This window comes from Lissotriton helveticus, chromosome 6 (assembly GCF_964261635.1).
Source record: "Lissotriton helveticus chromosome 6, aLisHel1.1, whole genome shotgun sequence".
Taxonomy (NCBI): domain Eukaryota; kingdom Metazoa; phylum Chordata; class Amphibia; order Caudata; family Salamandridae; genus Lissotriton; species Lissotriton helveticus.
Window position 1 is genome coordinate 1,887,639,589 of NC_136067.1, and position 144,179 is coordinate 1,887,783,767.

Here is a 144,179-nt window from a genome sequence, read left to right on the forward strand (position 1 = left end):
CAGAGTGAGTGTGAGAGTGACTGAGTGCAGAGTGAGTGCCAGAGTGACAGTGAGTGCAGAGTGAGTGCCAGAGTGACAGTGAGTGCAGAGTGACAGTGAGTGCAGAGTGAGTGCAGAGTGACAGTGAGTGCAGAGTGACAGTGAGTGCAGAGTGAGTGCAGAGTGACAGTAAGTGCAGAGTGAGTGCGAGAGTGACAGTGAGTGCAGAGTGAGTGCGAGAGTGACTGTGAGTGCAGAGTGAGTGCAGAGTGAGTGCGAGAGTGACTGTGAGTGCAGAGTGAGTGCAGAGTGAGAGCGAGAGTGACTGTGAGTGCAGAGTGAGTGCGAGAGTGACTGAGTGCAGAGTGAGTGCGAGAGTGACTGAGTGCAGAGTGAGTGCGAGAGTGACTGAGTGCAGAGTGAGTGCGAGAGTGACTGAGTGCAGAGTGAGTGCGAGAGTGACAGTGATTGCAGAGTGAGTGCGAGAGTGACAGTGAGTGCAGAGTAAGTGTGAGAGTGACTGTGAGTGCAGAGTGAGTGCAGAGTGAGTGTGAGAGTGACTGAGTGCAGGTTGAGTGCCAGAGTGACAGTGAGTGCAGAGTGAGTGCCAGAGTGACAGTGAGTGCCTAGTGACAGTGAGTGCAGAGTGACTGTGAGTGCAGAGTGAGAGCAGAGTGAGTGCCAGAGTGACTGAGTGCAGAGTGAGTGCAGAGTGACTGTGACTGTGAGTGCAGAGTGAGTGCAGAGTGACTGTGAGTGCAGAGTGAGTGCCAGAGTGACCGTGAGTGCAGAGTGAGTGCAGAGTGAGTGCGAGAGTGACTGTGAGTGCAGAGTGAGTACAGAGTGAGTGCGAGAGTGACTGTGAGAGCAGTGAGTGAGAGAGTGACAGTGAGTGCAGAGTGAGTGTGAGAGTGACAGTGAGTGCAGAGTGAGTGCGAGAGTGACAGTGAGTGCAGAGTGAAAATGAGTGCAGAGTGAGTGCAGTGACAGTGAGTGCAGAGTGAGTGCAGAGTGACAGTGAATGCAGAGTGAGTGTGAGAGTGACTGTGAGTGCAGAGTGAGTGTGAGAGTGACTGAGTGCAGAGTGAGTGCAGAGTGAATGCGAGAGTGACAAGGAATGCAGAGTGAGTGCGAGAGTGACAGTGAGTGCAGAGTGAGTGCGAGAGTGACTGTGAGTGCAGAGTGAGGGCAGAGTGAGTGCAGAGTGAGTGTGAGAGTGACTGAGTGCAGAGTGAGTGCCAGAGTGACAGTGAGTGCAGAGTGAGTGCCAGAGTGACAGTGAGTGCAGAATGACAGTGAGTGCAGAGTGAGTGTGAAGTGACAGTGAGTGCAGAGTGAGTGCAGAGTGACAGTGAGTGCAGAGTGAGTACAAGAGTGACAGTGAGTGCAGAGTGAGTGCGAGAGTGACTGTGAGTGCAGAGTGAGTGCAGAGTGAGTGCGAGAGTGACTGTAAGTGCAGAGTGAGTGCAGAGTGAGTGCGAGAGTGAGTGCAGAGTGAGTGCGAGAGTGGCAGTGAGTGTGAGAGTGACTGAGTGCAGAGTGAGTGCAGAGTGAGTGCGAGAGTGGCAGTGAGTGTGAGAGTGACAGTGAGTGCAGAGTGAGTGTGAGAGTGACTGTGAGTGCAGAGTGAGTGCAGTGTGAGTGTGAGAGTGACTGAGTACAGAGTGAGTGCCAGAGTGACAGTGAGTGCAGAATGAGTGCCAGAGTGACAGTGAGTGCAGAGTGACAGTGAGTGCCGAGTGAGTGCAGAGTGACAGTGAGTGTAAAGTGAGTGCAGAGTGGCAGTAAGTGCAGAGTGAGTGCGAGAGTGACTGTGAGTGCTGAGTGAGAGTAGAATGAGTGCCAGAGTGACTGTAAATGCAGAATGAGTGCAGAGTGACTGTGAGTGCAGAGTGAGTGCAGAGTGACTGTGAGTGCAGAGTGAGTGCCAGAGTGACTGTGAGTGCAGAGTGAGTGCAGAGTGAGTGCAAGAGTGACTGTGAGTGCAGAGTGAGTGCGAGAGTGACAGTGAGTGCATAGTGAGTGCGAGAGTGACAGTGAGAGTGCAGAGTGACAGTGAGTGCAGAGTGAGTGCAGAGTGACAGTGAGTGCAGAGTGAGTGCAGAGTGACAGTGAGTGCAGAGTGAGTGCAGAGTGACAGTGAGTGCAGAGTGAGTGCAGAGTGAGTGCGAGAGTGACAGTGAGTGCAGAGTGAGTGCGAGAGTGACTTTGAGTGCAGAGTGAGTGTAGAGTGAGTGCGAGAGTGACAGTGAGTGCAGAGTGAGTGCGAGAGTGACAGTGAGTGCAGAGTGAGTGCGAGAGTGACAGTGAGTGCAGAGTGAGTGCAGAGTGAGTGTGAGAGTGACTGAGTGCAGAGGGAGTGCCAGAGTGACGGTGAGTGCAGAATGAGTGCAGAGTGACAGTGAGTGCAGAGTGAGTGCGAGAGTGACAGTGAGTGCAGAGTGAGTGTGAGAGTGACTGTGAGTGCAGGAGGAGTGCAGAGTGAGTGCGAGAGTGTTAGACGGGGACCTGGAGGGTCGGCCGAGCACAGTGATCGCACAGACAGGTAACTTCCCCCCCACAGATGGACACCACACAAAGATTAGGGTAACACCTTTTATAGGCACTTCGGGTAGTAGTGTGGCACGATACAAGGCGATCAGGACACGATGATCCTCTCAATTCTAGTCTCTAGTAAGGGAAGGGGGTAGCGGGACAGTCTTGGTACTCACGGGTACGGGTGTGTAACGGTGATAGCTCACAATCCTCGAGCTCGGTGTTCGGAGGGGTCAGACCGCGGCAGCGCCGGCAGGTCCCGAAGAGGTCGTAGGTGGCAACGGGCCGCGGCAGCGCCAGCAGGTCCCAACGAGGATGAAGGTTACAACGGGCCGCGGCAGCGCCAGCAGGTCCCACGAGAATGCAGGTTGCAACGGGCCGCGGCAGCGCCAGCAGGTCCCAACGAGGATGAAGGTTACAACGGGCCGCGGCAGCGCCAGCAGGTCCCACGAGGATGCAGGTTGCAACGGGCCGCGGCAGCGCCAGCAGGTCCCACGAGGATGCAGGTTGCAACGGGCCGCGGCAGCGCCAGCAGGTCCCACGAGGATGAAGGTTACAGAGGGCCGCGGCAGCGCCAGCAGGCAGGACAATAGTTCACAAGGCAGGGCTGTGGCAGCGCCAACAGTCCGTCAAGGATGAGTTCGTCGCGGTGTCTCTCGACTCCAGGATACAACTGCCTTCCTGTCCTGGGGCTGCCTCAGTTATAGGTCTGGCGCCCTTTGATGTCCAGACCCTCGCTCTTGGAGGTCGGGAGGTCTGGGATGAGGGAGTCCAGACACCCAGCAGGGGGGCGGAGCCAGCGCCCAAGGAGGCTGGGGGTGCTCGGCACCTGGCGGGGGAGAGCCATCGACACTTCATACTCCCATTGACCTGCCAAGTGGGCCGTTCACCTCCTGGGTGGAGGGTGGTGCCGGGATGTCGGGGCCTGGCCAGGCCCAGGGTTGGGGTCGGGCTGAGGCCGCGCGACCGCGTGGTGCCGTGTCCAAGATGGCGGCTGGGCCGGGCAATGGTGCTGACGGTGGCCCGGGCCCTGTCCTGCGGGGAGGGAGCGAGCCCTTCATGTGGCCTGTCCAACATGCGTCCCCCCCAGCTGAAGGCGGGGAGAGTCACCCATCTTCTTGGGGACTTTCCTCGTCGAGGCGGAAAAAGCGGGACAGGCCATCCGCGTTGGCGTGGTCTTGGCCAGGGCGATGTTCCACAGTGAAGTCCATCCCCTGCAGGGAGATGGACCATCGCAATAGTTTGGGGTTCTCCCCCCGCATCTGCATGAGCCATTGCAGGGGCCGATGGTCCGTCTGTACCCGGAAATGGGTTCCGAAGAGGTACGGCCGGAGCTTCTTGAGGGCCCATACCACCGCGAAGGCCTCTCGCTCAATGGTGCTCCAGCGCTGTTCTCGGGGCAGTAGGCGTCTGCTGATGAAGGCCACTGGTTGGTCCATTCCTTCGGGGTTCAGTTGGGAGAGGACGGCCCCAATACCATGGTCGGAGGCATCGGTCTGCACAATGAACTCGCGGCTGTAGTCGGGGGCCTGGAGCACAGGAGCGGTGCACATGGCGGCCTTCAGCGTCTCGAAGGCTGCTTGACAGTCGGGAGTCCAGTTGACTCTTTTTGGGTGGTTCTTAGACGTGAGCTCCGTGAGGGGCCCCACAATGCTGGGGGGTTGCCAGGACCGAATGGCAGCTACCTTGAGTTGGAGGGGGGCCACCAGACCGCTCCCCACTTGGTGTCCGAGGTAGGTCACGGACCCCTGGCCGATTTGGCACTTGCTGGCCTTTATGGTGAGGCCGGCCTGTTGGAGGGCCTGCAGGACCTCTCTGAGGTGGTGGAGGTGATCCGCCCAGTGGCGGCTGTATACCGCGATGTCGTCCAGGTAGGCGGCGCTGAATTCTTCGAGGCCCGCCAATACCTGGTTCACCAGTCTTTGAAAAGTGGCTGGAGCGTTTTTCATGCCGAAGGGCATCACTCTGAAATGGTAGTGCCCATCCGGGGTGGAGAAAGCGGAACGTTCTTGGGCTCTGGGGGTGAGGCCGATCTGCCAGTAGCCCGCTGTCAGGTCGAAGATGCTTAGGTAGCGGGCTGCCCCCATGCGGTCGACTAGTTCATCTGCTCGGGGGATAGGGTGAGCGTCGGTTCGGGTGACCGCGTTCAGACCCCGATAGTCAATGCAGAACCGGAGTTCAGGGGTGGTGCCCGGGGCCGCGGCCTTGGGGACCAGGACGACCGGGCTGGCCCAGGGACTGTCCGAAGGTTCGATGACTCCGAGGGCGAGCATCTTGGAGACTTCTTCTTGGATGCATGTACGTACCCGATCCGGTACTCGGTACGCCCGGTGTCGAACAGGAGGACTGTCCCCCGTGTCCACGTCGTTCAGGCACCAGGAGGTGACTCCGGGTGCGAGAGAGAACATGTTTGCGAACGGCAGCAGGAGGGCCCGGCAATCTTGACGCTGCTCTGGGGTCAGGGCCTCAGAGAGTCGGACCCCGTCCACCGAACCATCTCTTTCCCGGGTCCTCAGTAGGTCAGGGAGGGGCTCGGAGTCTCCTTCTGCGCCACTGTCGGTAGCCATCAGCAGGCTGAGCTCTGAGCGCACGAAGTGGGATTTGAGTCGGTTGGCGTGGAGGACCCGGAGGGGGTTCCGGGGGGACTCCAGGTCGATGAGATAGGTGACGGGGCTCCTGCGCTCGATCACCTTGAAGGGCCCCGTCCATTTGTCCTGCAAGGCACATGGTTCGATGGGGGACATCACCCATACCTGCTGACCCGGTTCAAACTCGATGGAGGAGGCATGTTGGTCGTACCACTTCTTCATGTCCTCTTGACTGGCCTCCAGATTGGCTTTAGCGATCTCCCTGAATTTCCGGGTCTGATTACGGAGGGTCAGGAGGTATTTGTAGACGTCCGGAGGAGTCTTTAGGGGGGCCATTTCCCATTCCTCCTTCACTAGGCTGAGAGGCCCGCGAACGGGGTGTCCGTACAGGAGTTCGAAGGGGCTGAAGCCGAGGGACTTCTGGGGGACTTCTCGGTAGGCGAAGAGGAGGCACGGTAGTAGCACGTCCCACTGGCGGCGTAGGGGTTCTTCCAGCCCCATGATCATCCCCTTGAGGGTGCGGTTGAACCGCTCGACCAGTCCGTTCCCCTGGGGGTGATAGGGGGTGGTGAATCGGTAAGTGACTCCGCACTGCTGCCAGAGGGATTTCATATACTTTGAAATAAAGTTCGTGCCCCTGTCGCTGACGACTTCCCGGGGGAAGCCCACTCGAGAGAAGATCCCCATCAAGGCTCGACCCACTACTGGGGCTGTTATCGTACGAAGGGGGACCGCCTCAGGATAGCGGGTAGCGTGATCCACCAGGACCAGGATGAAGCGATGTCCCTGTGCTGTTTGGGGGTCCAGGGGCCCCACAATGTCTATTCCCACCCTTTCGAACGGGGTGGTCACCACGGGGAATGGTTGTAGGGGTGCCTTGAGTTTGCGGCCGCTCTTCCCACTGGCCTGGCAGGTCGGGCAGGACCGGCAATGCTTGGATACGTCATTTCTCATTTTGGGCCAAAAAAAGTGAGTCACCAGGCGGTGGTAGGTCTTGTCTTGGCCCAGGTGCCCGGCCAGGGGGACATCATGGGCTAGGTTCAACAGGAAGTCTCTGAAGTGGAGGGGCACCACCAGCACTCGCCCGGCCCCCAGTTCTGCGATTTTCTGTTCGCTGTACAAGAGATCATTGTCCCAATAAACCCAGTGGGCCCCGGTGGTGTCTCCTTGGCTCTGGGCGAGCGCTTGCTGTCGCAATCCCTCGAGGGAGGGGCAGGTCTTTTGCTCCTGCCGGAATTGTTCCTGGGTGGGCCCCCCTTCTTGACGCCACTGAGCCAGGTCGGGAAGCTCGGGGGGCTGTGTGGACCCCTCTGGGGTGGGGTCCGGGTGGTCGGTCTGGAGGAAGTCTTCTTCTGGAGTGATCGAGGGCGGAGGTGCTGCCCATTCTCGTTCTTCTGGTCTAGGGATGGTGCGGGTGGCCATGGACCGGGTGGTTACGCACGCCCAGTCCGGGAGACCCAACATCCCCAGATGCTCTCTTCTTTCCACAGCGGCCCACGGGGAGCTCTCGAGATCGTTCCCCAGGAGGCAGTCTACGGGGGCATCGTCACGGACAGTTACTTTCAGCAAGCCGGACACTCCTCCCCATTCGAAGGGGACGCAGGCCATCCGACACAGGCTCTCTGAGTTATCTGCCGATCGGACGGGGCAAAGTACGTTTGGTAGGATTTGTTCCGGGGTTACCATGTGACAGCGGACGGCCGTCACACTGGCCCCGGTGTCACGCAGGGCCTCGGCCTTGCGGCCATTGATGCTCACCCATTGGCTGTACTTCCGAGTGTTGGCTGGCAGGGGAGTCCGCGGGACCATGTCTCTTCCTCCTAGGCATGCCAGGGTCATGGCGGCGGGTTCCCACTCGAACTGCTCCGACTCATAGGTCTCCGTGTCTTCGGAGACTTGTTCTTCTCCCAGGGCGGCGGCCCGGGGGCCTGGTTCTTCGGGCAGGTCGGGTCACTGGCATAGTGGCCGACTCGCTGGCATCGATGACACGTCACGTTAGCTCGGAACCCCGGGCGCATCGGGGGGTTTCCCCGGCCTGCTGGGGCCGGGGTGGCGTTAGTGGGTGCGGCTGGGGCGGCGTCCCTGCCCCGGCCCGGGCCTCCTCCTCCTCCTCGGGGACGATGGTGACCTTGGTTGGTTCTGTTCTGCTCATTCGGCCCACTCCGGGCCACTCAGGTGCTCTCCCACCGGTCAGCCTCGGTGGCGAGCTGCCGGGGTTCAGTCAATTTACTGTCGAGGAGGTGCTGCCTGAGCTCGACAAAGCAGTTGTTGGAGAGGTGCTCCCACACAATGAGATTGAAGAGTTGTTCGTAAGTGGTTACGTTGTTACCCTTGATCCACCCCTCGAAGGCTCGGCTGAAATAGTTCACGTATTCCAACCACGTCGTACCTGGGATCCGGGTGCAGTTGCGGAACCTCTGGCGGTACATTTCGGGTGTAAGTCCATATCGACTGAGGAGGGCGGCCTTCATGTGGTCATAGGACGTCCTCCCTCCTGCCGCCATTGTGCCAGGTCAGGGACGTCCCGAAGCTGGTCGGGTCCTTCTTCGGTTTGGGTCAATGGACTGGCTCCTGGGGCGGCCTCCTCTGGGATGAGCGCGGGAGGAGGTTCTGGCCACTCGGGCTCTTCTGGGCTGGGGACCGCGCGGGCGGTCATGGACCGGGTCGTGACGCAGACCCATTCGGGGAGGCCAAGCATCCCCAGGTGCTCCCTCCGTTCGACAGCTGCCCATGGAGAGCTTTCAAGGTCGTTTCCTAGGAGGCAGTCCACGGGGGCATCATCGCGGACAGTTACTTTTAACATCCCTGTTACTCCTCCCCACTCGAAGGGGACGCAGGCCATGTGGCATAGGCTTTCGGAGTTGTCGGCTGATCGGACAGGGCAAAGAATGTTCGGCAAGATTTGGTCGGGAGTGACGAGGTGGCGTCGGACCGCCGTTACACTGGCCCCGGTGTCGCGGAGGGCTTCCGCCCGGCGGCCATTAATGTTGACCCATTGACCGTACTTCTGGGTGTTGGCGGGAAGGGGGGCCCGCGGAATCATGTCTCTCTCCCCTAAGCAGACCAGTGCCATGGCGGCGGGCGCCCATTCAGAGGGATCGGTCTCGTACTCTTCTTGGTCTTCCGGGATTAGTTCTTCCCCTAGGGCCGCCGCTGCAACTTGGCGGGGGGTAGTGTTCGGATTCTTTGGGCAGTTGGGATCACTGGCGTAGTGGCCGGGTCGCTGGCACCTGTGGCACGTAATGTTGGCCCGGAAACCGGCCCGGACGGCAGGGCTTCCTCGGCCAACCGGGGTCGAGGGGTTTCTGGGGGGTGACGAGGGGCCGGGGTCTCTCCCCCGACCCTGACTCCCTCCTCCCCCTCGGGGGCGATACGGTCTGGATAATTCGCTGGGTGCGTTCCGGCCAACTCGGGTGCTTTCCCACCGGTCGGCTTCGACGGCGAGTTGTCGAGGGTCGGTTAGCTTACTGTCCAGGAGGTGTTGCCGGAGCTCCACGAAGCAGTTGTTCGACAGGTGTTCCCATACGATAAGGTCAAAGAGTTGTTCGTAGGTGGTTACTTTGTTGCCCTTGATCCACCCCTCGAAGGCTCGGCTAAAAAAGTTCACGTACTCCACCCAAGTTGTACCCGGAATCCGTTTGCAGTCGCGGAACCGTTGGCGGTACATCTCAGGTGTGAGCCCGTATCGAGTGAGGAGGGCGGCCTTCATGTGGTCGTAGGAGGTCATCAGCTGGTCCGGGAGTTGCAGCAGGGCGTCCCGCCCTTCGTTGACAAACCTCCCCCATAATCCGGCTCCCCAATCGCTTCGGGGAATCCGGTGGGAGGTCATTGCCACCTCATAGGCTTTAAACCACTGCTGTATATCATCGTTCTTGTGGTATTCCCGGATGACATCTTTGGGGATGTGAACCTTGGGTTCGGTCGAGGCAGACGGGGTCGGTCGTTCGGGGAGCCCGAGGTCTTTATTCTGTTTCTGGATCTCCAGTGCTTTGAGATCGCGCTCATGTTCGTACTCTAGTTTCTTTTCCTCTAGCTCTCTCTGTCTTTGCTTGTCTTCTCGCTCTTCCTTGAGCCGTAAGTGTTCCAGGGTTATTTTTTGTTCGGCCAGCTTGAGTTCTCCATCCAAGCGAAGTCGGGCTAGTTCTAATTCGTGGAGTCTGGTTTTTTCTCTTTCTCGGATCTCTTCCAGGGAGAGACCCGCTCTTTCTTTAGTTGGTGCGGGGCTCGTTTCGGTCGTTTGTGTTCGGGGTACGGCCGTACCGGTTTCCGCCCAGGCTTCTAGGGCTCGTTTGAAGTCTTCCTTCGTACTCAGACCCGTGGTTGGGAGACCAAGTTCCATGCAATATTGCTTCAGTTCTCGGTGGTTGTAGTCTTCCAATTTTTCCATCTGGAATTTCTCCGTTGTTCCGCTCTCTGTTGTCATGGTGGTCGTGTGTCGTGGGTCGGGTGACTTTCTGTACGATTATGCGTAGGTTCGGATCCCGTCGCTGGCCACCAATGTTAGACGGGGACCCTGAGGGTCGGCCGGATACTGAGGGAGAGATCCCCGAGGGGGACCGTCTCCGGTGATCGTACAGACAAGTTACCTCCCTCCCCACAAACAGGCACCACACCAAGTCGAGTTCAATGCTTTATATAAGGTCCTTAAGGCAAGGATATCAGCGATACAGGATATCTCGGACCCGGGGGTCCTCTCACTTCTAGTCTCTGTAGGGAAAGGGGGTAGCGGGACAGTCTTGGTACCGGATCGGTACAGGTAGTGGTAAGGGGCGAGCTCACAATCCTCGAGCTGGAGGGTCTGTGGATCGGGCCGCGGCAGCGCCAGCAGGCCAAGATGGGTTCACGAGGCAGAGGGCCGCGGCAGCGCCAGCAGGCCAGTCACGGATGAGTTCTTCTCGGGTCTCTCGACTCCAGGATACAACTCCCTTCCTGGTCTGGCACTGCCCCAGTTATAGGTCTGGTCCCCTTTGATGTCCGGACCCTCGCGCCTGGGGGCCGGGAGGTCCGGGATGAGGGAGTCCAGACACCCAGCAGGGGGGTGGAGCCAGCACCCAGGGCGGCCGGGGGTGATCGACACCTGGCGGAGGGGAGCCGTTGACGATTCCTTCTCCCATTGATTTGCCAAGTGGTCACTCTGCCTCCTGGGGGGAGGTTGGTGCCCCGATGTCGGGGCCGGCCGGGCCCAGGGTTAGGGTCGAGTTGAGGCCACGCGGCCTCGTGCTGCAGTGCCCCAAGATGGCGGCCGGTTCGATGTCGTGGTGTGGATGGTGACCCGGGCCAGCTGGGTCCGGGGCTGGTGTCTTGTAGTGGAGGGATTGCAGGGTACTTCGGGTGGTCGTTTAGGGACTCTGGCTGGGGATGCAGGGAGAGCCAGGGTCCAGGTCCTACTGCGGGGAGGGGGGGCAGCCCGACCATGCGGCCTGTCCAACATGCGTCCCCCCCAGCTGAAGGCGGGGAGAGTCAGCCATCTTCCTGGGGACTCTCCTCGCTGAGGCGGAAAAAGCGTGACAGGCCGTCGGCGTTGGCGTGGTCCTGGCCTAGACGATGTTCCACCGTGAAGTCCATCCCCTGCAGGGAGATGGACCAGCGCAACAGCTTCGGGTTTTCCCCCCGCATTTGCATCAGCCATTGCAGGGGTCGGTGGTCTGTTTGCACCCGGAAGTGGGTGCCGAAGAGGTATGGCCGGAGCTTCTTGAGTGCCCAGACTACGGCGAAGGCCTCTCTCTCAATGGTGCTCCAGCGCTGTTCTCGGGGCAAGAGGCGTCTGCTGATGAAGACCACCGGATGGTCGACCCCTTCGGCGTTGAGTTGGGAGAGGACGGCCCCCACACCATGATCGGAGGCGTCCGTCTGCACAATGAATTCCCGGCTGTAGTCGGGAGCCTGGAGCACGGGGGCCGTGCACATGGCGGTCTTTAGTTTCTCGAAGGCCGATTGGCAGTCCAGGGTCCAGTTGACGGTTTTGGGGCCCTTTTTGGAGGTGAGCTCTGTGAGGGGCCCCACGATGCTGCCATAGTCCTTCACGAACCGCCGGTAGTATCCGGTGAGCCCCAGGAAGGCCCGGACCTCCGTTTGGGTCGTAGGGGGTTGCCAGGCCTGGATGGCAGCAATCTTGAGTTGGAGAGGAGCCACTAGCCCGCTTCCCACTTGGTGTCCCAGGTAGGTCACGGACCCTTGGCCAACCTGGCACTTGCTGGCCTTGATGGTGAGCCCGGCTTGCTGGAGGGCGTGTAGAACCTCCCGCAGGTGGCGGAGGTGGTCGGTCCACTGGTGGCTGTACACAGCAATGTCGTCCAGGTAGGCGGCGCTGAAGTCTTCCAGGCCCGCCAGTACCTGGTTTACCAGCCGTTGGAACGTGGCCGGGGCGTTTTTCATGCCGAAGGGCATGACTTTAAAGTGGTAGTGCCCGTCTGGGGTAGAGAAGGCGGATCGTTCTTGGGCCCGAGGGGTGAGGCCGATCTGCCAGTAGCCCGCTGTTAGGTCGAAGATGCTCAGGTAGCGGGCGGCCCCCATCCGGTCAATTAGCTCGTCGGCCCGGGGGATGGGATGAGCGTCGGTCCTGGTAACTGCATTCAGCCCCCGATAGTCCACGCAGAACCGGAGCTCAGGGGCAACGCCCGGGGCGGCCGCCTTGGGAACCAGGACGACTGGGCTTGCCCAGGGGCTGTCTGAGGGTTCGATCACTCCCAGGGTCAGCATTTTGGACACCTCGGTCTGGATGCAGGCTCGTACCCGGTCTGGTACGCGGTATGCCCGGTGTCGGATAGGAGGGCTGTCCCCGGTGTCCACATCGTGGAGGCACCAGGGGGTGACTCCGGGGGTGAGGGAGAACAGGGAGGCGAACCGCCTCAGGAGTGTTTGGCAGTCTTGGCGTTGCTCCGGGGACAGGGCCTCGGAGAGCTGGACCCCTTCCACTGAGCCATCCTGCTCGAAGGCCCTCAGTAAGTCCGGAAGGGGTTCGGAGTCTTCTTCTGTCCCATTATCGGTAGCCATCAGGAGGCTGAGCTCGGATCGCACAAAATGGGGTTTTAGCCTGTTGGCATGGAGGACCCGTAGGGGGTTCCGGGCAGTCTCCATGTCGATTAAATAGGTGACGGGCCCTTTGCGTTCGATTACCTTGAAGGGCCCGGACCATCGGTCTTGGAGTGCACAGGGTTCAACCGGGGACATCACCCAGACCTGTTGTCCCGGTTCGAACTCAATGGAGGACGCGTGCTGATCGTACCACCTCTTCATGTCCTCCTGACTGGCCTCGAGATTGGCTTTGGCGGTGTCTCGGAACTGCCGGGTCTGGTTGCGGAGAGCCAGGAGGTACCTGTAGATGTCTGGGGGAGTTTTCTGGGGAGGCTGCTCCCAACCTTCCTTGACTAGGCTGAGGGGGCCCCGGACGGGGTGCCCGTACAGGAGTTCAAATGGGCTGAAGCCGAGGGACTTCTGCGGGACCTCCCGATAGGCAAACAGGAGGCAGGGAAGTAGCACGTCCCACTGGCGTCGAAGGGGTTCTTCTAGGCCCATAATCATCCCCTTGAGGGTGCGGTTGAACCTCTCGACCAGTCCGTTTCCTTGCGGGTGATAGGGGGTCGTGAATTTGTAGGTGACCCCGCATTGTTGCCAAAGAGACTTCATATATCTGGAGATAAAGTTCGTGCCCCTGTCACTGACGACCTCCCGGGGGAACCCCACCCGGGAGAAGATCCCCATCAGGGCCCGGCCCACCACGGGGGCCGTCACCGTCCGAAGAGGGATGGCCTCGGGATAGCGAGTGGCGTGGTCTACGAGGACCAGGATGAACCGGTGTCCTTGGGCTGTTCGAGGGTCGAGGGGCCCCACAATGTCTATTCCCACTCGTTCAAACGGGGTGGTGACGACAGGAAAGGGTTGCAATGGTGCTTTGATTTTTCGGCCACTTTTTCCGCTGGCCTGGCAGGTGGGGCAGGCCTTGCAGTGGTTGGTGACATCCTTTCGCATGTGGGGCCAGAAAAAATGGGTCACCAGGCGGTCGTAGGTTTTATCCTGCCCCAGGTGTCCGGCAAGGGGGACATCGTGGGCTAAGTTCAGGAGGAAGTCTCGGAAGCGAAGGGGCACCACCAGCACCCGACTGGCCCCTAGTTCCGCCACTTTCTGCTCGCTGTAGAGCAGGTCTTGGTCCCAGTAGATCCAGTGGGCCCCCGAGGTATCCCCGGTGCTCTGGGCCAGGCTTTGCTGCCGGAGTCCTTCGAGAGAGGGACAGGTTTTCTGTTCGGCCCGGAATTGTTCCTGCGTGGGGCCTCCCTCCTGCCGCCATTGTGCCAGGTCAGGGACGTCCCGAAGCTGGTCGGGTCCTTCTTCGGTTTGGGTCAATGGACTGGCTCCTGGGGCGGCCTCCTCTGGGATGAGCGCGGGAGGAGGTTCTGGCCACTCGGGCTCTTCTGGGCTGGGGACCGCGCGGGCGGTCATGGACCGGGTCGTGACGCAGACCCATTCGGGGAGGCCAAGCATCCCCAGGTGCTCCCTCCATTCGACAGCTGCCCATGGAGAGCTTTCAAGGTCGTTTCCTAGGAGGCAGTCCACGGGGGCATCATCGCGGACAGTTACTTTTAACATCCCTGTTACTCCTCCCCACTCGAAGGGGACGCAGGCCATGTGGCATAGGCTTTCGGAGTTGTCGGCTGATCGGACAGGGCAAAGAATGTTCGGCAAGATTTGGTCGGGAGTGACGAGGTGGCGTCGGACCGCCGTTACACTGGCCCCGGTGTCGCGGAGGGCTTCCGCCCGGCGGCCATTAATGTTGACCCATTGACCGTACTTCTGGGTGTTGGCGGGAAGGGGGGCCCGCGGAATCATGTCTCTCTCCCCTAAGCAGACCAGTGCCATGGCGGCGGGCGCCCATTCAGAGGGATCGGTCTCGTACTCTTCTTGGTCTTCCGGGATTAGTTCTTCCCCTAGGGCCGCCGCTGCAACTTGGCGGGGGGTAGTGTTCGGATTCTTTGGGCAGTTGGGATCACTGGCGTAGTGGCCGGGTCGCTGGCACCTGTGGCACGTAATGTTGGCCCGGAAACCGGCCCGGACGGCAGGGCTTCCTCGGCCAACCGGGGTCGAGGGGTTTCTGGGGGGTGACGAGGGGCCGGGGTCTCTCCCCCGACCCTGACTCCCTCCTCCCCCTCGGGGGTGATACGGTCTGGATAATTCGCTGGGTGCGTTCCGGCCAACTCGGGTGCTTTCCCACCGGTCGGCTTCGACGGCGAGTTGTCGAGGGTCGGTTAGCTTACTGTCCAGGAGGTGTTGCCGGAGCTCCACGAAGCAGTTGTTCGACAGGTGTTCCCATACGATAAGGTCAAAGAGTTGTTCGTAGGTGGTTACTTTGTTGCCCTTGATCCACCCCTCGAAGGCTCGGCTAAAAAAGTTCACGTACTCCACCCAAGTTGTACCCGGAATCCGTTTGCAGTCGCGGAACCGTTGGCGGTACATCTCAGGTGTGAGCCCGTATCGAGTGAGGAGGGCGGCCTTCATGTGGTCGTAGGAGGTCATCAGCTGGTCCGGGAGTTGCAGCAGGGCGTCCCGCCCTTCGTTGACAAACCTCCCCCATAATCCGGCTCCCCAATCGCTTCGGGGAATCCGGTGGGAGGTCATTGCCACCTCATAGGCTTTAAACCACTGCTGTATATCATCGTTCTTGTGGTATTCCCGGATGACATCTTTGGGGATGTGAACCTTGGGTTCGGTCGAGGCAGACGGGGTCGGTCGTTCGGGGAGCCCGAGGTCTTTATTCTGTTTCTGGATCTCCAGTGCTTTGAGATCGCGCTCATGTTCGTACTCTAGTTTCTTTTCCTCTAGCTCTCTCTGTCTTTGCTTGTCTTCTCGCTCTTCCTTGAGCCGTAAGTGTTCCAGGGTTATTTTTTGTTCGGCCAGCTTGAGTTCTCCATCCAAGCGAAGTCGGGCTAGTTCTAATTCGTGGAGTCTGGTTTTTTCTCTTTCTCGGATCTCTTCCAGGGAGAGACCCGCTCTTTCTTTAGTTGGTGCGGGGCTCGTTTCGGTCGTTTGTGTTCGGGGTACGGCCGTACCCGTTTCCGCCCAGGCTTCTAGGGCTCGTTTGAAGTCTTCCTTCGTACTCAGACCCGTGGTTGGGAGACCAAGTTCCATGCAATATTGCTTCAGTTCTCGGTGGTTGTAGTCTTCCAATTTTTCCATCTGGAATTTCTCCGTTGTTCCGCTCTCTGTTGTCATGGTGGTCGTGTGTCGTGGGTCGGGTGACTTTCTGTACGATTATGCGTAGGTTCGGATCCCGTCGCTGGCCACCAATGTTAGACGGGGACCCTGAGGGTCGGCCGGATACTGAGGGAGAGATCCCCGAGGGGGACCGTCTCCGGTGATCGTACAGACAAGTTACCTCCCTCCCCACAAACAGGCACCACACCAAGTCGAGTTCAATGCTTTATATAAGGTCCTTAAGGCAAGGATATCAGCGATACAGGATATCTCGGACCCGGGGGTCCTCTCACTTCTAGTCTCTGTAGGGAAAGGGGGTAGCGGGACAGTCTTGGTACCGGATCGGTACAGGTAGTGGTAAGGGGCGAGCTCACAATCCTCGAGCTGGAGGGTCTGTGGATCGGGCCGCGGCAGCGCCAGCAGGCCAAGATGGGTTCACGAGGCAGAGGGCCGCGGCAGCGCCAGCAGGCCAGTCACGGATGAGTTCTTCTCGGGTCTCTCGACTCCAGGATACAACTCCCTTCCTGGTCTGGCACTGCCCCAGTTATAGGTCTGGTCCCCTTTGATGTCCGGACCCTCGCGCCTGGGGGCCGGGAGGTCCGGGATGAGGGAGTCCAGACACCCAGCAGGGGGGTGGAGCCAGCGCCCAGGGCGGCCGGGGGTGATCGACACCTGGCGGAGGGGAGCCGTTGACGATTCCTTCTCCCATTGATTTGCCAAGTGGTCACTCTGCCTCCTGGGGGGAGGTTGGTGCCCCGATGTCGGGGCCGGCCGGGCCCAGGGTTAGGGTCGAGTTGAGGCCACGCGGCCTCGTGCTGCAGTGCCCCAAGATGGCGGCCGGTTCGATGTCGTGGTGTGGATGGTGACCCGGGCCAGCTGGGTCCGGGGCTGGTGTCTTGTAGTGGAGGGATTGCAGGGTACTTCGGGTGGTCGTTTAGGGACTCTGGCTGGGGATGCAGGGAGAGCCAGGGTCCAGGTCCTACTGCGGGGAGGGGGGGCAGCCCGACCATGCGGCCTGTCCAACATGCGTCCCCCCCAGCTGAAGGCGGGGAGAGTCAGCCATCTTCCTGGGGACTCTCCTCGCTGAGGCGGAAAAAGCGTGACAGGCCGTCGGCGTTGGCGTGGTCCTGGCCTGGACGATGTTCCACCGTGAAGTCCATCCCCTGCAGGGAGATGGACCAGCGCAACAGCTTCGGGTTTTCCCCCGCATTTGCATCAGCCATTGCAGGGGTCGGTGGTCTGTTTGCACCCGGAAGTGGGTGCCGAAGAGGTATGGCCGGAGCTTCTTGAGTGCCCAGACTACGGCGAAGGCCTCTCTCTCAATGGTGCTCCAGTGCTGTTCTCGGGGCAAGAGGCGTCTGCTGATGAAGACCACCGGATGGTCGACCCCTTCGGCGTTGAGTTGGGAGAGGACGGCCCCCACACCATGATCGGAGGCGTCCGTCTGCACAATGAATTCCCGGCTGTAGTCGGGAGCCTGGAGCACGGGGGCCGTGCACATGGCGGTCTTTAGTTTCTCGAAGGCCGATTGGCAGTCCAGGGTCCAGTTGACGGTTTTGGGGCCCTTTTTGGAGGTGAGCTCTGTGAGGGGCCCCACGATGCTGCCATAGTCCTTCACGAACCGCCGGTAGTATCCGGTGAGCCCCAGGAAGGCCCGGACCTCCGTTTGGGTCGTAGGGGGTTGCCAGGCCTGGATGGCAGCAATCTTGAGTTGGAGAGGAGCCACTAGCCCGCTTCCCACTTGGTGTCCCAGGTAGGTCACGGACCCTTGGCCAACCTGGCACTTGCTGGCCTTGATGGTGAGCCCGGCTTGCTGGAGGGCGTGTAGAACCTCCCGCAGGTGGCGGAGGTGGTCGGTCCACTGGTGGCTGTACACAGCAATGTCGTCCAGGTAGGCGGCGCTGAAGTCTTCCAGGCCCGCCAGTACCTGGTTTACCAGCCGTTGGAACGTGGCCGGGGCATTTTTCATGCCGAAGGGCATGACTTTAAAGTGGTAGTGCCCGTCTGGGGTAGAGAAGGCGGATCGTTCTTGGGCCCGAGGGGTGAGGCCGATCTGCCAGTAGCCCGCTGTTAGGTCGAAGATGCTCAGGTAGCGGGCGGCCCCCATCCGGTCAATTAGCTCGTCGGCCCGGGGGATGGGATGAGCGTCGGTCCTGGTAACTGCATTCAGCCCCCGATAGTCCACGCAGAACCGGAGCTCAGGGGCAACGCCCGGGGCGGCCGCCTTGGGAACCAGGACGACTGGGCTTGCCCAGGGGCTGTCTGAGGGTTCGATCACTCCCAGGGTCAGCATTTTGGACACCTCGGTCTGGATGCAGGCTCGTACCCGGTCTGGTACGCGGTATGCCCGGTGTCGGATAGGAGGGCTGTCCCCGGTGTCCACATCGTGGAGGCACCAGGGGGTGACTCCGGGGGTGAGGGAGAACAGGGAGGCGAACCGCCTCAGGAGCGTTTGGCAGTCTTGGCGTTGCTCCGGGGACAGGGCCTCGGAGAGCTGGACCCCTTCCACTGAGCCATCCTGCTCGAAGGCCCTCAGTAAGTCCGGAAGGGGTTCGGAGTCTTCTTCTGTCCCATTATCGGTAGCCATCAGGAGGCTGAGCTCGGATCGCACAAAATGGGGTTTTAGCCTGTTGGCATGGAGGACCCGTAGGGGGTTCCGGGCAGTCTCCATGTCGATTAAATAGGTGACGGGCCCTTTGCGTTCGATTACCTTGAAGGGCCCGGACCATCGGTCTTGGAGTGCACAGGGTTCAACCGGGGACATCACCCAGACCTGTTGTCCCGGTTCGAACTCAATGGAGGACGCGTGCTGATCGTACCACCTCTTCATGTCCTCCTGACTGGCCTCGAGATTGGCTTTGGCGGTGTCTCGGAACTGCCGGGTCTGGTTGCGGAGAGCCAGGAGGTACCTGTAGATGTCCGGGGGAGTTTTCTGGGGAGGCTGCTCCCAACCTTCCTTGACTAGGCTGAGGGGGCCCCGGACGGGGTGCCCGTACAGGAGTTCAAATGGGCTGAAGCCGAGGGACTTCTGCGGGACCTCCCGATAGGCAAACAGGAGGCAGGGAAGTAGCACGTCCCACTGGCGTCGAAGGGGTTCTTCTAGGCCCATAATCATCCCCTTGAGGGTGCGGTTGAACCTCTCGACCAGTCCGTTTCCTTGCGGGTGATAGGGGGTCGTGAATTTGTAGGTGACCCCGCATTGTTGCCAAAGAGACTTCATATATCTGGAGATAAAGTTCGTGCCCCTGTCACTGACGACCTCCCGGGGGAACCCCACCCGGGAGAAGATCCCCATCAGGGCCCGGCCCACCACGGGGGCCGTCACCGTCCGAAGAGGGATGGCCTCGGGATAGCGAGTGGCGTGGTCTACGAGGACCAGGATGAACCGGTGTCCTTGGGCTGTTCGAGGGTCGAGGGGCCCCACAATGTCTATTCCCACTCGTTCAAACGGGGTGGTGACGACAGGAAAGGGTTGCAATGGTGCTTTGATTTTTCGGCCACTTTTTCCGCTGGCCTGGCAGGTGGGGCAGGCCTTGCAGTGGTTGGTGACATCCTTTCGCATGTGGGGCCAGAAAAGATGGGTCACCAGGCGGTCGTAGGTTTTATCCTGCCCCAGGTGTCCGGCAAGGGGGACATCGTGGGCTAAGTTCAGGAGGAAGTCTCGGAAGCGAAGGGGCACCACCAGCACCCGACTGGCCCCTAGTTCCGCCACTTTCTGCTCGCTGTAGAGCAGGTCTTGGTCCCAGTAGATCCAGTGGGCCCCCGAGGTATCCCCGGTGCTCTGGGCCAGGCTTTGCTGCCGGAGTCCTTCGAGAGAGGGACAGGTTTTCTGTTCGGCCCGGAATTGTTCCTGCGTGGGGCCTCCCTCCTGCCGCCATTGTGCCAGGTCAGGGACGTCCCGAAGCTGGTCGGGTCCTTCTTCGGTTTGGGTCAATGGACTGGCTCCTGGGGCGGCCTCCTCTGGGATGAGCGCGGGAGGAGGTTCTGGCCACTCGGGCTCTTCTGGGCTGGGGACCGCGCGGGCGGTCATGGACCGGGTCGTGACGCAGACCCATTCGGGGAGGCCAAGCATCCCCAGGTGCTCCCTCCGTTCGACAGCTGCCCATGGAGAGCTTTCAAGGTCGTTTCCTAGGAGGCAGTCCACGGGGGCATCATCGCGGACAGTTACTTTTAACATCCCTGTTACTCCTCCCCACTCGAAGGGGACGCAGGCCATGTGGCATAGGCTTTCGGAGTTGTCGGCTGATCGGACAGGGCAAAGAATGTTCGGCAAGATTTGGTCGGGAGTGACGAGGTGGCGTTGGACCGCCGTTACACTGGCCCCGGTGTCGCGGAGGGCTTCCGCCCGGCGGCCATTAATGTTGACCCATTGACCGTACTTCTGGGTGTTGGCGGGAAGGGGGGCCCGCGGAATCATGTCTCTCTCCCCTAAGCAGACCAGTGCCATGGCGGCGGGCGCCCATTCAGAGGGATCGGTCTCGTACTCTTCTTGGTCTTCCGGGATTAGTTCTTCCCCTAGGGCCGCCGCTGCAACTTGGCGGGGGGTAGTGTTCGGATTCTTTGGGCAGTTGGGATCACTGGCGTAGTGGCCGGGTCGCTGGCACCTGTGGCACGTAATGTTGGCCCGGAAACCGGCCCGGACGGCAGGGCTTCCTCGGCCAACCGGGGTCGAGGGGTTTCTGGGGGGTGACGAGGGGCCGGGGTCTCTCCCCCGACCCTGACTCCCTCCTCCCCCTCGGGGGCGATACGGTCTGGATAATTCGCTGGGTGCGTTCCGGCCAACTCGGGTGCTTTCCCACCGGTCGGCTTCGACGGCGAGTTGTCGAGGGTCGGTTAGCTTACTGTCCAGGAGGTGTTGCCGGAGCTCCACGAAGCAGTTGTTCGACAGGTGTTCCCATACGATAAGGTCAAAGAGTTGTTCGTAGGTGGTTACTTTGTTGCCCTTGATCCACCCCTCGAAGGCTCGGCTAAAAAAGTTCACGTACTCCACCCAAGTTGTACCCGGAATCCGTTTGCAGTCGCGGAACCGTTGGCGGTACATCTCAGGTGTGAGCCCGTATCGAGTGAGGAGGGCGGCCTTCATGTGGTCGTAGGAGGTCATCAGCTGGTCCGGGAGTTGCAGCAGGGCGTCCCGCCCTTCGTTGACAAACCTCCCCCATAATCCGGCTCCCCAATCGCTTCGGGGAATCCGGTGGGAGGTCATTGCCACCTCATAGGCTTTAAACCACTGCTGTATATCATCGTTCTTGTGGTATTCCCGGATGACATCTTTGGGGATGTGAACCTTGGGTTCGGTCGAGGCAGACGGGGTCGGTCGTTCGGGGAGCCCGAGGTCTTTATTCTGTTTCTGGATCTCCAGTGCTTTGAGATCGCGCTCATGTTTGTACTCTAGTTTCTTTTCCTCTAGCTCTCTCTGTCTTTGCTTGTCTTCTCGCTCTTCCTTGAGCCGTAAGTGTTCCAGGGTTATTTTTTGTTCGGCCAGCTTGAGTTCTCCATCCAAGCGAAGTCGGGCTAGTTCTAATTCGTGGAGTCGGGTTTTTTCTCTTTCTCGGATCTCTTCCAGGGAGAGACCCGCTCTTTCTTTAGTTGGTGCGGGGCTCGTTTCGGTCGTTTGTGTTCGGGGTACGGCCGTACCCGTTTCCGCCCAGGCTTCTAGGGCTCGTTTGAAGTCTTCCTTCGTACTCAGACCCGTGGTTGGGAGACCAAGTTCCATGCAATATTGCTTCAGTTCTCGGTGGTTGTAGTCTTCCAATTTTTCCATCTGGAATTTCTCCGTTGTTCCGCTCTCTGTTGTCATGGTGGTCGTGTGTCGTGGGTCGGGTGACTTTCTGTACGATTATGCGTAGGTTCGGATCCCACCGCTGCCACCAATGTTAGACGGGGACCCTGAGGGTCGGCCGGATACTGAGGGAGAGATCCCCGAGGGGGACCGTCTCCGGTGATCGTACAGACAAGTTACCTCCCTCCCCACAAACAGGCACCACACCAAGTCGAGTTCAATGCTTTATATAAGGTTCTTAAGGCAAGGATATCAGCGATACAGGATATCTCGGACCCGGGGGTCCTCTCACTTCTAGTCTCTGTAGGGAAAGGGGGTAGCGGGACAGTCTTGGTACCGGATCGGTACAGGTAGTGGTAAGGGGCGAGCTCACAATCCTCGAGCTGGAGGGTCTGTGGATCGGGCCGCGGCAGCGCCAGCAGGCCAAGATGGTAGTCTCACAAGGCAGAGGGCCGCGGCAGCGCCAGCAGGCCAAGTCGATGGTTTCACGAGGCAGAGGGCCGCGGCAGCGCCAGCAGGCCAAGATGGTAGTCTCACAAGGCAGAGGGCCGCGGCAGCGCCAGCAGGCCAAGTCGATGGTTTCACGAGGCAGAGGGCCGCGGCAGCGCCAGCAGGCCAAGATGGTTTCACTAGGCAGAGGGCCGCGGCAGCGCCAGCAGGCCAAGACGATGGTTTCACGAGGCAGAGGGCCGCGGCAGCGCCAGCAGGCCAAGATGGGTTCACGAGGCAGAGGGCCGCGGCAGCGCCAGCAGGCCAGTCACGGATGAGTTCTTCTCGGGTCTCTCGACTCCAGGATACAACTCCCTTCCTGGTCTGGCACTGCCCCAGTTATAGGTCTGGTCCCCTTTGATGTCCGGACCCTCGCGCCTGGGGGCCGGGAGGTCCGGGATGAGGGAGTCCAGACACCCAGCAGGGGGGTGGAGCCAGCGCCCAGGGCGGCCGGGGGTGATCGACACCTGGCGGAGGGGAGCCGTTGACGATTCCTTCTCCCATTGATTTGCCAAGTGGTCACTCTGCCTCCTGGGGGGAGGTTGGTGCCCCGATGTCGGGGCCGGCCGGGCCCAGGGTTAGGGTCGAGTTGAGGCCACGCGGCCTCGTGCTGCAGTGCCCCAAGATGGCGGCCGGTTCGATGTCGTGGTGTGGATGGTGACCCGGGCCAGCTGGGTCCGGGGCTGGTGTCTTGTAGTGGAGGGATTGCAGGGTACTTCGGGTGGTCGTTTAGGGACTCTGGCTGGGGATGCAGGGAGAGCCAGGGTCCAGGTCCTACTGCGGGGAGGGGGGGCAGCCCGACCATGCGGCCTGTCCAACAACGACCCTCGTTGACGAATCTCCCCCATAGACCGGCTCCCCAGTCACTTCGAGCGACCCGGTGGGCGGTCATGGCAATCTCATAGGCCTTGAACCACTGCTGTATGTCGTCGTTCCGGTGATATTCTCGGACCACATCCTTGGGGATGTGGACCTTCTGCTCGGTAGGACCCGGGGAGTGCGGTTGCTCGGGCACCCCTAGGTTTTTGTTCAGTTTGCGTATTTCTATCTCCGCTAGTTTGCACTCGTGCTCGTATGCCAGTCTTTTTTCTTCGAGGTCTCTCTGTCTCTGTTTTTCCTCTCGCTCTTCTCTGAGCCGTAAGTGTTCTAAGTTTATTTTTTGTTCCGCCAGTTTCAATTCTCCGTCTAATCTGAGTCGTGCCAAGTCTAACTCGTGTAATCTATTTTTTTCCCGCTCTTGGATCTCTTCATGGGAGGGGCCTGTTCTCCGTTCCTCCGTCCGGGTGGTGTTGACTTCCGGGGCTGCGGGGTCCCGGGGGGTTGCGGTATTTGTCTCTGTCCAGGCCTCTAGGGCGTTTTTGAAGTCTTCTTTTGTGCTTAGCCCGGTGGTAGCAATGCCTAAGTCCATGCAAAATTGTTTGAGCTCTCGGTGGTTGTATTCTTCCAGCTTTTCCATCTGGAACTTCTCCGCCGATCCGCTCTCTTTGGTCGTCATTGTGGTTTTAGTCGTAGGGTGAGTTACTGTCTGTACGGTACGCGTTGGTTCGGATCCCGCCGCTAGCCACCAATGTTAGACGGGGACCTGGAGGGTCGGCCGAGCACAGTGATCGCACAGACAGGTAACTTCCCCCCCACAGATGGACACCACACAAAGATTAGGGTAACACCTTTTATAGGCACTTCGGGTAGTAGTGTGGCACGATACAAGGCGATCAGGACACGATGATCCTCTCAATTCTAGTCTCTAGTAAGGGAAGGGGGTAGCGGGACAGTCTTGGTACCCACGGGTACGGGTGTGTAACGGTGATAGCTCACAATCCTCGAGCTCGGTGTTCGGAGGGGTCAGACCGCGGCAGCGCCGGCAGGTCCCGAAGAGGTCGTAGGTGGCAACGGGCCGCGGCAGCGCCAGCAGGTCCCAACGAGGATGAAGGTTACAACGGGCCGCGGCAGCGCCAGCAGGTCCCACGAGAATGCAGGTTGCAACGGGCCGCGGCAGCGCCAGCAGGTCCCAACGAGGATGAAGGTTACAACGGGCCGCGGCAGCGCCAGCAGGTCCCACGAGGATGCAGGTTGCAACGGGCCACGGCAGCGCCAGCAGGTCCCACGAGGATGCAGGTTGCAACGGGCCGCGGCAGCGCCAGCAGGTCCCACGAGGATGAAGGTTACAGAGGGCCGCGGCAGCGCCAGCAGGCAGGACAATAGTTCACAAGGCAGGGCTGTGGCAGCGCCAACAGTCCGTCAAGGATGAGTTCGTCGCGGTGTCTCTCGACTCCAGGATACAACTGCCTTCCTGTCCTGGGGCTGCCTCAGTTATAGGTCTGGCGCCCTTTGATGTCCGGACCCTCGCTCTTGGAGGTCGGGAGGTCTGGGATGAGGGAGTCCAGACACCCAGCAGGGGGGCGGAGCCAGCGCCCAAGGAGGCTGGGGGTGCTCGGCACCTGGCGGGGGAGAGCCATCGACACTTCGTACTCCCATTGACCTGCCAAGTGGGCCGTTCACCTCCTGGGTGGAGGGTGGTGCCGGGATGTCGGGGCCTGGCCAGGCCCAGGGTTGGGGTCGGGCTGAGGCCGCGCGGCCGCGTGGTGCCGTGTCCAAGATGGCGGCTGGGCCGGGCAATGGTGCTGACGGTGGCCCGGGCCCTGTCCTGCGGGGAGGGAGCGAGCCCTTCATGTGGCCTGTCCAACAGAGAGTGACTGTGAGAGCAGTGAGTGAGAGAGTGACAGTGAGTGCAGAGTGAGTGTGAGAGTGACAGTGAGTGCAGAGTGAGTGCGAGAGTGACAGTGAGTGCAGAGTGAGTGCAGAGTGAAAATGAGTGCAGAGTGAGTGCAGTGACAGTGAGTGCAGAGTGAGTGCAGAGTGACAGTGAATGCAGAGTGAGTGTGAGAGTGACTGTGAGTGCAGAGTGAGTGTGAGAGTGACTGTGAGTGCAGAGTGAGTGCAGAGTGAGTGCGAGAGTGACAAGGAATGCAGAGTGAGTGCGAGAGTGACAGTGAGTGCAGAGTGAGTGCGAGAGTGACTGTGAGTGCAGAGTGAGGGCAGAGTGAGTGCAGAGTGAGTGTGAGAGTGACTGAGTGACAGTGAGTGCAGACTGAGTGCCAGAGTGACAGTGAGTGCAGAATGACAGTGAGTGCAGAGTGAGTGTGAAGTGACAGTGAGTGCAGAGTGAGTGCAGAGTGACAGTGAGTGCAGAGTGAGTACAAGAGTGACAGTGAGTGCAGAGTGAGTGCGAGAGTGACTGTGAGTGCAGAGTGAGTGCAGAGTGAGTGCGAGAGTGACTGTAAGTGCAGAGTGAGTGCAGAGTGAGTGCGAGAGTGAGTGCAGAGTGAGTGCGAGAGTGGCAGTGAGTGTGAGAGTGACTGAGTGCAGAGTGAGTGCAGAGTGAGTGCGAGAGTGGCAGTGAGTGTGAGAGTGACAGTGAGTGCAGAGTGAGTGTGAGAGTGACTGTGAGTGCAGAGTGAGTGCAGTGTGAGTGTGAGAGTGACTGAGTACAGAGTGAGTGCCAGAGTGACAGTGAGTGCAGAATGAGTGCCAGAGTGACAGTGAGTGCAGAGTGACAGTGAGTGCCGAGTGAGTGCAGAGTGACAGTGTGTGTAAAGTGAGTGCAGAGTGGCAGTAAGTGCAGAGTGAGTGCGAGAGTGACTGTGAGTGCTGAGTGAGAGTAGAATGAGTGCCAGAGTGACTGTGAGTGCAGAATGAGTGCAGAGTGACTGTGAGTGCAGAGTGAGTGCAGAGTGACTGTGAGTGCAGAGTGAGTGCCAGAGTGACTGTGAGTGCAGAGTGAGTGCAGAGTGAGTGCAAGAGTGACTGTGAGTGCAGAGTGAGTGCGAGAGTGACAGTGAGTGCATAGTGAGTGCGAGAGTGACAGTGAGAGTGCAGAGTGACAGTGAGTGCAGAGTGAGTGCAGAGTGACAGTGAGTGCAGAGTGAGTGCAGAGTGACAGTGAGTGCAGAGTGAGTGCAGAGTGACAGTGAGTGCAGAGTGAGTGCAGAGTGAGTGCGAGAGTGACAGTGAGTGCAGAGTGAGTGCGAGAGTGACTGTGAGTGCAGAGTGAGTATAGAGTGGGTGCGAGAGTGACAGTGAGTGCAGAGTGAGTGCGAGAGTGACAGTGAGTGCAGAGTGAGTGCGAGAGTGACAGTGAGTGCAGAGTGAGTGCAGAGTGAGTGTGAGAGTGACTGAGTGCAGAGGGAGTGCCAGAGTGACGGTGAGTGCAGAATGAGTGCAGAGTGACAGTGAGTGCAGAGTGAGTGCGAGAGTGACAGTGAGTGCAGAGTGAGTGTGAGAGTGACTGTGAGTGCAGAGTGAGTGCAGAGTGAGTGCGAGAGTGACTGAGTGCAGAGGGAGTGCGAGAGTGACTGAGTGCAGAGTGAGTGCAGGGTGATTGCGAGAGTGACAGTGAGTGCAGAGTGAGTGAGAGAGTGACAGTGAGTGCAGAGTAAGTGCAAGAGTGACTGTGAGTGCAGAGTGAGTGCAGAGTGATTGTGAGAGTGACAGAGTGCAGAGTGAGTGCCGGAGTGACAGTGAGTGCAGAGTGAGTGCCAGAATGACAGTGAGTGCAGAGTGACAGTGAGTGCAGAGTGAGTGCAGAGTGACAGTGAGTGCGAGAGTGACTGTGAGTGCAGAGTGAGTGCCAGAGTGACTGTGAGTGCAGAGTGAGTGCCAGAGTGACTGTGAGTTTAGAGTGAGTGCCAGAGTGACTGTGAGTGCAGAGTGAGTGCAGAGTGAGTGCCAGAGTGACTGTGAGTGCAGTGAGTGCGAGAGTGACAGTGAGTGCAGAGTGAGTGCAAGAGTGACAGTGAGTGCAGAATGAGTGTGAGAGTGACAGTGAGAGTGCAGAGTGACAGTGAGTGCAGAGTGAGTGCAGAGTGACAGTGAGTGCAGAGTGAGTGCAGAGTGACAGTGAGTGCAGAGTGAGTGCAGTGACAGTGAATGCAGAGTGAGTGCGAGAGTGACAGTGAGTGCAGAGTGAGTGCGAGATTGACTGTTAGTGCAGAGTGAGTGCGAGAGTGACAAGGAGTGCAGAGTGAGTGCGAGAGTGACAGTGAGTGCAGAGTGAGTGCGAGAGTGACAGTGAGTGCAGAGTGAGTGCAGAGTGAGTGTGAGAGTGACTGTGAGTGCAGAGTGAGTGTGAGAGTGACTGAGTGCAGAGTGAGTGCCAGAGTGACAGTGAGTGCAGAGTGAGTGCCAGAGTGACAGTGAGTGCAGAGTGACAGTGAGTGCAGAGTGAGTGCAGAGTGACAGTGAGTGCACAGTGAGTGCAGAGTGAGTGCAAGAGTGACAGTGAGTGCAGAGTGAGTGCGAGAGTGACTGTGAGTGCAGAGTGAGTGCAGAGTGAGTGCGAGAGTGACTGTGAGTGCAGAGTGAGTGCAGAGTGAGTGCGAGAGTGACTGTGAGTGCAGAGTGAGTGCGAGAGTGACTGAGTGCAGAGTGAGTGCGAGAGTGACTGAGTGCAGAGTGAGTGCGAGAGTGACTGAGTGCAGAGTGAGTGCAGAGTGAGTGTGAGAGTGACAGTGAGTGCAGAGTGAGTGTGAGAGTGACAGTGAGTGCAGAGTAAGTTCGAGAGTGACTGTGAGTGCAGAGTGAGTGCAGAGTGAGTATGAGAGTGACAGTGAGTGCAGAGTGAGTGCGAGAGTGACAGTGAGTGCATAGTGAGCGCCAGAGTGACAGTGAGTGCAGAGTGAGTGCCAGAGTGACAGTGAGTGCAGAGTGACAGTGAGTGCAGAGTGACAGTGAGTGCAGAGGGAGTGCGAGAGTGACTGTGAGTGCAGAGTTAGAGCAGAGTGAGTACCAGAGTGACTGAGTGCAGAGTGAGTGCAGAGTGACTGTGACTGTGAGTGCAGAGTGAGTGCAGAGTGACTGTGAGTACAGAGTGAGTGTGTTGGACCCGGCCTCGTGGCGTGGTCCTACCCCTCCGCATGGTGGGCCCGGGACGACATCGGCCCTCCATCTACCCGCTGTCGCCTCCCCTGGCACTACTCTCCACGAACTCTCGACAAGAGCAACCATCCTGACAACCCGCGGCTCTCCCCCCTGGAACCCGGCGAACCCTACTCGTCCCCAACTCTGCAGTTCCGGCTACCACCCGGGACCACCCTTTCAGGCCCGACTCCATCTTCGGCCCATCACGTCCCGAGCACGTGGCCTTGGCCCGACACCGGCCACGGCCTTAGCGGAGCCCGACATCGAGGCACCAAGATCCACCCAGGTGGTAAAGTGGCCACTCGACAGATCTAGGAGGAGGGGAGTTTCGATGGCCCTCCAGCCGTCCCCGGACGCCTGGTATCGATCGCCCTCCGGCCTCCCTGGGCGCTGGCTCCACCCCCCTGCTGGGTGTCTGGACACACTCCTCCCGGCCCCTCTGACCCCCAGGCGCGAGGGTCCGGACATCAAAGGACTCCAGTCCTATATCTGGGCAAGGCCTGGATTGGGACAGCAGTTGTATCCTGGAGTTGACGCCCTGCTGACCTCGTCGCGGCTGATCCTAATAAGAACTCTCGTCCTTGGAACCTGGAACCTCGGAGCCCTGCTGAAGCTGTCACGGCCCGACATCGCTGAACCATCCTCGGAGCCCTGCTGACGCTGTCGCGGCCCGACATCGCTGAACCATCCTCGGAGCCCTGCTGACGCTGTCGCGGCCCGACATCGCTGAACCATCCTCAGAGCCCTGCTGACGCTGTCGCGGCCCGACATCGCTGAACCATCTTCGGAGCCCTGCTGACGCTGTCGCAGCTCCTTGTACCCCCCAGCTCGAGGATTGAGAGCTGTGCGCCGGGTATCCTAGTACCAGTTGGTACCCAGACTGTCCCGCTACCCCTTTTCCCCTGATACAGAGACTTTAAGGATCCCTCGATCCCTTTGTACGTATTGCTGCGAGAACTTGCCTTTATTCTTATATAAAGACTCTTAAGTATCTACTCTCGTGTGGTGTCCCTTTGTAGTGGTGTGTTTGCTCGTCAGGTACGATTGTACGAGAGGAACCTCGCCAAGGAGGCCTCTCGACGGCGCTCGGCCTATTCCATAAGGATTGGTGGGTCTCAGGGTAGCCAGTCAGACATCTTCTGTCTCCCCTGGGGTCGCCTTTCTAACATTGGTGGCAGCGGCGGGATCCGAGCCGACACAAATCGTACAGCGAGTAACTCGCCCACTACTAACGAAGACCCACAGCCACTATGACCACTAAAGAAGCCGGAACATCCCTACAGTTCCAAAAGGAACTATTGGAGGAGAACACCCATAAAGAACTCAAACAATTTTGCAAAGACTTAGGTATCGCTACCAGCGGACTAAGCACCAAAGAAGATTTTAAAGAAGCGCTACAAACCTGGGTGGAGGCTGAACCAACGCCACCCTAAACTGAAGGTGACACGGTCCCAGACGTGCCCCCGGGAACCATAACAGCCCCAGCGGTAGAAAGAACCACCAACAGAGACCCGGGCCTCTCCCACGAAGACGCCCAAGAGCGAGAGAGAAGCCGGATCCATGAGTTGGAGCACGCCCGACTCCGGCTGGACGGAGAACTCCAACTAGCGGAAAAGAAAATGGCCATCGAGCAACTCCGGCTGCAAGGAGACCTGGAGGAGAGACGGAGACAGAGAGAATTGGAAGAAAAGAAACTCATGTTTGAGCACGAGCGTGGCCTCAAAGAACTGGAGATCAAAGCCAAGAGCGAAGAAGCTGGCGCCGCTGTGAACCGAAGCCCCCCACCTCCTACCGACACGAAGGTCCACATTCCCAAGGATGTCGTCAAAGAGTACTATAAAAATGACAACATCCAGCAGTGGTTTAAGGCCTACGAAGTCGCCATGACCACGCACCGCATACCACGAAAAGATTGGGGTGCCGGTTTATGGGGGAAGTTCGTCAGCGAAGGAAGAGACACCCTGCTGGAACTGGCCGACGACGTGATGTCCTCCTATGATTACATGAAGGACGCCCTGTTCACCCGTTATGGTCTCACTCCTGAAAGGTACCGGCAGAGATTCCGAGACTGTAAAAAGATCCCCGGTACCACATGGGTGGAGTACGTAAACTTTTATAGCCGGGCCCTGGAAGGGTGGATCAAGGGCAGCAAGGTGTCCACCTACGAGCAGCTGTTCGACCTCATCGTATGGGAACACCTCTCCAACAACTGCTTTGTCGAGCTCCGACAGCATCTACTTGACAGCAAACTGACCGAGCCACGGAAACTCGCTGTTGAGGCCGATCGATGGGTGAGCACCCGGGTCCCCCGGGCCCCGATAGGAGAATCAGGACGGAACCCCCAGGGGCACCCCCGCCAGCGAGGCGGCGGAGGAGGCCAGAAAAGGAGCCAAGACTTCCCGTCTGCACCACCCCGGAGTCCGCCCCGGGGGTCGCCCCAGAATAACACTTCGCCAACCCTGATCAGAAGAGGGGCCCCCCAGCCCGGCCGGGGCCCCGCCCGATCATCACATGCCACAGATGCCAGCGACCAGGTCACTTTTCCAGTGACCCCCACGGCCCACTGAACCAGCGTACCGGCACCACCGGACCTCCAACCCGCCAGATCGCGGCCGCCGCCCTGGGGGAAGGAAGGGAAGAAGAAGAAGAGGCCTACAACGAGGACCAGACTGAGTGGGAGCCGGCCGCCATGGCACTAGTCTATCTAGGCGAAAGAGACATGATCCCCCGAGCTCCCCTCCCGAGCAACACCCAGAAATACCGTCAGTGGGTCAACATCAATGGGCGACGGACCGAAGCACTCCGTGACACTGGGGCTAGTGTGACGGCCGTCCGCTGCCACTTAGTGACCCCCGAACAGATCCTACCGAATGTGCTATGCCCTGTACTGGCTGCCGACAATTCCGAGACCCTGTGCCAGATGGCCCGAATCCCCTTCGAGTGGGGAGGAGTGTCGGGCACCCTTAAGGTGACCGTCCGGGACGACGCCCCCGTGGACTGCCTGCTCAGCAACGACCTCGAGACCTCCCCCTGGGCCCAAGTCGAGCGGCGAGAACACCTGGGGATGTTGGGACTACCCGAGTGGGTCTGCGCCACCACCCAATCCATGGCAGCCCGGGCCCCGGCGGCGACCGAGGCCGCCCCGACTGAAGAACAGGAATGGCCCGCGCCGCCGCCTCCCGCCGTCGAGAACGAAACCGACCCTGAGTCCGGGCCGCCGGGGCCCCACCGCGACGACCTCCCCGAGCTCGGTGACATCCCGAACTGGTCCAATGGCATTATGAAGGTGGTCCCACCCGAGAACAATTCCGGCAGGAACAGAAGACCTGCCCCTCCCTCGAGGGGACCCGGCAGCAAGCCGCCGCTCAAGCCGCTGGGGACACACTGGGGTCCCACTGGGTCTACTGGGACCACGACCTCCTATACAGCGAACAGAAATTGCCGAACTAGGGGCCAGCCGAGTGTTGGTGGTCCCCCTACGATTCAGAGACTTCCTCTTAAACCTGGCACACGACGTGCCCCTCGCCGGGCACCTGGGGCAGGACAAAACCTCCAGCCGCCTGGTGACCCATTTTTACTGGCCAAAAATGCGCAACGACGTGCACAATCACTGCAGAACCTGTCCGACCTGTCAAGCCAGCGGGAAGAGCGGGGGACGAGGCAAGGCCCCGCTCCAACCCTTTCCCGTGGTAACCACCCCCTTCGAGCGAGTGGGGATCGACATAGTGGGACCCCTGGACCCCCGCACCTCTCAAGGACACCGCTTCATCCTCGTCCTGGTGGACCATGCCACCCGCTACCCAGAAGCCATCACCCTCTGGACCATAACGGCCCCTGTGGTGGGCTGGGCGCTGATGGGGATCTTCTCTAGAGTAGGATTCCCCCGAGAGGTCGTGAGTGATCGGGGCACAAACTTTATATCCAAATATATGCGGTCCCTGTGGCAACAGTGCGGGGTCACATATAAGTTCACCACCCCGTATCACCCCCAAGGGAATGGACTTGTGGAGCGGTTTAACCGAACACTCAAGGGGATGATCAAGGGCCTGGAAGAGCCCCTATGCCGCAAATGAGACGTCCTGCTGCCCTGCCTCCTGTTTGCCTATCGGGAGGTGCCCCAGAAGTCCCTGGGGTTCAGCCCCTTTGAACTATTGTACGGACACCCTGTCCGAGGTCCCCTCAGCCTGGTCAAAGAAGGATGGGAGACCGATGTCCGAGATGCTCCGCCTGATGTCTACCGGTACCTACTGACCCTCCGCAACCAGACTCGGAAGTTCCGGGAACTTGTCGAGGCCAACCTTGAGGCCAGTCAGGAGGAGATGAAACGCTAGTATGACCAGAATGCCTCGTCCATCGAGTTTGAGCCGGGCCAACAGGTCTGGGTCATGTCCCCGGTCGAACCTTGTGCCCTCCAGGACAAATGGACGGGGCCCTTTAAAGTGGTGGAGCGCAAGAGCCCCGTCACCTATCTGGTGGACATGGAGTCCACCCGGAACCGCCTCCGGGTTCTACACGCCAACCGGCTCAAGCCTCACTTTGCCCGCACGGAGCTGAGCCTGCTGTTGGCTACGGATGACGGAGCCGAAGATGACGCCGAGCCCCTGCCCGACCTCATGAAGTGCTCCGAAAAGGACGGCTCTGTCGAGGGGATCCCCCTCTCCTCCGCCCTGACCCTCGAACAGCGCCAGGACTGCCGAAAACTGCTGAGACAATTCGCGGATCTGTTTTCACTCTCTCCCGGGGTCACCCAGTGGTGTGTCCACGATGTCGACACCGGGGACAGCCCACCCGTGCGACACCTGGCGTACCGAGTTCCCGACCGAGTTCGGGCCTGCATCCAGTCCGAAGTTGCTAAGATGCTAGCCCTAGGGGTGGTCGAACCCTCAGACAGTCCCTGGGCCAGTCCAGTTGTCCTGGTCCCTAAAGCCGCTGCCCCCGGCGCCCCCCCGGAACTCCGGTTTTGTGTCGACTACCGGGGGCTGAATGCCGTCACCAGGACCGATGCCCATCCCATCCCCCGGGCCGATGAACTGATCGATCGCCTGGGGGCCGCCGGATACCTCAGCACCTTCGACCTCACGGCCGGGTATTGGCAGATCGGCCTCACTCCTGGTGCCCAAGAGCGATATGCCTTCTCGACCCCCGATGGCCACTTCCAGTTCAAGGTGATGCCCTTCGGTATGAAAAACACCCCGGCCACCTTCCAGAGACTGGTGAATAGGGTGCTGGCGGGGCTAGAAGAATTAAGTACCGCATATCTGGACGATATTGCGGTGTACAGCCTCCACTGGAACGAGCACCTGACACACCTCTGGGAGGTCCTGACGGCCCTCCGACGGGCCGGATTGACAATAAAAGCCAGCAAGTGCCAGATAGGCCAAGGGTCTGTGACCTATCTGGGGCACCAAGTCGGGAGCGGCCAGGTAGCGCCCCTCCAACCAAAGATTGACGCCATCGTGGCCTGGGAGCCCCCGGTCACCCAGACAGCGGTCCGAGCCTTCCTGGGGCTCACTGGATACTACCGGCGCTTCATAAAAGACTATGGGAGCATTGTGGGGCCCCTCACTGAGCTGACCTCCAAAAAGCAACCACAGAAGGTACACTGGACCCCCGAGTGTCAAACGTCCTTCGAGACTCTGAAAACTGCCATGTGCACCGCCCCTGTGCTCCAAGCCCCCGACTACAGCCGAGAGTTTGTGGTCCAGACCGACGCCTCGGAGCACGGCATCGGGGGGGTCCTATCGCAAGTTGACCCCGAGGGAATTGACCATCCTGTGGCTTTCATCAGCCGCGCCTGCTGGCTAGAGAACAACGATGGAGCACCATCGAGAGAGAAGCCTTCGCCATCGTGTGGGCCCTAAAGAAACTCCGGCCCTACCTCTTCGGCACCCACTTCCGGGTCCAGACCGACCACCGGCCCCTGCGGTGGCTGATGCAGATGCGGGGTGAGAACCGGAAGCTGCTGCGATGGTCCATCTCCCTCCAAGGGATGGACTTCACTGTGGAGTATCGCCCTGGCAACGACCACGCCAACGCCGAAGGCCTGTCCCGCTTCTTCCGCCTCGGCGAGGAGACTCCCCAAGAAGATGGGTGACTCTCCCTGCCTTCAGCTGGAGGGGACGTGTGTTGGACCCGGCCTCGTGGCGTGGTCCTACCCCTCCCGCGAGGCGTGCCAGGGACGACATCGGCCCTCCATCGACCCGCTGTCGCCTCCCCTGGCACTACTCTCCACGAACTCTCGACAAGAGCAACCACCCTGACAACCCGCGTGTTGGACCCGGCCTCGTGGCGTGGTTCGCCTCTGTCCCGCCACACCCTGTGAGCGTAGGCCTGCACCCTGAGCCCCTGCGCAGCGTCCCCGTAAGAATAGCCTACCCCCAACAGCCTGGTCGTCTCACCCCCGATGAGCCCGGACCCCCGTAAATCCACGACCAGGCCGCATGTCCCCGTCCCGCTCCCGACTCCGAGCGCCTAGACCTGGCCTGCCCCACAAGGCCCGGACGCCATCTTCCCTTCCCGACATCCCTGTCTCCCTGGGCCTAGCGTGACCCCGGCCCCAGCGAAACCCAGACTCCAAAGGCGCGCCAGTCCTGGCTGGGGGGTAAAGCACTCCCCGAGTGAGATAAGCCAGAGAGTTTCGATGGCACCTCCGGCCTCCCCTGAGAGACTGGTTTCCGTCACACCTTCGGGCCTCCCCTGGGGCCCAGTTTCGATCGCACCTCTGGCCTCCCCGAGGGCGGGCTCCAGACCTGCTGGGCGTCTAGGAATTCCTGGACCCATCTTTCTAAGGATCAAAGAGCCAACCGCCGGACCTCGCCAACAACCAGCCCCCAGGGCTTGAGACATCCGCCTGCGAGTGTCCGGAGATCAAAGGGCAGAAGGACTATAACTGGGCCCGCCCGACATCTGGCGGGCAGTTGTATCTTGGACCTGAAGCCCTGCTGATCTGATCGCGGCTGACCCTAAGAAGACTCATCCTGAACCATCCGAGCCCTGCTGACGCTGTCACGGCTCAAGCTGAACTTTGACCATCGGAGCCCTGCTGACGCTGTCGCGGCTCAAGCTGAACTGTAACCCTCGGAGCCCTGCTGACGCTGTCGCGGCTCGTCCTCTTGTAACCATCGGAGCCCTGCTGACGCTGTCGCGGCTCGAGCGGAACGGAACCATCGGAGCCCTGCTGACGTTGTCGCGGCTCGACCTTTAAGACCATCCGAGCCCTGCGGACGCTGTCGCGGCTCCTCACGACCTTCTCCCGATCGAGCCCTGCTGACCTCGACGCGGCACAAGGAGTACTCTGGTCCGGCTGGACCATCGAGAGCACCATCACGACCGAGCCGACTCGACGTGGGCGAAGCAGCCAGTGCGACCATCATCCCGTACCCCCCGGCTCGAGGATTGAGAGCTGTGCGTAGGGTCCGCCTCGTACTGTACCAGAGACTAAAAGACTGTCCCGCTTCCCCCTTTCCGCATCCCCTACGATTTTGTGGTCCCTTGACCACTGTGTATATAAGAGTGCTCCCTTCGTTATTTGTTTATATAAAGATCTTGTTACTTCAACTCAACGGTGTGGTGTCTGTTCGTAGTATGGTGTGAGCTCAGTGGGTACGATCCTAGACCCGAAGTCCTCCCCAGTGAGGACCTCACGATAAGACTCGGCAAGTTCTGTGGGAGAGGTGGATCTTGGGGTACCCGGGTGAGCATAACCTGGCCCCCGGAGATCGCCCCTTCTAACATTGGTGGCAGCGTCGCGATAAGAACCCACGTCTAGGGATCGTACAGCACTGACACACTACCCGAACGAAGAACAACCATGAGCCTCACAAACGACGAGACCCCCTTCCAGATGGAGCGTCTGAAGGACTATTCGCACCGTGAGCTCAAGCAATTCTGCAAGGATCTCCATATCCCGTCAACGGGATTAAACACCAAAGAGGACTTTCAACAAGCACTAACCGCCTGGGTGGAGTCCGGAGCCCAACCTCCAGCACCGACAGAAGCCGAGGGAGGGGGAGCTCCCCTGATCGCAACCGACGCCCCAGAGCGAGAAAGAACCGAGTCCCCGACGCGGACTCGCAACACGGAGAGAGGTCTGTCTCTCGAAGAGATGACTGACCGAGAACGCGACCGGAGCCACGAGCTAGAACTAGCCCGTTTGAAGATGGAAGGAGAACTCAAGCTGGCCGAAAAGAAGCTAGCCATCGAGCAGCTGCGGCTGCAAGGAGAACTAGAGGAGAAGAAGCTCCAGCGAGAACATGACGGAAAGAAGCTCCAGCTGGAGCACGAGCGCAGTGTGCTGGAAATAGAACTAAAGGCCCGGAACGAAAACAACAAAACAGCAGCGACCCGAGAGGCCGTCCCCCCGGTGGAACCAAAGGTCCACATCCCCAAGGATGTGGTCAAAGAATATTATAAAAACGATGACATCCAGCAATGGTTCAAGGCCTACGAGGTCGCCATGACCTTGCACCGAGTTCCGCAGAAAGATTGGGGAGCCGGGCTGTGGGGGCGATTCCTGAGCGAGGGGAGAGACACCCTACTCGACCTACCGTCTGCCGAACAGACCTCCTACAGCCATATGAAGGACGCCCTCCTCACCCGGTACGGGCTTACCCCCGAAATGTACCGTCAACGCTTTAGAGACTGCAAGAAGATCCCCGACACCACATGGGTGGAATACGTCAACTTCTACACTCGAGCCCTAGAAGGGTGGATCAGGGGCAGCAAAGTATCCACTTTCGAGGGGCTCATTGACATCATTGCCTACGAACATTTGTCTCTGAACTGCTTTGTGGAGCTCCGACAGCACCTCCTGGACAGCAAGCTGGCTGACCCCCGGAAGCTGGCTGTCGAAGCCGATCGCTGGGTGAGCACCAGAGTCCCCCAGGGGCCCGGGGGAGACTCTGGCCGAAATGAACAGGGATCTTCCCGCCAGAGGGGAGGGGGGAACCAGAATAGACAGAGGGGGTCCCAGGGAGGAGCCCCGCGCAGTCCCCCTAGAAACCAGCCCAACTCCTCGCCTCCCGCAGCGCGCGCAGGGTTTCCCCCAGCCAAACCACGGCCCCGAGTCAGCCAAGCCTGCTTCCATTGTCAGCAGCCAGGGCATTATGCCAATGACCCCCGATGCCTGTTGTTCAAGAAGCCTGCCGCTGCAGGGCCCCCAGCGCGCCACATCACCTCAGTAGCCTTAGAAGAAGAGGAGGGAGTAGAGGAGTTCGAGGGAACTGACCCCGCGGCGATGATGTTAGTCTCCCTGGGTAATAGGGAGATGGTCCCAGGAGCCCCCGTACCCGACAATACCGAGAAGTACCGACAGCAGGTGACTGTCAATGGCCATCACATAGGGGCGCTCCGAGACACTGGGGCCAGTATAACCGCCGTCAAACGGCACCTAGTCACCGAAGCCCAGATCGTTCCCCACATCTCCTGCAGGGTGATCGCAGCTGATAACTCCGTCCGCACCTGCCGGATAGCGCAAGTCCCGTTCGAATGGGGAGGCGTCTCTGGAGAGTTATGAGTGGCGGTCCGCTCCGACATGCCTGTGGACTGCCTGCTCGGCAACGATCTAGAGAGCTCCCCCTGGCAGCGGGTTGAGAAAAGGACCCACCTGGAGATGGTGGGCCTGCCCGAATGGGCCTGTGTGAGCACCCGGTCGATGGCCGCCCGGAGAGCCACCTCCGAAGGGGCGACCGTAGAGGCGGCACCAGCGACCCCAGAGGACCCCGAGGTCCTTGAACCGTCTGAGACCCCTGAGCTGTTCCCCGAAGAGAGCTTCCCCCCCGAAGCAGGTCCCCTCGGCCCTGGCGCCGAACCGACCCCGTGCCCGGACGACCTGACCGAGCTGGCCCAGTGGCGCCAGGAAGGAGGACCGTCCCGGGAAGAATTCTGCCTAGAGCAGACCTCCTGTCCGTCCTTGGTCGGGCCGCGGCAGCAGGCCGCCGCCCAGGCCGCCGGTGACCAGTCCGGCTCCCACTTGGTATATTGGGAAAACGGCCTCTTATATAGCGAGCAAAAGTCCGCCGAGCTAGGGTCGGGCCGGGTGCTGGTGGTACCCCTACGCTTCCGCAATTTTCTCCTCAACCTGGCCCATTACGTACCCCTGGCGGGACACTTGGGACAGGATAAAACGTACCATCGCCTGGTCACTCACTTCTACTGGCCGGGCATGCGCTCCGATGTGGAGGCCCACTGTAAGTCCTGCCCCACGTGTCAGTCCAGCGGAAAGAGCGGCGGGAGGCGCAAGGCTCCCCTCCAACCCTTCCCCGTGGTCAGTACCCCCTTTGAGAGGGTGGGAATCGACATCGTGGGTCCCCTTAACCCCCGGACCTCCCTGGGACATCGTTTTATCCTTGTCTTGGTAGACCATGCCACCCGCTACCCCGAAGCCATTCCCCTCCGAACGGTGACCGCCCCCGTGGTGGGGCGGGCCCTCATGGGGATCTTCTCTAGGGTAGGATTCCCCCGAGAGGTCGTCAGCGACCGAGGGACGAACTTCATCTCAAAATACATGAAGTCCCTCTGGCAGCAATGTGGGGTGACCTACAAGTTCACCACCCCCTATCACCCTCAGGGGAACGGTCTGGTGGAACGCTTCAACCGGACCCTCAAAGGGATGATCATGGGTCTCGAAGAGCCCCTGAGGCGTAAGTGGGACGTCCTCCTCCCCTGTCTCCTCTTTGCGTACCGTGAAGTCCCCCAGAAGTCACTGGGGTTCAGCCCCTTCGAGCTGCTCTATGGGCACCCCGTCCGGGGGCCCCTCACCCTGGTCAAGGAGGGGTGGGAGACGGCGGCCCCCGAGCCCTCTCCCGATGTGTTTCAATACATCCTAGCCCTCCGGAACCAGACGAGGAAGTTCCGAGAACTGGCCGAGGCCAACCTCGAGGCCAGTCAAGGAGAGATGAAACGGTGGTACGACCAGAATGCCACTCTGGTCGAGTTTCAGCCCGGACAGCGGGTCTGGGTGATGGCCCCCGTGGAGCCCTGTGCCCTACAAGACAAGTGGACAGGGCCCTTCAAGGTGGTAGAACGCAAAAGTCAGGTGACCTACCTCATCGACGTAGAGTCCCCCAGGAACCCCTTGCGGGTCCTTCATGTGAACCGCCTCAAGCCCCACTTTGCCCGGTCCGAGTTGAGCTTGCTCCTCGCCACGGACGATGGGGAGGAAGAAGAAACGGAGCCTCTCCCCGATGTCCTGTCTGTGAAAGAGAAAGATGGCTCCGTAGAGGGAGTGCGTCTCTCCTCATCCCTCTCCCCCGAGCAGCGCGAGGACTGTCGCCAGCTGTTGGGACAGTTCTCGGACCTCTTCTCCCTCACCCCCGGCGTCACCAGCTGGTGCGTCCACGACGTGGACACCGGGGACAGCCCTCCGGTACGGCACAGAGCCTACCGCGTCCCTGACCGAGTCCGGGCGTGCATCAAGGCCGAGGTATCGAAGATGTTAGCCCTCGGGGTGGTCGAAGCCTCTGACAGCCCATGGGCTAGCCCCGTGGTCCTGGTTCCGAAGGCAGCCGCCCCCGGTGCCGCTCCTGAGCTGAGGTTCTGCGTTGACTACCGAGGGCTCAACGCAGTCACCAGAACCGATGCTCACCCCATCCCCGAGCCGACGAGCTGATCGATCGCCTCGGGGCGGCTCGCTTCCTAAGCACGTTCGACCTGACCAGTGGATACTGGCAGATCGCCCTCACCGAGGGAGCTAAGGAAAGATCCGCTTTTTCCACCCCAGATGGTCACTACCATTTCCGGGTGATGCCCTTCGGGATGAAGAACGCCCCCGCCACCTTCCAGAGGCTGGTTAACCAGGTACTGGCGGGGTTGGAAGAGTTCAGCGCGGCGTATCTGGACGATATCGCCGTCTACAGTTCCCACTGGCCCGAGCACCTCCAGCACCTCTGGGCGGTGCTGACTGCCCTGAGGCAGGCTGGTCTCACCATTAAGGCCAGCAAATGCCAGATCGGACAAGGGTCCGTGGTCTACCTCGGGCACCAGGTCGGAAGCGGCCTCATAGCCCCCCTCCAGCCCAAGATCGATGCCATCGTGGCCTGGGAGGCCCCCACGACCCAGACGGAAGTGCGGGCGTTCCTAGGGCTCACGGGGTACTAACGCCGGTTCATTAAGAATTACGGCAGCATCGTGGCTCCCCTCACGGAGTTAACCTCCAAAAACCAGCCGAAGAAAGTCAGCTGGACACCCACCTGCCAAGAGGCGTTCGAAACCTTGAAAGACGCCATGTGCACTGCCCCCATCCTACAAGCCCCCGACTACTCACGAGAGTTTGTAGTCCAGACGGACGCGTCGGAGCATGGCATCGGAGCCGTCCTGTCCCAGGTGAGCGAGAACGGCCTGGACCAACCAGTGGCATTCATTAGCCGGAGGCTACTCCCTCGAGAGCAAAGGTGGAGCACCATCGAGCGGGAGGCCTTCGCGGTGGTTTGGGCCCTGAAGAAGCTGAGGCCCTACCTGTTCGGTACTCACTTCCGGGTCCAGACCGACCACCGACCCCTCCGGTGGCTAATGCAGATGAGAGGGGAGAATCCCAAATTGCTGCGCTGGTCCATCTCACTCCAGGGGATGGACTTCACTGTTGAGCACCGGCCTGGCTCTGACCACGCCAACGCAGACGGCCTGTCCAGGTTCTTCCGCCTCAGCGAAGAGAACCCCCAAGAGGATGGGTAGTTCTCCCCGCCTTCAGCTGGGGGGGACGCGTGTTGGACCCGGCCTCGTGGCGTGGTTCGCCTCTGTCCCGCCACACCCTGTGAGCGTAGGCCTGCACCCTGAGCCCCTGCGCAGCGTCCCCGTAAGAATAGCCTACCCCCAACAGCCTGGTCGTCTCACCCCCGATGAGCCCGAACCCCCGTAAATCCACGACCAGGCCGCATGTCCCCGTCCCGCTCCCGACTCCGAGCGCCTAGACCTGGCCTGCCCCACAAGGCCCGGACGCCATCTTCCCTTCCCGACATCCCTGTCTCCCTGGGCCTAGCGTGACCCCGGCCCCAGCGAAACCCAGACTCCAAAGGCGCGCCAGTCCTGGCTGGGGGGTAAAGCACTCCCCGAGTGAGATAAGCCAGAGAGTTTCGATGGCACCTCCGGCCTCCCCTGAGAGACTGGTTTCCGTCACACCTTCGGGCCTCCCCTGGGGCCCAGTTTCGATCGCACCTCTGGCCTCCCCGAGGGCGGGCTCCAGACCTGCTGGGCGTCTGGGAATTCCTGGACCCATCTTTCTAAGGATCAAAGAGCCAACCGCCGGACCTCGCCAACGACCAGCCCCCAGGGCTTGAGACCTCCGCCTGCGAGTGTCTGGAGATCAAAGGGCAGAAGGACTATAACTGGGCCCGCCCGACATCTGGCGGGCAGTTGTATCTTGGACCTGAAGCCCTGCTGATCTGATCGCGGCTGACCCTAAGAAGACTCATCCTGAACCATCCGAGCCCTGCTGACGCTGTTGCGGCTCAAGCTGAACTTTGACCATCGGAGCCCTGCTGACGCTGTCGCGGCTCAAGCTGAACTGTAACCCTTGGAGCCCTGCTGACGCTGTCGCGGCTCGTCCTCTTGTAACCATCGGAGCCCTGCTGACGCTGTCGCGGCTCGAGCGGAACGGAACCATCGGAGCCCTGCTGACGTTGACGCGGCTCGACCTTTAAGACCATCCGAGCCCTGCGGACGCTGTCGAGGCTCCTCACGACCTTCTCCCGATCGAGCCCTGCTGACCTCGACGCGGCACAAGGAGTACTCTGGTCCGGCTGGACCATCGAGAGCACCATCACGACCGAGCCGACTCGACGTGGGCGAAGCAGCCAGTGCGACCATCATCCCGTACCCCCCGGCTCGAGGATTGAGAGCTGTGCGTAGGGTCCGCCTCGTACTGTACCAGAGACTAAAAGACTGTCCCGCTTCCCCCTTTCCGCATCCCCTACGATTTTGTGGTCCCTTGACCACTGTGTATATAAGAGTGCTCCCTTCGTTATTTGTTTATATAAAGATCTTGTTACTTCAACTCAACGGTGTGGTGTCTGTTCGTAGTATGGTGTGAGCTCAGTGGGTACGATCCTAGACCCGAAGTCCTCCCCGGTGAGGACCTCACGATAAGACTCGGCAAGTTCTGTGGGAGAGGTGGATCTTGGGGTACCCGGGTGAGCATAACCTGGCCCCCGGAGATCGCCCCTTCTAACACCGCGGCTCTCCCCCCTGGAACCCGGCGAACCCTACTCGCCCCCAACTCTGCAGTTCCGGCTACCACCCCGGACCACCCTTTCAGGCCCGACTCCATCTTGGGCCCATCACGTCCCGAGCACGTGGCCTCGGCCCGACCCCGGCCACGGCCTTAGCCGAGCCCGAAATCGAGGCACCAAGATCCACCCAGGTGGTAGAGTGGCCACTCGACAGATCTAGGAGGAGGGGAGTTTCGATGGCCCTCCAGCCATCCCCGGACGCCTGGTATTGATCGCTGTTGGACAGGCCTCGCAGCCGGGCCGTCCCCCCTCCGCACAACAGGGCCCGGACCCCGGCTCTCCCTGAATCCCCAGCAAGAGCCACCCCGGCAACCCCCCGAGGTAACCCACAACCCGTCCACAACGGGACTCCAGCTCCTGAACCCTCCCGTACCGGCTGGCCCTGGTCCCCGTCAGCACCATGACCCCGGCCCGGCAGCCATCTTTGGACACTACAGCACGAGGCCACGTGGCCTCGACTCGACCCCAACCCTGGGCCTGGCCAGGCCCCGACATCGAGGCACCAACCTCCACACAGGAGGTAAAGAGACCACTTGGCAGGTCAATGAAAGAAGGAGGCGTCAACGGCTCTCCTCCGCCAGGTGTCGATCACCCCCGGCCTCCCTGGGCGCTGGCTCCACCCCCCTGCTGGGTGTCGGGACTCCCTCATTCCGGACCGCCCGACCTCCAGGCGCGAGGGTCCGGACATCAAAGGGGACCAGACCTATAACTGGGGCAGCCCCAGACCAGGAAGGCAGTTGTATCCTGGAGTCGAGAGACACCGAGAAGAACTCATCCTTGACGGACTGCTGGCGCCGCCGCAGCCCTGCCCTGTGAACCCTTCGTCTTGGCCTGCTGGCGCTGCCGCGGCCCTCCGCCTCGTGAAGCCATCATCTTGGCCTGCTGGCGCGGCCCTCTGCAACGTGAACCATCATCTTGGCCTGCTGGCGCTGCCGCGGCCCTCTGCAACGTGAACCATCATCTTGGCCTGCTGGCGCTGCCGCGGCCCTCCGCCTCGTGAAGCCATCATCTTGGCCTGCTGGCGCTGCCGCGGCCCTCTGCAACGCGAACCATCATCTTGGCCTGCTGGCGCTGCCACGGCCCTCTGCAACGTGAACCATCATCTTGGCCTGCTGGCGCTGCCGCGGCCCTCTGCAACGTGAACCATCATCTTGGCCTGCTGGCGCTGCCGCGGCCCTCTGCCATTTGAACCATCGCCTCGGCCTGCTGGCGCTGCCGCGGCCCCTTCGTTGTAGACCTTCCTCCTAGCCGGCTGGCGCTGCCACGGCCCGACCTTGCAGACTCCTAAGCTCGAGGATTGTGAGCTTCCCTCCTGCCACCCCCTGTACCGATCCGGTACCAAGACTGTCCCGCTACCCCCTTTCCCTACAGAGACTAGAATTGAGAGGACCCTCGAGTCCTGAATCTCCTGTACCGCTGATAACCTTGCCGCAAGAACCCTATATAAAGAGTGTTGATCTCATCCTTGTGTGGTGTCTATCTGTGGGGAGGGAAGTGACTTGTCTGTACGATCGCCGAAGGCGGCCCTCATCGGAGGCCTCTCCCCCAGTATTCGGCCGACCCTCCGGGTCCCTGTCTAACATTGGTGGCCAGCGGCGCGATCCGAACCTACGCATAATCGTACAGAGGGTCACTCGCCCCACGACACACAACCACCATGACAACAAAAGAGAGCGGAACAACGGAAAAATTCCAGATGGAAAAGCTAGAAGAATACAACCACAGAGAACTGAAACAATTTTGCATAGAATTAGGCATTTCAACCACAGGACTGAGCACGAAAGAGGACTTCAAACGAGCCCTGGAATCTTGGGCGGAGACGGGTACGACCGTACCCCAAACACGAAGCCACGAGACACCCGAAACAAGGCCCACGCCGACGGAAGAAAGAAGATCGGGTCTCTCCCCAGAAGAGGTCCGGGAACGGGAAAAAAGCACGCTCCATGAATTAGAACTGGCACGACTTCACTTAGATGGAGAGCTCAAATTGGCGGAACAAAAAATAACGTTGGAACACTTACGGCTCCGAGAGGAGCGAGAAGAGAAACAAAGGCAGAGAGAGCTAGAAGAGAAGAAGCTAGCCTACGAACATGAGCGCAACCTCAAAGAACTAGAGATTTGGAAGCAGAACAAGGAGCTCGGGGTCCCCGAGCGCACGAACACTCCTGCCCCTACAGACCCCAAGGTCCACATACCCAAGGATGTCGTCAGAGAATACTACAAGAACGATGATATCCAGCAATGGTTCAAAGCGTACGAGGTAGCCATGACCTCCCACCGGATTCCCCGGAGCGACTGGGGAGCCGGGTTATGGGGGAGGTTTGTCAACGAAGGGCCAGACGCCCTGCTGCAACTCCCGGACCATCTGATGACATCCTACGACCACATGAAAGCCGCCCTCCTCACTCGATACGGACTCACACCCGAGATGTACCGCCAGCGGTTCCGCGACTGCAAACGGATCCCGGGTACAACTTTGGTGGAGTACGTGAACTTCTTTAGCCGGGCCTTCGAGGGGTGGATCAAGGGCAGCAACGTGACCACCTACGAGCAGCTCTTTGACCTTATTGTGTGGGAGCACCTTTCTAACAACTGCTTCATCGAACTCAGGCAGCACCTCCTGGACAGTAAACTAACGGAACCTTGGCAACTCGCCGCTGAAGCTGACCGATGGGAAAGCACCCGAGTTGGCCGAAACGGACCCAGCGAACCGAACAGAACTGCCCAAGGGCCCCATCGCCCCCGTGGAGGAGGAGGCCAGGGTCGGGGTAGGGACACCGGCCCGGTGACTCCCGCAAGCAATCCCCCGCCCCCGGCCGGCAGGGGAAACCCCCCGATGCGACCAGGCTTCCGAGCCAACATTACTTGCCACCGATGCCAGCGACCCGGCCACTACGCCAATGATCCCAACTGCCCAAAGAACCCGAACACTATACCCCGCCAGGTCGCTGCTGCAGCCCTGGGGGAAGAGCAAACCCCAGAAGACCAAGAAGAGTACGAAACCGACCAGCCTGAGTGGGAACCGGCCGCCATGTCCCTGGTTTGCTTAGGGGAACGAGACCTGATCCCTCGGGCCCCCCTTCCCGCCAACACGCAGAAGTACAGCCAGTGGGTCAACATTAATGGCCGCCGGGCTGAAGCCCTCCGCGACACCGGGGCCAGTGTGACCGCGGTCCGCTGTCATCTGGTGGCCCCGGACCAGATCTTGCCGAACATTCTTTGCCCTGTCCGGTCGGCCGACAACTCAGAAAGTCTATGTCAAATGGCCTACGTCCCCTTCGAATGGGGAGGAGTATCAGGGATGCTGAAAGTGACTGTCCGCGATGATGCCCCCGTGGATTGCCTCCTGGGGAACGATCTCGAAAGTTCTCCCTGGGCAGCAGTCGAACGGAGAGAGCACCTGGGGATGCTGGGCCTCCCCGAATGGGTCTGTGCCACGACCCGGTCCATGACCGCCGTGCCGTCCCCAGTCCAGAGGAACCCGAGTGGCCGGAGCCTCCTCCTGCGATCGTCCCAGAGGAGGCCACCCCAGAAGCAAGTCCCCCAGCCCAAACCGAAGAAGGACCCGGTCGGCTCCAGGACCTCCCCGACCTGGCCCAGTGGCGTCAAGAGGGGGGTCCCACCCAGGAACAATTCCGACAAGAACAAAGAACCTGTCCCTCCCTCGAGGGTCTCCGGCAGCAAGCCCTTGCCCAGAGCGCAGGGGACACCTCGGGGGCCCACTGGATCTACTGGGACAATGACCTGCTATACAGTGAGCAAAGGATTGCAGAACTGGGGGCCAGTCGGGTGCTGGTGGTGCCCCTCCGCTTCAGAGATTTCCTCTTGAACTTAGCCCACGATGTACCCCTTGCCGGACACCTGGGACAGGACAAAACGTACGACCGCCTGGTGACCCACTTTTACTGGCCCCGAATGCGAAAGGATGTCACCAACCACTGCAAGGCCTGCCCCACCTGCCCGGCCAGCGGAAAAAGTGGCCGAAAAACCAAAGCACCCTTGCAGACTTTTCCCGTCGTCAACACCCCGTTCGAACGGGTGGGAATAGACATTGTGGGGCCCCTGGACCCCCGAACAGCCCAAGGACACCGGTTCATCCTGGTCCTGGTGGACCACGCCACCCGCTATCCCGAGGCCATCCCTCTTCGAACCGTGACGGCGCCTGTGGTAGGCCGAGCCCTGATGGGGATCTTCTCCCGGGTGGGCTTTCCCCGGGAGGTCGTCAGCGACAGGGGCACGAACTTCATCTCGAAATACATGAAGTCTCTCTGGCAACAGTGCGGGGTCACCTACAAATTCACGACCCCCTATCACCCGCAAGGAAATGGATTGGTCGAGCGGTTTAACCGCACTCTCAAAGGAATGATCATGGGCCTAGAAGAGCCCCTCCGTCGCCAGTGGGACGTGCTACTCCCGTGCCTCCTGTTCGCCTACCGAGAGGTCCCTCAAAAATCCCTAGGCTTCAGCCCATTTGAACTCCTGTACGGGCACCCCGTCCGGGGTCCCCTCAGCCTAGTCAAAGAAGGTTGGGAGAGGCCCCCCCAGAAAACTCCCCCGGATGTATACAAATATCTCTTGGCCCTTCGCAACCAGACCCGGCGATTCAGGGAGATCGCCAAAGTCAACCTTGAAGCCAGTCAGGAAGACATGAAGAAATGGTATGATCAGCACGCCTCCTCCCTCGAGTTCGAGCCGGGACAGCAGGTCTGGGTGATGTCCCCGGTTGAACCCTGTGCCCTACAGGACAAATGGTCCGGACCCTTCAAGGTGATCGAACGCAAGGGGCCCGTCACCTACTTAATCGACATGGAAACTTCCCGGAACCCCCTACGGGTCCTCCCCGCCAACAGACTCAAGCCCCATTTTGTACGCTCAGAACTCAGCCTCCTGATGGCTACCGATAATGGGACGGAAGAAGACTCCGAGCCCCTTCCGGACCTGCTGAGGACCCTCGAGCAGGATGGCTCCGTGGAAGGGGTCAGACTCTCCGAGGCCTTGTCCTCGGAGCAACGCCAAGACTGTCAAGCTCTCCTGACACGATTCGCATCCTTGTTCTCTCTCACCCCTGGGGTCACCCCCTGGTGCCTTCACGATGTGGACACCGGGGACAGCCCCCCTATTCGCCACAGGGCGTACCGCGTACCAGATCGGGTGCGCGCCTGCATCCAGACCGAGGTGTCCAAGATGCTGACACTGGGAGTGATCGAACCCTCTGACAGCCCCTGGGCCAGCCCAGTCGTCCTGGTCCCCAAGGCCGCCGCCCCGGGCGTTGCCCCTGAGCTCCGGTTCTGTGTGGACTACCGGGGACTGAATGCCGTTACCAGGACCGACGCTCACCCCATCCCCCGGGCAGATGAGCTAATTGACCGTATGGGGGCCGCCCGCTACCTGAGCATCTTCGATTTAACAGCGGGCTACTGGCAAATCGGCCTCACCCCCAGGGCCCAAGAACGATCCGCCTTCTCTACCCCGGACGGTCACTACCACTTCAGGGTGATGCCATTCGGCATGAAAAACGCTCCGGCAACATTCAACGACTCGTGAGCCAGGTACTGGCGGGCCTCGAAGAATTCAGCGCCGCCTACCTGGACGACATCGCTGTGTACAGTCACCACTGGACCGACCACCTCCGCCACCTGCGGGAAGTTCTACACGCCCTCCAGCAGGCCGGGCTCACCATCAAGGCCAGCAAATGTCAGGTCGGCCAAGGGTCCGTGACTTACCTAGGACACCAAGTGGGAAGCGGTCTGGTGGCCCCCCTCCAGCTCAAGATCGCTGCCATCCAAGCCTGGCAACCCCCTACGACCCAAACCGAGGTCCGGGCCTTCCTGGGACTCACCGGGTACTACCGGCGGTTTGTGAAGGACTATGGCAGCATCGTGGGCCCCTCACGGAGCTCACATCCAAGAAGAACCCCAAAACAGTCAACTGGACTCCGGACTGCCAATCGGCCTTCGAGAAGCTGAAGGCCGCCATGTGCACTGCCCCCGTGCTCCAGGCTCCCGACTACGGCCGGGAATTCATCGTACAGACGGACGCCTCCGATCATGGCGTGGGGGCCGTCCTCTCCCAACTCAACACCGACGGAGTCGATCAGCCAGTGGCATTCATCAGCCGACGCCTGCTGGCCCGGGAACAGCGCTGGAGCACCATCGAGAGGGAGGCCTTCGCCGTAGTATGGGCCCTCAAGAAGCTCCGGCCCTACCTCTTCGGCACCCACTTTCGGGTGCAGACAGACCACCGACCCCTGCAATGGCTGATGCAGATGCGGGGGGAAAACCCGAAACTATTGCGCTGGTCCATCTCCCTACAGGGGATGGACTTCACTGTGGAGCATCGTCCAGGCCAGGACCACGCCAACGCAGACGGCCTGTCACGCTTTTTCCGCCTCGGCGAGGAGAGTCCCCAAGAGGATGGCTGACTCTCCCTGCCTTCAGCTGGGGGGGACGCATGTTGGACAGGCCTCTTAGCCGGGCCGTCCCCCCTCCGCACAACAGGGCCCGGACCCCGGCTCTCCCTGAATCCCCAGCAAGAGCCACCCCGGCAACCCCCCGAGGTAACCCACAACCCGTCCACAACGGGACTCCAGCTCCTGAACCCTCCCGTACCGGCTGCCCCTGGTCCCCGTCAGCACCATGGCCCTGGCCCGGCAGCCATCTTTGGACACTACAGCACGAGGCCACGTGGCCTCGACTCGACCCCAACCCTGGGCCTGGCCAGGCCCCGACATCGAGGCACCAACCTCCACACAGGAGGTAAAGAGACCACTTGGCAGGTCAATGAAAGAAGGAGGCGTCAACGGCTCTCCTCCGCCAGGTGTCGATCACCCCCGGCCTCCCTGGGCGCTGACTCCACCCCCCTGCTGGGTGTCGGGACTCCCTCATTCCGGACCACCCGACCTCCAGGCGCGAGGGTCCGGACATCAAAGGGGACCAGACCTATAACTGGGGCAGCCCCAGACCAGGAAGGCAGTTGTATCCTGGAGTCGAGAGACACCGAGAAGAACTCATCCTTGACGGACTGCTGGCGCCGCCGCAGCCCTGCCCTGTGAACCCTTCGTCTTGGCCTGCTGGAGTGCCGCAGCCCTCCGCCTCGTGAAGCCATCATCTTGGCCTGCTGGCGCTGCCGCGGCCCTCTGCAACGTGAACCATCATCTTGGCCTGCTGGCGTGGCCGCGGCCCTCCGCCTCGTGAAGCCATCATCTTGGCCTGCTGGCGCTGCCGTGGCCCTCTGCAACGTGAACCATCATCTTGGCCTGCTGGCGCTGCCGCGGCCCTCTGCAACGTGAACCATCATCTTGGCCTGCTGGCGCTGCCGCGGCCCTCTGCCATTTGAACCATTGCCTCGGCCTGCTGGCGCTGCCGCGGCCCCTTCATTGTAGACCTTCCTCCTAGCCGGCTGGCGCTGCCGCGGCCCGACCTTGCAGACTCCTAAGCTCGAGGATTGTGAGCTTCCCTCCTGCCACCCCCTGTACCGATCCGGTACCAAGACTGTCCCGCTACCCCCTTTCCCTACAGAGACTAGAATTGAGAGGACCCTCGAGTCCTGAATCTCCTGTACCGCTGATAACCTTGCCGCAAGAACCCTATATAAAGAGTGTTGATCTCATCCTTGTGTGGTGTCTATCTGTGGGGAGGGAAGTGACTTGTCTGTACGATCGCCGGAGACGGCCCTCATCGGAGGCCTCTCCCCCAGTATTCGGCCGACCATCCGGGTCCCCGTCTAACAATCGCCCTCCGGCCTCCCTGGGCACTGGCTCCACCCCCCTGCTGGGTGTCTGGACACACTCCTCCCGGCCCCTCTGACCCCCAGGTGCGAGGGTCCGGACATCAAAGGACTCCCGTCCTATATCTGGGCAAGGCCTGGATTGGGACAGCAGTTGTATCTTGGAGTTGACGCCCTGCTGACCTCGTCGCGGCTGATCCTAATAAGAATTCTCGTCCTTGGAACCTGGAACCTCGGAGCCCTGCTGACGCTGTCGTGGCCCGACATCGCTGAACCATCCTCGGAGCCCTGCTGACGCTGTCTCGGCCCGACATCGCTGAACCATCCTCGGAGCCCTGCTGACGCTGTCGCGGCCCGACATCGCTGAACCATCCTCGGAGCCCTGCTGACGCTGTCGCGGCCCGACATCGCTGAACCATCTTCGGAGCCCTGCGGACGCTGTCGCGGCCTGACATCGCTGAACCGTCCTCGGAGCCCTGCTGAGGCTGTCGCGGCTCCTTGTACCCCCCAGCTCGAGGATTGAGAGCTGTGCGCCGGGTATCCTAGTACCAGTTGGTACCCAGACTGTCCCGCTACCCTTTTCCCCTGATACCGAGACTTTAAGGATCCCTCGATCCCTTTGTACGTATTGCTGCGAGAACTTGCCTTTATTCTTATATAAAGACTCTTAAGTATCTACTCTCGTGTGGTGTCCCTTTGTAGTGGTGTGTTTGCTCGTCAGGTACGATTGTACGAGAGGAACCTCGCCAAGGAGGCCTCTCGACAGCGCTCGGCCTATTCCATAAGGATTGGTGGGTCTCAGGGTAGCCAGTCAGACATCTTCTGTCTCCCCTGGGGTCGCCTTTCTAACAGAGTGCCAGAGTGACTGTGAGTGCAGAGTGAGTGCAGAGTGAGTGCGAGAGTGACTGTGGGTGCAGAGTGAGTGCAGAGTGAGTTTGAGAGTGGCTGTGAGTGCAGTGAGTGCGAGAGTGACATTGAGTGCAGAGTGAGTGTGAGAGTGACAGTGAGAATGCAGAGTGACAGTGAGTGCAGAGTGAGTGCAGAGTGACAGTGAGTGCAGAGTGAGTGCAGAGTGACAATGAGTGCAGAGTGAGTGCAGTGACAGTGAGTGCAGCGTGAGTGCAGAGTGAGTGCGAGAGTGACAGTGAGTGCAGAGTGAGTTTGAGAGTGACTATGAGTGCAGAGTGAGTGCAGAGTGAGTGCGAGAGTAACAGTGAGTGCAGAGTGAATGCGAGAGTGACTGTGAGTGCAGAGTGAGTGTGAGAGTGACTGAGTGCAGAGTGAGTGCCAGAGTGACAGTGAGTGCAGAGTGAGTGCCAGAGTGACAGTGAGTGCAGAGTGAGTGCAGAGTAACAGTGAGTGCAGAGTGACAGTGAGTGCAGAGTGAGTGCAGAGTGACAGTGAGTGCAGAATGAGTGCGAGAGTGACTGTGAGTGCAGAGTGAGTGCGAGAGTGACTGTGAGTGCAGAGTGAGTGCAGAGTGAGTGCGAGAGTGACTGAGTGCAGAGTGGGTGCAGAGTGAGTGCGAGAGTGACTGTGAGTGCAGAGTGAGTGCGAGAGTGACTGTGAGTGCAGAGTGAGTGCAGAGTGAGTGCGAGAGTGACAGTGAGTGCAGAGTGAGTGCGAGAGTGACTGTGAGTGCAGAGTGAGTGTGAGAGTGACTGAGTGCAGAGTGAGTGCCAGAGTGACAGTGAGTGCAGAGTGAGTGCCAGAGTGACAGTGAGTGCAGAGTGACAGTGAGTGCAGAGTGAGTGCAGAGTGACAGTGAGTGCAGAGTGACAGTGAGTGCAGAGTGAGTGCAGAGTGACAGTGAGTGCAGAATGAGTGCGAGAGTGACAGTGAGTGCAGAATGAGTGCGAGAGTGACAGTGAGTGCAGAGTGAGTGCGAGAGTGACTGTGAGTGCAGAGTGAGTGCAGAGTGAGTGCGAGAGTGACTGTGAGTGCAGAGTGAGTGCGAGAGTGACTGTGAGTGCAGAGTGAGTGCGAGAGTAACTGAGTGCAGAGTGAGTGTGAGAGTGACTGAGTGCAGAGTGAGTGCAGAGTGAGTGCGAGAGTGACAGTGAGTGCAGAGTGAGTGCGGGAGTGACAGTGAGTGCAGAGTAAGTGCGAGAGTGACTGTGAGTGCAGAGTGAGTGTAAGAGTGACTGATTGCAGAGTGAGTGCCAGAGTGACAGTGAGTGCAGAGTGAGTGCCAGAGTGACAGTGAGTGCAGAGTGACAGTGAGTGCAGAGTGACAGTGAGTGCAGAGTGAGTGCGAGAGTGACTGTGAGTGCAGAGTGAGAGCAGAGTGAGTACCAGAGTGACTGAATGCAGAGTGAGTGCAAAGTGACTGTGACTGTGAGTGCAGAGTGACTGTGAGTGCAGAGTGAGTGCCAGAGTGACTGTGAGTGCAGAGTGAGTGCAGAGTGAGTGCGAGAGTTACTGTGAGTGCAGAGTGAGTGCAGAGTGAGTGCGAGAGTGACTGTGAGTGCAGTGAGTGAGAGAGTGACAGTGGGTGCAGAGTGAGTGCAAGAGTGACAGTGAGTGCAGAGTGAGTGTGAGAGTGACAGTGAGAGTGCAGAGTGACAGTGAGTGCAGAGTGAGTGCAGAGTGACAATGAGTGCAGAGTGAGTGCAGTGACAGTGAGTGCAGAGTGAGGGCGAGAGTGACAGTGAGTGCAGAGTGAGTGTGAGAGTGACTGTGAGTGCAGAGTGAGTGCAGAGTGAGTGCGAGAGTGACAAGGAATGCAGAGTGAGTGCGAGAGTGACAGTGAGTGCAGAGTGAGTGCGAGAGTGACTGTGAGTGCAGAGTGAGTGCCAGAGTGACAGTGAGTGCAGAGTGACAGTGAGTGCAGAGTGAGTGTGAAGTGACAGTGAGTGCAGAGTGAGTGCAGAGTGACAGTGAGTGCAGAGTGAGTGCAAGAGTGACAGTGAGTGCAGAGTGAGTGCGAGAGTGACTGTGAGTGCAGAGTGAGTTCAGAGTGAGTCCGAGAGTGACTGTAAGTGCAGAGTGAGTGCAGAGTGAGTGCGAGAGTGACTGTGAGTGCAGAGTGAGTGCGAGAGTGACTGAGTGCAGAGTGAGTGCGAGAGTGGCAGTGAGTGCGAGAGTGACAGTGAGTGCAGAGTGAGTGTAAGAGTGACTGTGAGTGCAGAGTGAGTGCAGAGTGAGTGTGAGAGTGACTGAGTGCAGAGTGAGTGCCAGAGTGACAGTGAGTGCAGAGTGAGTGCAGAGTGACAGTGAGTGTAGAGTGAGTGCAGAGTCGCAGTAAGTGCAGAGTGAGTGCGAGAGTGACTGTGAGTGCTGAGTGAGAGCAGAATGAGTGCCAGAGTGACTGTGAGTGCAGAATGAGTGCAGAGTGACTGTGACTGTGAGTGCAGAGTGAGTGCAGAGTGACTTTGAGTGCTGAGTGAGTGCCAGAGTGACTGTGAGTGCAGAGTGAGTGCAGAGTGAGTGCAAGAGTGACTGTGAGTGCAGAGTGAGTGCGAGAGTGACTGTGAGTGCTGAGTGAGTGCAAGAGTGACTGTGAGTGCAGAGTGAGTGGAGAGTGAGTGCAAAAGTGACTGTGAGTGCAGTGTGATTGCAGAGTGACTGCGAGAGTGACTGTGAGTGCAGAGTGAGTGCGAGATTGACTGTGAGTGTGAGAGTGACTGTGAGTGCAGAGTGAGTGCGAGAGTGACTGTGAGTGCAGAGTGAGTGCGAGAGTGACTGTGAGTGCAGAGTGAGTGCAAGAGTGACTGTGAGTGCAGAGTGAGTGCAGAGTGCAGAGTGAGTGCCAGAGTGACTGTGAGTGCAGAGTGAGTGCAGAGTGAGAGTGAGTGCAGAGTGAGAGTGAGTGCAGAGAGAGCAGGGTATGCGTGTGCGCTTACACGGTGCACTGACACACAGGAGCTAAAACAAAGAACAGCTGAACACATGTCTTGGGAGCTTCATGGAGGCAGTCGGCCCTCTCTGAGGGGAGCAGCAAGAAGGGGACGCCCCAACCAATCAAGAGCAACTACTCACAACCTACTGTACGATTACAACACTGGACAAAGGGCAGAGCTAGGTCTTTTTGCATTACGTAGGGTGAGCATTGTGTGAGCGTGCAGGGTAAGCAGTGTGTGAGCGTGCAGGCTGAGCAGTGTGTGAGTATGCAGGGTGAGCAGTGTGTGAGTATGCAAGGTGAGCAGTGTGTGAGCGTGCAGGGTTAACAGTGTGTGAGTGTGTAGGGTGAGTATTGTGAGTGTGTAGGGTGAGCATTGTGAGTGTGTAGGGTGAGCAGTGTGTGTGTGTAGAGTGAGCAGTGTGTGAGTGTGCAGGGTGAGCAGTGTGTGAGTGTGCAGGGTGAGCAGGGTGAGCAGTGTGTGCAGGGTGAGCAGTGTGAGAGTGTGCAGTGAACAGTGTGTGTGTGTAGGGTGAGCAGTGTGTGTGTGTGTGTAGGGAGAGCAGTGTGTGTGTGTGTAGGGTGAGCAGTGTGTGTGTGTAGGGTGAGCAGTGTGTGAGTGTGTAGGGTGAGCAGTGTGTGTAGGGTGAGCAGTGTGTGTGTGTAGGGTGAACTATGTGTGAGTGTGTAGGGAGAGCAGTTTGTGAGTGTGTAGGGCGAACAGGGTGTGAGTGTGCAGGGTGAACATTGTGTGAGTGTGTAGGGTGAACAGTGTGTGAGTGTGCAGGGTACGAAAACACGAACTAAGTCCACCACACACACACACATAACACCACACACATAAGACCACACACATAACACCCCAAACATAAGACCCCACACATAAGACCCCACACATAAGACCCCACACACTCACCACCACACACTCACCACCACACACTCACCACCATACACTCAGTGCAAACTTACACACACTCACCACCACACACTCACCACCACACACAACCACACACGCAACCACACACGCAACCACACACACACACACAACCACACCGTCAGTGCAAACTTTCACCAGACACAGACACCATAAGTCGTCTGTGCACGCTTTCACCAGGCACACACACCACCAGCCATCAGTGCACGCTTTCATCAGGCACACACACCACCAGCCGTCAGTGCACACTTTCACCAGGCACACACACCACCAGCCGTCAGTGCACGCTTTTACCAGGTACACACACCACCAGTCGTCAGTGCACGCTTCCACCAGGCACACACACCTCCAGTCGGCAGTGCACGCTTCCACCAGGCACACACACCACCAGCGATCAGTGCACACATCAGCCTAGGCCTGCAAGCTTGTCTGGCCTTGTCTGCCAACAGGCCTGCTTTCATCCGGTAGGCTCAGAGCAGGTAGCCACAGATGAATTAAACAAGTGTTTCTGTGTGGTCTGTTGAATTAAGACATCATTTAGGGCATGGATGGCATTGGATTGAGTTGGGAAATGTGTTTTTTTGGGGGTGGGGTTTCTGATGTTGGGTGTCTTACAGACATGCCTTTGTTGTGTGTGTCTGGTATGTGTTGGTATGCAATGCATGAGTTATTAGTGTCCTGATTTTGCCATATAGGCCTGCATGCTATTCCTTTGTGGCCTAGGCTTCTTGTTGTGGGTAGGCGTGGCCATGAGGCTGGCGGCCATTTTGAAGGCTGGCAGTGTGCTTTTTGCAATAGGCCTGCAGTGCATTGTCTGTCTTCTGTTTCTTGTAGTTGGGTGGGCCTGGCCATGTGGCTGATGGCCATTTTGAAGCCTAGGCCTGCAAGCTTGTCTGGCCCTTGTATGCCAACAGGCCTGCTTTCATCCAGTAGGCTCAGAGCAGGAAGCCACAGGTGCATTAAACAAGTGTTTCTGTGTGGTCTGTTGAATTTAGACATTATTTAGGGCATGGATGGCATTGGATTGAGTTGGGAAATGTTTTTTTCTGGGGTGGGGTTTCTGATGTTGGTTGTCTTACAGACATGCCTTTGTTATGTTTGTCTGGTGTGTGTGTGTTGGTGTGCAATGCATGAGTTATTAGTGTCCTGCTTTTGCCATATAGGCCTGCATGCTATTTCTTTGTGGCCTAGGCTTCTTGTTGTGAGTTGGCCTGGCCATGAGGCTGATGGCCATTTTGAAGGATGGCAGTGTGCTTTTTGCAATAGGCCTGCAGCAGTGCATTGTCTGTCTTCTGTGTTAGAAATGGGATCCCTGGTTGGCCAAGGCTTGCGCCAAGGCCAGGCAGAAATCACCATTCCTAGCTAGGTTAAGGAAGTCACCCGCCAAGACAACCCCTGCTCACCCCCTTGGTATCTTGGCACGAGCAGTCAGGCCTATCTCGGAGGTCATGTGTAAAGCATTTGCGCACGCACCCACAGCACCAACCTCCCTGGCCCCCACAAAAGGAACTCCAAACAGGATATATATGAAAAATATACTTTGTATTGAAAAACATACTTAGGGAGAAATACACAAGATACAATGTGCCAGGGGCACGGGCAGGGTTTACAAGGGAATATATACAGGACAGGGCCATAGGACCACTGCCAGGAATATGCATATGATGGAAATGGCATTAAAGACACATAACAACTGGGAGCTTCCTAGAACTAGTACTAGAACACATAATAACCAGGAGCTAGCATTGGAACACATGACCACCTGGGGCTTAATAGGACTAGCAGTAGAACTCACTCTAACCAGAAGCAATATACACGAGACCTAGGACATTTAGGAGGGAAGGCAGGACAAAGCACGTAACCGAAGCACCTTCAGAGATGCAACACAAAATAACTCACAAGAATCACATAAGAACATCAGGCAATAACTTCCAACAGGCCAGCGGCCTTTTCTGGGGCAAGGACCCCCCAATGTCTCAGAGTCAGGACAGGCTGCAGGGAGCCAAGAAGAAACCTACACGTGGCAGCTGCCCACGAAGTGCTGGGCAGCTGTAGAGGACAGGGCGACACGTGGGAGCCTCGCAGGCTCGGGACAAGGGCCAGGGATGAGCCTCTCTGGCGCGAGGACAATAGATGCTGGGCTGGGGCCGGGCCATGCAGGCTCGGCAGGACAAGGGTCAAAGGTGGAGCCTCTTGGGGCTCAAGGACGAAGGTGGAGCCTCTCTGGGCTCAGGGGTCAAAGGTAGAGCAGGCGGGGCCCCCCATCGGGGGACCCGGCATCACTGGTGGCCCCACGGGCCATGACGGAGCCTCTCGGGGCTCAGGGTCGAAGTTGTGGGCAGGCGGGGTCCCCCTCGGGGGACCCGGCATCACTGGTGCAGGGGCTGAGCCTCTCGGGCTCGAAGAACAAAGAGCCATGGTGGAGCCTCTCAGGCTCGAAGAACAAAGTTGTGGGCAGGCGGGGTCCCCCTCGGGGGACCCGGCATCACGGGGGGCCCCACGGGCCTCGAGGCATGCCTAGGGACTCACTCGAGGGGAGGGGCGAGCACCGGCAATGTGCCCGACGCCCCTCCTCTCCCTCGCACCCTGCAGCACTCACCGGACTGGAGGCGCCGGTCTCCGTTGCAGCGTTGGCTTCCTTTCGCTCCCCGGGGCTCTCCGTCACTCTCAGGAGCCCCGGGGGGAGTCGGCAGTTTCTCGGGGCAGGGCAGGAGCGTGAAGTAGGCTCCCGCCGCTCCTGCCTCGACGAGCTTCCTCGGCCGGCCTCTCTCCTCTCCTCGGGCCGGCAGCCAATCACGGTGCGGCCTGGGGGGGGTCACGTGACAGGGGAATCCCAGGCCGGCGACCAATACCAGCGCTGCCCGGGGATGACGTCACGAGGGTCCCGGGCGACGGCGGTGAGCTCGGGGAAAATAACGAGGGGTCGGCTCCCTCGCAGGATGCAACAACGGCAGGAAATAAAGCGAGGTAGGCACTCGCTAAGGCTCAGGAATCTCCCTGAGCACGGGGCAATTGCCGGGTGGGCACCGGCTCGAGCTGGACGGCATTCCCAAGCGCTGGAGCAGGAATGCAGCGCTCCCAGCGCTATCAGTGAAAATAAAGCGCTCTCAGCGCTACAGCAGGCAAGGCGCTCCCAATCGCTAGGGTAAGGAAAGTAGCAAGGTCCATCAGAGTCCAGGACCTCAGGTGGAGCACAGCAGCTCCTAACAGGGAAAGGCCATCAGAAGTCTAGGAGAAGGGCAGGGCCCAGGGAGGCAAGCCAACCCTGGGCCCAAGCAGCAACAGCCCCTGGCAGATTCAAGTTGGAAAACCAGAACATTTGAGAAGAGGTCACAGCCTCTTTTTATACCAGAAATTCCTTTGTCTACAAGGTGCTGGGTGGGGGAGAAACCAGTCGCAGCTGGTTTTGGGAGTATCTTGTTTTCCCCAACCACCCCTTTCATTCATCAGGCAGGCCCGGTCATCAGACGCACCCCAGGGGGGTGGAGTCAGCATTGTGGGGAAAAGCCCAGCCCCATACAGGATACAGGCACAGCTCCTCCCTCACATCAGCATGCTAATCTCTCCATTCACCACCGGGGCAGACCCACACAGACTCTTGGAGCCAGGCTCCCCAGCCGGCTTCAGCCAATCACGCGCCAGCACACCTACTGCACACACACACCCAGGTCTAGAAGTGGCACTTCCCTTCTAGACACACACACGCGGCATACCTCATCTTGCAGCATTTAACCACACGAGTCCACACATACCAGACTCGAGCCTGTACCCCCCACGCATCCGGAACTAACAGGGCTACATACATTCCTCATGCATTCCTATCGGAGGCAGGCCTCTCTCATCTACACGCATTCAGAGTGGGAATCACCATCCCCAGGTCACATATACAAGCAAAAACTTCAGGGGTGGACCTGCAGGAAGGGCCCAGTCCAACACGACCCCCTTCCAGCCAAAACGCAGGGTAGGCCAATCACCACCGTGATGGACTTCCCTGCTTTGGGCGACAAAAACATGGACGCGGGCCCACACTGCAGGGACACCCTCCAGTTCTACGCCACGTTGATCTACAGATACAAACAGACTTAAAAAAAAAACAGGCCCAACTAGGCTACCCCACGGGCACTCCTTAGTTGTCCAAGGCTAGGACCAGGCCCTAGGCCACCCAGATACCGCTGGTCCCTGCCACGCCAGAGTGGGGGGTGGTAACCCCTAACCCACGACAGCCATTCTCCTCTCCATTTCTCCGTGTAGTTCCACTTTACCACTTTCTCTTCCACCTAGGGTCCGCACCCTCAGGCTGGCCAGAGGTCACGGGCAAGCTCGCCCCACCCTACCTCTACTTCTGAGGTTCCGTGCTCTCCCAGGAGAAACACCCTCCAGAACACCTTCTCTCACCAGTCTCGAGACTCTCTCCTTCCACTGGTCTACCACCTGGGACCTAATTTCACCGGATGCCCAGGGGTCAGAATCCCTCTGACCCCCTTCCAGTTCTGCACCCTCCCATGTAGAACAGGGTCCTTCCACTTAAGGTGGGCCCCACCTGCTCTCAGGGCAGTACCGCAACACTCAGCCAAGAACCCTAAGGATCCCTGCTAGGCCCGTACCGCCCCTTCTGGGAAACACTGGGTCTCCTCCTTGGGAGAAGCCTCACCTGTGCCCCTAGGAATACATCTAGAAGACAAACCGGCCAGGACACTGGCTAAAGTTGCCCTGCCGTCCAGATCCGGAAACACCGACTACTGGCTCCCCAACCGCGGGCAGTACCCTACCGGCCAGATGCCTGGCGCACCAGGACTTCTACAAGAGAAAAATGAAATCTAAGACTTCCTCTCCTCCTTCAGCAGGCAGGCAACCACTGCAGGTCAATACCCCATACAGCTTACCCGGTTCCTCCTCTTCAGGCAGGAGTTCCCTCTTGTGCTAGGATGAGCCGCGACAGCGTCAGCAGGGCTCCAAGTTCAGCTCTCCCCAAGGCAAGCCGCGACAGCGTCAGCAGGGCTTCCTTGTCCGGGATACAACTTAACATTCACTTCAGCACGATGAGCCGCGACAACGTCAGCAGGGCTCAGTGTTCAGCTCTCCCCAAGGCAAGCCGCGACAGCGTCAGCAGGGCTCCCTTGTCCGGGATACAACTTAACATACGTTCAGCAAGATGAGCCGCGACCACGTCAGCAGGGCTCAGTGTTCAACTCTCCCCAAGGCAAGCCGCGACCCAGTCAGCAGGGCTTCCTTGTCCGGGATACAACTTAACATTCATTCAGCAAGCTCCCCCTCTCAGAGAACTTACACTCCATTCTTCAGCACGCTCCCCATCCCAGAGAACGTACACCCATTATTCAGCACAACTTCAACATTCATCCACACACCCTCCCCTGGACTGGTAAGACAGTTTCTACCGCCCCTGATTCCTCAACCTGACCCATGTGGCACAGGTACCATTACTCTAGGGAAGGGACAGGGACAACACACATTGGACACAATTTCGCTGCCACCACTGGATCCCATCCTTCTGGTGAATCCAGAAAACACATTGCACTAGGGGGATGATCTACCCTCCCGAGCTAGGGACACCTAACTCACAGTGCACTAGAACTACATTTTCCATAAGAACAGACATTTTTAGCAATTCACACAATAGTTCCTTTTCTTTGCGACCATCTAAACTGCAGAGTTTTGTAGTGGGGCCGGCTATCGCTATGGTACTGCGCAAACACAAGTCCAAATCCCACCGCTAGCCAACAATGTTAGAAATGGGATCCCTGGTTGGCCAAGGCTTGCGCCAAGGCCAGGCAGAAATCACCATCCCTAGCTAGGGTAAGGAAGTCACCCGCCAAGACAACCCCTGCTCACCCCCTTGGTAGCTTGGCACGAGCAGTCAGGCCTATCTCGGAGGTCATGTGTAAAGCATTTGCGCACGCACCCACAGCACCAACCTCCCGGGCCCCCCACAAAAGGAACTCCATACAGGATATATATGAAAAATAGACTTTGCATTGAAAAACATACTTAGGGAGAAATACACAAGATACAATGTGCCAGGGGCACGGGCAGGGTTTACAAGGGAATATATACAGGACAGGGCCATAGGACCACTGCCAGGAATATGCATATGATGGAAATGGCATTAAAGACACATAACAACTGGGAGCTTCCTAGAACTAGTACTAGAACACATAATAACCAGGAGCTAGCATTGGAACACATGACCACCTGGGGCTTAATAGGACTAGCAGTAGAACTCACTCTAACCAGAAGCCATATACACGAGACCTAGGACATTTAGGAGGGAAGGCAGGACAAAGCACGTAACCGAAGCACCTTCAGAGATGCAACACAAAATAACTCACAAGAATCATATAAGAACATCAGGCAATAACTTCCAACAGGCCAGCGGCCTTTTCTGGGGCAAGGACCCCCCAATGTCTCAGAGTCAGGACAGGCTGCAGGGAGCCAAGAAGAAACCTACACGTGGCAGCTGCCCACAAAGTGCTGGGCAGCTGTAGAGGACAGGGCGACACGTGGGAGCCTCGCAGGCTCGGGACAAGGGCCAGGGATGAGCCTCTCTGGCTCGAGGACAATAGATGCTGGGCTGGGGCCGGGCCATGCAGGCTCGGCAGGACAAGGGTCAAAGGTGGAGCCTCTTGGGGCTCAAGGACGAAGGTGGAGCCTCTCTGGGCTCAGGGGTCAAAGGTAGAGCAGGCGGGGCCCCCCCTCGGGGGACCCGGCATCACTGGTGGCCCCACGGGCCATGACGGAGCCTCTCGGGGCTCAGGGTCGAAGTTGTGGGCAGGCGGGGTCCCCCTCGGGGGACCCGGCATCACTGGTGCAGGGGCTGAGCCTCTCGGGCTCGAAGAACAAAGAGCCATGGTGGAGCCTCTCAGGCTCGAAGAACAAAGTTGTGGGCAGGCGGGGGCCCCCTCGGGGGACCCGGCATCACGGGGGGCCCCACGGGCCTCGAGGCACGCCTAGGGACTCACTCGAGGGGAGGGGCGAGCACCGGCAATGTGCCCGACGCCCCTCCTCTCCCTCGCACCCTGCAGCACTCACCGGACTGGAGGCGCCGGTCTCTGTTGCAGCGCTGGCTTCCTTTCGCTCCCCGGGGCTCTCCCTCACTCTCGGGAGCCCCGGGGGGAGTCGGCAGTTTCTCGGGGCAGGGCAGGAACGCGGAGTAGGCTCCCGCCGCTCCTGCCTCGACGAGCTTCCTCGGCCGGCCTCTCTCCTCTCCTCGGGCTGGCAGCCAATCACGGCGCGGCCTGGGGGGGGTCACGTGACAGGGGAATCCCGGGCCGGCGACCAATACCAGCGCGGCCCGGGGATGACGTCACGAGGGTCCCGGGCGACGGCGGTGAGCTCGGGGAAAATAACGAGGGGTCGGCTCCCTCACAGGATGCAACAACGGCAGGAAATAAAGCGAGGTAGGCACTCGCTAAGGCTCAGGAATCTCCCTGAGCACGGGGCAATTGCCGGGTGGGCACCGGCTCGAGCAGGACGGCGCTCCCAAGCGCTGGAGCAGGAATGCAGCGCTCCCAGCGCTATCAGTGAAAATAAAGCGCTCTCAGCGCTACAGCAGGCAAGGCGCTCCCAAGCGCTAGGGTAAGGAAAGTAGCAAGGTCCATCAGAGTCCAGGACCTCAGGTGGAGCACAGCAGCTCCTAACAGGGAAAGGCCATCAGAAGTCCAGGAGAAGGGCAGGGCCCAGGGAGGCAAGCCAACCCTGGGCCCAAGCAGCAACAGCCCCTGGCAGATTCAAGTTGGAAAACCAGAACATTTGAGAAGAGGTCACAGCCTCTTTTTATACCAGATATTCCTTTGTCTACAAGGTGCTGGGTGGGGGAGAAACCAGTTGCAGCCAGTTTTATGAGCATCTTGTTTTCCCCAACCACCCCTTTCATTCATCAGGCAGGCCCGGTCATCAGACGCACCCCAGGGGGGTGGAGCCAGCATTGTGGGGGAAAGCCCAGCCCTATACAGGATCCAGGCACAGCTCCTCCCTCACATCAGCATGCTAATCTCTCCATTCACCACCGGGGCAGACCCACACAGACTCTTGGAGCCAGGCTCCCCAGCCGGCTTCAGCCAATCACGCGCCAGCACACCTACTGCACACACACACCCATGTCTAGAAGTGGCACTTCCCTTCTAGACACACACACGCGGCATACCTCATCTTGCAGCATTTAACCACACGAGTCCACACATACCAGACTCGAGCCTGTACCCCCCACGCATCCGGAACTAACAGGGCTACATACATTCCTCATGCATTCCTATGGGAGGCAGGCCTCTCTCATCTACACGCATTCAGAGTGGGAATCACCATCCCCAGGTCACATATACAAGCAAAAACTTCAGGGGTGGACCTGCCAGAAGGGCCCAGTCCAACATTCTGCTTCTTGCAGTTGGGTGGGTCTGGCCATGTGGCTTGGGTGTCTTAAAGACTGGTGTGCCGGCCAATGTTTTTTTTTGGGACCAAAAAAATTACGCATGCAGCAGCATTGTCCGAGAACCAAGCTGGGAGCAGCACCTCTGCACCAGCGGTCCAACCCCACCAACCTAGGCCCAAGCCCTTGAGTGTCGCAGAGGTAGCCAGTCTACTAACGAGCAGTGATGTTGAAGTGTCATCATCGCAAAGTAGTACACAATCAGCGCAGGCGGAAACTCAGCAGATAGGTGTGCAGCAGCAGCCGCAGCAACAACAGCAGCAGCCGCAAGAACAGCAGCAGCCGCAAGAACGGCAGCAGCTGCAAGAACAGCAGCAGCGGCAAGAACAGCAGCCGCCTCAAGAACAGCAGCAAGAACAGCAGCACCCTCAAGAACAGCTCACAATAGTAGTTGTTGCTCCTGAACTAGGATCATTTCAGGAAATCGAGTTTCCTGCTGATAAAGTGGGGCAAACCACTGTTTCGGAAGATATATTGTCTTCCAGACCACCAGCAAGGAAAGGAGGCTTAGTCCATCATTTTCTTCTTCTAGCCCCGCTTCTGATGATCTTGATGCCACTTGGCAGCCACCAGCTCAGTCTGAGAGTGATGCACGCCACAAGACAATGCTTCTGAAAAGGAAGGTTCCAGAAAAACGTAGAGTTATGGAGGTAGATGTACAAGAGGGGGATGATGTTGATGAAGACGAGCCAGTCATCACGCACATCACTCCTACCCCAAAGGGGATGGAGACCAACATTATCACCCTATCCAGAAAGGCTACTGCTGACCGGGATGTAGCATGGATACCACCAACACAGGTTACACCACCGACCTCCAGCTGCCATATTTTCAAAGGCCCGGCAGGGACCTACATCCATCTCAACCATCTCAGTAGGTAGTGGTAGAAGTCACAGTGTAGCTGCACAGAGTCACATTCGAAGCACACCCTCCAGTTCATCTTGTATTGAAAGTGGCAGATACAGCAGCGCCAGAAAGTTCTCCTCCCCTGTTTGGGACTTCTTTTCGGTTAGCACTGAGGAGGAGAACGCTGCTATATGCTCAATTTGTCAACAAGGTGTTCGGCGGGGTAAGCTTGGTACAAACTATGGTACCGGAGGCCAAACAAGTCATCTCAGAATACACCACACTATTGTGTGGGAGGATCACCTACTTCACTTACAACAAAGTAAAAAAACTCAACCCATTGATGCTGGGCATGAAGAATCAGGGGACTATATTATTGCGGTGGAAGGTGAAGAAGAGGGAGGCATTTCTAGCCCTGTCCCCAGTAGTGTAGTGGTACCGCCCACATCCTCCTCAGCAACATCTCAGTGGCACCGCAGTAAGAGCCATACTCAGAGTCAGTCTGAGACACCAAGGCGACCGAGTACTGCAATGAGGCAAAGTGTGTCGTTGAGCCTATGTGGGTTAATGAAAACAACAGCACCACAAAGGAAAGTAATCCAGCCTACCATTGAGAGCATGCTTAGTTTGGAGGGGCAGTTTCAATGCAACCACCCAACTGCACGGTTGTACAATGCAAAGCTGGCTAAAATGTTAGCACTGGACCTTCTCCCTTTTTCATTTGTGGAAGGGGTGGGTTTCCTTGAATTTGTGTCAGCCATCTGCCCTAAATGAAAGATTCCCAGCCGGTCCTATTTCGCAAGAATTGCTGTTTCGGCACTACATCATGATGTGCTGGAATTGGTTGGACAAGCTTTGCAGCAGAGTGCTGTTCACAATATCCAACTGACAGCAGACATGTGGAACAGTTGCCAAGCCACAGATTACATGTGCATCACTGCACACTGGATCTCTTTTGTGGGGGTTAGAGATAAGCTATTTAAAGGAGGTGCTGTTGACACAGCTGAGATTTTTAAAGCTACTCGGAAACATGCAACTGTAGCCATGTTCGCCATGGAAAAATCTCATACTACTGTAAACATTTTGGAAGAGTTTCGCAGCAAGGTTTTTGAATGGCTGCACCTAAGAGGGCTTAGTATTGGTTTTGTTTCCACAGATAATGGCAGTAATGTACTTGAGGCCATGGAGCTTGGTTCCTATTTCAGGGTTCCGTGTTTGGCGCACTGCATAAACATTATAGTTCAAGACTTTCTGAAAAAAGAACCCATAGTCAGCAGCTTACTGATCACCTGTCGAAGAATATGCACTTGTTTCAGCCATTCTTTTAAAGCTCAGAAGCAGCTGAGGATCATTCAACGTGACTATAGAATGCCAGTCAAAGAACTCATCCAGGAGGTGGAAACGCTTTGGAACTCAACTTAGTACATGCTTGATCATCTGTTTGGGCAGTACAGGCCGCTCAATGAATATGTCATGCGAAGACTAGGGGATGCCACTGTGAAAGGCATGACCCTTCAAATGGACCAATGGTGCCTAGTTAAATGCCTGACTGAGATGCTTCGTCCTTTTTAGGTCTTCACACGTGAAGTCAGCAAGGAGGACTGTACTATGGGCCTAAATATCCCATTATTGCAAATGCTAGAGCATCAGCTGAAGGCGGTGTCTGAATCATACAAAGGTGTAGAGGAAAAAAAGAAGCCTATGAGTTGGTGGAGAGCTTAGCCCGTCGCTTAGCTGACAATACAAGGGTGCAAAATAAGATTTTGTCACAAGAACATTACATTTGTGCCACAATTCTGGATCCACTGGCAAAATTGGCACGGAAGACAATAATTCCTTTTTCAGAGATGGATGTTTCCCGCTACAAAACTTGGATAGCTGAGGCAGCGAGTAAGTTGGAAAATGAACGCCTGCTAATTAAAAGCCCGCTAGATCAACCCACAAGTACTGCAGCAGGTCATCCGGCATCAAGTGCAACCTCGGAGGCTGAGGGCAGTGCATTTGTCTCAGAACACTCACCATCAGTAGTATCGACAACAGCAATAACTGGATCATCGGGCCCAGTAGCATTGTTACAGGATTGGTATTTACATTTAGGCATTGGTAAACGTAGTGCTGATGCACAGAGAAAAGAGCCCGAAAAAAGTTTAGCACCCCTGAACATTGAGCGGATGGTCCAGGCCTATCTGGATGACCCAACAGAGGTGTACATTGATCAAAACCCATTGCGGTATTGATATGGGAAAAGGGGCCAACGGCCACTGCTCAGCAGGCTGGCGATAAGCTATCTGGCTTGCCCTGTCGCAATTGTCTCTTCCGAACGTGTTTTCAGTGCTGCTGGTTCCATTGTAACAGTGAGAAGGACCAGTCTCTCGCCCAAAAACGTGGAGAGGTTAACAATAATCAAAATGAAGTAGTGTGTTACATGATGATTACCTACTTCTGTTTGAGGATGAGCTATACTTCCCTGACAATTAGGCTTGCACTTACTGTCTTCCTCCCTTATTTTCCTTTATTTGTATGTCTGTCTTTCCGGTTACAAACTTTGAATCACAATAAATCCATCACCACTGAATTCTACTCTTTTTATTTCAATATACGAGTTTCAGCTGTCTGCATTTCACAGTACAGTCCTCCGAATCCAGCTCCTCCGCCCCATCCTCCTGAATCTCCCTAAATCCACTGCCCTCAAGACAGATGATGTTTGGATGATGCAAGACAGGATAAAAAATAAAATCTTTCCTAGTCCCTCCAAAATTAGTGGAACTTGATGACTACTATAGCTATCCTCCTTTCTGAGCCGAGAGAGACTGCCCATTAACTGAAAATGAGATGCAACATGTAATGAATGATGCCATGCATTGGACGCAGACTGAGTCATTTTGTTGTTGTTTGTTGTGTATGAAGTTATTTCATTGTGCACTATTTATAATAATCATCATTCTACACACTAAAAGTAACTCAAGGCAATTTTCCCCTTCTTGCAACTATTTTTAATAAGAAATTTGTACTTCTACTGCAGCTTGATACATTGCTTTTGATTGAATACAGGAAGGGGACTCAATCTGTACACTGCGCAATGAGTATGACAACTGCACCATCCATGATGATGATGGCGAGAGAGACAGCTCCTTAACTTAAGATGAAAAGGAACAGGTAATGAAAATGAATGGCATGCATTGGACACCTGACTCTGAGTGATTGGTGTTTCTGTTTTTGTTGTTCGTTGTGCATGAAGTGAAGTGAAAGTGTACTAGTCTTACTGTACACACTAAAGAGTGACTCAAGTCAATAATATTTCTACTCTTGTTGTTTAATAACAAAATTGTACTTCTACTGCAGGCCGATCTTCATAGTCAGTCAGTACAAGCATCGGAGATGATTGATGGAATAATAACAAGTCAGGAGGACGTTTCATGAGTGGCATAAAAGGTAAATAAGTCAACAACAACCACAGCAGACCTAAATGTCTGTGTAGAAGTGGAGTCGAGTGTAGCGGTGGTATGACTGCGGTGCATTGATTTAGTAACTTAAATTGTAAAATGCTATGTTGCTGGATATGTGCTTTGTCCAACTCTTTAAAAAATGTAACTCTAAACGGAGAATTTGCTAAGCGACGTGCCGTCACTGTGGGCCTGCTCTGTCTTGTTGTTGTTGTAGGTCAATGCTGGAAACTGACTAGAGTAGAGATGATGCATACATGGCGCCTCAGAAAGTGTTCTTGTTGCACTACACCATAACTTGTGCATTTTTTTCAACTTTCTTTCTCAATATCCCTTTTGTTTTTCCATCTACAATTACAGGCTGGGTCTTACCCTGTGCTATACTTGGGAAAACAATGCACACTTACCTTACCAATAAATCTACAGTTGCCAGGCAGGCAGTGGCGACACCCAAGATTGATGGACGAGAGGACCAAGAGGAATGCCACCGCACCCTAGTACAGCGCCTCAGCAACGTCGGAATCCAGGACAAGGCGCTGGAATGGATCATCTCCTTCCTCGACGGAAGAACACAGAGAGTCCGCCTACCACCGTACAAGTCAGAGGCCACCGAAGTCATCTGCGGCGTCCCCCAAGGATCCTCACTGAGCCCCACCCTCTTCAACGTCTACATGAGCCCCCTCGCGGCCATCGCACGCCAACACAACCTCAGCATAATCTCCTACGCCGACGACACCCAGCTGATCCTCTCCCTGACCAACGACCCCGCCGCCGCCAGAGCCAACCTGCACGAAGGGATGAAAGAGGTAGCCGAGTGGATGACGACCAGCCGCCTGAAACTGAACTCGGACAAGACGGAGGTCCTCATCCTGGGCTCTTCACCCTCCGCCTGGGACGACTCCTGGTGGCCCCCCGCCCTGGGCACCGCACCCAAACCGACAGACCATGCACGCAACCTGGGCTTCATCCTGGACTCCTCCCTCTCCATGACCAGGCAAGTCAACAACGTCTCCTCGGCATGCTTCAACATCCTACGCATGCTACGGAAGATCTTCTGGTGGATCCCCACCGAGACCAGGAAGACCGTCACCCAGGCCCTCGTCACTAGCCGACTGGACTACGGCAACGCCCTCTACGCCGGTACCACCGCCAAGCTCCAGAAGAGACTCCAGCGGATCCAGAACGGCTCAGCCAGACTCATCCTCGACATCCCACGAACCAGCCACATCTCCGGACATCTGAGAGACCTTCACTGGCTCCCCGTCAACAAAAGAATCACCTTCCGCCTCCTCACCCACGCACACAAAGCCCTACACGACCAAGGCCCAAGCTACCTCAACAGCCGAATCAACTTCTACGCTCCCAAACGCCACCTCCGATCAGCCAACCACGCCCTCGCCGCCGTCCCCCGCATCCGAAGAGCGACTACAGGAGGAAGGTCCTTCTCCTACCTGGCCGCCAAGACCTGGAACTCCCTCCCGATCGACCTGCGCCTGACCCAAGACCATCTCTCCTTCAGGAAGAAGCTGAAGACCTGGCTGTTCGAGCAGTAGCGGCACCCCCCCTCCCCCAGCGCCTTGAGACCCTACGGGTATGTAGTGCGCTCTATAAATGTCATTGATTGATTGATTGATTGATTGATTGAATGCCGAGATGCAAATCCACATTTTTGACCAGGATAACAAAGTAACAGTATCAACTTTCACCATCTTTTAAATAATTTGATTCATTTTTTGTCTACAATCTTTACAACAGTGTGTTCTTCTTGTTGTTATTATTATCATTAGGTTTGCTCTCTGTTTATGATTCATCCCTACCAATATTTAAAATTTTATTTGCTATCTGTAAAATTAAGCCCGGAACAACTGAACAAAAACTGTATGTAATCCGGGTCTCCTTATCAATCATCATCATGCATGCATTTCCTTTTTCTCCCTTAACATATTGATATGGTTATGGTAGTCTACAGAGTTTGTCGTTTGTTGTTTGTCCATGCGTACTGTTTTTCATTTTCAAACCTTTCCCCAAACCCCCCTTCCCATCCATTCAACAAACCCTAACCCTCTTCCCCTGGGCTGTGTGACTTGTAGAGGTGTGACTAAAGTAAATGTACACCAATAAGTTATCACACGCTTGCTGGAGCGGATGTGGCGAAAGCAACAGTACTTCAATTTCAAGGCAGAGCGAGGATCTTCTTCTGCTTGCTTGCCCACCCATGAGCAGTATATTTTAGAGGTGATTTTTATTTACCAAAGAAACATATACATCCGCATTAATTGCCGGCATTGATTGAATTTCTTGTCATCCTCATACACAGCACTAACTGTTACGCTTGTGTCGAGTGTAGTGTAGGCCTAGTCAAGTGACTCGACACAACAATAGTTTGTAACTCTGTTTAGTAGGCTATCCTCACCACCATTATGTTTTGTTGTAAAATATTTTTGCATATTATTGTTTCGCGGTACGTACTGTACTTCATCCTACTACTCCTCGAACAGTCTCTCTCAGGTGACTGACTGTCTCATTTTCTTTTTTTGCAAATGCTGCTGCCCTGCCAGTGTGTACTACTACTACCACCACCACAACCATGGCATGTTAGGAAAGGAAACCATCATCACCAGGCTGTGCCTAAGTGAAACATCAAGCAAAGATAACAAAAGTTTGGGGGAGGCATAATTATTGATGGACATGTTTTCAATCAATTCACACACCCCTTTGAGTCCTGTTAAAGAATGCATAGACTAGAAGAGAGAGACTGACAGCACTAGTAGGACAACTCAATCAGTGAGGGGTGCCGCAGCTGTCTGTTTGTGTTTTACAAAGTCAGCCAATTATTTAAATCAAACACTGGCTATGGGCGGCCCTGCACCAGCAAGGAAACAGTGTGATGTAAAACAGTAACCCCATCCACAAAACATTAACAACATTGTATGTAAAGTAGAAATATTGATTTAATAACTCTAACAAAAATAAACTATGTAAAAAAACACAAAACCTGACCCACCCCTCTCCCTAACCCTAACCAATGTCCGTAATGAAAAAGTCCAACCAAATGTCCAATTGTCGAAAACCCCAACGCACAATTCCCACCGACCAAAACAATAAATAAAAAAGGGGCTATAAACAGGGTCTCCTATGTTCGGCGGGGTTGTCTTTGGAGGACACACACTGCCTCCTCAAGTAGGGCGACGCGGCGCTTTAGAGCACGGCAGTTGCAGCCACAGTGGGGTGGGCACCAGTGATGGAAAGGGAATGACGGCGGCGGGCGGCCGCCAGGCGGTGGCGCCGTACCGCTGCAGGGGGGTGGGTGGGGCCCAGGGCATTGGAGGAGGCTTCAGCTGCTGCTGCCTCCTCCTCCTCTTCCTCTTCCAGGACCACCAGCCGACGATATTCCAATTGTATGGCCTCCAGTTTCCGGCTCCAACTCCTTCTGATCCGGTTTACCCATGGAAGGAGTAGCTGTATATCAAAAAGAAAAAACAAGACTATTGTAAAATATACTCTTAGAAAAACAGTAAGACAAGTTAATTATACACATAATGGCATGGTAGCACTATAAAGCACAGTACATAACATTTGTGGTATGTATCTATCCTCCCACTTGCTTGGGCTTTAACATTTGCGGGATTTTTTCAGGCATTCAACCAACCATGCATCTGATTCCTATCAGCCCCCTTTGCATGTGTGCATCACACGTATCCTTCTCTCTGTCAGTCATAAATATTAAATCTCGCCGGTTTTTCTTCCTTCCAAACGTCTTTTCCTTTTTAGTTCAACACCAGGTGATCTGATCTGACTTTTAGTCTTCTCCATAAAACTTTCAGAGCGGAGTTGAAATCAGATAGAAGAGGGCATTGGTTACTCAATACTCCCACCCCTAATGCCTTTACTAATGCCAATTAAAGGGGGTCTTTACTCTTCAAACGTTCACAACAACTTCTTACTTACTAAGTCTCAACAGTAAAGTAACAGTATACATACAGTACACCCTTGCAGTGAGTGTAATGTCAATAGTTAAGGATTATGAATCTAACTTACCACCGCCCATCACTGGTGCTGGCTCACACCCTGCAGCTCCATCCGCAACTGCCGCATCCTAGCCAGCCGCGTCACCTTCGCCGCTGGCCCAGGCACTGGTGGTCGGTAGTGCACCTAGAAAAAACATTACACATTTTTAGGTGTCATATACACCTCCCCCTATTGGTCAGTAGCAAGATTGAAAAATTAGTTTATAGTAATACATACATATACAACATACATCACTAGTACAAGTCAGGTAGTAGTAGAGTAGACACTAGTAGGTATATGGTCCCTAGGGTAATTCTAGTCTTTGCTTAGTTAGCCCGAGCCATGCAACCATTTTACCTTTGTGTCTTTTATTTTTACACACGTGACGTTACCTCACAGCTTGTTGTATAAGATACCTTTGAGCCTACATGACCTCATACTGCTACTTTCTAAGCGCTGCGTACCAGGTCAACCAAAACATTAACAAGCCACATTATGGAGTTCTGGTGTTAGTCCATATTGCTTATCCATAAAAATGCTAGACTTTTTGGCACGGCTGAGAAATGCTTGCAATACAGTAACGCGCACCATTTTTCTCTTAACAGACGGAAGATTCCCTTCTACGAAACAGAGCTTTGCAAAGCTTATGATGTAACAACTACCAGTACTAGGTTCTTCTAAGGTGAGGGGTCCCCAGAATGAGCTCAGAGATCTTCATTTATAATTTTATATAAACTATATTCCTACCAAGGGGATGGTGGTGCTTCCACCACTGTTCAGTTGTCATGATTTCCCTTTTTTTTCTATGGTTTTGTAGTTGTTGTAACTGTAACTAAGTGTAACAATGTTTATTGTTTTAATGTTATGCATTTTCATGTTGGTGCTGCATTATAGAACAATGTACAGAGCTTGTCAATTGGAAATAAAACTTTTGAACTTACATAGACTCGGTGGTATTTGTTGCGGACTTACATGAGTGAGCGAGCAAAAGGAAGGGTGTGCATGTGCATTGCTTCCACGACTGAGAGGTCGGGAGTGTTATGAACTGGGTTGTCTACTTGTTGGGTATCTTGGGGGGTTCGGAGAGCTAATAGTTATGACGAGACACTACTATAACTAGTCAAGCAGGGGATTGTGGTGGGTTCTGAACTTCTGATTGAGGCGTGAGGAAGGTCCAACCTACCATCACCAACATCCTATTTTCTTGTGCAAAGTTCTGTATGTGCAAAATCCCTACAACAGTAGTAGTATGTCCTATCCTATCAAAATAGTAAAATCTGGTTGGGCATTTGTTGGTGGGAATTGTCGAAAAGCCTCAAGAAAACAAAGACTCAAGAACAATAAGAATATAAGTAGTACAAGAGCACAACCCAAAGGACTGGTCTCAATGCCTAGAGCTACTGGGGAATCTGAGTTTTATTTCAAACCTTTTAAATAAAGAGTGGCCAACTGGGCAAGCTTATCTACAGACAGACTAATAGTAGTAGTACAGAGAGTCATCATAGCAGAGGCAGTTAGAGGCAGGGATAACAAGAATTTAGAAACAGATAGTCCAGATCGAAGGATAATTGTTGGTAAAAAGCATTAGGAAACGGAAACAATAGTTCGGAAAAAATGTGGTGCAGTAAAAGTTCGGGAATACGAATTATTAATATTAAAAATAAGAAGACTTAGTAGGGCCAGCAGAAGAGCCCTCGTCGTTGTCCTCCTGATGTTCTGCTCCTCCCGCCGACTGAAACCCTGCCCCCTTGCCCCAGGGTGCTGGACATGAAAGATATAAGAAAGAGACAAACATTGATGATGTTTGTGAAACAAATAAAATATTTTTAAAGGACGGTCAAAAAAACATTTATGTAAACAACAATTGCAATACATAAATTGACCTATCTCATCTGGTCAACAAGTAGTATCAGGGATTTGCGGATCGACTACTTACAATTTATCAACACTAATCCAGTCTTCCATGCTGATTCCAGAATACTAACTAAGCCTAAGTAGTACGTATCACCTGACCTAGCCCACCTGTTCCAGGCATGCCAATTGTACATTAAGAATGCATTTCCACTTCTTTTACTCCTCAACAATGCATAAATGGTCAAATGGAGGACATATGACTAAATTTTTGTATACACCAAATTTTTGGTTGATTGATTGATGCTGATGATGTTCTGCTAGTGCTAAGCCTATTACCACTTACTGAACAAACTAGAAAAGGTTTTACTAAAGACTGGGGTACTAGTAGCACGTGACGTAAGAGAGGGGACATCACGCATACCACTAAAAAATTACAAACTCATACAAAGTAACTAAACCTAAGTATCAATCCGCCCCTATCTCTTAGTGACAGGACAAAGTAAGGACTAGAGTCACTATAGCATTACGTAACGTAATTTCACTTACAAAATCATGCTAAGCGAGCGCAAATGCAAAGTTGCAAACAAGTAAGATTAGTAGCGCAGAAGAGCACCTGTGTCATAACAATCACAGAGGACTTTTAAACGTAATTTACCTGTAATGTAAGCAGCAGCATTCTAGCTGGTTGGAAAAAAAAAGATATTCGCAATATATAACACAGAGCAGAAGAACAGACACAAAGTAGTAATAATTAAATAGTTACTCACCAAGACCCGGGACCTCCACTCCTAGCAGGTCCAGCAGGTCCTGCTCCCGGTACAGGATATCGGACCAACGGTGCGGCGTCAATTGGTTCTGGGTGCGCCGGACCCCAGAGCAGCAAAACACTGCCCGGGCGCACCTTCCCCCACCGCTGCCGACGCTTCCGGAGCCTGTACCCGGACCCAGGCCTGCCACCTGCTGCCAGGGTTAAGGGGAGGTGGTCCTGCACAAAGAAAACCAGTGCAGCCAACTCCACCTCCCCAAATAAGGCCCGTGCCTGCACCCCTTGTGGGCTCCGCCTTCCGCAAGGAAGGAGGTCGTGGCTCTGGCTCCTCTTTCAAGCCCTTTGACCTTTCGACATGGTTCTGGGGTAGACGGGGCAGGAAAGAAAAGGTAAAAACATCAAATAAGTAAGTAAAATAAATTAAAAGAGCAAGCAATAGAAAAAGAGTGAACAAGTAGTTAAAAACACACAAAAAGTAGACAAAAAACAAAACTATAGAAGCAGGAAAATAGTCTGCTAGATAATAAATAAAAAAGATTAAAAAAAGGTTCTAGAAACAAAGGATTCAAAAGATAGAGGGAGGATTCAAAAGCAGGCCCCAGAACCATAGAAATAGAGTGAAAAACAAGATGGCCGCGCCCATTGCGACCGCGTGGGCAAGTTTGCGCAATATTTTCCCCCTGAGCACGCAAAAAGCGTTGCGAACACGTAAAAGGGTCCCCGAACAGGAAATACATATCGCGAATGGGTGCGAGCATGCATTGCGCGACCCGGGAACATGAAATAAGCATCGCGAGCGGGTGGGACAAGTGAAAACAAGATGGCCGTGTCCATAGGCGACCGCATGGGCAAGTTGGTGAGACATTTCCAACATGATCGTGCAGAAAATATCGTGGACAGGCGAGAAAAAACCTCCGTGTCTTCGCAATATTTCCGCGTGTTCGCTGAGATTTTCTGCATTTTCGCGAAGAGTTGCATAAGGCGATTCCGCAAATTCCGCCCACCCCTATATTTGACACAAAATCACTTCAGCTTCAAAATTTTATTTTTATGTCTCACCTAGCGATGCAGCGCAGCTGCTCGCTAGCGAGATCTATTCTCGTCGACTTGAGTTTGGAAGGGGAACAGGGGATGTGCACTTTCCCAGACAGCCGATGTGCACGCTCACGGCATGTCTATCAGGTTGCTCCCGGACAGCACATGGGCACGTGCACGGCATGTCTTTAAGATTTTGCCCGGACAGCCGATGTGCACGCTCGCCCGCTCACGGCGTCTCTTGTAGGTTGCAGCTGGACAGCCAATGTGCACCCTTATGCCGTCTTTTTTTATCCTTCGCTTTGTGGAACCGGGAGGGTGCAGGGCATCTTCGATGCTGCCAGATACTTGTTTACTGTTCCGACGCGCAGGAGGTTCAACCAGAATTTGGGTTTCATGTTGACTCAAGGGGTGGGGCTGCTGTGCGTAATGTAAAGCAGTATATCTGTTGGAGTCTGCGCGCGTCTCTGCAGCAGCTGCACAAATTCTTGGTTTGTCCTGGCTGCTCAGACCGCATGGGTTATCCTGGGTCACTCTATGCTTGGGGGCTTCCGGCTGTTTCAAGCTTAAAGCCCCCAGGGTGGCACATGAGATCACACAACGGTGCCTTAGGTGGCAGTCAGAGCAGCCTTTCTTTGACGCCTGCCTATGCCCCCGCGGACTTTCCAGGGTCCCAATGGTGAACAACCCCCCTTTTATTTGCACGTGTTTGCGACGCGAATGTTATTAAGTAAAGGGGTATCCCACAGACTGCTCATCTTCATTTGGAAAGCATGATGGGCTCTTCTCATTGGCAGGCTTTTGGAAGTAGTCCATTTATTGAAGAATGGCGTGACTCTGAATTTCAGCAGTATTATATATATTGATCGCCACTTGAATCTACCCGCCTTTTGCCGCCAATTTCTCCTTTCGTTTGCATGCGTTGGACACAAACATTATGGTGTTTGTATGTCAGCGTGTGTGCAAGTTGTGTGTGCGTGGAAGTATGAGTGTGTGCATTAGTGTCAGTGTGTGTGCAAGTAATGGTGTGCGTGTGTCAGCATGTTGTGTGTGGGAAAGTGTCAGCGTGTGTACAAGTTTTGTGGGAGTGTCAATGTGTGTGTAAACATGAGTCAGCATGTGTGCAAGGTGTGGTGTGTGTGTCAGCCTGTTGCATTGTGTGTCTCTGGGCATCGGCAGGCCCTGGCTGTTCCCCAGTCCAAGTGAGGAATGCGCTCTCCTCCCACATCCTCAGCCAGCCTCCTCCGTTACTCCCTCCCACTCCCTCTTCCTGCAGCCTCTCCCTCCCCAGGGACAGCTACCCACCCCTGGCGCATCCCCCCCCACAACCTCACCCAGCCTCCCCCGTCACTGCTCCCCACCCCAGCCTCTCCCTCCCCAGGGACACCGGCCCGCCTTGGTTGACAGTTAATGGGTTGCTTTATTAACAGTCCCTCAAACCTTGTTAGAAGCACAATTCTTATGTTGCTCTGGCAGCTGACTAGGGTGTTTGTCTTTTTACGACTTTTTCAAGGCTGCAGTGTTCAGACGAATCAGTGTTCAGAAGAATACTTATACAATTGTTTATCCCAGTATGCATATTATTGGTGTTTGTGGTTTAGTATATATCCAAAGTGGAAATGAACATTCATATGCCACTCCAAACAAAGACAAAAATATGACTGCGCCACATAATTCATCAATAAATTGTGTTCCTACAAAGTACTGTATTATTGGCATACACTAAGTAGAAGAGTAATGACAGAAACCTGATGTGAATTTATACCCAGTGTGTGCCCCAGAAACCGTTGCGAAAAAGGGGCCTGCATAAATGGAAGCATTATTGAAAAGACAAAGTAATCCATGAATACCCTAAAGACGGTCTCAAAAAAAAAAGAAAGACATTCCTGCAAGTATAAAGTAATGCCCCTGCAACAAACTTTGGGGTCTATTAGGATGTCGGACGGACAAAGTCCGTCCGCCATCCTGTTGTAGGAAGGGACCGTCTGCCACAGGGGCGGAGGTCCCGTGTGTCGAATTAGGATGCACCCGCCACGGTGGCAGGTGCATCCCGCATTTTTAACATTGCGGCAGGCAGTGCTGAAAGCACTGCCCGCCGCAATGCTGAAAATGCCTGTTGTGCGTTTCAAAACACAACATGACAGGCACCGCGCGGTGCATGCCATGTTGTACTGTGAAACGCAGGGGGGTACCATAGGTACCCCCCATGTGCACCGCCCCCTTCACCCTGGTGGCCCGCAACGGGCCCCCAAAGCAAAGACCGTATGCCTTTTGTAAGGCACATGACAGCCGGCATCGTAATATGGTTGGTGGAGTCTCGCAGACACCGCCACCATATGTAAGCACTTTTTCTGCTGGTCGCAAAGGCGACCGGTGGAAAAGCGGCGGACGGTCTTGCCGTCCGTCACGGACCCACCAGCCATCCTAATGTGGCGGGGGGGTTTTCTGTGAGGATGGCGGACGGATTGCCCCCGCAAGGCCGGCGGTGGCTACCGCTGGCCCGGCTGGGGCAATCCGTCCGCCATCCTAATCGACCCCTTAATTAGAGAGTATCTGTAAAGGAGGATGTAGGTGTCACCAGGAACTTTAACAATTGTTTATTCAGAAGTCAGAAAATATTACTTGATTGTGTGCCTGTACCAGAAGACTAGAAATGATTTCGAAATCAAAATGTACCACTATTAAACACATGAATATTGTGATCAGAGTTAGGTCTAATGTGCCTTTGTAAACCAACACCTTGTGGAAAATATCGAAAAAACTAACCTTATTCTAACTAAAGTAGAAGTTAAGTAGTTGCTTTGAAGTACATGTCAGAGATATGGTAGTAACCACTGTACTGATCACCACATAACACTAATTGGTTGGTCGTTTTGTTAATATAATAGTATTAGGAGGCCAATAAATAAGCCTGGACTGTAATGAAAAGACAAGTTCCACATTGTGCTAATTATGTGATGTATGCGTGACGCACAAAAATATCAATAGTCAACAAAATGAATATTTTACTGACTGGAGATATCCGTGTTCGACCTGTCAATCGGATGAAATCTCGAGGCCGTGTTTTACCGCAATAGCTAAAGTTTTGTGGTGATTGGAAGAAAAAAAAAACTAAGCAGCTAATCGGACAGAACTAGAAACAAGCATTTGCAATGCAATAGGTCTCGCATTTGCGAAAGTTTAAGCTATTAGCATTGTTAATGACAATGCCTTTTTTATCTATTTTGAAACCCAACATATAAATAAATGGCATTATCATTTACAATGCCAATAGCTCCAACTCTCTCAAATGCGAGACCTATTGCATTGCAAATGCTTGTTTAGATGTAAGTGGCTGCATACAAAGGTGACCTGGGACCAGCAGACGTTTGCCAGGCTCTATTCAAACAGACCAGACAGTAAGATTACATTACATGGAACTTATGCAATGTTGCCTCTCTTTGGTGAAGTAGAAAGACATTTTTATGTGCAGTTAAAAACAGCCCAAAAGCTGTGACATCTCTAAAGATGCTAAACATCCATTTTACAACTAGAACATGCCAGATGAGTAATTATATTCTATCTGTAAAAATGTACGCTTGTCACAACTGCCGTGAAAATATTATGATGCATGGATTTTAATATTTTCAAATATTTTCCTTTGGCAGAAAACAAACAAGATTAGTGTAGCTTCAGAAGGGATGAACATTTCCAGATTAAAAGCAGTGTGAAAAAATTAAAGAATCCACAGCAAATGAATCTGTAACTAGACATGAGTGTCGGTCTTGTGGAATTCCTCAGCACACGGGGGATTCTGCACCATAACGGCACAACATGGATGTGGATGCCTGCTTTAGCCCCGGGGGCACCGTGAGTGCATAAACAACACAGAAGCCCGCAAGGAGGTCCCTGATTCTGCCCTGCGGGAAAGGTGGAGTGCGTGCTCGATCGGAGCGTGAAACTGACCCAGGCACACCCGGCGTGAGCCTCAGCTGAGCCCTTCGGTAACTGCAGGGTAAGACATCCCTCAAAGAAAAGAACAAACCCACAGAACAAACCCACAGCAAAATAAACAAATTAGGCAAGCGTCCTGAGTGAAACAACATTTACCCACCACTGCCAGCTAATACCCCATTCAAACAGACTATCCTCACTGCCTGAATCATGTCCCCTTCGCTCAATGCAGTTGCAACCCTCCAGTTGTACTTCGTCTCATATGCCCTGTAACAGTAAAAAAAAACTTTATTTGATTTGTTTTAAATCATACAAAGAGCGGGTTAACCGCTAAAAACACGTAAACACTTATGACTTAAAATTCATGTGTAAACACTAGTTAGTTAGTAAACTTTCCGTTTAAAACATTTTGATCATTAAAACGAAGGAAAATAGTACAATTAGTGCCTTTTAGTCTTATGGAGTTGTTCTAGCTTGAGGAATCTGATTCTTGTACTTATATTTGCTTTGAAATAAATGTCTAAGCATTTTCTGAATCAAGTTCCGTGTCTTTCTTTTCTAGCGCTTTTGCAGCTAGATTTAAAAGCTTTAATGGTTTACATGCCAATTGCACTGTTGACCCTCCTAAACATTTTATTACTGCGGATCTGCATGTCCTTATCTGCTCTTTTTCCAACAACGGCCGCAGCAGTTTTTTCTGTTCGGATAATAGTGCCGGACAAATACAAAGTAGGTGGAGCACTGATTCGTCACATTGTCCGCAAAGGCGACAGTTCATTGAAAGCCAGGTGCGTTTCCATTTGGGAGTTAAATCTTTAGTTGGGTACACTCCCAATCTCAGTAGAATTAATTGCTGTTTCATTTGGTTTACAAAGTGTTCCAAAAGGTATGGTTGGGGCTTTAGCTTTTTATATGTCGGAAGCACCGTCCATGCATTTGTTTTCTTGGACAACGTGGCTTTATCCTGGTCTTGGGACATTTGGTTAACTGTTTTGTTGACCAATTGTTTGAACTCCGAATAGGACGATGTAGTATGCCATGCTTCCTCTAACTTTAAAGCCTCAATCGATTTTTTTTAAGAACGAATGAACCGAATTAGTCAATTTTGATTGCTTTTCGTCCTCCAGCCAGCACTAATGTACCAGGGAGTCGTCCTCTGCTGCTCGCATTCTCCAATAATATTTGACCAGCACTCCCTGTCTTGCCATGGTCTGATTATTTAGCCCAAATTCAAGTCTTATCCGGTCGTGTGAGATATGGCGCGGGATGTTGAACAGTTTTTTGAAGAGGCTGGTTTGGGCGATATTCAAGGATGTTGCATCCTTTGCATTTAGTAGTTCGGAACCGAATGTAATTGCGGGTAAAAATTTTGATGCCACGACCTTTAATAAGTGAGTAGTGGAACTGTCACTAAGTTTTTTTTGCAAGGTTTTAAATGCAAACAGTAGTTGTTTAGCTTTTGTTTTCCGATGTTCTTGATGTTGCTTGTAATTAAGGTGGCTATCCAGAGTTAATCCCAAGTACTTGTATGTCTCCTCACGGTCCAAACTATTGCTGTTAATCGTCCAAGTGAATTTTGGTATTTTTTTCTGTGGACTGGAAAAATACATGACCTTTGTTTTTTTGAAGTTTATCTGTAGTTGGTTTAGATCTGTGTATTCTGCCAATTTGTTTATTAGTCGTTGTAGGCCACGGGGCGTTTGGGAGAGCAACACAATATCATCTGCGTATTGCAAACTTACTGTTCTCACATTCCCCAATTTTGGAGGATCGCCTAATGTTGAGCGTAGGTGGTTGTCTAGGTCAGCTGTGTATATATTAAATAAACAGGGGGCCAAGACGCACCCCTGTTTTAGGCCATTGATGGTATTGATTTTATTTGTTAGGTTTCAACCATCTCCCATTTTTATTTGAACCCATGTTTTCGAATAAAGGTCTATGATTGCATTCAATAATTTTGTAGGTGCGCCCCAGGATTCCATTTTTGCCCACAAGGCTTGTCTAGGGACCTTATCAAAGGCCGCCTTGAGGTCCACGAAACACGCATACAATACTTTAGAATTTGTGATGGATTGATTAGCCAGGAGTGTAACGGCGGAAATGTTTGCTAAAGTGCCCATTCCGGCTCGAAAGCCTGTCTGTGTGTTGGGGATCAGTTTGATGTTGTATACCCAGTCTTCTAGATCCTTAAGCAGGTTTGCAGCGTAGATTTTTGCCTCAACATCTATGAGGGCTATCAACCTGTAGTTTAAGGGATTTGCACGAGCCCCTGATTTAAATATTGGGTGCAATATACTTCCTCGCCAGGAGTCGGGGATAGTTTGGGATTCCAAAATGTTGTCAAACAGTATGGCTAGATGTTTGGACCAAAATTGTAAGTCTTTTTTAAATAGGGCGTTCGGCAGACCATTGGGTCCCGGCGCCCCATCTGATCTCTGCTTTTTTATGATATTCATTACTTGTTTTTGTGAGATCTGGCTATCGACAACTGATTGGTCTGACCCTGATGTTTCCGGATAATTTTGCTGCAATTTTCCTTCCTTTTGTTTTTCTTGTGAGTTGCTATGATATTTCAGGTACGGGTTGATAGTCGTATGGTTTGGAGCCTGCGAGGTTCGTTGCAGTGTCTCTACTTTCCTCTGCTCTCTTGTTGGAATCTCACTGATGGTGCTATGGTGTGTTTGTATCGCCTTCCCTGTTTCGTTTTCAGTGGTAGCTCTGGGGGCTGTCTGTGAATTATATGTAGCTTCCATGTGATCTCGCCATGCATGCTCGGTTATATCAGAGTTGAAATGCCGATTTTTTTCCATTAGATAAAACATTAATCTGGGCCCAGAACTGCTTAGAATTTTGTAGTCGACTTACATAGAGCATTTTTGTCCAGAGGTGCTCGTTGTATTTACGTTTAGCGTACCGAGTCTCTTTTTTCAGGTCACTTTTCATTTGTTTAATTGTTGTCATGGCCTCCCGGGAAGGTTGTTGACCATGAGTTCGCAGTTGTCTCTGTGCTTTGTTTAATTTTTGTTTTTTTGTCCTTAACGCTTTTGTGTACCATTCTGACACGTTGATCCGGGCCGCTTTTTGATTTTTGGAGCTGTGTATGAACATTCTGTGCAAGCTGTTAACTAAGGACTCCCAAGTCTCTATCCCCAATGGTTTTGCGCCTGTAATAGTCAGGAAGTCTGTACAAGACTCCATGATTTTATCTACACTGTTTTCATTCCATGTTAACCGATTTAAATTGTACAGTTGAGTAAAATGCGTCAGCACACTTGATGGCAAAGACTTTTTCCTGAAGTCAATTAATGTGAATGATTGGGGATAGTGATCACTTTCTATTCTTTCTATTATTAGAAAGTTTGTAATACTTGGGAATAAATCTGGATCGGCTAAGGTGAAGTCAATGGTTGCTCCTGATTTTGCCGTCACTCTTGTGAAAGCTGCAGGGCTATCTTGCGGGCCTCGACCGTTTAAAGTGTATAGTGCTTGTTTGTCTAACAGTGCACCGCATTTCTTGCCCGATGTATCACGTCTTGTTGTATTATTACTCCTGACTGTTATTCCAGTTGGTAGGTTTTTCTCTTAGGCTTCCATCAAATTCATATTAAAGTCGCCGGACAATATTATATTGGCGTGTGGGTGTATTGCCTTTAGAGTTTTGATGGTGGTGGCCAGTTGTTGGATGTGTCTCCCCTTATGCTTGTGGGCTGGGTGGATATAGATGTTCATTATTATCAATGTGCAAGTGATGTTAACTTTGAATTTAATGCATTGCATCCAGCTCGAGTCTAAGTCAATATTTTCTTCTTCCCATCGGATTTCTGTGGCAATATATATTGATAAGCCACCCTTGGCTCTTCCGTGTGCTGACTCCTTTTTAGCTGGGTTTAAATGTTCTTTATAGCCTACAATCTGTGTATATGTGGTCTGCCAGGTTTCTTGCAGCAGCAGTATTTTGTACTGTAGAATAAAGTCAGCAAGGTCAGTTTCCCCTATTTTAGATGCTAGGCCATTCACATTCCATGAACAGATATTAATGTCCTGCGCTGTGTTTGATTTTGTTTGTGATTTTGTTCATGCTGCGCCTTGTTGTGTAGTTGGTGATCTTCAGTATTGGTTAACTTCTTGTTGAATTTTGTCTGGGTGTAAGATTGTAATTGTGATTTGTCTTGTGAATTTAACATCATCCTTTATTTGATCGTGAGTCTCTGGGCCTTTTGCTCCTTTTAGGATACCCTCTGTGCGGTGGTGGTGTTGTAGGGGACTCGGGTAACGGGGAGGTTCCACCTCTTTTAGTTCTATACCCCATTCTGCGAATACCTCCTTGTGCCTCAAAATCTGTTCGGCGACTAAGTAGTTTTTCCAGGTGGCTATTGTTTTTTCGACTCCTATTTGGCTAATGGTGAATTTGAATTCAATTCTTTCCAGGTCGCTGGATGTTATATGGCTCAGGGCTGGTAAGGATTTGAGTAGCTTTATAATTGTACTTCGATTTAGTATATCATGGGTTCCTCTCGATTTATAGTGTGGAATCAATTCTATCTGACTTTGAGCCGTGGATGATTGTTTTTTGTTGTAATCGATCGGAATCCCTGATAATAGTTCTGTTGGGTCTTGACGATGTATTTTGCCGAGCTGGACTGAATTGACTTGGTCTTGTTGTGTCTTTTCAATTTGCTCTATTGTACTTTGGAACTTTGGGTTGTTTTGCGTTTCATTATTGTGATATCTTGTCCGCGTTTCATCTTTCCCACTTGTTACTATATCCTGTGCCTTGGTTTCTTTTTCCTTTATAATTTGGTTCTTTGAGGTTTGCGTTGTGTCTGATTTTACGAATTGTTTGTTTTTTTCTTTGTCCTTTTCCTTCTCAGCCGACGACTTGAATATGTCATAAATTTTATTAGTTGACAAATTTCCATTTTTTGTTTTGTTTTTGCCGTCATGATTTCTTGTGGCTGCGGATTCTTTTAATGCCGAGTTTTTATGATTCGTTGGCTCACTGCCACTTACGTTATTTTCATCCGATCTTTTCGGGGTTAGTGTCGGCGAAGCTTGTGAGAAGAATGCAAGGTGTCAGAAAATTCACATGATTTAGAGTCAATTCTTAAAAAGTACAAGGAAGTATTTGAAGACAGAATTGGGTGTGTGAAAGGGGTGGAGCATGAAATTGTATTAAAAACAAATGCATCACCGGTGATACATAAGGTTAGAAATGTACCGTTGAGTGTAAGAGAAGAACTGAAAGACCATTTAGATAGCCTGTGCAAGGATGGAGTGATTAAACCTACCAGCTCATCAGAGTGGGTTTCAGCTGTAGTTTTAGCTAAGAGGAAAAATGGAAAGTTGCGCATGTGTGCGGATTTGCGTTCTCTAAACAAGAACATCTTAGTAGATTGCCATCCCTTACCTTTGATTCAGGAGATGCTGATGGCTATAGGCGAATCTACTCATTTTTCTCTTATTGATTTAAAGTCAGCCTATCATCAGGTTGTTTTATCAGATAAGTCACAGGATCTTACCACGTTTGTAACCCCCTTTGGTGCCTTCAAATATACGAGACTCCCATTTGGATTAGCTTCTGCGGCTAGTGTGTTTCAGAAGCTAATGGACTCGTTGTTTGTAGACATCAAAGGGGTGCAGGCATTTCAGGATGACATCCTCATCTTTGGAAAAGGAGTTGAGGAACACAACGAAATTTTTCGAAAAGTTTTGAGCATTTTGAGTAAGAGGGGGATGACTGTATCGAAAGATAAGTGTAAGTTTTTGGTTCAAGAGTTGGAATATTTAGGGCACTCTATCACCAAAGAAGGCATTAAACCTAAACAGGATCTAATTGATTCTATTATGCTTGCACCAGCACCTGTTGATAAAGACTCACTAAGGTCTTTTTTAGGACTTAGTGAGTACTATGCACGCTTTGTGCATGGCTATGCATTTGTAGTAGAACCACTCAGATGTTTAACCAGGAAGAATGAGAAGTATGATTGGTCTTTAATTCATGAGGAAGCTTTTAAAAAAGTAAAAGAAATGATCAAGAATGCTCCAGCATTAAAACCTTTTACTTGTGGTATCAAGTGTATTGTCACTGTGGATGCCAGCTGTGTAGGTCTAGGTGGAGTTTTAACACAGTTTGTGAATGGAAAGGAGAATACGATTGCTTTTATTTCTAGAACTTTGAGTGTGGCAGAAGCAAATTATAGCACTATAGAACGGGAAGCTTTAGCCTGCTCTTGAGCAGTCGAAAAGTTCAGAAATTATTTATGGGGTACTTGTTTTGATCTATTTACTGATCATAAACCGCTTATTTACTGGATGAACGGCAGCGGAACTGGTCAAGCTACTTCGAGATTAGTCAGGATAATTTCAAAATTGCAGGAATATAATTTTGAAGTGAAACACATCTCAGGAGGAGCAAATTTTAGGGCGGATTGTTTGTCTAGGATTCCCCTAGTGAATCAGAATGAAAATTTAGACTCAAATGAGGAGGAATGTGTGGTTGTTTCCGCTTTAGATGCTTGTGATAATACTTTGGGAAGTTTTACAGAGAGTGATTGGTTGGAGGGTTACAAAAAAGATTCTCTTCTGTTGAAAGTCAAGGAATACATTAGAAAAGGATGGCCACCATTGAGAAATCTAAGTAAAGTTTTGATTCCTTTCCAACAGGTTTCTTCCGAGCTAAGTCTAGAGAATGAGTTCATCACTAGATGTGGGTTTTTTGTACCACCTGAAACTCTGAAAGAGGGTCTTGTGGATAGAGCACACTCTGGACATCCTGGAACCAAGAAAATTTTAAGAAAATTTTATTGGTGGCCGTGCATGGATTCTTTTGTTGATCAGTTTGTTAATCGTTGTCCGGAATGCCTTCTATCGGACAAGCATTGGAAGAGTAAAAAGGCAGTTACTTCCACCAATTTGTTGCCAGACCAAGCATGGGAAAAGTTGGCAATAGATTTTTCAGGACCTTATAATATTTTGGCAGAAGACATGAAATATTTAATAGTCTTGACTGATTATTATTCAAAATGGATATCGTATGATTTTGTGAGGTTCCCTAGTACAGAAGTTGTGATTGATTTTTTGGAGAAAGTTTTTTGTGTGGATGGGTTTCCCAAGAAATTAGTATCCGATAATGGCACACATTTTGTGTCAAAAAAGATGGTTGATTTTTTAAGTAAGCATAATATTAAGCATATTAAAAGTCCGTTGTATTTTCCAGCGGCTAATGGGTTAGTTGAGAGAGCTAACAAATTTTTCAAAGAAGGGATACAAACAGCTCTATCTTCTGGCATGGATGTAAAGAAACATATCAAAGAAAAAGTTTGGAGTTATTTGAACACTCCACATTCAGTAACAGGTTTCACACCTTTTTTCTTATTGAAAGGGAGAGATGCAAATGATATAAACAAACCTGTATTTCAAAAAGATATGACTGCTTTAAAAAAAATTGAGGGTTTTAGTTCTATTGATGAGTGTGTAAAAAAAAACTTTGAAAAAAGGTACGGATTACAGAATAGGGTTTCTCCTCTGAATGACTTCAAAATTGAAACAGGTGATTGGGTGATCATCAGAAAACCGAAGAAAGTTATTAAAGGGGAATCTAGGTATTCTATGCCTCAACAGGTGGTCAGAGCGTCAAATTCATCAGTGATGATTAAGAACAAAGGCTGGTGGAACAAAAGTGCTGTTATTAGGATTGAACCTTTTCAAAAAGACATTATACATAAAAAAATGGAAGAGAAAGGTTATTTGGACGATTCTTCTTTTTTATGTTTTAAAGATTTTTTAAATAAAGAACAATCTTTACTGGATTCAGGGTTGGTAAAGCAACCACCTTCCTTACAAGAGGGTGATGGTGTAGAACAGTCATCATTGGATTCACAAGTTTGTGAAACTGGTGATGAGTGTTGTCACAATTTAGATAGAGGTGAAAATGGTAATTCAGTTTTGGAAAGAAGTGTGAACAATAATTCAGTTTTAAATGAAAATTTGAATTCTTCAAGTTGTGTTCCAGATAATTTAGAAGACAAAACTAGTTTTCTTCCTGAAATTGGTTCTGATTTGAATGAGACTTATGCTAGAAGAAATACTGTAATACCTACAAGGTTTAAGGATTATTATTTGTATTAATGTTTATTTTATTGTGTTTTTACTTTTTCTTTTTTGTTTATGGAAAGGAGATGTTGCATCGGTACCTTTAACTTCACTTAGGTTCTGTTATGACATGTTCTGTGTTCCACATTCTTTTACCAGTGTTGGCTGTCGTGTCATTCTGATCTGTACCTGGACACGACAGCATCTTATCTTCATTCCTCTTCTTGTGGGATTTTTATGATATTGACTTTTATTAGAAATAAACATCTATCAATATCACTCCTGCCGTTTATGTTGTCTTCATTACAACAGGTGACTTTATTTATTTTGCTTTTCCTTGCTTTCCTCAAGCATTTACATTCCCGTTTTGAAAGGGGTTTTGCAAAGCTTTCTTGTTCCTTGCTTTGTGCCAGTTCCTTCGATGAAATACTTTGATTTGGGACTGGTGTTGAGCTTTCTGATTGCGGATGTTCCTCTATTCGTTCCCAGTCTTTCTCTATGACTGGCAGGTTATTTCCCTCTTTTAATGGTTTAATGTTAATGATAAGAGTGTCCTTTTTTGTTCCGTCTACCTCCTTAAGCTCTCCTTCCGTTGAAGTTGTGGAATTTAATTGTGTGTCCCTTACTACCCCCAGCAACTCTGACATTATAGTCGGGACAGTTGCAAGCTTATCTATTATTTGGTGGCAATGGCACGTGTAATAAGTGAAGTCCTGTGCTTGTTGCACCTTTGTTATCATGGCATTTAAGTCGTATAGTTTTTTATCTATTCCCTGCACATATAAAGCTAGTGCATTTAGTAGCTCAACTTGAGTGTCCAGCTTGTCAGCGTGATAAGTTGCTGCTGATCCTATCGTCTTCATGGTGCCAAGTAACTGATCCCAAAAAAGTCCTGTTGATGGGCTTTCTTGATGTTCCTTGGGGTATTGTCCCTCTTGTTTCTTGGTGCATCCACCTGGTGAGGATGATTTTTGGGGTTCTGGGTGGATGGGTAAATTGGTTAGTTCAGTTTCATGGGGTGGTCTGAAAGGTGATCCCTTTATCTTGCTTTGGCATGACGTCTGCATTAAATGCTGTGCTACTTGAGGTTGCTTTCTTAGTAGTTTCGGATTTGTGGCAAGTTGATCCTGTACGTTGGTTATTTGGTCCGTGAACTGGACAAGTGGTAGATCAGGTTGTGGATCTACAGGTTTGTTTAGTATTGCATGCGAGCTGTCAAAGCTGTCATAATTGTCCTGCTCATGCACCGGGTTACCATCCTGGCTCTGTTCTTCACGAGGCTGCCAAGCAGTTTGTTGGGCTATTTGAAGCTGTTGGTTTTGCTGCCTTAGTTGATTTGTTTGTGCTTGGCAGGTCCATTGTTTGGGTGTAAGTTCCGACTCCCGTTTAAATCCCTGTTCGTTGTGTACTACGGCCTGAATGACCTGTTGGTGGAGTCCATGATGAGCGAGTGATGGGCTCTTGATAGAATTAGTACAACTTCCATCCTCTGATACGGACAGCTTAAGGGCCTTATGCTCTGTGTCCTCAGTGCTTATTGACCTACTGACTTTGACTTTGTCCTTATGTGTCTCATTATCTGCGCTGCCCCCCCCCTATACTTGTACTCCTTGCCTTCTTTTGCCTCCTTTGCCTCCTTTGCTTCATTGGCTGCCTTGTGCGTCTTTTGCTTCCCTGGGGATAAGCTGCGACATACTTTTAAGAAATCAGTAATGAGAGCCCGTTTGCTGCTTTTGATGTTAGTTTTACTAGGGGAGCCGGTTGCCCTGGTGGGGGTATGGGTATTGTTATTTGATTGTGTTTGATCCTTTTCTGTTTTCCCCCCCGTGTCCTGTTTATAGTCTAGTTCCAAGAGCAGTTCCTGCTCCCTTTCACTTGGCTTACTGAGCTTTTCCGATTCTGGTTTGTCCTTGGTTAAGTCCTCTATTAAGTCCTCTCCCTCCTCTCTCTCTTTTTCAGGTTTCAGGTACTGGGCGCCTGGTGCCCCCCTTATTTTCCCTGATCTCATGATGGTCTGTTGCGTATTCTTGTGCAAAAAGTTTTCTGATTCTGGGGTACTAGGCTGGTGGCGTGTTACTACTACTTCCAGGGGCTCCTGGTCCTCCGGTGCACACCCTGGGGGACCGGCGTGCCTTACCTTAACTTATGCGGGGAGGTTGCTGGTGCTGGTGCTGGTGTGTCTTACTGTGTTTGCTGTCACTGCTCCATCCGGTGTGGGGGTGTCTCACGCGGCCGTTACTTCTGCCACTGACACCGCCACTGCCACTGACAAGGGCTGCAGCTTTGTTATTCTTGCCTCTACCTCTACCTCTGCAGAAGCTCCTCACGCTGCTCCTGTTGCCCCTGCCGCTGTACTTGTGCGTTGAGGATCTCGCTGCTTGCAGCTCCTACCGCTGCTACCGGGTACAGGAGGGTGTGATGGTTCGCGGCTAGGGCCGCAATGGAGCCCTCGCTGAGGAGCCCTCCTGCCGCTATGGAACGCTATGGAACGCTATGTAACGCTCGTGGCGGGAGGGAGGGGTGTTTTCGCGGCTCCTGCCGTTACGGAGCCCTGCTGTGAGACGCTGTAGGGCGCACGCGGCTCGCGGCTATGCTGAGACCGCTGCCGGGGAGCTTGCTGCTGCCCTCCGCCTGCCGCTGTTTTTTGTTTTTTTTGGGGAACCTGCGGCTGCTGGTACACGGAACTTGCCCCGCTGCCACCGCCAAGGCACACAGGCTGGCCGCAGGAGGCTGGGGGTTGGAGGCTGGACGCTGAATCGCTTTCACCAAAGGCAAAGGTAGGTGAGATGGCGTGCGTAAGATCTCTCAGGCTCTCTGCCGCAGCTTCCGTAGCCAGCTAAACCATTTGGCTCCGATGAAAGAAGTGCGGTAAGTCTTGCTGTTGCCCCTCGCACACCATGCCACTTCTGGAAGCCACAAGCTGCTCCACACCGCGGGGCACTACAAGCACAGAGAAATCCGTGAATCTGTGTTAAAATCCGTGCAAGATAATCAAGTGAGGCTACTGCACTGTATCTTTCTGCCACCCGACCCCCAGGCAGGCCCCCAGGCCCCCAGGTAGCCCCGTCAGGCAGGCGCAACACTCGCTGCCGTTGGAGTCTCTCCAGATGCGGAACTGCATTTCGGCGTCTCGGCGTTTTCGGCATTTTTCGGGTCCGCGTTCATCGCGTTTCAAACCCCGTGTCTCACCTTGCCGCTCTGTTGCTCTGTGCGGCTGCCGTACGGACGTTTTTTTTAATCCTCTCTCCTCGTAGTTGCTGTGGCGCTCCTGACACGGCTTGCCAGTGTGACTTGCCGCAGGGTCGGATTGGGATCACAATTTGGCCCGGGCACTGACGAAAAAAGTGGCCCACGTTCAAGGGGCGTGGCCCACAATTAAGGGGCGTGGCCCACATTCAAGGGGCATGCCCTTTCATGGAACACCATTTGGTTACTCTTTGAGGTCTAATTTGTAGAGAAATATTTAGTAAATTAAGCCTTTTAAAGCTTACAGAGCAAGTAACATTGGTAAAGATTAGGAGCACTGCAGTTCTGATAACTGAATACTTACTTGCAGTCTTAACGCCCTGCACAATGCAGTTAGATACTCTTTCCCAACCAGCTATGTCCTAGACTCTAATAATCACATAAATCAGAAATCTAGCACAAAGTCAAGGAGAAAGGGTAAGACTGGAATCTCTGGGAATAGAACATGTAATAACAAAGTAAGAATTCACAAACGAGGAAAAGGCAGTCTGGGGTGTAAAGAATGTTGGAAAATTTATCTGTACAATCTAGTCATAAATGTATTTCACAACCAGCAGGTGATGTCCATATACAAAAAACACAGTTCTATTTATGAGTACCAATTACAGTACACATGATCCGATTTTTTATTTAAGGGCCTGGGCGATGAAGTGATCTGCCCAGAATCACAGGTTGTTAAGCAGACGCTGGGACTCAAACTTAAATCCCGATCTCAGCAACTCTGGCGTCAGGCCACATATGCCTATGCACAGACCAGAGACGTTTTAAGGCATGGGCAATGTGGGCTCTGGCCCAGGGCCCCAACCTTTCAGGGAGCCCCCTGATAGAGCCAGCTCTGTTCTGCGGAGAATCTTGCCCTAATGACCATGCATACTCCTTAAACAGATTGTTTCAAATACCATTTTTTCAAATTTATTTTTAATATGGGCGATGAGTAAGAACCTATCACAGAGATTTTGCAGAAAAATGTGTTTGTTTCATGCAACATCCATAAAAAAAATTCTTTGAGATCAAACAGGCCATCACATATGAGAAATAGGAGGATGTCACTGAGATTATTTTCAGTAATTTTAGTTAGCTGCTACTGTGTTGTAATATTGAAAACACACGTCAATGTCCTTGAATATTAGATGTAAATACATTAAGAATTTGGATAAGTATGGTAGTGCTCTGTCCAGTGACCAGCTGAAAGAGGGCATCAAAGAGCAGAAATTGGATTATAAATACAAATCTGTTCCGAACAGGGGCCCAAATATATGTTTTGCCCAGGGCCCCCAAAATCCTTAAGATGTTTGACACAGACAAGGAATGAAAGTGAGAGGATACTCTTCTTACACAGGACACAGGGCCAAGGTGACAATGGCCTATATGCTGAGCAACTAAAAAAACAGCAAGGCTCCTTTCTGTCACAAAATTATTCGAGCCCTCCAGCGAAGGAGCACCTAATAAGCAGGAAGCCCCTGCTATTACTAACCTACTCAGCCCTCCCCAGACCTTCAGCTCAGGAGCACATGAACAGCAGTAAGGCCCCTGCAATTAGTAAATTAAAAATTAATCAGCCCTCCCCAGCCCTCTAGGCCTCAGGCCAATGTCCTGGCAGGGGAGCACAAAACACAGCTGCTGGGTCATCCACGGTAGCCAGGGGGAGGCTGAGGTGAAGATGGTGCAAGTTGCAAAAATCACCAGGCCCCCACAGTGAGACCCATTCTTCCTCGTCCACTATGCCTTGAATGTGAAAGGCTGTGGGCGAGGTGTTAAAACTAACAATGTTTCTGGGCTACGTGGGCCCCTGGGGGGCCAAGGTGAAAATGGCTCAAAGTCCTGGGCAACACCTGGCCCCCAGGGAGGCCGATTTTTGCAAACAATCACCCCCTCCCCAGCCACCCTCAGCGTGATTGCTTTGCAGGGCAGGGGTTGAAGGAGAGGCCACAGCGGATAATCACTGCAGCCGCACAGTGAAGCTGCATTCATTTCTCTGTCTCTGTCTCCGTGCCCTCTGTGGGCCGTTTTTTTTCCTCCCCTTTCCTAGGCCACAGAGAGCACGGGGACAGAGACAGGGGAATGAATGCAGCTCACTGTGAGGCTGGGAAAGGGGAGAAACAAAAACGGCCCACATAGGACACAGAGACACCGGCCCTTCGGCCCATGCCCGAATGCCCGCATTGCCAATCCGCCCCTCGACTTGCGGTATCTCCGCGGTGCCTCGAGTTTTACGAGTCTGCAGGTTTCGCTGCTACCACTGCCGCCTCACCGCCTCGCCACTGCTGCTGCTTCTGCTCGTTCGCTCGTTCTGCAAAACCCAGACTGGAGTCTCATTTGCCCAATAACTGACTGGTAATCTACATTGGCAAGGTGCACAGTATAGAGTCAGAAAATAGTGGACTCAGGCTACAGGTCTACAAGACATAATTGTCCAACACCCGGTGCGCGCTTGATCACATGGCAAGGGTGTGTGCACAGCTACAGATTGAGCTTAGCACTCTGCATTCCGGGCACAAGCCACTCCAGAACAGGTTAATTGTGTTTACAAGAGCAGCATGTACAAAAGAGATATATTGTAAACATGGTCCATCTTTGTGCAGTGAGCTTTCGTGCAAATGTGGGGGTCGAGTGCAACGGCAAAGTATTTAGAATGTTCATTGAGTGAGCACAGCTCCTCCATCTCCTGCAGTTGTGAAATCGCATGGGGCTGAGAGGGGTTCCTGGTGTTCTGCCTCTAAATGAGCTTGGGCACGAGCCCTGCATCAGTGTAGAGGTGGCCATATTTCTGGCAGGAGGCAAGAGGCTGCAGTGGTAACTAAGGGGGAGGGACTCAGGAAATGAACAGCCCAGCAAGTGCGCGCTCTGAATCTCCCCACGTGATACTCACCTGGGGGAGGGAGCAATCAGCGCCAAAGCTGCATTAACGAACACAAGAAGGAAAGTTAAAAAAAGAGCACCTGAACTAACAGATACGCTCTCCGGTGGAAGGCTGCTGAGAAGTTAGGCACTGCTCTGTGGGGTGGTAACGTAAAATCAGGGTTTTAAGTTACAATTCTTTAGAGGCCGAATACAACAGTCCTACCTACTCTAATTCAAACGTTATCAATTATTAAGTGTAATAAGGTGGCCCAATGTTATCCTATCAGAGAGGTAGGCCTTGCAATATTGAGGAACAAATTTGACTATTTATCAATACCAGGACATGTAAAACTTAGAAAAGAACACGTCCAATGTTTTAAATACAATGCACCAAGTCCTGCTTTGCAGTAGTAGAGTGCACAGAGTCCTAAAAGTCAACAAAAATGAATTCAGAAAACGGGAGGGGTGAAGGCAAAAGGTTTGAGGGTGGCCCTGCAGAAAGGGCCAGGTCCAACAATGCCTCATACAAAATGCATACAAACATTAAGAACTGGAAAAGGTAGGTCTAAAAAATATATTTTTATCGAGAAATATTTAATTTGGTTGTAAGGATTACCTTGGTGGAGAAAATACTAAAATATAATCAACTACAAATCATTTTCTTACACTTACCCTAAAAAGGTGAATTTTCCATCTTTGAAAAACTGCCTGGTTTGTGTTTACAGGCACACTTTTAAACATCTTTAGCTGATGTAGTTATACAGGACTTACATCTAGATAAGCGCAAGTGTAAAAATGTGGATCTTTACTTTTCAAATTAATGACTTTAAAGCTATTTGCAAATAAATCCAAATGGTTCCAGGAAATCTATGTTAGTCATATATTTTCATTACTTGCCATGTCAGAAATTAGAACAAATAAACACCTTTAGCTACCTGGGTATATTATTTTCCCAAGAAGGATATTGGGGACTACACCTTAAAATTGCAAACCTCAAATTCATAAGAGCTTTTGAAGCGGTTTTTAGATTTGCCCAAAACTAGGTACAAAACCGATCAGAGAAATTATGAATCTATACAAGAACAAATGGTATCATCCTCAACATTTGGGGCATCAGTATGGTGTATGATTAACAGCACTACTTTGCAGTTTCTGGAGAACTCTCTTCTATGTAGGGTTTTGACCGTCCCACGTTCGGCCAATACCTATGTTACCCATAAAGAATTGGATGAACTTCACATAGAAGAATTAATCCATTTTAGCACAGTGGCCAAATGGCATAGTATCTGGAATAAAATGGGCACCAAGTGTATTAGGGACATAGTTAGGGATTGCCTAGACCTCGAACACTGTGACAAAATCCCATGGTTGTGGTATGTGAACAACGTATTGCACAAAATTGACAATAATATTAGCATCATGCTCCACTTCAGCGTCCTATAATATAGCAAGAAAGAAATAAAAAACAATTTTATGGGAAAAGGGAGTCTGATAGAGAATTGCGAGAAAGAGTGAGTTTGACCATAGTTAGATACTGCCTAGGACCCTTGCAGCAGGAAATACACGCGTACGTGATTAGTGTAATAAATGCTCAGGACAGTTTTATTTAACCAGACAATGTTTAGTGACGCCTCATTACTTAGTCGCATTCCCAAAATCAGAGACATTGTTAGAAAAGCTACCTAAGTGTCCATGTAACAGGAAAGCCAGTCAATCCACTATACATTTATGTTGTTTTGTAAATCTTACAAAGACATTAGATAACGTGTATTGCGTCCATTATTCTTATCGAAGAGACTCATCCATTACCAAGAGGCTTTTAGATTTTTATGTAGATAGAATTATATTTTTACTTGCTGAGCAATCTTTACATACTAAGTCCACAATCAGGAGGCAGAAGTCAATCACTTCACGCCGTCTCCTCCTCCTGCTTCCACACCCTCCGCATGCTCCGCAAGATCTACAGATGGATCCCGTACAGATACAAGAAGGACAGTCACCCAGGCCCTCGTCAGCAGCAGACTCGACTACGGAAACCCCTCTACGCGGGAGCCCCGACCAAGCTCATCAATGGACTACAAGGCATCCAAAACGCCTCGGCACGACTGATCCTCGATGTACCACGACACGGCCACATCACCCCCCTCCTGAGAAACCTACACTGGCTCCCCGTCAACAAGAGGATATCCTTCAAGCTCCACATCCACGCACACAAGGCACTCCACAAGACCGGCCCAGCCTACCTCAACAGACGGCTCTCCTTCTACACCCCCAACCACCAGCTACGCTCTGCTGACCTCTCACTCGCCACCGTCCCGCGCATCCGAAGAACAACCACCGGCGGGAGATCCAAATGACTGATTGATTGATTGCTTGATTGAATCACTCATTTAGAAATACTATGCCACGAAGAAGACTAAAAAATGATTTGGATTACAACAGTTTATATTTGATTGCACACAAGACAACTCTGCAGAATAGCTTTTATTTTATTTTTTATATTTATGTCTCTTTAAAAAAAATTCTTTTGTCTCCACCTGCACTTTAGACAGATTACCCTTTGATTCTAAATGTTATAAATCATGCCTCTGATGTAATTTCTGATGCAATTTACCGAGGGGATGATTACGAGTCTTGACTGCCATATTTTCGGTGGCTGTGGTCCATCTGCCACATTATGACTTCAAAAGTAATTGCGGCGGAGGACCATTAGCTGCACCAGGGAACAGTTGTTCTCTGGCAGTGGCAAAACTGCACCACAATGCAACATGCTGTGGGGGACTGGCGCAGTCCCTCTCGCATATTACGAGTTCCACCTTCGCCAGCCATGAAAGACTGGCCGTGGAGGAACAAAGGGGGGCCTACAGAGCCCCCATGTCCACCCCACCATAGGGGTACATTCAGGGAGGCCCAATGTGGGCCCTCCTGTCCACCCCTGTCTGTAATCCCCCAAAGTTCGAGCATGGCATGGTCGTCACTGTCCATGCCGTTCTAGAACTTTTTTGCTGTTCCCATTGTGCCTGTTTTCCAGGCACCGCCATTGGAAAGACAAAGGACCATCTGCCTTACACGAGTTCAACTCGTAATAGGGCGTGTGGTCCATGCATCGGCTTTGTTGCAGCTGTGTCAGCAGAGAGACGGCGCACAGCGCGAAAGTCGTAATCAGGCCCGAGTGTTTTTATCAAATTATTTATTTATGATGATGGGGCCATATGAGAGAGTTGCTATTAATGTTTTTCATGTTGATGTTTTATTGCTTTTATTCTTTTATGGATTCTCTGTATAATCTGAATAAAGATTAATTTCATTTGATTTGATTGTTTATTGTCTGAAGTACGGCAGCAGATAAAATTTGCACCTATGGAATTTCCATAAGGTGACATATTCTTTATGCATTGATTTGACATAAATGTGTTGGCGCACATATACTTTTCTTTTTCTGCATTGGAATCATACTTTTGCTGTGGAGGAAGGATTCCTCTTGCATCACTTTAATTGGAGGCTCTCTCCCATTCCCAACCTGGAAAAGCACATACTGATGCCAATATCAGGCAATGGAGGAGCTAAACATATGGTGTTGCTACAACTACTCATGTCCACCCCACCAGATAACACTGAGATCCTTGAAATGGGAAAGAGACAATAATGCGACCTTTTCACAAGTTTGTCCTGCAGCAGTTACTGTGTTTCACAGTTAAAGGCAAGTGGTAATTAAGTAATTCAGTTACTGGCATCTTTCAAACCACTGCTTATCTGTTTATCTGACAGATCTATGACTGGATTTGTCTGACCACTATGCCACAGATTTGTTTTGGCCGAGTTTCAGCCTGGCCAAAAAGTGTGCGTGATAGAGCCTGTGGAGCCTACAGCCCTACAAGAATGCTAGTCTGGGCCCTATGAGGTGAAAGAGCACAAGAGTGAGGTAATCTACCTGGTGGACCTTAAGACATCCAGGAACTCCTTAAGGGCGTTTCATGTCAAACACCTCAAACCCTACTTTAAGACGTCAGAAGTAACCATGCTCTGGTCACAGATGATGAGGTGGAGGAGGAGAGTGAGCCTCTCCCTTGCCTCTTTTCTTCCAAGTAGCAGCATGGGTCAGTGGAGGATGTGTGCCTCTCTCCTACCCTGAACCTAGAAGAACAGAGAGACTGCTGCCAGTTGTTGGGGCAGTTTTCCTCACTCTTCTCCCTTACCCCAGGACTCACTGCACAGTTTTCACATGATATTGATACAGGGGCAAACATGCATGTGAAGAGTAAAATCTACAGACTCTCTGATAAGGTGAGAGCCAGCATTTAGGAGATCTCCCAGATGCTGGAGTTAGGGGTATTGAGCCCTTTAACAGCCCGTGATCTAGCCCAGTGGTGTTGGTCTCCAAGGCTGCTCCTCCAGGTGTCACAGCAGAATGTAGGTTTTGTGTGGATTTCCGAGGCTCAATGCGGCCACCAAGACTGATGCACATCCCAACCCCAGAGTTGCTGAGCTCATAGGTCGGTTGGGAGGAGCCTAGCTCCTCAGCACATTTGATTTAACCTCAGGGTACTGGCAGATTGCCTTGACCAAGGGGGGCAAAGAGAGGTATGCATTCTCTACCCAAGAAGGGCGTTGCCAGTTCCAGGTAATGCTCTTTAGAATGAAGACTGCCCCCATCACTTTACAGAGGTTGGTCAACCAGGTCCTGGGTGGTTTGGAGAACATCAGTGCTACATATCTAGACAACACTGCGGTCTTCAGTGCTAGCTGGGAGGACAACCTGGGCCACCTCAGGGAAGTGCTTCAGACTCTTGAGAGGACAGGCCTGACTATCAAGGCCAGTAAGTGCCAAATAGGGCAGGGTTCAATGGTCTACTTGGGACACCAAATGGGGGGAGGCAAGGTGCAGCCCCTCTAGGCCAAGATTGAAACCATTTTGGCTTGGGAATCCCAAAGATCCACACAGGAGTGAGAGCCTTCTTAGGGCTAACTAGTTATTACAGGCAATTTGTCAAGGTGTATGGCACCATTGTTGCATCCTTGACAAAAATGACTTCTGAGAAGCAGCCCACACAGGTAATCTGGACGGAGGCATGCCAGAACGCTTTTGAATCTCTGATGGAGGCCATGTGCACAGCACCCATGCTCAAGGTCCCTGACTTCTCCAAATAATTAATTGTCCAGATGGATGCCTCAGACAATAGCATAGGGGCTGTGCTCTCACAGCTGAACAAAGAGGACCTGGATCAACCTTTAGCCTTAGTTGTAGGCGTTTACTTTCGCGGGGGCGGAGGTAGAGTGCAGCAGAGGGGGAAGCCTTTACAGTGGTCTGGGCACTGAAGTAGTTGAGACCATACCTGTTTGGCATTCACTTCCAGGTTCAGACAGACCACAGACTCCTCAGAAGGCTAAAGTGGAAAAGGGGTGTGAATCCCAAACTATTGAGGTGGTCCATCTCCCTACATGGAATGGATTTTATGGTGAAACACCATCCTGGAATAGACCATGCCAATGCTGATGGTCTTTCCATGTTCTTCTACCTTAGTGAAGAGAACTCCCAAGCTGTTGGGTATTTCTCCCCACTTACAGCTGCGGGCGAAATGTGTTACACCAGCATCCTCGGCGTGGTTTTCCCCTTAAATTTTGCCTTCAGACCTGCTGTTTGCTGACTTTGCTTTTTTGTTGGTTTTTAGGGTTCTACACACCTTACCACTGCTAACTAGTGCTAAGGTGCTTGTGCTCTCTCCTAAAACATAGCTGCACAACACATCTTTGACACGGATCCTGCAAACATTCTGCAAACCAGGTACTTTGTTCAATGGACCTAACTGGGTTCCTTTAGTTGCCCGCATTCCATCATGCACAGTCTGAACTTGTGACTTTGTCCTGGTCCGTTGTGACCAGATATCCACATTTGGCGCTTTATGCCTTTTTTTTTAGCTATTTTCCCTAATTTCTTTAAAACTGCAATGCTCTGCTTCTCTTGATTGAATTTGTGTTGTGTTGGGCTTGTTTCATTTCTAAATAATTACTCTATTTTTCTAACTTGGTGTGGGATTCTCTTTTTGTGTATTTTGTCACTTTATTACTGTTTGAGTGTAGGAAAAAACTATAAACATTGCCTTTAATTTATGCCTGAGTGAATGGTGCCTAGCTGCAAGAGGGCTGAGCATAGGTTCATTTTTTTTAGGGTGCCTCATCCTGACAAAATTTGTATTTGCTGCTTGACCATGGTTCACACCTCTATCAACCAACAACCCAATTTCTTACAACTCAATTTCACTCCACTGTATGACACTCCAGTCTAGGCCACTACAGTTTACGCTATTCCACTGTATGCCACTACACTATACCTATAATAAAATGTATTCTTTACATGCAATCCCAACATAAACTGTACAAACTGGAGACATTATAAAGTTATAGTTATAACAAATTTCTAATTTATGTACTACAAGTTAGAACTTACAGCACGTTCTTCTCGCATCAAGTGGTACACTACATTAACTATAGCTCACACTTTCTCCATGGACTGGTTATACATTTGCATATTATATCATTTATAGTTGGTAAAATCATAGCAGTCGTAATAAGACTTACGACATCTGAAATGACATAATTTCTCAGAACATAGTGTATGCAGGGCTTTAAGTGTGTCGGGTCTTGCCGTTCTGCAGCCCATGGTCCTGCCGGCACTCAGCACCACCAGTTTTAAATGTAGGTGCTGAGACGGGTCCCTGTCGGGCTCTCCATTTTGGCCATTTTTGAAAAAAAATCTTAACTCTGCAGCAGTGCCACCCTTCACTGTATTTGATGTCACTTCAAAGAGACTCGTTATAGTTCTTTCAGTCTCATCATTTCAGAACTGATGCATTTTCAATATTATATACAATGAAACCAGAGTTGTTGCTTATTTAGCTGACGAAACTAATATCCATTGACAAAGCAAATAGTCCTGGCTTGTTGTAGGTGTAATGTTACTTGTCGTATTATACACCTGAATGCAATGACAGAAGAAGCAAAATACCAGTCGGATGGCACTCTATGATAAGCACAGATTTTTAGCTTAGGCGTGTTAAGCCACACCCTTAATCACATTGTCTACGCCCCTTTGAGAGATCCCCCCCCCTTTTCTTTACTGCACTTAAAGCCCTGAGTGAATGGTAGAGTGGCACGATACAGGTATATAGTGTGGCGATTGATGCAAGAAGAATGTGGGTCCGATTCACAGAACTAACTTAAGACAAAATCCTAAACGTACTACTTTTGGTATTCACAGAAGGCATTTAGTAGTAGTAAAGTTAGGATTTTGTCTTAAGTTTGACTTAACACAAATTTAAGACAGACTTAAGACAGACTTAAGACAAACTTAAGACAGACTTAAGACAGACTTAAGTTAGGATTTTGTCTTAAGTCTGTCTTTAGTTTGTCTTAAGTTTGTCTTAAGTCAAACTTAAGACAAAATCCTAACTTTACTAATACTAAATGCCTTCTGTGAATACCAAAAGCAGTAAGTTTAGGATTTTGTCTTAAGTTAGTTCTGTGAATCGGCCCCAGTTTACGGAAGTGCGTGATGTATAGTTAATTGAAGGTGGTGGGTAAATTATAAATGTAAATTCTAACTAGTGGTGCACAAATTATAAATGTAAGCTATAACTATAACTTCATAAATTCTCCAGTTTGTATAGTTTAAATGCCCATCCACTACACAGACACTCTAGTGCTTGTTTTATGAGGGGAACAATCTATACGTTCAAGAACCATACGGAGGGTGTCCTGAAACCCAAACATAAGGAATTCAGAATAAAGCAAGGAGAACAGTGAAAGCTCTGTGTCACAGTGTGAGAAAAAGCGGGGCTCTGTTTAGACCCGGAACCTTTTTGTATGTTATATTACATTATATGTATTTGCTTAGCGCACAACTCAATTGGGAGGGTATCCTGGTGCTGAAAGCAGACGATGCGTGGGCCATGTGTGGGCTGAGCAGGGCTCGAGTCGGGGTACCACGCGGGTGGACGGCGTCCCCCCACTTATTTTACCGGGAGCTAGAAACTGGAGCAAATGGAGCCTCACATTCACTCTTTGGCCTCTCTGGGGCGAGATCGGAGCTCATTCAGAACGCTGCTCATGCGCTGGCTTGCTTCTCTGATGCAATTGCATCTAATGGGTGAGTGAGGGGAGGCAAGGAGTCTGATGGTGCAAGGCACCTTTCGTGACATCACTTCCTGTTGTGACGTCGCGTCAGCGTCCCCCCACTTCTTTTTTTAGGACTCCTGCCCTGGGGCTGAGGCTAGTCGAAGGCCCATTTCTTTCGGTGTCTTACGGAATTGGGAAAGCAGCTCTGATGTCTAAAGTAGGCCTGGGCGGTAAATTCCGTTCCACACTCTCGGAGATTTTTTACCATTTCGCAGAGCTTTGCGTTGCGCGACTATGCAAATTCTGCCCACCCCTAGTCTAAAGGTAGGCAGCTCTGATGTCAAGTTTTGTTTCGCCTCTGTTTAAAGCGCTCGACCATAAGATCGATCTCGCCTTTTCTCAGCGGCGCGTGTAAAGTGTAGGAACGTATTTCACGTCCACTGCTCGCGCCCTGCACTTCATGGGCCGAAAAGGTCAGATTATGTTGACTTTGGAGAAACACGTCAGAGGTTGAGTCTCCCTGTGAATACACAGCAAGTTTTCCAATGAAGCCACAAAAAAGCTGCGCCTTCCACAGCAAAATCCTGCAAATGAAGACACGTACTATGTAGCAGAGGAGCTTGAAAATACCTCATCAAATACAGACGATGAACAGAAACACCAAAAGTCAGTTCTGTATCCAGGCAACAGCACCTGGACAAGATCACACCTGGAATGTTACAAGATGCAGTGTTTGTCGAATCTAGTAGTCACAATGTATGTCGTTTGGTCGCGCATTCAGCTGGCAACTGTACCCTCACCTGGTCCTTAAATAATGTTTCCATTATAGAATGTTTTTGAGAAAGGTTAAATGAATGCATTAGATGCAGGTGTTCACATGCCTCATGCCACTGGCAACAGGGTCCGGTTACACATGTAAAACAGTAGCCGCAACATTAAAGGTGCCTGCGACCACATTCAAAGTACACGGAACTCCATTTGCACATCAGACAAGACGCTTAACGGGCTCCATATGTTGCATGACGACTAATGATCCACGTATTTGTGCTTTCGAAAGAAGCGTTGTCCGTCTTTTTGATTATGGGAAAGGTACATTTCATACTTCCTGAAAGTGATGCAAAAATATCTAAAAAAATTAAAAAATGAACGAAGAATCAATGGGATACTTGTATTGCAAAAACCACTCCTGTGCAATCCCAGACACAAATTAATGTCTTAACTCTACCTCTAACACTGATATGAGATTTAGGAGTAAAAGAAAGAAGTTAGGAAGATGACCTCTATGTTAGCAAAAAAGGAATTCTTGACATTGACTTAAAAAAAAATCATTAGACTATTGATACTCAAAGTATGGGGGGTACATGCGGCCCTCTTGACCTTCACACGTGGTCCCTTTGTCAACAGCAGCACTGGGTTGCTGTTTACTCGACTCAGCACTAAATGTTAATATTTTCAAAAAAGGCACACGTTTATTTAAGGTTAATTGATGCTAAAAAAAGGAAGTAAGAGAGGAGTCCCGTACTGTTTAAGGGACACCTTCTTCTTTCAAGACATCTTGCAGTAAAAGTGTAAAAATATGGAAAAGTCTGTTCAACATCCAAACAGTGTATCTCATTAACGTGCCCAACCTTTCAGCTTGCTGCATCAGATTATCAGTGCATCAAGAAGTATTTGTTTTTTTAAAGTGATATTTTTGAAACATGAATTTAAGAAACAATTAAATACTGATAAACGGTCTGCTGTTATATGGATAGAGCTGGTAATGGAAGGTACGGGCCACATTGGGAAGATAAGGGGCCTCATTAATGAGAAGTGACGTATCGCTGCGTGAAAGCAACGATGCCTCAGTTCTCATTGCGCCCTCCATGCGACATGATTGATGCGTAATATTTACTGTATGACGCATCATGTCGCAAGGAGTTACATATACGTCAGTATTTCTGACGTATCTGTATGGCGCAAAAGTGACGCATTGCTGGAGTGTGTCACAAAAGTGACGCAACTCCAGCAATGTGTACTTTCACATGGTGCAAGCCCCATGTGAAAGGGCTTGCGTCAGTATTACACCTGCTGAGCGGCAGGCGTAAGATATTGACGCACTTGCACCCTAGAAGTGGCGCAGTGAAATCTGGTAGATTTTACTGCGTCACTTCAACGGGGCTTACTTACGTGGGAACGCTACCCCCTGCATACATTATACCTGACGCAGGTATAACGTAGCACAGGGGTTTACCAAGTGACACATATGCTTAGATGCGTCACTTAGTAAATAGGTCAAAACAGGAGGCACGTTTACGCCACCGATGCGTCACAAAAAGTGACGCAACGGAAGCGCAAAACTGTCGCAAGGCCTCATAAATAAGGCCCAAGGTCTTCAAGAAAACTGTGGACTTCCCAAGCGTAAACAGGGGATTCAGGCTGCCAAAAGCAGATGAAGTTTCTGGTGAGAATCCAGCAGAAAAGGAGGAATTATTAGGGGACTTGGACCTGGAACTTACCAATTTTCCTGTTAATTGCTCATTTATAGGGGGGTTTCGGAGTTCACTTTGTAATCCCTATTAACTCCAATTTCCCCCTGCCAGCTGATTTCACATTGGGCGAAAAAACCACGTCCCAATCCCGGGACCTTGTAATGAGTCCCATAGTTGGTACCTGCAAAATTTACGCACGGTAACCGGCTATATTTTAGTTCCTCATTTTCCCTTTGTAAACGTTTCGGGTGAGACAGAATATGGGCCACCTGGCGTTTTGCCCTTGAAATACTTTGAGACATTTAACTGCAGTGCCAAATTTGTGTTTTCTCTTTCACAGCAATAGAGGAAGAATAAGTGGCAATTATTGAGAGGATATGGTGTTAATTCCACAAATTCACACCCAATAAGCAACTAAATTTCTAAACTAGATTGAGGAGTGCTGGAACTCTTTCCATGGTTTGAAATGAGACATCTGTACAGCACCTGGACGTGGGGGCCCTTCACTTTAATTTTCATCCCACTGTCCATAGAGATGTATCTGTCTCTGGCATTGAGACAGTACTACCCCAGCTTAGTGAGGAGGGTAAGACCACCCATTAACTTCCTTTTAGATAAATGCTGGTGCAGAACACAAATGGTTTGATAATACAGAAAGAGTGTTTGATTTAAAAAAAACATGTATAAACCATTTTATTTTTGCACATAGATTAATGAACACAAACAGGAGACAAACAAAACGAATCAAATCATCCTTGTCTTGCATGGTCAAAACACAACAGTAGCATTAGTTGTTCTGCCAAGTTGATATTTTCTTGGGGTGCTGCAGGCTCGGGGCTGCTTTTGGAGGTGGAGGCACTACCATGCCATAACCATGAAAGCCCAACCCCCCTTCTTGTCACAGCTTCTTGAGTGTGGGCTTGGTTGAACATTGGTACTAGGACTGACTTTAGTTTCCTGTCTGGCTCTGTGGTGGCTCATCACTCAGGCTTATAGTATAAGAATACTAATTGATTATACACGATTATTGTCTCCCCATGCAAGACTCCCCTACTTCCACCCAACCAAGTGAAGATTTCTAATTGGTAGATGAGTTTGGAGCAGCAGCCTGTGAGGAAAATTAATTTTCCCCTTCGTTAGAAATTGGGTTTCTGCTTGGCAGAGGTATGCACCATGCCCAAGCAGGAACCACAATCCTAGTCAGGGTAAGTCACAAACACACCCTAAATTAACCTGGGCTCACCCCCTGGTAGTTTGGTACAAGGCAGCCAGGTTTAACATAAGAGGCAATGTGTACAATATTTGAGCAACACTTCAGACAGTAAACCAGTACAATTTCTAAGTTAAGCATAATTTTGACTTTAATATTTGTAAAGCGCTGTTTACATCAAGGGTAGCTTCCTGGCACTGAGGTAAAAAAACAAAAAATGCAGCTAGCAGAACCAAAAAACAAGCATTCTCGACAACCGGGGACCAAAACGCGAGGGTCTCCAGGGATGCCTGCTGCTCTCTTGCCTGAGAGTGAGAAGGACTGGACCTGCATCTCTTCAACCCTCTTCAACCCAGAATCAAAGTGACTCTGCGGGGTCATTTGCTGGCCTCCTGTTTGAAGTCTCAGGGACATCAAAGACCTCCAGCTCACCTTGCTACAGCACCTATACTGTGAGTTTTGCCCTGCCAAGTGGTACCAAACCAGTCTTGGGTCCTAAGAAGTGGGCATAAAGTGCTGCTCTAGCATAAACCCACACATCAATGCCGTTGTGCTGCTTCGATCTGACGCATCACCACCCATTTTGGTCCCCGGTTGTCGAGAATGCTTGTTGTTTGGTTCTTCTAGCTGCATTATTTGTGTTTTTTTACCTCAGTGCCAGGAAGCTACCCTTGATGTAAACAGCGCTTTACAAATATTAAAGTCAAAATTATGCGTAATTTAGAAATAAATAAGAGTTTACACAACCACAGTATATTCAAGGGTCACTGTATAAACAAAGTCATAACTCCGTTTGTGTGCCTGGCCCACATAAGCCACCCTGAGAAAGAATATCTCCCTTTCACCTCTTACTGGGGGGTGAGAGGAGAAAGGGCGATATTCTTGCTATTACACTTACCTTGCGGTGGCCCCTTGTAATCCTCCCTGCTAGTCAGCCTCTGGGCCCCCTCCTGTGAATCCGGCCTTTGATTGCGGCTCTCTGGCTCCTGCTTGCTTTGTCGTCCTGAGGCAAATTTATAATGGACGAGGGATTACAATGTCCATCAAAAAACATGAAAATGCATTCTTTAGGACCAATTTACTCATTTTTTTCACAAAACCCACCATTTTATTGAATTCCAGAAGGCAAATGATGGGTGTGTTTGTCTGAGTCATGTGTCGTGTTCTTACCTTTCAGGGAAAGTGATTTTTATGAAATAAAGAGGTCACAGAGTCTAGAGGTAAATAGAATATTTTGGGAATTTACAAGGAGAAACTCAGACCAAGTTTGAGTTGCTTTCTATTTATTATATGATGCTAAAAGGGAATGTTACAGACCATATAAGAATGCTCGAATCTCCTCAGCCAATTATAATGCGTAGACTAAGTGAGTGCAATAACCATCACCCATGCTATTGGCCTGTAAATTACGTCTTCGGAACAGTCAGCCCTGGAGATCTACAGGGGTCAACGAGAATGCTGTCCAACGTGTCTTTTCCTTCCCAGACCATCAGATCCCCCTGTCCCATGTGTCCCCTTGTTCCTTCCTTGGCTGGTCCCACTCTGTCTTCCCCTCGCCCCATTCTTTTTCCTGTGTCTTACATTGCACTTGCCCACTTCTTTCTCTTCTCCCGGGACAAATCTATCTGTAAATAGATGACTTAAGCTATTGGTGGAAAATCTGCACTTTAATCTTAGGTCTGTGCACATAAATGTCTAATTTGCCAACAGTCTGGTTTTATGCTTTATAATTTTTGTGACTGTCATAAAAGCGACACTTCTACTTAAATCATAAGAAGAAACTTAGCAAAAGGGGGATCGGAAGCTTAAAAACACGTTTGTGAATTGGACTACAAGTATTTACTTAAAATACCTGGGAGAAGGACCACTAGTGCTGTTGGGATAATCAATTTTGGCTTTGGAAGTGGCTAGGATCTCCGTCAACCTTTATTGTGTACAATTTGCTGCCATTCTACTAATATTTAATCTTTCCATGGAACACCACAAAGACAATTCAAAATGTGTATATTAATAAGAGCTAAACTTGATGGATGTTGGGGGTTAGTGCACAGATAAGCCACCAAATCTGTGCCTCACCAAAATGGTTCAATACAGATTTCTGCTGTCAAATAAAAATGAATTAATCATTCCTTCGACAAAGACACATTTAGAGACACGTCTGCTGTGTTACACATATAGTGCTACAAGTTACCAGAATCATACCCAGGACCCTTGCGTGCATTCATCTTGCAATTGTACAGGTAAGTAGGATTTGTCTAGCTCTGCTGTCTCCGGTGTTTTATTGTAAGATTTCGATACATTTCTTTTTTTTTTAGTTCAAAGAAAAGTTTATTAAAGTAATTGAATAATGGCAACATAATATACAAAGAGAAAACTATAAGAATAGCATGAATATTAACTGAGAGCATTATAAGAAGTGCGGTGAAATAAAATGAGGGGAGGGAGAAAAAGGAAAGGGAGGAGAGGGAGGAGAAAAATACAGAGAGATAACCATGAGGCTAAAACTTTAAAAGTACAATCAGTGAATCTACATAACATTAGAGGCAATGCACAAATATGCAAATAAATAATCATTAATGAATAAGAAGGAACAAAAGGTTATTCAAGGGGGTTCAAGGGGGTTTTGAAACTTCTTGTTGAACTGGGGATATGTGAACGGAGCGCTGGGCACATGCATCTAGGTAAAGGGTAACGGGGAGCCATAATGCAAGTCTTTTCGGAGCCAGGGAGGTAGGGTAAACAAATGCAGTATCCAGTCTGTGGTTGTAACATACATTAAACCACCAAGCTTTAAAAGTAATGCCCTTGGAGTCTTTCCAATTAACAGTAATTTGCTGGAACGCAACAGCCAATAATAAATCAACAATATGAACATTTGCATCAACATCAATCCAAGAAGAGGAAAGTGAACCAAGGAAAATGTCAGTGATAGAAAAGGGGATGGAGGTATGAAAGATAGAGTTAATTTGATTCCAGACTTTAGTCCAGAAAGCATGCGTGGGAGGACATGTGAAAAGCATATGAAAGAGTGAGGCATTGGGGTTAGAGCAAGTCCAGCAGAGGTCGGAGGTCAGGGGAAAACGTTTGTGGAGGAGAGATGGCGTGTAAAGAAGGCGGTTATAGAGGAAAAAAAGGGTTTGCGTGAGAGAGGCTGCCCTGGAAGATTTGCGTATTTTGGTCCATATTTTGTCCCACAGGGATGTGGGCCACGAGACATCAAGATCAGATTCCCATTGCTCCTCAATGTTGGATTTAGGCCTAGGTGATGGGGGATCGTAAAAGGAATGGTATATGGAGGATGCTGATGGGTGAGAGCGTAGTTGAGTGTGTAGAGAAGAGATGGGAGTGATAGGGGATGTAGTCGAATTAGAGTTAGAGAGAGAGTCATAGGCAGACATAACTGCCTGTTTGAGTAGGGTGTATTTATGAACAAAGGAGGCAGGGAGAGAGAAGAGTTGACGAAGAACTGGAAAAGGGGTGAAGGCAGATCCCGTGAAAAGTTGGGAAACCCAGATTGAACCACGCTGCCGCCAAGTTTTCCAATAAATGGGTTTCAATTTGATAAGAATGCTATTATTATACCAAATTGTGGTGGTTAGAAGTTCTGTAATAGAGGAGGGAGGGGCCGGAGTCTTGGCTAAAAGTAGTTTCGCGGTATGTTTATGAATTGGAGTGGACAGGAATTGGGGCTTGCGCGAGAAGGATAAGTACTCAGCAAAGGTAAAGGGAGAAAGAGAAAGGCGTTCAAGTTCAGCCCATAGAGGAAGGGGGTCAGCAGGGTCTGTAAGCCAAACGGCTGCCTGTTTCAGAAGGAAAGCTTTATGATAAGCAGGAAAATTAGGGAAATTAACCCCACCCTCCGATTTGGGGAGACGAAGACGCGATAAGGACATACGCGGTCTCTTACCCGACCATAAAAATACAGAGAGTATGGAATTTATTTTAGTGAAAAATTTGGCAGGAATGGAAATCGGTAAATTAGAAATGGTGTAGAGGATAATTGGGGAGAGCATCATTTTAATAGTGTCGAGACGTCCCCACCAAGAAAGGTATAGGGGGTGCCATCTAGAAGTAAGGTCAGACAATTTTTGAGAACATTTAGTAAGGCAGAGTGAAATAGTATCTGGGACAGAAGGAGTAATGTACAAACCGAGATACTTGATATGAGCCGGACTCCAAGTGAATGTGGATGCAGCAAAATCGGGTTTAAAGGTGAATTTGGTGAGAGGCAGGATTTCGCACGTGTCACTATTGAGCTTATAACCGGAGAGATGGGAATAAGTGTGGACTTCAGCGAGGAAAGCGGGGATGGAAACCGACGGATTCGATAGAAAGAGTAAAATGTCATCTGCATAGGCAGCAAGTTTAACTTGTGATTGAGCAAGAGGGAAGCCATGAATGTTCGGATTTTGACGTATTCTGGATAAGAAAGGTTCCAGGGCTAGGTTAAAAAGAAATGGGGAGAGAGGACAGCCTTGCCGAACTCCTCTACCGAGACGGAAAAATGAAGAAATGAGACCATTGGCACATACTGCTGCTCTAGGGTTTGCATAAAGGAGGGATATAAGGGAAATGAAGTTAGGGCCAAATCCAAACCATTTTAACACGGAGAAAAGAAAGGACCATTCTACTCTATCGAACGCCTTCTCGGCGTCCAGGGCAATAGCAGCTAAGGAACCATTGAAGCGTGGGGATTTAGATAAGACATTGAAAAGGAGCCTGGTATTGTCGGAGATAAAACGACCCTTAACAAAGCCCGATTGTTCAGGACCAAGGAGATCTGGAAGAAAAGGATCAAGTCTAATGGCCAAAGATTTAGCATATATTTTATAATCAATGTTGACAAGGGAAATCGGTCTATAGTTCTTGCAATGTTGATGATCCTTGCCTTCCTTCGGTATGATGCATATGTAAGCATCCGAGAAAGTACCTGAGGAGGCATCACTAGTCTTGAAGGAATTAAGAAGGTGAAATAGTTTGGGTAAAAGAAGGTTTGCAAAGTGTTGGTAAAATTCGACGGTGAAGCCATCTGGGCCGGGAGCTTTATCCTTTTTAAGTGAATGAAGTGCAGTGCGGAGTTCGGGAATGGTAAGGGGAGCTTCAAGGGAGGTCAAATCAACAGGAAAGGTGGAAGGAGGGTGGATGCTGGATAAGAAAGTGGAAGTAGAGTGAGCAGAGGGTTGAGTGCCAGAAGAATAAAGTGCAGAGTAGAAGTGAGAAAATACCTCCAGGATGTCAGCATCTTTATGTTGCAGTACGGAATTGATATCAAAAACAGACTCCACATTTAACTTATTTTGTTTGACTTTCAAATAATTGGCAAGAATTTTCCCCGCCTTATTTTTCCCACCATAAAATTTTGAGCTGGATTTCAGTAGGTACAGGGAAGCATCATCAGTGGATTGTTTATTATAATTCATTTTTGCAGTAACGAGAGCTGTCAGAGTCTCCGGAGTATGAGATGTATAGTAGGAATGCTCTAGGAGTTTAATCTGAGACAGCAGATCGTTAGTGCGCTGACGAGCAATTTTACGTTTTGCCGCTACATGTCTGAGGATAAAATCTCTGGCATCTGCTTTGAAAGCGTCCCAGACAGTGTGAGCAGGCAAGGATGGGGTCTCATTAATAACAAAAAATTCATTGGTAAATTCAGTAAAGGAGGTGGTAAATTTGGGATCAGTGAGGAGGGTATTGTTGAAGCGCCATCTTTTAGGACCACTGGATTTCGGTAGAAAATCAGTGTTAATCAGGACAGGAGCGTGATCAGAAAAAACTATGGGACCTATCTCCGCTTGGGTAAGGGATTGGGAGAGATGGTGGGAAAGAAATATATAATCAATACGGGATTGGGAGTGATGAACCGGGGAGTAAAATGTAAACTCTTCGTCGGTTGGATGACAAAGTCGCCACGCATCAATTAATTTGTGCTGGGAAATGGCGTGAGCAAAAAGTTTATGTGATTTATTAGGAACAAATGAAGATTTGGAGCGCCTATCCAAAAAGGGGTCCAATGGCAGGTTACAGTCACCTGCAAAAATGAAATTGTCATCTATGCAATCGGTGATACGGGAAGCAAACGCCTTCCAAAAAATAGGATCCCCACCTGTGGGGGCATACACATTAAGCAAGGAGAAAGGGACACCTTTAGAGGATAATTTGACAAATAACCACCTGCCCTCAGGGTCAAAGTCAGAGTGTAACACTGAATGAGTAAAAGATTTACGAATTAACAAAACAACACCATTTCTCTTGCCATCACCAGGGGCAGAAAAAACCGTACCCACCCAACCTCTTTGGAGTTTAGCAGCCTCACTGTTGGGTAAATGGGTTTCCTGTAAAAAGGCAATGTCAACATTGAATTTAGCTAGGTGAGAAAGTATCTTTTGCCTCTTAATGGGCGAATGTAAACCTTTAACGTTCCAAGAGACAATACGAACTGACATTAAGAAAATATGAAAGGGGAAAGTGCAGAGCAGAAGTGAAGGTAAGCCTCAAAAAATTCGAGAAGGAAAAGAGTGAAAAAAGGAATGAAGGTAGGAAAGTATACAGAAGAAAACAGGCATAGAAGTACTAAAAGGGTAGAGCATGAGAGAAAAAACTGCGATAAGAAAAACATGGGGTAGTACTTACAATAAATGATGGGGGATGGATGTTCAAGAACAGGAAACAGAAGGGAAGGAGTGGAGACGAGAGACGAGAGGAGGGGGGAAAGGCCAACCAACGGAGGACAAGCAAACGGGGTCACGGGACGTCCCATCGGAGAGACACGACGGCACACAATGAGATGATCTGTGAGAAAAAGAAAACAGTGAGATTAGAACAAGCAAACGACTAAATAACAGAAGAAAAGCGGTAGATTAAACAGCTGGAGAACAAGAATAAGCCAGCACAAACTGAGATCGACAGGGTCATGTAGTAACTGAGGAACCTGTGGAGGAAATATCATAACGTTAGAGAAACAACAAAATATCATAAACAGCAAGAAAGACCGGAAATGTTAGCAACAGAGTCATGGCGGGAAGGAAGAAGAAGGGCCAGAGAATTCCATATCAGCCGGACCGCAGGAATTGAGGAAACTGCGTAGTCGGAGAGGATCTTCAAAAGTCATTGTCTTGTAATTATAAGTAACTTTGAATAAACAGGGATGAAAAAGTCCATATTTGGCGCCAATGGACCGCAGTTCTGGTCTCATGTCGAGAAATTCTTTGCGACGAGAGGCAGTAGCTTTGGCGTAATCCTGAGCAATAAACAAGGTGGAATCCGACCATTTCAAGTGAGGAATTGCTTTAGCCGCAAAAAGAACCTTCAGCAGATCAGTATACTCAAGAAAGTACATTATGACGCCTCTTGGTTTTGTCGCTGGAGAAGTATTGGAAGGAGCTCTACCAAGCCTGTGTGCGCGCTGAATGTTAAGAGAAGTACCTTCAGGAAGATGGAGGAGCTTGGGCAAGAAGGATTTGAAGAAGGCAATGGCGTCATTCCCCTCACAACCTTCCTTCAGGCCGTAAAGACGCAGGTTATTGCGCCTATTCCTGTTTTCAAGGTCCTCCACCTGCTTCTGGAGAGTGGAAAGCCTCACATCCATATGTACTGATTTGGTAGCGGCTTCCTGGAGAGAAGATACAGCCTTTTCCACATGAGAAACTCTGGTATCCATTAACGACCAATTGGCAGTTAGAACTTGCAGCTTTGAGTTGGTCTCCTCCATAAATGGGCGCAATGCTCGTATTTCCTCAAGAAGGAGTTCCATGGAAATAGCCGTCGGTGATTTTGGGGGCGACGGGGGATTATGTTTCACCCTCTTAGGAGTGGTTTTCGCTCCAGGCTGGGGGAGGGCGTCCATGTTGAGAGAAGAGTCGCAACTGGAGGTGCCTGCAGAGGCTTCTAATTGAGCCAACGCAGTGAATAGCTTTGAGTTTTTAACGAAGTTGCGTTTAGGGGTTTTGCCTGGACCCTCCGCCATGGAAACGACAATAAAAGAAATCTCCAATAATGGGTAGAGCAGATATACAGCGCAAGAATGAGGAAAACCCAGCAAAGTCAATGACAGGAGGAGGTGGGGTGAAATCCAACCCAAGTCAGGAGCAATTGAGAAGAAATGGTCGCATTCCGATCAATATGAGATGAATAGCATAGGTGGCATTTGAACAAAGCAGTGGAAAGTGCAAAATGGCCACCAAAGCTGAGGAGAATGCTGGAATTCGGATAAAAATGAAAGAGGATGATTCCAGAAGAAAAAGAAAGTCACCTGGCCATGTAGTCATAAAGCGCCGTCATTTCCTGCAATTATGGGATGTTGCCGTGAGCTGTGCACTGTTTTGCCGATGACGACGTGTCAGGCGCGCTCCTTAGGCAAGCGCCGGCTGAGGCATCAAAATGGCGGTCGCGGCAGTGGTGGAGCCGCGACCGAAGGAAAACGGAGCCCGCCTTGCCGGGATGAGGAGCTGGCGCACAGCGTGCGGTTTATCTGGCGCCGGAAGGGGTCCGCTGTCGTTTGTAGGTGAGCATTGCGGTAGAGAGGGGCTGGAGTCGCCGAAATCCCCCGATGGAGACGGAGCCTCACCCCGCTGCTGCCATCCGTCACGGGCGCTTAGCCACGCCCCCATTTCGATACATTTCTGTGTTTCCACCTTGCCCATTCTAAGTAGATTCTCTGTCATAACACATGGCTGTGAATTCCTTCGAAGCCATAGGATGGAAAAATGGGTTGAAGTAAAGAAGGTATACTTACATTTTGAATAATAATAGGGCTTGTGGCCCTGCATTACCCAATTATTTAAGCTTTATATAAAATGAATAGCCCTTTTGCCAATATTATTTTATATTATTCTGCATTATCTGCTCTTTTCGCTTGGGGAGAGTGAACCTCAAATTCCCAAGGGAAGCTATTGCTTGCCTGGTAGCACAGAAAATATTGGATTATCTCATTAGTGCCCCTAAGACTTCTACTTTTTGCCAATGTATGTGAAAATTGTGCTGTACAATGCGCCGTATTTTCCTTTTTTATCAATCTGTCCCTAACCCGTCTAGTAAAAGTGGAGTTCACCTCACTCACTCACGCACATTTGAGGTAGGCGCTTAAGCACCACCGTGTTCAAAGCTCACTGGCTGCAAAAACACTGTTGTAAGTTGGTGAAGACTTGCATTTTTTGTCAATGCATACATGCTCTAATCAGTCCACTTAGTATCACCTTACAATTCACAAATGACTGTTGCTGCTACTCATAGGCTTATTACATAATTTCATCAAGAAATCTTACCTCTTCTGTTATCTCATCTTTCTTTCACAGGACTGTGTCCAGGCCTGTATGCAAATAAATTAGAATATTGTTGCAGCTCTCGTCTCATACCTCTATACACTAAAAGCCCCCCTCACCCCCAACAAAAAGCCTCAGAAAGGGGCTGAGGGCCTTTGTCTTATCATCACCCCAAAAGAACAGCAGCAGAACAACTAATTAGTGCCAACATCTCAACTGTGCTACGAATGGTCTGTGTGTCTTTAAAACAAGTGTGTTCACATTACTAAACTTTAACTCCACTAAAGGGTTGGTGGGGTTAACGGAAATGCTTCCAAACACTCTCCTAACACTCTCTCATGCCTGGGTCGAGAATGTTTGGGCCCCAAAACATTCCCAAGGTTTATACTACTTTACACACTGGAGGTTAGAGAGATTAAGCCTCACCAAAACACAAACTACCAGGACTTTAAAAATTAACTTTTATGTTTTAGCATTGATACTTGACTAAAATGTCCTAAATGTAGCTTGCTTTCCAGCATGGCAGTAGACATACCATGGGAAGAGGATTTCCCCATTACATACTGTACTGTACTGGCCCTCGATTTTTAACACAGCAGTTTGAACACTACAACCTTCTGTACATTGATTCACCAAATTGACAGGGGTAGTAGAAGTAACCTCAAATACCCTTTGACCTTAATGACATAACAAGAAGTGTTAATATTCGAACTTTTACCCTGACTCTTCCCAGAAGTAGTGTCATTTAACCTTAACACTGATGACATCACAATAATTGACATTGCTGAAATTCCATAATAACTGCATAAATAATTTACCAACACAAAGGTCTATTTTATATACTGTCAATATTAGAGTGCTGCTAAGATCTTTGAAAAAGGTGGGGCATCATACTTATACTAAATTGTAGCATGTAAGCTAAGCCAGTGAGCGAGTCCTCAAATAGAAGTGATCTGGGTGGGAGAGGGTGTTAGTCTCCAAGAACATTTGGAAAAAATTGAGTCAGACAGTGCATTTTAAAGCCCAATTTTTACATAAATTTGCTAAAACCTCATGGTGTTAGTAAGGGTACTATTTCAATATTCAAATCACTTTGTGTAGTCTCAAGCTAGTGAAAACTGCTGCTCTCCAAAAGTTCACCCCATTGTTTTTTCAAAATGCTTATCGGTTCCTGCATATGTCAAAAACTACCTCCATTGTACCAGCACCAACATTTTGTCATAGACGCCCCATGGTGCCTCTTTATGCCAAAAATTACATACAATTCCTTGCTCTTTGTGCTTCCTGTTGCGAGTGAGCTGCGCTGTGCTGAAGCGCTACTGTCATCGTGAGCGCTGGTTCTTCTCTACCGCTTCGCGGTTCCCTGCTTTCCGTGGACACTGGGGAAAAGAACTTCCTAAAGACTACAGTGGGCGTCTAACATTCAGGGCTGCGAGCGCGTCGGTGCCTGGACTACGTTACCCAGGAGTCCTTGCCACTGACCTGCCCTGAGGCACCTGGGCCGCTCTCCCTGATCGTCACGCCCATTGTTCACCTGTATTTAATTAGCCTATTCCCCGCGCTAGCGGGACGCGCGTGGGTAGAAGCTCGGGGCTAAGCCCGGGCAAAGGGCGGGCAATCTGAGGCCCTCGTAGGCCAGCGTAGGCTGGGCTGGGCCTACTCTCCAACACCTATAGTGACCTGGAACAGTGGTCCCTGATATAGGAGGCGGCCATGGCTATGCCGTCTGAGGAGGGAACAACTGGGAAGGCGGGTAGATTACGTAATGGGTCATTGGACAAATATTTTCGTAGGGTCTTGAGTGATGGTGACAAGGAATCCTCTATGGCCGAACGTAGGGCTGAGCGTCGACGCTCAGTTGAAAGTCTGAAAAACAGGTCCCTCACTGACTTTGCTCTCTATACTTCGGCCCAGGAGGGAGGTACACTTGATATTAGTGAGGAAATAGCAAGCCAGGATGGTGTCCCTCTTTTGTTGCGGGATTGTACTCCCACCCCCTGTTTGCCTCCTGATCAGATTGTAATTGTCTCTCCCCCCCCTAGCCTCTGTTGTACTGCTGCTGACCGAATTTCCAAGACCCCTATTGTAGCAAAGCCTAGGAAGTCGAAATCTAAGCAACTAGTTGTGGCACAGTTGCATGGTCCACCACCGAGTAAGCGAAGGAGGAAAATGAGGGTAGGGCAGGGTAAAGCTAAAACTCCACATTCCGACTTTGGCAAAGTGTCAAAGCCCCCCATTATTTATGATAGCGCAATAGTGGAGGTGCCAGAATCTCCCCCAACTGAGGCACCATTGCTAGTGGCAATCTCTCCTGTTATGGACACTAACGCTGTAGATCATGACACTAATTTTGGGGATCCACTACCAAACACATTATCTCCCCCTACTTCATTAGGAAACCTGGAATTCTTACTCAGATCTCTGCTCCTGCCCATTAATGAGAGTATAAAGAAAGTCGAAATTAGACTGACCATCTTAGAGACGGCCATAAATAGCATGGTTACTTTAACCAAAGCCCAGGGGAGCGGGGTTGTGCCACCCACACCTTCGGTCAGGCTACCCGCTAATAATGCTATTAACGCCCCAACTACCTCATCCCGGCCCCCTAAACTGAAGCCTCAGTCTCATGGTAGGGTTGAGCCTGTTTTCCAAAAACTGCACCCTTCAAAACACATAAACACCCCAGTAGTAGGGACGGGTGGTGACCCCCAAAGGGTATTGATAAAGGCCCCCACAGCAAACAAACGGGAGGAACAGGGAAATGGTAGATACACTAGAGGCCCAGCGGCCAAGGGGCCTCAAGTGGAGATTCCCCCACAAGCAGTGCCCTTTGTGGTCGCCTTGACTGGGGTTCCGCCGTTAGTAGATAACAAGAAGGAGGGCTATGCTCAACTGAAAAATAAAATAATACACTGGTTGAGTACTTATAGGCCCATTACACATAATATTGATGGGGACATAGTGCATGTCAGGCGGCTTAATTGGCTGGGTAGCAGATGCAAAGACATTGAGGGGGACCTGGTGGTGGTTAATTTTAGAGACCCACGGGCAGTGGATTACATATTAAATTGGCCCACTGGAAGTGGGGACAATTGCATTACCCCCCGGGCTCTGACATATTTCTACCCTAGGTCAGTTGTGTTCCCCCCCCAATCATCTAAGTGGGTTCTACCCTCCCAGATCCAACCCCCGCCACTATATAGCAACATCTATGTTCCTTACGGGCAGCACCCCGCCCCGGCGGCTGACCCCTTTGGTTAGATTACGGCACCCCAGAGACATAATAGAAATAATAATAGCAGAATGGAACATTTGAGACCCTTCACTCCTCTGGAGACTAGCAATAGGTTCTCGTTGCTATCCGGTATGGAAGACTGCGACTGATGTCTACAGTCTAAGGGGGAGAGAGGTGGCCGACTAGGTGCGGATTTGGAGGCTTTAAGGGTAGTTGGATGTAAAGATACTAGACAGGAGGGCCCCCCAGTAGTCCAAAGTATGGATAGTAGTATTACCAGAGCCCCCTCGGATGTACTGTGTGCAGATAATATAGTTGGTAGCATTGTATCCCCCAAGTCATCTATCTGTGTGGTTGACAGTCCCACGACCAAGGAGGGAGGAGGGGGTGGGAGTAAGGGGGACCCTGTTATAGTTCCTATGGGTCATCGGGTAATAAACCTGTTATCTTGGAACGTGGCAGGGTTAAAAAGGAAGACGGCTGTACCGGAATGGCACACATTCATCGAGAAGTTTGATGTATGCCTGTTTCAGGAAACCTGGAGTCTGCTCCCAATAAATAAATCTGGCTACACTACATTTTTTCCCCAGCAGTAAGCAGAGGGAAGGGTAGACCAGCGGGGGGACTCACGGTTTGGATAAAAATTGATCTGGACTGGGATGTTGCCATTCATGATTCAGAGTGTAGTGATATACTACATCTCTCCTCTAGGGGATACATTGAGGGGAACAGGCTCAAATTATTTAATGTTTATGCCAGAGGGGCACCGGGGGATACTATCTCAGCAACTTTAATGAGCTTAGATTTAGCATTAGCCAAGTGTCCCCCAGGGGCGAAAATTATAGTGGGAGGGGACTTTAATTGTACGTACGAACCCCTTTTTGGAGATGACCCTCTAGGCACCGAGGAAGAAGATTCCAAATGGTCCATCCCAGCTTTGTCATTACCCCCATCCGAAAATGGTCTGCAAGGGCAATACAAATTAATGCCCTTACTAGGGAACACAAACTAAGAGCACTTAATGGTAGGACTTTGTCTGACAGTGTAGGTGCAATGACCTTTAACAGGCTCAATGGTCCGTCCAGAATCGATTACATCTTACTGGACGTTAGATTGTGGAAAGACCTAATGGATATGGAGGTGGTAGCTACACAGGACAGTGACCATAATCCTCTGTGCAGTAAGTTTAGGTGGGGTTACCCCAAGGGTAGGGGGATGAGTGCCCCCCTGAAGTTAACTAAAGAGATTATCCCATACAATAGTAACCGCAGGCTGAAATGGGACAAGGCCCAACTGCAGGAGGATCAACTGGGGAGCATAAAATCTCTTGTGGTAGATTTGTATTTGGATTTGGAGGCATGGGATCAGGGAAATGGAAGTGCCCCGGAGCCACCCATTACCCTTGATACAGCCTACAAAACCACAATAGAGCAAGTGAACCACTATTTTCTTTCTAAAGGGAAAAGCCATAGAGTTAACAACACACCTCCCATTTCTAGTAACCCTTGGTACTCGGCCCAGTGCAAGGGAAAAAGGAAAGACCTAACAGTTGCCCTACTTAAAAAAGATCCATCACTAGTTAGAGCGGCTAGGAAGGATTACTTAAGAGTATTGGCTCTGGCCAAACGAGAGTGGGAGGAACAACATTGGCAGGACCTAAAAGGTGCAGTGAGCACGAGGAATTCGAGGCTATTCTTGGACCTTATTAATAGAGCTAGGCAGCGGAGTGCTCAGCCTTTAGCCGCCCATATACCAAGCCAGCAATGGTTTGACCATTTCTCGGCTTTATACGGTGGAATTGAAGTCACCTCTTGTCCTTCGGTAGCTAGAGGTGGGGGCGGGGAACCTATAGGGTAGCCCGAGGACCCATTCTCGGCCTCGGAAGTAGTGGTGGCCATTAGACACCTGACTCCGAAGAAGGCGACCGGTCCGGATGGGATCCCAGGGGACCTTCTGATTGAGGAACCAAAGGCTTGGGCCAATTTAATTGCCACTATAATGAATTTGATTGCCAGGGGGCACCCTGTGCCAGACTCCTGGAAGGGGGCAGAGGTGGTCACGGTGTTTAAGAAGGGGGCTAGAGAGGACCCTGCCAATTACAGACCTATCAGTCTGATTGATGTAATCCAGAAAGTGGTTGGCAGGGTCATTATCTTAAGGGTTGTTGAATGGATGGAAGAGAAACACATCCTCTCCCACCTCCAAGCAGGATTCCGCCGAAAGGTGGGTACGATGGACCAGGTCTTTCGTTTTTTCGTCATCTATTGGAAGACAGTTACCATCAAAAAGGGCAGCCTTTACATGGCCTTCATAGATCTCAAGACGGCTTTTGACCTGGTCCCTCGAGTAAAGTTGTGGGAGACATTAGAGAGGATGGGCTTCCCCGGTTAACTCTTGAGTTTTATTGCAAGGCTCCACGAGGGGAACTATGCGAGGATCAGATGGGGTTCCCAGGGACAGCTGACAGATAGGGTGCCCGTGAGGAGGGGAGTTCGCCAGGGATGTGTTATGGCTCCGACCCTCTTCTCCTTGTTTGTGAATGGAGTGGTGGACCATCTGAGAGAGGAAGAGGCGGATGCACCATCCCTGGCGGGGGAAAGAATCCCCACTCTACTCTTCGCGGATGACACCATACTGATTTCTAAATCCCCGGTGGGACTGCAAAAGCTTTTGCACCGATTTAGTACCTTTTGTATAGATAGAGGTCTCACTATCAACACCTCGAAAACTAAACTGATGGCTCTTTCACCCTCCAAAAGATTTTTAAATAATTTTACTCTCAATGGGGCGCCCTTGGAGTTGGTTGATTCATTCGACTATTTAGGGGTGCGGATATACAGTCGGATGAACTGGAAGGACCACTTGGCCAAAATGTTACTTGGCCACAAAAGAGTATCAGGGGTGACCCTGAGGGAGCACCGGGAGTCAACGAGTAAACCTGTGACACCGGTCATGGCAATTTATGAGGGCCAGATACTCCCGGCTGCATCATATGGCTCCGAGCTATGGGGATTCGAAAATGTTTCTGAGCTAACTTTAGCGGAAAATACGTTTTTGAGGGATGTGGTGGCTCTCCCCGTTTCTACTCCGTTAATCCCTCTGCGGCTAGATCTGGGCAGGCGAGCCTTCAAAGATCTAGTGCGGCTGCGCCCACTACTCTTCTGGGCTCGGCTGCGAAGGACCAAGGAGCTTGCTAAATACGCTGCTAGGCTGGATGAACTAATACTGCTCGATACTGGTAATAAGATTGGGTGGTTGAGTAACGTGAGGCAACTGGTGATCCAAGTGGGTTTGAGCGATGTGTTGGAGAGCCAAATGCCACCCCCTAAACCAGTGATTAAGAAGTTATACTGGGATTGGGTTCAGGTTGAGGCAACACGCAGTGGGGCTGGGGGTTTACTTACTGAACGGTTTCTAGAGTTTAAATGGGCTAGAAAGTTGGAACCCTTCCTCAACCTCATAACCAAGCCTCTAGACAGAGCCCTTTATTCAAAACTCAGGTACGGGACCCTTCCGGTGCATGAGTTCACCGCGGGGTGGTCTAATTCTGGTGGTCCTTCGCGACCCTGTCCTGGGTGCGCGGCTCCTAAGGAGTCTGTGGCGCATCTACTTTTCGCCTGCCCCGCTTACAAAGTTGCAAGGAAGGTCTGGCTGAAACCAGTATGTAGGGGGTTGGGTTTGAGGTGCCACAGAATGGCCTTACGAGTACTTGCTACGGACCCAACATCCTCTACCATGGTATGTGGGGTGGCTAAATATCTGAGCAGTGCATGGTTGACTCGTTCCAGGAGATTGAAGTTATACTCCACTTTACCAAATCGGTAGCAGGCCTTATTGGCAGGTCGCTATGATCTGACTGGATGGAATTGAAGGTATTAACCATTATGTATTAATGTACTGATGAGGATGTTTGACTGGGGTCCATAATTATCACAACTGTACTGTATAATGTGTAGGCTTTTAATCATGGATTTTACTGCTGATAGTTTTTACTATTGTTTTATTGTGTAAAATGTATTCTTTTATGGTGAGCAATTTTACCGAATAAAGATTATACAAACAAAAACATACAATATGCAAGTGACAGAATATTGCTGATCTACCATGGGAGATCTTAGTGACTCTCACTCACTCATTTTCACACTTTCTGACCTATTCTTATGCACGTTTGCCTCACTCAATCTCACACATTCATTCATCCAGTCTCATTCACATTCACTCAGTCATACGTTCTCACTCACTCTTACTCGTTTTCTTTCACTGTTACACTGAGTCATTCATTCTCACTCACATGCCTTCTCTCATTCACTCCCTAACACTTGCCCACAATCCTTCTTACTTATTTAGTCTCACCTACTCTTACTCTCTTACAATCACTCTTAGTCATTCTCTCTCACTCTGACTCAATCATATTCACTCACATTATTTCTCATTATTTCTCATTCACTATCTGTCACTGACACTCACATACACACCTGCTTGCACATAAAGACATTCATACGGATGTACTCTCGCACAAACACACTCTCACCTGCAGCACAACTACTACTAAAAGCATTTGTTTTACTTACCATGGCTGCCAGCAAAGGTCCTATTATTTTTCCTGGTGCTTCATTTGTATTACACTAGTAGTGAATATTAAACAAATATTCACTATTAATGTAATAAATAGTCAGATAAGATATATATATCCTCAAGGTACATATATGTGGAGTTAGGTATAGAAAATGTATAGAAACTTTCCTTCTAATTTTTGGCCTCTTGATATTCTTGTAACGATATTCTGTCCCATTTATATCTGGGATTTGATATTATCAGTCTACACCAAAATAAGGAGAAATCATAGCAGAAATTGATTTCACAGAGGATGGTGAGCAGTGATGCAGCCTTAGAATGTTGGGCCACCATTTAAACATGCTGCAATCCACTTAAAATGTGATAATGTTTTGATAGCCTGTGTAACCCACTGGTAAAGTTGTCTAAAATTAAGATTATACCGTTTGGATTTGAGTGATATGAGGGCCTGCCGTGAAAAGATTGTACTGGGTGCTAGTAAAATACTTATTAAGATTAAATGTTGATACTTTATCATGGCCAAATAGATTTGTAGAGCATGGGAAGGGAGTAGATTGTTTTTTAAACTTCAAATATACACTGAAAATGTAAACCTTTATGGACAACATCATGCCTACACTTGTTAAAAACCTTTAGATTAAGTTCAGGCTGGGTATTTTAATGCTAAATGATTTTGTCAGCAAATTCTTCTGACTTGCAAGATATTTTACAACACACTAGGTAAGAAATCGTTTGATTACTGCTGTATCAATATATGAAAGAGATTGTAAAAACTGTTTGATCTGATATTTGATTCAATTGAGATTTTTTTTTATATTTCTTTTTATTGCAAAATTCTTAAATAAACAGCAAGGCAGAAAATATATTACATACAGTACAGATTCCAGAACGGGGGAGGAAAAGCAATACAAGAAATCAGTAATCAATGTAGGAAAAAGGGGAGGGGGGGAGGGCTAGGCAGCGGTAAATATAAAACAGCACGTGGAATGTGGGGCTAGGGGGAAAGTGGGACATCAGGGACATCTACAACAGGAGGCTCACATATATCTCCACGATAGCCATTCCAAGGTCCCCATATTCTACAACATTTCCGGGGGCGGCCCGAGCCAAGTACACAGTCTTTTCTCTAAACATGCACCAGTCCATGTTTTCCTTCCATGCCGCGACCGTTGGCGGCCTCGGGGATCCCCACAGTTGAGCAATATCCCTTCGGGAGAGGTGTGGCGCCGCGGCCAGGGCGACTGACGCAGGAATCTGGGGACCACGGTTCGATCCCCGGCTCCGGCGGCAGGTTAGCCCAGCACCAAGTGACTCTGGGCAATAGCTCGCTTAATCTTCCCGACGGCCCCCAGCGCCTAGAGACCCTTACGGGTGATTGTGCGCTTTACAAATGTGGACTTTACTTTTAGCAATCATGGCTCCCAAGGTTACCCATTGAGTTTGCGCTACATTATTATCCGTGGTCTCCCAAACATTCAATAGACAGCGTCTAGCCTCCGGCAAGAGGGCAATCCCAGTGACCTCCTTCCTTACCTCATGGACCCCCTTCCAGAAAGTCAAGATCTCACGACATTCCCAGATGATATGAAGGAATGTCCCCACCTGCCCACATTCTCGCTTACAAAGACCATCCTCAGAAAAACCCATGCGGACAAGACGAGGGCCCGTGACATAAATCCTATGCAGAATCTTCAGTTGAACCAACCGGGGTCGAGCTGGGATTGCGACCTCCTTCGGAGAGGAGATCACAGATTGCCAGTCCTCGTCATCCAGTTCAAGACCATCACGTATCCACAAATCTCGTAGATGCAATAGGAGGTCTGATCTATCGTTGATAAGCTTTTTATAAACTAGTGAGATGGTACTATCAGGCACATAGCCATCCAACAACCTATCTTCAAGCGGGGACGACTCCGGAATATCCTCCCCGACCAGGAAAACCGACCGCAAAGCATGGCGAACCTGGACATAGCGGAAGTACTCCGAGTTACTCAAGTCAAATTCCTCCTGCAACGTCTCAAAAGATTTCACTTGTCCCCGCACCCAGAGATCCCCAATTTTACTAATACCAATGAGGTCCCATTTATCGAACCCCCTGGTATTCCACAATTTGCCAAGTCTATCGGAACCAAAAAGCGGGGTTGCCTGAGTCAGACGATCTGTCCACCCTGTCGCACTAGTCGCGTCGCGCCACAGACGTACAGCTGTCTTCATAGGTCCCGACAAAACCCCGATCACCGATTTGGAGTATAGTGCCCTGTAATAATTGCCACCAGGCAGTAGCCATCGATCCATGGCGAACGCGGGGTTCAAGTCGGGACCATACATGCCGTGATTAATCGCTCCTAATTGAGACGCCCAATAGTATCGCTTTATGCCCGGGAGAGCGATACCCCCATCATACCACGGGAGCGTCAGTTTGGCGAGCGAAATACGGGGCCTACCATCCCATATCAATTTTCTTTGGAGATCTTCGATCGCCCAAAAATAGCTAGCGGGGACAATATCAAAACTATTCTGAAGAGCATAGAGAAAACGAGGTAAAGACATCATTTTGAAAAGGGCCGCACGAACAAGTGGGGAAAGTGGAAGCCTACACCAACCCGCAACATCTTGCTTCAATCTGGACAAGGGCGGAAGAAGATTACGTTCGTACCGAACTGCGGGGTCCAATGAAATGTAAATGCCGAGGTATTTAAACCCCATTTGCGCAATCTGGATGGGACTGTTTCGCGGGAGAAGAGGAACGTCGCCTGAAAGGACGTATAAATATGATTTTGTCCAATTAATGAAGTCAAGACGTCGCACAATACTATCAAGGATTTTCGCGGCGAAGTCAGATATAATAAAATATCGTCAGCATAGAGCGAGATACGATCTTCGAAGTCAGAGGACCAACGGATACCCTTCATCGACGGCTCCCATCGGATCCATGCGGCAAAGGGCTCGAGGGCCAAGGCAAACAGGAGTGGCGACAAAGGACAACCCTGTCGAGTTCCCCTCTCGAGACGAAACGGGGCAGAGACACGGCCATTAACAACAATTTGCGCAAGGGGGTCCTCGTAGAGCAACCTAACCCAACCAATAAAACCTGGTCCGAACCCGAACTTTGCCAACGCAGCCCATAAGTATGGCCATTCCACAGTATCGAAGGCCATCGTGGCACCCAATGACGCCAAGATGGCCGACTCACGCAACGTCGACGCTCTCGCGAGGACACCATGTAGGCGCCGGAAATTCAGGGCGGTGTTCCTATGCGGGATGAAACCGGATTGATCCGGGTGTATCAGCTCACCAATAATAGTAATCAATCTATTAGCCAGGACCTTTGCCAGAATCTTAGGTTTCCTACAAATCATAGAGGCTCCATCTACAATAGTCAATTTGTCAACTAAAATTTTAACAGCGGATGAACAATCTGTGCTCAACTTGGGACTGAAATTTGTGCCGAATGCACGGCCAAATTTCACTAAAACTAAAATGGAAATGATCGCATTTTGCCGGAAGATTCGGCTCAAGGCTTTCTTTTACAACCAGCCACTTATAAACAACTATGAAACAACTGGGCTGAGGAATAAGTCCACGTTCATTCCCAATCAGAATATTCCCAAACAGATTCGTGCTTTTGAGGAAGTGGTTCTTTCCTCAATTAACAAGCTTGAGAAAAAGAACATGTATACCAAACCAAACTTAAGCAAAAACCAACAGATAGCACTGAGGGGTCTTAGCGAAGACGGCACAATCATAGTAAAGCCCGCCGATAAGGGCGGAGCAACGGTACTGTGGCCCAGGGATAAATATCTGAAGGAAGGTGAACTCCAGGTTAACAACCAAACCTGGTATAGGAAAGTAACTGTGGACCCAACGAAAGAAATCCAAGGAATAATTGTGGATCTGATCCAAAAGGGGTACGACAGTGGGTATGTGGGTGTGAAAGAAAAAGAATTTCTTGTGAAAAAATTCCCCCGCACATCCCTGTTGTATCTTCTGCCCAAGATACACAAGAACCCAGCAGAGCCCCCTGGAAGACCTATCGTCTCAGGGTGTGACTCGTGCTTGGAACCGCTTTCTAAATACGTTGACTATTTTTTGAAACCATTTCTGACCACTGTAAAATCATACTTACAGGATACCACGGATTTTCTGGTCAAAATTGAAAACATGGAGTTTAACGCTTCCACTGAAATCATGGTTACAATGGACGTGACATCATTGTACACGCAAATCCCTCAAAGTGAAGCACTAGAGGTGATGGAGTTATACCTGGATAGGAGGACACGACCACACAGGGTCCCCACGTCTTTCATCTTAGAACTCGCTGAGCTCACGTTGAAGAAAAATGATTTCCGCTTCAACGATGAGTTCTTTGTTCTTTGTTCAAATCAAGGGGACAGCCATGGGTTGTCCCTATGCGCCGGAGATGGCCGTATTGTTTATGGCAGAGTACGAGAAAAAATTCGTGGAGAACAATAACCCGTATAAGAAACACATCAAACAGTGGCTCAGATATATTGACAACGTGTGGCTCCTGTGGCTCCTGTGGCAGGGGAGTCGCACCGAATTGATTGAATTCCATCAGTGGCTTAACAATAAGCATCAGGACATCAAGTTCTCGATGGAACAGAGCAATTCGAAGATGACGTTCTTAGATGTTGAAATAAAATGTATGGAAGGACGTCTCAAATCGTCTCTCTTCAAGAAAGAGACAGACAGAAATACCATCCTCCATCACCAGAGTGCACATCTGAGGAATCTGAGGACTAATTTGCCCTATGGGCAGCTTCTCTGCATAAGGAGGAATTGCTCAGAGATTACAGATTTTGATTTACACTCTAAGAATTTCTGTGAAGAAATGATAACGAGGGGATACCCTAAAAAACTGCTCAAACACGCATGCAAGAGGGCACGTTACACTCCACGCGAGTGCCTCCTTGAACGCAAAACTAAACAGGAATTAGATAAAATGGTTTGTGTTACGACGTTCGGTCCCCATGCCCACCAAATAAGACAGACTATACTTAAGAACTGGCATTTGTTGGAAGAGTTGGAATGCCCATTTCCGAAGCCCATCTTTTCTTTTAAAAAAAACAAAAGCATAGGACAACAGATTGTTCGTGCTGACATAAGGGTGGACAAACCTAAACACGACTTGCTATCAGCATGGGGTCTAAAACAGATCACGGGCCACCATAGATGTGGAAACTGTGTGTCGTGTGACACAACGATTGAGGGCAGTGAATACATCCACAGAAACACAAGATGGAAAAATGAAAATTTCAGCAATTGCAAAACCAAAAATGTGGTTTATGCAATCATTTGTAGGTGTAACAAACTGTACATAGGCAAAACGAACCAGCAAATTAATGCTCGCGTCACTCAACATAGATCGCGCATTAAGAACAAAGTCACATCTGCTCCCATGGTACAACACTTTATGGATCATGGCCATTCAGAAATGGACTTTAAATGGACAGTCCTGCACACAATTGGGCTTAATAGGAGAGTCCTTGATGTCGATGATGCTCTACTCAAAAAGGAAGCTTACCTGATACTATGATTTAATAGCCACCAGACTGGGCTAAATTCTATGTCTGAAATTTCCAGATTATGAATGGAACTCTCTTTTCTTAAAAAAGAAAGAAATTCTCCACGAACTACATGTCCCACAATTCCTGAGGTCAGGTGACCTAATATAGTAACCACCCCCCCTTCCAACATGGCGCTTTGATGCTTTGTCGCCAGCACTTGGAAGGAGAGCCCTTAAACTAAAGATAACGGGTAAGCAAACCCTAGAAGCCAACATCGTTCTGAATCATTGCCTATTTGACAAGCAGTGAGTAATTGAGCGATTATTTTTCCTGTAGAATTCAAAACGCTCTGATCTGGTCCCGAGCTGTCCCGGCTTGAAGCCGCCACAAGCAGTGAAAAAACGTGACCTGAAGCACAGGTACTTGCGGCCGATAGTTAAGAACAATATATGCCTTTTAACAAGAAAACGATAACCAAAAAGCTACCGCTTATATTGCATGATGTTACAAACGCTCAGTAGAGAGTTACAGAACATCTTCTCCCCCCTGCAGGTCCTGCACTGCGCTGAACCGCGCTGAACTGCCCGTGATTTTTCTCATTTTTAAACCGCCTTGTGCAGCGAATACACGCAGGCCTAAGTACAGGTACAAGCGGTGATAGTCAAAATTTACACATGTGGCCCAGCACATAATGAGTGTGATTCACATTCCACCCTATTTTAACCCTTTAGGCTCGCAACCGGCACCGGTGGGCACGTCACAAGTCCTCTTTTGAAATTACCTTGGATGCCTAATGCAATCAGCTCAAGGTAATACATGTCATAAAGGTCGAGAAAAAAGTGCACGATTTTGGCATTATAAACTGACTTTATCTTAGAACAATGTATTGATCAGGTGTCCCTCTTTCAGAAACCACTGCAGGGACCACACAAAGTAACTGAACCCCACCAACTGAAACCCCATAAAAAGTGCGACGACTCTTGTAAGGTAACCTCCTTGCAATTTAAGCTCATATTGGAGCAGTTCACAGAGGCTATCTATTTTAAAATAGGAACTTATGTATATTTTCTCTCTTCATTTTTTTGCACAAAACCATACAGGAAAATCATACAGCCCTGATGAGAACACGTTAATTAATATTTCGAGTTCGAAACGCGTCGGCCAAATGGAGACAAGCACTCTTGAATGACTGAAATATTGATTCAGTCTATTCTTCTCTTGTTTTGATCAATATTGTGCATGTTATTGATTCATCTGTTCTCCACTTGATTTCTTCTTAACTGTTTTCACCATTCCTTGATTGGAATTGTATCAAAAATGTGGATACTGTGGTAATGTATATATGATATTGAACAAACTTGAATATTGTGCAAATGTACATATGAAATGTTTTGATTTGTGTTTTACGTAGTAGTGCTGTTATTTTGTATAGTTGTTTTTTGAATAATTGTGTATATATGGTATGTCTTTTTCGTAAAAATTATCTTTCTGATTAAAAATAAATAATTCAAAAGGTATAAATAAATAATACCATACAAATCCTCAATCAATAGGTGATTTGTGACTCCAATTTAGGAGATGTTCTAAAGTATATGTACGGCCAGCACTACAGTTTTTCAAGAATCTTAGGTTCAGCATTTAATAGGGAAATCGGACGATATGACGCACACCTATCTCTGGGCTTCCCCTCCTTGTGAATCACCACAATGGACGCCAACCGCTGATCACGGGGAAGAGAGCCACATTCCAGAGACTCCAAAAACATGTCTCGCAGATAGGGAGCGATTTTATCAGGTCTCAATTTGTAGAGTTCGATAGGCAGGCCGTTAGGACCCGTCGCCTTCCCCGAGCGCAAGGAGCGAATCGCTAAAGCCACCTCGTCTGCTGTTATTGTGGCGTCCATTTGCGCCCTATCTTCATTAGAGAGTCGCAGCAAGGTTATATCCTGTAACAAGAGATGTGAGTCCTCCTCCGGTCTGAGACAGCGGAGTAGACTGTCCGGAAGTGATCCTTGAACTGCTGAACGATCTCTTTAGGTTCAGAAACCTGATCACCACTAGTCATCACAATCACAGGCACTACCCGACTGGCCCTATCCCTCTTGTCCAACCACGCAATTAATTTACCGGCCTTATCCCCCACATCATATAGACGTACCAGCTGCTCTCTGCCCATGGCCTTAGCCGCGTCGGTGACCAGAGCCCTGTAGTCAAGTTGTTTCAATCCTAATACATGCAACGCATCGCGGGTTACCCCCTCTTCCAGACCAAGCTCCAAGTCCGCTATCTCCGCTTCAATCTTGACCACTGCCTCATCCTTCTGCTTCTTAACACTCGCTATCAGTGCCAGGGCCTTACCCCTAATGACAGTCTTAAAAGACTCCCAAAGGGATACGGCCGAGGAAACTGAGCCCTCGTTTTCCGAAAAATATTGGTCAAAGGATTTTACCAGGGCCGTCCGAGTTTTGGGGTTTCGGAGGTACCAGGGGTTAATCAGGGCTGTCCGGCCCTCAGACTCAGAGCCCGGCTCCATCCGCAGCCACAAAGGAGAGTGGTCAGAAATACCACGAGCCAGATGTTTAACCTCGCTGACGGAGAGGGCCTGTGCCGCCGGTACTAATACATAGTCGATTCTGGAAAGGCTACCGTGCGCACCAGAATGGAAAGTATACTGCTGTTGCACCGGGTGCAACATTCTCCAACAATCAACCAGACCCAAGGCATCAAGGAACTCAGACAGCCAGTTTTGGGAACTTCTCAGATCTCTGGGTGGGTGTCGATCCATCATACCAGAAACCACTGCATTGAAGTCGCCACCCATGAGCAGTGATCCCTCAGGAAGAGTCAGAAGAACATGCCCCAAGTCAGCAAAGGTAGTCGTCTGCAAGCCAGGAGGGACATAAACGGAAACCAGGGAAATAATCCGGCCCTCCCATCTACCTGTAAGAGCAACATAGCGCCCTCTGTCGTCAAGGACAGTGGAATCTATTTCAAGTGGGAGAGAGGTCTTAATCAGGATACCCACTCCTCTGGAACCAGAGGAGAACCCGGTATGAGCGGCCAACCGGTACCCCCTTCTGTTCATAGCACGGCAAGTATTACCAATCAAGTGCGTCTCCTGAAGGAGGACCACGTCTGGGGAAAGACGCTTCAACAGTTGCAGCACAACACTACGTTTTATCCGATCCCCCAAACCATTTACATTCCAACTCATCAATTTCAGCCCTCTACCCCCTATCCCGAAATAGAAAGAGGATCCAACTCCGGGAAGAATACAGCACCTTATTCAAATTAGACAGAGATACATTGCCTTGCAAAGAAACACACACATTCCCCAACATAAACAACCCCCCCAACCCCCCCAGCAACATCCCGTTACAACACCCCCCACCCTGCACCCCTGCGGAATAGAAGAAAACCACCCAAACTTGCAGTGTGCCTGTTGCCCCCCATCTAACTAGTCTACAAAAAGAAAAACAGAGGAGGAAAGAGACCCACTACTGACCCCGCAACCCCCAAAATATAGATCAAGTCAAACGTCAGGATTATCGAACCACAGTTCAAGGCCCCAGGATACCGTCCGCCGGTATCTATTCTTGTCCTGTCGGGCCCCCCTCCGCTCCACCAGACTGTTCCTCCGATGGAGGCTGTCCAGAGAGAGTGTCAAGCCAGTCCGATACCAACTCCGGACGATCGAAAAAATAAGTCCGCTCCGCATGTTCAATTCGTAACTTAGACGGAAAAAGCATGGCATATTTAAGGCCCATGTCTCGCAATCTTCTCTTCACACCCATGAAACCAAGTCTTTGCCTTTGGACCGATTGGGTAAAGTCCGGGTAGAAACTGACGGTGGTATTTTCAAATTTTGTAAGGCCACTCGTCCGCGAGGCCTGCAGGATAACGTCCCTGTCTCGAAAATTGAGGATTCTGGCTATTATAGGCCGTGGCGGGGCTCCCAACTTTGGCTGATCACCCGCAACTCTATGAGCACGTTAGATCGTGAAGAACTTTCTCAGTCCCTTAGGTGCAAGGTGGCGAACAATTAAGTCCTCAACAAAGAGGTCCGCTGCCGGATCTTCAGCCTTTTCCGGAACCCCTATGATACGGACGTTGTTTCGGCGAGCCCGCCCTTCATAATCCTCGAGACGACGCAGAATTGGTCTTCAAGCGACGGACAGCAGTCTGCAGATCAGTGTCATCACCCGTCAGGCTGGAAGTCTTAATGTCCAAAGATTTAACCTTCTCATTAGTTTTGCCCAGATCCGCACGGATCAAGTTGACGTCAATAGCCACAGTGTCGAATTTATGTGCGAGAGCCTCAATTTGGTACCCTAATGAGGACTTGATTCCATCGATCGCTGCCATGACATCTTGTAATGTCGGCTCGGTCGCCGAAGTAGACGGATCCCCCGTGCCAGCTCCACCGGGAGAGCCCTTAGGCTGGGTATAGCGGTCCATATTGTTAGATTGAGTGGAGCCACCTCGCCGAGTGTACTTAGGTTTCAGCCTTTCGCCCTCCGGTTTCCCCGCCATTAGGGGAGATGGGCAAGTGCGAATCGATGAAGCCAAGCAAGAAGACTGCAACCCCTGGCCTCCACGGGCAAAAACAGCCCCGGCCAGAGGGCCCGAGTTGAAAGATCTCAAAATCCAGCAAAAGCAGTCAGAATCACAAAGGCGGGCGATCAGGCAGTCGTCTGTAGGCACAGGGGTAGGCTCGTTCCCAGTCACGGGGCACCTTGGAGGTGAAACCAAAAGTGAAACCAACCAGACCGGTCGTGCCAACCCCCTCAGGCCGATGTTGTTCAACTACAGCTCGGGTAGCAGGACCACTCCACAGCCGGGCATCACGGAGGTGTAGGCCGCAATCTTCAAGGCACCGTAGCTCCGGCTCCCGGGGTACGATTAAAAATCAGAATGCAGATTTCGCCTCACGCGTGGTTCGTCTACACGAGAGCATCAATGAAGAACAGGATATAGGACAGGATAAATGCGGGAGGTTGCGAGGGTCTCGAGAGCCCTTAGCTCACGTGGCCCTCAATTGAGATTTTTAAATGCCCGTCTATTGCTACTTTGCTGCTGTTGGCGGGGGGCTGAAACCACAATCCCCAGCCTGCCTAGCGGCATGGACGTCGCCAACGCACACTGCAGCGCCAGGAGGCGCTTAATTACCGGCCAGGGCTCCAGCAGCGCGGGAGCCCTTCTTTTGTTACTTTGTTGCTGTTGTGACTGCGTGGGGTCAAGACAACAATCCCCAGTCTGCCTAGCGGCATGGACGCTGCCAACTCACACCACACGCGTCAGCAGGTGCTTAATTACTGGCTACGGCTCCTGCAGCGTGGGATGTGCGCGGGCGTGCCCGGGCTGCGCCCGAGCAAAGCCTGTCAGCAGCCGGATGAGGCTGGGCTGGGCCTGATGTCTTTAGTTATAGTGGCTGCTGGCATACTGGGACTGCAAACACCCTTGGTGAAGAGGATACCCACATTATTTGAAGATCTCCAGAAGGTAACTTTACTGTAATCAACTATGATCTACTGTAACCCCATGATGGGAAAGAGAAAGGGGAACTATTCTGACCCTTTAAAGGAGAAGGGTGATGTACAAAGTAACTTGATTAAGAGCTATCTGACTTCTGCAAAGGGTGCAATCGAAAGTGAGATAGGTAAAGTTGAAGCAAGAATGGAGTCAGCCATAAAAGATCTGTTCCAGCTGTTACAAAATCTTCGAGCGTAGAACACATACACAGAGAAAATGGTAGCCCGGCCTTGTTAATACCAAAGACTTTCAGAGAGGGGATTTATTACCCGCTGGAAACACTTTGGAGTGTTCTCTGGGTCAGTCCTCAAACCCCTGTGTGATGAAGGACACGCAAACTTTGACTACGCTAGAAGTGATATCACCGCTGGATAGCCCTCCCTGCAAAAAAAGTAGACAAGATCTAGATAATTTTGGAGCGTTGCCAATACTAAACTCTGTGGTATTAACCCCTGCTCTTGAGTCAAACAAGGAGAAAAGATAAAGAAAGGCGCAGGGAAAAATCCTACAACAAAGATGCCCAAGGGGGAAACCGCTAGGAGAAAACCGGGTGTAAACAACATTGCCAGTCTTGGCCAATTACGTGAGCAGATAAATTCTATATTTAAGTTGTATTCCTGTACATTTGAAAAATGTATTCATCTAGAGGAGAAGGTTGAGGAAGTAATTACTGCCCAAGAAACCCTCATAAGAACAGTAGGCAATCTAGAAGAACAAGGGACTTTCAAGGGGGCTCAAGGGGCAAATCTTGGCCACGCAAGGACAGTACATGCCAATTCACAGAGTCAAAAGTTAAAACACAATTTAACATTAAGGCCTAATAATTTATCACCTTCTGGGCTACCACAGGATAAACAACTGGTACGAGACTTATGGGACATAAATCACAGGGCACCTAAAGGGCCTAGTGGTACCAATCAAAGTAATCAAAAGAATATACACCCTCATATGCCACCAGAATATACTCCATATATAATAGTTTTGGAAAATGTACCCCCACTCCAGCAGGCACAATATGAATCTCATGTATCCCTGTTAAATAAGGTCTCTTTCTGGCTGAAAAGAAACTCAAACTGGTCCAAAGATCTAGCCAGGGAAATAATCTCTACAAGAAGAGTTAACTGGGTGGGACCAGCACCGAAGTCATCATCGGGAGACTGTATAATTGTTAACTTCAGGAATCAATGTTTGGTTAAAAATCTCCTCCAAAGTCTTCCAAATTTTTTTTTATCTGTGGTGAAGAGATAAGATCGCCGTCCAGAGACCTGCAAACTGTCTCCCACTTTTCCAACAGATTTGAAGCCCTGTCAGAATTGGATGCACAAGATTGACAGTTACTGGACTCAGATGGCAAAGAAACTTTACAAGAGAAATGTATGCACAACAAGAGGGTCATAGTATTGTCTCATGGAATATCACAGGCCTCTGGTCTAAGATCGATAATCCAGGTTGGAGAACTTTGCTTGACCAACATCATATTGTTTATTGCCAAAAGACGTGGGTAGTGGACCCTATGTATATTGATGGCTTTACCTCCTATTATATCCCAGGTGTCCCGCCAAAAGCGAGCCGAGCGAAAGGGGGATTAGTTACCTTCATATAAGTGGCATTAACAGACATTTTAGTAAGAGAATTATGAAAATCATATTATTATCAGCTGCTTTTAGTTATTACATCAAAGACATTTGATTTGCTTTTAATTAATTACTATTATAATATCTTTTATCCAACTGTGACAAATATTGTAGATGATCTAGAGGATGCTCAGAAAAAGCATAGAAAGGATCTGCAAATAATTTGGGTGGGGGATTTTATAATAGGAACATGTGACCCCAAGGTCCAGGAATCATGTGGTATCTGTGATGAGAGGGATCAGTCTGTGAATCATCTGAAACACATGCCATATGGGGACTCATTGAATAGAATTATTATGGCTAAGGATTTCAAATTTGCACAACACATGGATGTGGTTATTTCCCCACTGATCCCAACATACGTGGGTCCCTTATCATCTTTGACTATAGACCATATTTGAATTAATAAAGACTTAGTGCAATCTTTTAGGAGATGTGTAGTTAAGGCAAACTATATGAATGACCATAACCCTATTGTTTTATCCTTAAATCTCTCTGTGGCGAAAGAACGAGATAAGAAAATAAAGCATAGGACAGTCTATAGTAAAAATAAGGGTATTAACATCAAATGGGAAAGGGTCGATAAGTCGGCCTTCTTAAAGAAATTTTGTTAGATTCATTTAGTGTTTTTATGAGCAATCTAGGGCTAAAAGTAAACCGTACAAAATCATTCATTATGAAATGTTGTCCAAAAAAAAGCCAAAACGAGAAATGTTTTATTGGGGGGTGAAGAAACCGAGAAAGTTTCATATTTCACGTATCTGGGGGTACCATTTGATGCTGATTTTTATTGGAAACATGCTTTAAATATTAAAATCATGCAATTTCAGAAATCGATTGATGCCATTTTTAGATTTGCTAAAAGACTGGGATATAAACAGATTAAGGAGATTTTATGTATTTATAAGAGTAAAAGCCTTTCTGTGCTAACCTTTGGTGCCGGGGACTGGGGATACTTAAACTGCAAATCACTTAAAATAATAGAGAATAAGTTTCTAAGAAGACTCTTTCAGTGCCCCAGAGTTCCTCAGTTTCTTTCTGTCACAAGGAAGTTGGTCTGAGTTACTTGAAACACTACATTGCGATACAACCGCTGCTGCTTTGGTTATACGCTTGGAAGAATCCAGAGGCTGCCCTCTGTAGAACAATACTGACAGACTGCATGAAGTTGGATAATAGCTTAGACATACCTTGGCTTAGGTATGTCAAAACGTGTTTCTCCAAAATGGGTGTTATCGAATATTATACAAACTCAGACATATTACAAAATGTATCGCCTGCCACTATAAAGTCACTTTTTCCCCAAAATTATGTTCAGGCTGACCCTATATGCAGTGAGACAAATCAGTCAGAGCGCCTTCCTCAACCTCTAAGAGAACCTGCCCTGTACCTCCAAATTGACCTAAACGAAAGAAGGAATTTTCTGTTGACGAGGCTGTGGCTAAAAGCAATACACTTCTTAGTTGCTTTTCCTATCAAAGGCTCGTGGTTTGCTTCATTCCCAGTGTATCCGTATGACAGTTGTTTACCGCAAAGCACTATGCACTTTATTCTTTTATGTAGATTTTATTCTCCTCAAAGGAAGCAGTTTATTCGCACACTATTACTTGCTGTAGGGACCACGAATTTTAATATGGCAATGGAGTTTTTACTTTCTCTAGGTACAGTTGAGACCATATATTGTATTTCAAATGATCTTTTTACTGTGTTTAAGATTCGTAGCAAATATTGATTATTTTAAAAATGTGTAACTGTTGTGTATGTCAATTTGCTGCTCGATTTTTTCTTCAAATTAATATATGTGTTAACAATCTTTTATGGCTCTTTTAGAGCCGAAATAAAGTAATTTTGACTGACTGAAATGCTTTATATTTCTGATAAGAATTATTATAATATTATAATGTTTTACGGGATTAATTCCTGAAATAAACATTTATGACTGGCAATGTTTTGTAACACCAACGTTTTCATGAGACACAATATTTCTTATTAGCAGGATAAGATACAGTCATATAACCAACACTGGTATATGTTTCACCCTTCCGAAAAAACACAAGGAATGCTAAATCATCAGAATTTAAACCTTTAATGCTCTTCTTTGCTTTTCTCAGAGGAGGAAACCGAATTGGTTAACAGATTTTGCATGTAATTGCCTGCTTTTGAGGTGTCGCTAAAACAGTTTCTGGGAGACCTTGTGTTAGTTACATTTTTAAACAAGTGCATCCAGGAAATAGGGTATGAAAGAGTGTTTTTGATGAGTTCATTTCAGTCTACTTTCAGATTAACTTTCACAGTTTTTTATGGTTTGCCTTTGTTTGAATGGGCTGTCCTTCAAAGCCAGTTCTATTGTTCCGTTTCTGTTCCAGAAGGTGATGGCGCTCAAGCATGCTGTTACTAAGTCGTCGGAAGTCAGAGTCTGGGTGTGCTATTTGATGTATTTACTTTACTGACACAATGCTATTTTTACTGCTGGCGTATGACTTTTATGTTCAGGAAACGCATCTTGTTTGTCGTGATAAAGACTAATGCTATACACATCAACCTGGCAAGTTAATTTTGTTTTCCTTTGCTGCAATTGCATGTTGTTGGATCTATGCTTTTTTATTGACCAAGGAAAGAATTACGCACACATAAGCTTTCTAACATGGTTCACTGAAAATATTGGTCCTTTGCCAGAAGTATCTATTATTTTTTTTTAAACAATTTTTTATTGCAGGAATATGTAACATAGCCAGTATCAATGTACTTTACATTGATCAGCGTAACAGAACATAATGAATGCCATTCAAGTTTGTTGTACACAGCCATTTAGCCCACAACCCGGAGGTCGGGCGGCGCTAGTTTCGGATATTGTACATTCCCTGTTCTGCGCCCGAGGCCAAAGTCAGTATTTCAGGAGCTCGTCTTCCCGCTTTTCAGCTTTAAATGTGGAGCTCCTGCTCGCTAGACCGTTGTGCAATTCCTGGCTAGCTGTAAAGTCCGTAAACTTGGTCCCTCCCCCACCCTTGTCTCCCAGTGTCTAAGTTGGTGCACGGTATGAGTATATGTATTAATGGTGTTGGATCACGGAGTAGATACCTCTGAGTGTATGTGTGTGTCCTAGAGAATCGTAGCTTTGCCAGAAGTATCTACAATGTAATATTTTGCTGTTCAGGTATTTTATGTTCTCCACTTACAATGTAAACTTCACTTTATGACTTTTTTTGTAGCAATCATCTTTGCCGGCTTAACTCATCTAATGCAGTCGGTTTAACAGAACAATCCTACTCCCAGATTCCATATTGTTGTAGCTCTATTGTAGTATTTTCATTGTAGGGGAGTTCTGTGTAACATACAGAAAGTCTCCCAACTATTATCCCACCCCTAGCAAGAATCTGAGCTAGCAGCTTTTCCATGCCATGTTTACGGAAAGTGAAACCTTTTGGCTTTGCCCAAGCGTGTTTCCCTGTGTTTTGTTTTCCTGTTTGAATGCCATGACACGTTTCTCCATTTCTAGGTCTTCCTGCCTCATGCTAGAGTTTGACCCGTCTAAATCATGACACTCGAGCTAAGAATCAAAGGGAATCGGGGCGGGAAGTGCTGCTCGAAATGTCTGTTAATAATGCAGGCACGTTCACACTGTAGTATTAAGCCTTAAAAAAAACACAAAAAATCAAAAGGGAAAGGACGAAAACAGCAAACACAAACCATGACATATGGTTCCCCTTTAAGCCAAAGATCACTGTGACCTTCTCATTTCGTTCGCTGTGCTGTACACCCAAACATCTCGTGGTCCCACCCAGTGTTATCTTTGATCAAAAGCAGTGACAAAGAATGTGCTTTAAAACCCTCAACCCTTTCAATAGCCTTTTCGAGGCCCCAGGGTCAAGGCTGGCAGCCAAAGGTCTCACAATAAGTTGAATTTCAGCCACAGCTTGTCTTCAGTGTACAAACAAGAGCCTGGCCTGGCATCTTCTGCTCACAAGTTTGGGTTCTGCTGTTCTTTGATGCAGGGATGTGTGTGGCACTTCACAGAAACGTGTGTGACATCTTCATGCACGTGTTTCTAGTACAGAAGTTGGTTAATATTGAAAAGGTCTTGCAATGGCAGCCTCCAGTCTTCTTTACAAATGTGCCCCCGTCCAGGCCTCCTTATTGAATCCCCACAGCTCGTAATTTATTCCCGCAGTATTATACCATCTGGAAGGTATGACTGTAAAAGTATTTATTGCTAACCTAGGGACCACTTGCTTTTCATAACATATAGTCACGAAGACTTCATAACTCTTCCTCCTCTGCCTAACGATTGGCTATCATGAGTGAGCCAGAACCACTGAGCTAACAACAGAACCAGGCCGTGCAATGGTTGTTTACCAGGGGATGTCAATCTTAGGGCTTTGGGTGTTTGTGTATTGAAAATATGTTTGCAAACTTGAGTCATATACAGAAGAGGTAGCACATCGGGAGCAGAAGTGGAGGCGTATATCCTACATGCATGGATTCTTGCATCACTGCTATGCAGGGGGGTAAGGGGTGTGTGTGTGTATGTGAGAGAGAGAAGGACGGATCATACACTACTTAAGCAGGTCTTATATCTATTCTTGCTGCTAGAGAAACTTGAATTTGCTGCTGTACAGGCAGTGCTCCTGTTCTATGGTATAGGTGACCATCTTTTCAGTAAATAACAGTGGAAATAATTGGCACTATCTAGCGCTGGGTGTAAAAAGAAGTAAAACAAGCATTTGCAATGCAATAGGTCTCGCATTTGCAAGAATTTAGGCTATTGGCATTGTAAATGTCAATGCCTTTTTTTATCGGCTTTGAAAAACAACACATAAATAAAAGGCATTGTCATTTACAATGCCAATAGCTCTAACTCTCGCAATTGCGAGACCAATTTCATTGTAAATGCTTGTTTATATACGCAAACGGGGCATAAGGCGGGGGGCCATGGTGCAAATGCTTCTAGAATTACATGCAGTGCCAAATCTAGGGGCCGATTAGGATGGCAGACAGACCTGCGTCCGTCCGCCACCCCAGAGTAGGAGGGACCGTCCGCAGGGGCAGCGGCGGTCCCTCCGTGCAAATTAGGATGTGACCGCCACCCTGGCGGTCACATCCTGTATTTTTTACATTGCGGCGTGTGCTGCTTGAAGCAGCACCCGCCGCAATGTAAAAAATGAAAGCAGTGCATTTGCATGCACAAAGCGGCAGGCTCAAACAATGGGCAAAAGAAAAATTGCTTAATTGTCCTACTCATGATACCTGTAAATTCCAGTTAATTACTAAATTTACGAGTTTTCCCATAGGCTTTTGACTACGAGTGGAAATTTGCACTAGATTGTGCCCCTGGGTCAGACCTCATGTGAGACGCTGCTCACTCACGAGTACACAGCTCTTATCCTCAGTTTTTATGCGCGAGCTCCAGTGATAACATCATTATCGTACAACTTTGCCAATACGGTACCCTGCAAGCGTTCTCCATTCGCGTAACGCAGCACTTCTTTGCACACATTTTAGTGTATCTTGGCGTTTTCCACATAAAGTTCAATTTTACCGTATATATAGAACTACTCGGACAGTATCTGTCTCACCCTTTCTAAAGGCCATGCCTCTGTAATCAGATATGTCACATTTAAAATCAACTTGTTCACAATTTACAAAGTGTCACAAACATGCATGGTTTTTCAGCGAGAGGCGCATTGCGTGTGTAATGTCTGCATTTAAGCTAACATCTACTGATGGACGAAGCATTTCTTCTCTTCGAGGCTTTGATGTGAGAATTCACATGTAGGGCTATTTTAAGAAAACATTTGCAAACGGGCTGCACGGATGGGCGTGTTTTGTTCTTTTTAGCGGATTGTTTAGGTCGTTACAATCCCATTAAAGGGATATAGACGGTAAGAGCTGAAACACGGAGAAGCATGGCTCAATGGTTAGAGCGGCAGACCCTGATGCAGAGGGCTGGCCCGGGACCAGGGTCCAATTCCCACCTCGGTGGCTCTTGGACTCAATCTCCCTGGACCTGATAATTCTTGCCTCGGTGCCTAGTCTAATCATGGGTCCCACTCTGTGACTCTGGGCAATAGCTTGCTTAATCGCCACAACGGCCCTAGTAGTGCTTGGATGCCTGGCTTCACCGTGGGGGTGCCCAGGAGTGGACATTTCACATGGAAAAGCCAGGAAGGGTTCCACAGCGGTATGAGTGCAGCGCCGGGACGCCCCGTCGCGTGGGCAGCTGTGCGCTTTACAAATACAACACATTTACATTTACATGGCCTCTATCTTATCACACGACCCAGTAGTCCTCAAAGCATGGGACAAGCTCACCCTCTGAGCTCTCCCTTTCATCCAGCCCGCGTCCATTCACATATGAGCTGCTTTTCCGGAGGACAATAAACCCACCCATGGGTGTAGGAAGTGTGGGGGATGCGGGGATATACCCCCCCACCAATATTTTGGAGTGGGGGGATGAGGGGACAAAAGAATTTCCCCTCTTCCTTTTGTTATTCGCAGGGCCATTAGCGCGCGAAAGCTCCACCTAATAGCCCTGCTCTTGACCTGCCTTAAGTCAAAGAGGCCACCCGCCCTCTGCCCTTTGTTATGCTGCAGGAAGGCTCTGCGCTCTGGGAAGGGCAGAGAAGGAAAAAAAACTCTGTCTCTCTTCTTTCATGCTCAGAGAAGACAAGGACAGTGTCAACTTCTCCTGGTCTGCCTCTGGCAGCTGTCCTCCTCCCCTCTCTCTCTCTTTATTCTTCCATCTCTTTCTCTGTCTAACTCCTCCTTACGTCCTTATTTCAAGAGACACTCTTGTACTCTCGCTTGCCTCTCCTTTTCTTCATTTGTTCCCCAGTGAAGTTGATCCAAAAAAGGTGGAACTGCAGACTAGGCGGCCAATCCATTGCAGTCAGAGCCGCGAAAGCCTGGAATGCTCTCCCTCTTCACATTAAAGCTGCGTCTACTATCAACGCTTTTAAGAAAGGACTGAAGACACATCTTTTTAACATTATTTTATAGGTCTCTGTTCACTTCTGTTTCTGCTACCCATCTGCCTTCCCTCTGCTCTGCCTTTACCGCGCCAGAATACTATTTTTTAGTAATAGAGCGCGCTATAAAAGCCTTTAATAATAATAATAATAATAATAATAATAATAATAACACTTTGGCAGGAAATGTCCTCATTTTCTGAACATTTTCTATTCAAAAGTAAAACCTTATGACAGAGAGAAAAAATAATGAAATACCTAAATAAAGCAATACAGAGTAGTCAGCAGACAGGCCAGCTTGTTATTTACACCCACACACATTAGTGCCACTTTACAGAGTTTGCCAGTGAGAGTGATACTTTTTTTTAATCTTCTTTCTTTGAACAACATTGCTTTCCCAGGGTGGGGAAGTGCACCATTCCTAAAGGGACTGCAATACCTGGTTGATGGAGTGGAAACGTTTAATACGATCATTTTCAACTGTTTTATTTTAGCTTATAAAATGCCTCTCTGTGTTTGGGGGTGTGGTCTTTTTTAAAACAAACTGCTTACATTTTGAAAGGATATAAGCAATGGACATTGAAACGGGTCCCTTCCTGGTCCGGTAGCCATGTCCTGAACTTTTCAGGCAAAATTACTTACTAATTTCTGAATAATGAGTTTTAAACAGTTAAGGTAACAGATTTGTTGCTGATTACAGTTCACATGCTTTGCTTATCCTTGCATTCCCTAAGAGTGTTTGCTTTTTCCAGGGTATTATTCATTTTTTTTCAGGCAGCATTTTACTGTTGTCTAGTGCATAATTTGAATTTAGTCGCAGCACAATTGAGTTGTAGCTGAAGGCAGTGCGAGTTTCTCTCAGTGGGGCAGTATGGTGTTCAGTGTGGGAGAGGATGTGGCACTCTGACCAGAAATGCAAATTTGAAACTGGAGAACCATGCTCAGCCTTCATGACCAGTCAATCAGACCACACTCCTGACAGAGCTCATTCCGATGCTATACCTTAGAAGGCCCGATAGACCCTAGAAACCCTGGTGTCTTAGCACCCGCAGGTGGGCCCTAACAGTGGCAAGTGTGAGTTAACCTTGAAGGCCTGTCCACCACAATTATTGCAGTTCACCTCCAGTCTTGCGAGTAGGCATACGAAGAAGCACACCCTAGATCAACTGTGACTGTCACTGAAGTCACAAGACCCTTGAGGCCAGTCCACCTCATCCATTGGTACCTCCATTGGCCTTTTTCATCAGTAGTAGTGCAACTTACCAGGGGTTGGCATTGTAGGATGTACATGCAAACCAAAACTTAAAGGGTGATTATAATGGCAGTGAGACCACCACGTCAGTGGCGGTACCACCGCTATCAGTGACTGCATCACCGCCCGCAGTATTACAATGGCGGGTGGTCCCCTGGCGGTCAGAAAGACCAACCGCCACACACCCGATGGGCTTCTTGAACCCACCAGTGCGGCGGAGGGGCTCTTGGTTCCTACAATGCTGGTGGTGCCTACCAGGCACCACACTCGGGATTATGATGTCACTTACCCGCCAGCCTAGCCTTGGCCGTTCACCCACCATGGAAAAGCTGGTGTAAAGGGACATTTGAGACCCATAGCAGGCCCCTTTCCCCCCAGCCCCCAGACATGGGACCTGCATATCACTGCACCATGTGGCAGGCACCGCATTGTGCCTACCACGTAGTGCAGTGATATATGTAGCATGTCACTTTTTTACATTGCGGCTGATTATGCAGCCAGCAGCACCTGCTGCAATGTAAAAGATAGGCACTGCGAACGCCGTAGTGGCAGTCTCACTGTAATGCCTATCAAAGGGCCGCCACCTATAAGGCCAGCGGTCCCATGCCCCGATTAAATGGCAGACTGAAGCCCATCTGCCATCGTAATCAGCCCCTAAGTTTGCAAACTTCTTGGTCTTTGCTTCATGCAGAAACACTTTTAACATGTGCAGCCTGCTTTCGGGCCACTGGAGTTATGCAGCAATGGAGGCCAAAATTATGTTGCAGTGTTGACTAAATTATGCAACAATAAAATGGCTGCAGCGTAATGCAGTACATTTTATGATACTTTAGTATGTTGACATATTTACACATACTAACAGCCTCTGCAAAGCTTTTGCCTCATTAGTACCTGTGTAATATACAAATGCAGCAGTGGGAAAGGTGACCAGTCAACCTTTCCAAAGGGCCCTACACTTCACAGCAACATAAGTCACATTTCTTTTAGTAATTTTTTATTCGTTTGAGCTACAAAATTGTTTTGGGTGAAATTGTTAATTATGCAGCAGATGATGTATTATGTGGCAAATATGATCCAGCCATAGTTAAGTGGAAAACATTTTTCCACTTTACTTAATTTTGCCCCAACATTGTAGTTGATCAATTTTTAAGTTCCCCAACCCCAAAAGTCGAGTTTGGGCACACTTTGCATTTTAAAAGCAGTCCTACAACAAACGGCTACTTTTAAACTGACCTCAGGCTTCAGCAGTGCACACATGCAAGCGCAGAAAGGGCTGCTGCCCTCTAAACTGCCATGCCCTATTATATTCTAGGGACTTAAAGGTAGTTCTAATCCCCCTGTACTAGGGCCTTACAGGAGAGGTCATGCCAATCATAGGGGTACCCTAACCCATAGTGCACCCTAGTGTATGTAGGTGTTTTCACTGTATTTTTAAGTGTCTCTTTCAGAATAGCACTGGACATGGGCATGTTTAGGCAGAGGCAGGTACCACCAGTACCAGTCAGCAAAAAGTTGAGGAATGCCCAGGGCACAGGGTGGCTTTGCAACCCTAGAGAAGCACAAACTCAGAATTTAAAACATAGCACCATGGTTGGGGGTGGTTCTCTTTAATAATCAGAATTGATTTATATCCTAATGAACCCATTTCCAACATTAGGATAAGGAAAGACTGGGGACAAATCATAACGTTCTAATCCATACCTGGAAGTTTTC